Source organism: Nipponia nippon, unplaced genomic scaffold (genome assembly GCF_047370975.1).
Source record: "Nipponia nippon isolate SJK-2023a ecotype South Korea unplaced genomic scaffold, ASM4737097v1 scaffold_1, whole genome shotgun sequence".
NCBI classification, from domain to species: domain Eukaryota; kingdom Metazoa; phylum Chordata; class Aves; order Pelecaniformes; family Threskiornithidae; genus Nipponia; species Nipponia nippon.
In genome coordinates, this window is record NW_028262290.1 from 130175844 (window position 1) to 130314259 (window position 138416).

A 138416-nucleotide genomic window follows, 5' to 3' on the forward strand; every position below is an offset into this window, starting at 1 on the left:
CATTCCCAGTGTAAAACGGAAAACATAATTAAAGGCAAAAAAGATTAGATCAGTTTCACTTCAAGCAATTCTTGCGGGTATTCAGCGACGTATACTTTAATTCCCAGTGTCTGTCTATGTTGGTTTGTAATCACCTAATTCTGGGCGTCCTTGGTCCCTTAGATTTGAAATTCCCATGGGCAGAAAGTGCCCTGACGTCTTTGATGCGGACGGAAGGGTGCAGCAAATGTTTTTTATTTTTTCCCACCCAGAGAATAATCCGGTATTTAATCTATGCCCGCCTCGAGCTCTTGGCAGTAGCAAAGGTGGTTTGCTATGGGAAATAAACCTTGACAGGAGCATATTTCCGAAAAAGAATGATAAGTAGAACTGCAAAGCTGTATCTTTTTCCGCCGCCTTTTGCTCAGAAAGACTCCCGCTTAAAAACGCTCGCTGGCGGAGCTGGCCTCTGAAGCAAACGCAAAAAATATGGTGCTCAATATCGAAATGCTCAGAAAAGAAAATCGCCCTGTGCTTCCAGAGGAGTGACTTTATTCTGTACTCGTCTGAACGAACGGGTAAGCATCTCGGCCTTTAGCCTATAAATTAAAGTTATTTAAAAAAAAAAAAAAAAAAAGGCTATGGCTTAAATAAACCCCCATTCCTGGTGAATTTCAACATTCTCCGTGGGCAGCGTTAGCAATAAAATCAAGACAGCGTTTAATACAAAAAAAATATTGGCAGGCGCTAAAAGGCCGTTTGTTGCCATTCATAACTTTTAGATGCGTTTTAATGCACTTTAATGATGATTTGAAGAGATGGCCTTGCGCCTTCTCGGCCGGTAAAGGAGTCCAAAAAGAAGGGGAGGGGGGGACGGGGAGGAGAGGTCGGCTTTCCCGCGTGGGCCGGCGGGGACGTGGGGCGGTGGGTGCGGGGCCGGACCGATGCGCCCCGGCCGCGGCCGCAGGGGTCCCTCCGCGGGTGTTTTAACCACGCCGTGAGCCCTTCCCTGCCCCCCGGGCCCCCACCCCCTTGAATGCAGTTGATTCATGAACTAGGGTACGAAATGCAAATGTTCATTAAGTCTTTCCTCCCTCCCTCCTCCCTCCGGCCTCCTTCCCGCCTCCGCACCCCCCTCCAACAAAACAAAAAAAAAAAAAAATTTTTTTTTTTTGTTGCTCCAGTGAATAGCTTCAACATGGCGTGCTGAAAGGCAGAAGCTTTGCCCGTTCCTAGATCTGAACTGTGATTAAACATCCCCAAAGAGAGCATCTCTCTTCCTCCCGCCGCTCCCCCCTCCCTTCCCTCCCCGTAGCGTAGAGGAAAGCGCCCTCTTCTACGTAGGAAAGGTCAAGTCCTCCAACGCACAACCCACGGTCATTACTGTACTGTGACCCAGGGTGTACTGGGGAGGAACGGCCGGGTGTCCCGTGATCAAAAACACCGTGACTTTTTCTTTCTTTTTTTTTTTTCTTTTTTTTCCCTCCTCTTGCGATGGGAATCTGTGGAATTAGACAGCATTTTAGCCTCCTGCAATCACCTTGTGTGCAAATCGCCATCGGAAATCCTAGGGGACCGGGAGAGACAGAGAGAGAGGAACAAAATAAATAGCAATAATAGTAGTAATAATAACAGCAATCATCGTCATTAGCCTGTGACATTGCTGCATTTTGCCTGAAGCTGGCAGGAAGGACGATGTGCCCTAGTGGCTAGATTTCTCTCCGTCTAAAGGCAGACCAACAACAACTAGAACAAAAAAATATATAAAACCCCAAACCAGCAGCAACCCAAGTCACTGAAAGATCGAGAAGGAATGTTCTGTGGACCGGGTATATTTAATCTGTAAGGGAGGAAACCAAAAAATGTGCAACCCATCCTCATTGATCTGGAGGTCTACAGCCCAGCGCGGGATCCTAGCTGTCAGTCTCCGTGGGGATATATTTTTTTGCACAGGCGAGAGACTTCTGGATGCTGGGGTAAGATTTTCGTGCTCTTCCTGGAAGCGGCTGAATGTTTCTCCTCTCCCCCTGCTCGGTGGTGAATTAAGCAAACAAGCCAACAGCAAACACCCACCCGGTCCCCCCGCAAAGCCCCCTGCATGACCGGAGCAAAGTCATTTGGAAGGCCTTTGTGGAGGGTTTCCCAGGCCCCTGCTCTCCCCCCAGCCCACCCACCCACCCCGCTCCCTTTCTCCCACGGTGTATGAGGCCGAAGTGCCGCTTCTGCCGCGGGGACCTGGGTGAAGGCGGCTGCCTGGGCTGATGCTCACAGAGCCGAAGAGCCCGTTGAGAAAAGTAAGACTGCTTCTCCTAGCTCGGGTGCTGGCTCCACCTTTCCCAGAGATGCTGCTTCCCATCCTAGCATAGGTGGAAAGCAAAGAAGGCTCTTGGCAGGAAAGCGGGCCAGGAGAGGCTGGGGTCAGAGCCCAAGACGCGGGCAGACTTGCAGATAGAGCTGCTGGTTGCTTGGCTTTCTGCTGCGCCGGGTTGTCTCGCAGAGTTGGGTCAGGCTGCGTGGAAAAGCGGCTCCTGGTTTTTATTCCCGGTTGTTTTATTCCCGTGTGTTCACCTCTGAAATTATTTTCATCGTTCAAGGGCCGGGGAGGAGGGCGGACGGCTCTGTGTGAAAGCAAGCCGGGGAAGGAGGTTTAACCTGTCTGCTTTTCGCCGTTGCCTGTGTGTATCTAGAGAGAAAAATGCCAGCCGGGTGTTGTAACCTGCCAGTTTAAATTAATCTGAACTTCGTCGTAATCGCCTTCATTTGAACGCACCAAGCAAAGTGCCTTTATTTATTCCTGATCGTATAAATCGGCCTTTCCAGTCGGCTTGGGTTAGGAGTAATGGAAAAGCAGGGTATTTTAAGGTTGGTTTTAGTCTTCGAGATGCCCTCGGGTAGGCATAAAAAATGATGGATTTTAATACAAAGCAATCTTCGATGGGCTCCGTCTCCAGCTAGTGGTTCGTTTATGTTTAAATATGTGAGGGTTTGTAAAATGAAAATACCGTGCTGTATGGCCACTTGACGGGAAAATAAAACCGAAAGAGAAAGGGCGAGTAACCCCCGCACTCCGCCTGGATTGAGTCGGGGGATTTTGCCCAAATTCCCCCGGCCTCTGAGTTGTGGACGCGTTGTGCTGATGCGCCCCAATTTCTGTCAGAAGTGATATTAGTATCGGCGTTTTCTGAAGAGTCGGGAAAGGGAAATAAGCGGGACCGGGAGCGGGTTTCCACCCCGGCATAGGCAGAAGCAGCCATATTAGGCATAGAGGGAGAGCTATTTTTATGGGTATCTTTGCGTGATATGAGAGAACAGACAAGAAGCGGTCCTTATAGAGCCGCCCGAGCTGTACGAGGGCACACGGTTGCATCCTCAATTGCAGCGCGTATTTTAAGCTCGTGTTATACAAATAGCTCCCTATAAAGGGTGTACAAGTACAGGCACCTTCATTATAATGCAATCCTGAGAGTCCATCACAATATGAAGTTGGGGCTTTGAAGTCGTTGATTTGACAGCCCCAGTATAGCGATACTTCCTGGGCCCGCCCCCTGAAACAATCCTTGATGAAGAAATGTCTTTACTTCGGTGGGTTTCACGGTATGTGAATAAGGCTCTCCTGTAAAGTTAGCAGGGTGGTACAGTAAAATCTGATGTGTTTCTTGGCGAGTTGGGCAAAATAAAAAAAAACGAAGAAGAATTTGAAATACCTTTATAAATCACTGTTTAAATTCAATGTGCATTAGAGAGAACCTTATATCCTATAAAATTCAATTTAGCTGAGAATCCCAGTCGATTACCTTGACTTGAATTTCTGTGGCAAAGCGTGGATCTTGGCATCACAGGAACAGTCTAGCTCTACGACGAGCTTGTCTCGGCGTTGAGGCATTTCACTTTCTGACGCTCTTAATCTAGAGGGTACCTTATATATCTCATAACTCTGGTGTGTTGTTTGCATCCTGAACTGGTAGGAAGAAAAATGCTCGTTTGTCAAAGGCAACGCGGTAGGAATTTTTTTTTTTCCTCTCACTGAATATATTTCCTGGATTAACAAATCTAAGGTCAAGTTCAAGGCATCAGTTGTAGCAATACTTTTAAATGTAAGTCGACATGGGAATGTTTTGGCGGACTTTTTTTTTTTTTTTTTTTTTAACGTGTAGGGTAAAGCGGCATTCCGGGCTGCGGGTGAACTTTGCATGGGAACATCGCCTGAGATGTGGCCGTCCGTAGGGATAACCGCGTCGTTTAATAGCACCGCACTTTGCAGGGATTGCTGGGGATGTTCCCCAAACCGCTCCGATTAATTCCACATAAAATACATCGGCATGAAAGAGGACGGGAACCTGCTTACTGCAAACGGCGCTAATAACCCAGTTCTTCGTGGGTCTGGGTGGAAAGCGCCTGCTTTTCTCTACCGCCGGATTATAACCAGGGAAATTTGCTTTCGCACTCGTTTTAGAGCCCGCCGCTTGGTCTAGACACCCCTCTCCCGCGCCCTGCTTTTGCCAGAAGTCTCTTGCACCTGTATCTGGATAGTCGGGGGGGGGGGGGGGGCGGGAATGAATGACTGGATGTGCGTTTTCATGTGTCGGGAAAGTCTCACAGAGCGTCCAGGGGGAGAAAAGGAGACATTTATGGTACTATCGTCAGTCAATCAATTTCCGATATACTTGACCGTCTGCGAAAATACCTCCTTATGCCCCTCTTATTGCGAAATCTGCCTCCATTTTCTTTCAGAACCAAGCTATGAGAAGTAAATATCAACAAAATTGTAGAGGGGCTCATCGCCCCGGAGCCCGCCGGGCTGGAGAAGCGGGGGGCGAGGAGAGACGGCGTGATGAGAAGCTCCCCGCGCTGCTGAAGGCGCCGGGAGTCTGTCACGACAACAAATCGTTTGGCCGTAGGAAAATAGTTGTCGGAAAAGGAGAAGTTATCTGTCTGGAAGAAGCTTCCTCTCTTGGAGAAAAAAAAAAAAAAAAAAAAAAGCTCTCGATATGTCGGCTTGTGGCAGCCATCGGAGCTCGCTCGTCAGCGCGAAGGGATGCAAAATATCGTGGCTGGTCGCCAACGACGGGTCGATCTCTGTAGGTCCGTAGCCTTTTAATCCTAATAGTCAAACTAAACGGGAGGGTTGGGAGGAGAAAAAAAACCAACTACCCCCTGAAGCTTTTCCATCTCAGCGACTGAGAAAGACACAGAGGGTGACGGAGGAAAGGAAAGAATTTCGGTAATTGATATTAAAAATCAATCTAAAATATTCTACGCCGAGATAAGCGCAGCCTTTTGAGGTGGTCAAGCCTCTGAAATAATGTAATGCGATTAAATGCTACAAAAAAAGTCAGAATAACCTTGACTTGAATCCTGTTTACGTCTGCCCTTTCGCTTTACACGTATTCTGCAGTTTCCTAGCAAAATCACAACCATACCGCTTCAGGTTTTGGACAATAAATAGTCTGCTCCATATCACAGTACGGGGCTTCCATCTCGCCGATATAAAAAAATCACCTATTATTTAAATTACTTGAAAAATCTTAGCTAACTATTATAACGCTTCCTTATTGTATCGCAGTGTTAAGGGAACATATTTAGTTTAAAAAAAAAAAAAAACCCCAAACAAAAAAAAACCCAAACAACGGCTATGTATAGCTCCTTTCCATAACAGACAAAAAGGCAAACAGAAAAGAAGAAACGCCAGTTAAGAACTTGTGACCCCGAAATATTTAAAATCCAAACAATAAGCACGTTTTTCTGCAGCCGCATTCCTGGCAAATTTTGCGAAGAATTATCGCCTTCTGGCCTTATTTTCATTGGAAAAGGTGGGAAGGGGTTGCGCTTTTCGTTGGCCGCAACGTTGCGAATTCCCTAATAGTACGTTTTTCTAACAAGCCTTTGTAGACTGTAATCACCCTGCAAGTTTACAAAAGACTGTCCTAATTCCTGAGATATTTTCTCCTGCTCGAGCCGTAACAGCCCTCACCCTTCCCCTGTGAGAGGAGCAGCAGCGATTGAAGCCAGCGATCGTGTAATATTTTAATTAGCTCCTCCTGACGCAAATTCCTTTTAGCACACGTTTCTCCTGTTAATTAGAGGCACCCACCCTCCTGGCAAGGTAAACGGTCGGCTTCAGAATTTTTTCAAGCAAAACAGGGTAGAAAAAGACAACAATTTAGATACTATAGAACTTGACCTTTTGGAGACGAGCAGTAGTAAGTTAAACAGTTCCCTTCGCACGCCATCTGTATATATAAAAGCTAGGCTATCGAGGCGTCCTAGCTCTGTTTATATTCCTCCAAAGAAGAGATGTAGCTTTTTTTCCTCGCTTTGTTTAGCTTAGCTATGGGTAAATGTGCTCACAGTCTCCCCACCTCTTGGCCGCCCTTGTCCTTTGCAAAAACGTCCTGCAGCAGAGCTCCCAAATTCAGAGCGGTTTTACCCTCTCTAATCCGGCCGAAATACACGGGGAAGGCGTAACGAATGCATTTTGCTTCTCCAAACGAACTGCCTGCCTTTGTTTATGTTGTTTTCAGGGAGGTTAGCGAGGGGAAGGCTCGGTTTTCCCCCTTCCTCAACGCGGAAGTCCCAATTACTGTATTAAAAGAGCAATTCAACATTAGACCAAATCATCAACATTGATAATTGTGCCGAACACAGCAACTTAACAGCAGGCTCCCTGCAATTACCCACACATTCCGGGGCTTTAAGCGTACATTATCTCTGTTTCACTTAACAGCAAATAAAGCAGAGAACAGCCTGTGCCGCCTTGGGTGCCTACTCGCTCCCAGACGAGCTGCGCCCCTCGCTGCCTTCCCCCTCGCCCTCCCCGCTCGTTCTGCAGCCGGAACCGGGAGGCATTTTGGGGGTCCCCTTAAGCGTTGCGAACCCGCTTGAAGAAATAGGCTGCTTGGTTTGGGGACGTGGCGGGGGGGGACAGCTCGAGCGAGTCAAAAGTAGGCATCGGGGCTGCACGTGTGCATGCTGTGCAAGCACACATATGCCCAGACACACGCACACCCACCCACACGCCTCTTTCCAGTTGCCTTCTCGCCCTTCTTGCCTTAATTTCCCTTTGTTTCCCAGAGGCAAGCCCCGACCTCTGCCACGGCGGAGCCTCGCACGGCGCCGCAGCCCCGGCTGCAGAGGGGCGCGGGAGGGAGCCCCATACGAACCTGTGCCAGCTCTGCTCCCCATTTCTAGCCCCAAGGTTTGAAATTTATTGAAATGGAAGGGATGGGGGGGGGGGGGGCCCTGCAGCGAGTCCGAGGAGGTGGCGTCCCGCGATTAAGCGCTGGGCAGCTCTGTCGTGTCTGCTCTGACACAAGCTGAAGTTGACTGCCAAAGTGCTATAAAACCGCAGGTCAGTCCAGAACTGTTTTCGGTTCTCCTAGACGCGCCGTGTTCAATTATAGCCTTAAAAGCCCTAATACAAGTGCAAGAATTTGTTTGCCATCACACAGAGGCGGGGCGAGGCTCTGCAATGGTGGCGCCTTTGTTATCTCAAAGTCACTGAAATCCTTATACATTCCTTTTTGTTGGAAGGGAGGGGTGTCTGCCTGTGTGCAGGGTGTGGGGAGAGGTTGTTCGTCGACGGAATTGAAGGGGGGGGGACACACACAGGAAAAATAAACACTGCTCGGATAGCAAAAGAAGGCTTCCGACCCCCCAACCCCACACCCCCCCGCAAAAGCTAGGGGAGAAAGTAAATGCGAGCAAAAGTATAGCGTTAAGGAAAAAGCCAACCAGAGCTCTTGCACCCCCCACCCCAAGTAAAAAAAAAAAAAAAAAAAGAGGGAGAGAGAGGGAAAACCCCCAAACCCTTTTACAATCCCTAAACGACGCTGCAGTCTTCTGCTAGCCGTTTTGACGACAGGCAATCTCTTTCCATCCACTTTCTAGCAAATACGTCAAGCTGGAAGATTAATTCATTAATTTCAAGTTCAGCTCGCAGACATGCAGTAAGCGTAAGAAATTCTTGCAGCAAACCAAAATAAAGAGTTCATTACAGGGATACGTCCAGAGCGTTTGATTTGTGAACGGTAACCCTTGTAAAATAAGAAAAAGGCATATAAACATTAATGCTAATAAATTAGTTTACTCCACTACAAAGTAATTACCTGATAATATTGAATTTACAGCTTGAATTCAAACGCAATAGTTAACTATAATGTAGGGAAAATACATAATGAGAATATTTTCTCTGTGCACAACATGATTAGATTTGTTATTGAGTCAGTTACGATAAGCTAAGCAATAAATAAACAAATCGATGTTGACATTTAAATAACGAAGATCTCCAGAATTTACTAGAGAACTTTCTCCGGATATATAAATACTTCCACAGCACTGCAGAGGAAGAGGGGGGAAAATCCAAATATTCTTTCCCTAACATTTTCGTTTCCCTTCCATTAGCCTCCCAAGTCCACGGGGGCATGGATCTTGAACTACATCTAATTTCCTAAGAGCACCGACTTCACAATAGCCTTTTGCCGTTCTGTTTTTCTATTTTGATGAAATCCAGCCGGAACCCAAATATTTCTTTTTTGAAATCGAGCATCAGAATAGCAAAAAAATATTTTTGCCGAGAGCCTAGGGATGTCCGTGCCTCAAAAGGTGCTGTATTCTTTGGCGTATTTCTCTGTTTTCTTTGGCTCTGCTCATTCGGTGGGGTGTGCATTTTTATTGGCAGAGAAGTACTTTTTAGTCTCTGCCCTGCACAATCCGCTTTCTATATCATCCCTTTCATGCAACAATAGTAAAAGTTTAACCACGTTTTTAAAATAGGTCTCCCTGGGTCTCAGCCTTCAGCGACGGGACGAAGCAGAAAGGAAAGTATCTCGGTACGGCAACTTTGTTCCTAGGGGTTAACAGTATGTCAAATAATTTTAACTAGGCTTCTGGCAATTAAACTCGGAGCATTTGTCAAGTCGGGGTAGCCCAACATCCACTGGTTTTCCAAGCATTTAGCGGCAGCGTTGAGGCGGCGAGATCAGCAACCACTCTTTAGCTCCGTGGTCTGCAATTTAAAGGGCTTTCTGGCGTGGCGAATGAGGCAAGGGAAGGTTTGGAGGGGGTGAGGAGAGCCAACCTGCGTCCTGGGAACCCGACGTTGTTAACTACCTCCGGCAAAGCTCGGCTGAAGCCGCGCGGGGTATTTGAGGTTAATATGTAAGTAAGGGAAGGAAGACACTAAGCGCTTCGGAAGTGAACATGAATGCAAGCATGTAATCTATTCACCATGAAAATCAGTACAGACTTGACCCTGGCACATTCTTCCTAGTAACGTTTCCAGAAAAACCCTGCGGGGCGAGGGCTATTTTTTTGGTTTGTTTTTTTCTTTTTTTTTCTTTTTTTTTCGGGGGTGGGGGGTAGGGGGGGAAGCCCAAACAGAACCAAAACAAACTGGAAGGGGGGGTGGGGGGAGAAAAAAAGGGAAAAAAACGCTGCCGGTTTCTTCAGGAGCGTTTCCTGCTCGGAAGCAGCTCTCCAGAAGAAACCGTGGCTGCACCTCTCCTGTGCCCTCCTTCTCGGAGCCGGCCAGCGAGCCGCCGGCCGCCCCAGCAAGCACACAGACAAACAGAAAGGTCTCACCTAACCCCGGGGGGATTGCTAAGCCTCGCTACTCCAGAGCCGGGGGTGCCGGCGGCCGGGCGGCCAAGCGCGGGGCGGTGGCAAAGGCGGCTTTGTGTCCCCCCAGGGCTACCCCCCGGGCAACCTGCGCCCGGCTGGCCCGTAGGCGCTGGCGGCGAGCTGTTGCTTCCCCCCGCGATGGCCACAAAGGGAGCGAGCGGGGCCCGGACCCGCCGCTCGTCAATGTCAACGTCGGGCCACGTGACCGCACCTCCCTGCCGCCGCCGGGGAGAGCTTTCCACGTCAGCTTACGTCTCCCCATCTCTTACTTCACGGATCTGCTTCAAAGAGGCAGCTGCGTTAGAGAATCATGTTAAGCTCAGCTAATGCGGAGAAGCCGAGGTAGCCCTAATGATGGATTTTGATGAGCGTGTTCCTTGTTCCTCTAACATGTATTTGCCAAGTTGTACTTACTACGTCTCGGGTCCTGATTTTTCCAGCCTCCCTTCTTTTTTGCCCCAGACCCCGTCTTCTCGCCCTATGACATACTCCTACTCCTCCAACCTACCCCAGGTCCAACCTGTGAGAGAAGTTACCTTCAGGGAATATGCCATTGATCCCTCCAGTAAATGGCACCCCAGGAACAATCTGCCCCACTGCTACTCCGCAGAGGAGATCATGCACAGAGACTGCTTGCCTGCCACCAACACTGCTAGCATGGGCGAGATGTTCGGCAAAAACACAGCTAACGTCTACCACCCCAGCACCAACGTCTCCTCCAATTTCTATAGCACGGTGGGCAGGAACGGGGTCCTACCCCAGGCTTTCGACCAGTTTTTCGAGACGGCTTATGGCACGGCGGAAAACCTGGCCTCGGCGGACTACCCGGTAGACAAGAGTGGCGAGAAGGCGCCCGCGGCCGCCGGGGCGGCGGCGGCGGCGGCAACTTCAAGTTCGGAGGGCGGCTGCGGCAGGGCGGCGGCGGCGGCGGCGGCGGAGAAGGAGAGGCGGAGGCGGCCGGAGAGCAGCAGCAGCCCCGAGTCGTCTTCCGGCAACAATGAGGAGAAATCCGGCAGCTCCAGTACGTATAAAGGCAGCGCCCGAGCGCTTTTAGGAAAGGCAGCTTGAAATCTAGCGCACCGCCGCTGTTAAATTTTTATATGCTGTTTTATAAGCATATAAGGTTTATGAAGGGCCTTTAGATTTCCCCCAACAAAACTTTGTTATAAAAGGCGAGATCACGTGTTTAGTGCTGAAATTGGCCGTGAAATACCCACCGGGCAATGGATGCCTTAAAAAAAATTTTTTTTTCTTTCTCCTTCCTCTTTTTTTTTTTTTTTAAATAATAATAAAAAAGAGCTCTGTGGTCAACTCTCGAAAATATAATAACGTACTTTCTGTGCCTGTAAATTCGGCAAAAAAAGGAGATCCCGGCTCCTTTGATATCAATGTAATCCAGTGATTTTATAAAAGCCATGTGTTGCACCAGAAGTCTAGTTAGGAGCTGAATTCAAAGCCTTCGCCGTTTTAACGATTGCACTAGAATAGCGTTTAACAGATAAAGTAGCCGCCTGAACTGTAGCAATATATTAAAAGAAACAAATTAACCTAAAGCTGGCCTTTTTCTCTAAAGGAAGCCATTTTACTAAGGCACTGTGGCAATTACGTGTTGCCTTCTGTCCAACAGTTTGTTACTTACAATTGTTATTCAATCTGTCAAAGTCTGATTTTTTTATGTGGGCTTTTTAAAAGGCAAAGCTAGTATGCGGCTGGGGGAAAAAATACCTCGACAATGAACTGTACCAGAAAAGGAAGTTTTTAAAGGGATAGCAGCTACGTTTAATGTAAAGAGCTCCTGAACCTTGAAACCTTTTAAATTCTGCTTAATGAACTTTAAAACCGTAATGGCTAATCGAGAGGAGAATACCTCGATGCGGTGGAGAGTGTGCTTCAAAAAACCCGGGGGGGGGGGGGGGGTGGAGAGGATGAGGCGCCTTAGCCCCGGGCTCAGGGGCTTTTCCTCTGCTGGGGACGTAGAGCCGGGCTTAGCCTAGGGAATGAGGGCGAGATCGGAGCGGGTACGGGCTCGGGGCGGGCCGGGCGCGGGGTCCCCCTGCCCGCTGCCGCGCTGCCCGCTGCAGGCAGCCAGGTGATGGCTGCTCCCCGGGCAGCCGGGTGTGCGTGGCGCCCGGCCGAGCAGCCCTACAAAGGCTTTCCTCCAGCTCGTGAAATCCAGCAGGAACCCCCCGCCGCCACCCCCTTCCTCCGGCCGCCCTCCCCGCGGAGGCAGCGAGGCCGGAGCCCCGCGTCTCGGCGGGGGTTTCGCCCTGGCCGCTGCCCGGGGCCGCGGCGCTGCGGGAGCCGGCGGGTCCCGGTGGCTCCCGGGGTGGCCCGGTCCCAGACTGCCCGAAGCCAGCCTCGGACATGCCAACGCCGGCCCCGGAGCGGGCAAAACGGGTCTTTTCCACGCTCGTGTCTTTTGCCTGAGTGTCCCCCCCAGCCCTCCTCAGCCCCCGCCGCCGGCCACCGCCGGGTCTCAAACGCTTCTGCCTTTTTTCGCTCCACAGGTGGACAACGTACCCGTAAAAAGAGATGCCCGTACACCAAATATCAGATTAGAGAGTTAGAAAGGGAGTTCTTCTTCAGTGTCTACATAAACAAAGAGAAACGCCTCCAGCTCTCCCGAATGCTCAATCTGACCGACCGCCAAGTGAAAATATGGTTTCAGAACAGAAGAATGAAAGAAAAAAAAATTAACAGGGACCGATTACAATATTACTCAGCTAATCCACTACTTTAAAACTCATAGCGTTTTTCAAGACGAGATTAAATTCAGATTTCGCCCTTGACAAGGTCAAGCCACGGGGTTACGTGGAGGAAGGAGGTGTGTATCTGACGGGACTAGAAGAATCCAAGGTTTTACATACATGTAAATCTACTCTGGAACTTCAGTGATGATTTTTATATATATATATATATATTTACATATCAACTGGAATCGATTTGATTTTGACACACATGGCATCCATTTCTAAACGTGCACGTCACCTCTGAGTGCAAAATCCATACCTCTTACCTTTCCAGGCACTGCGGCTCACCCTGCTACCGCTTTCCGCAGGCACAGGCGGGGACGGCACCCCTCCGGGCCCGTACTCGCCCACCCCCGGCCCTCCCTCGCCCCTCTGCTGCTGCGGAACAGCTGGCTGGAGGTTGCCAGGTCGAGCCCACGCAACCAGGACCACTGCAGAATAGAAACTCTGAGAAAGAATCTTTTGTCCTTCCTTAGCAGAAAAATGCCTAGGTTAGAGGCAGTGCTCCATTGCCCGTGGGTTTGGAAGGAGAATTTAATGGGGACACACGCACACACACACAGAATTAAAGGGAGGGGGGATGACATGCCTACACCTTCACGAGGCCAACTGCCAGCAGTTGTAATATGGATGTAGTGATGGGTATAGTAGCGTTTCCTTTGGGGGTGTGGGGAGGGAGGGGGTAGGGGGAAGAAAGAGAATTAAATGAAAGACTTAAATATTTACTTAAAAAATCAGGTATAAATTCGCCATATATCGTAAAGAAACAATCACTGACAAAAAAAAAAAAAAAGATTTAGCAAATTTTAATTAGCTCTCGTTTTATTTATGACAACTGACTATGCGTTGCCATCTTTTCGGAGACAAATCATATTTAAATACTAAAAACAAAACGGAAAAAAAAAAAGAAGTGTGAATTTCAGCGTTTTAAAAGAAACAACTCCATAAAGGAAACTAACCTTCTGGCTTCTGGCTCACAAACTTTCTTCAGGAAATACCTGTGGAGAACGACAGTTTAGCAAATACCACACAACAGTTAATTGAAACTTGGAGTTGTGCAATGCACTAACATTGGATCATTAAAATAGCTCGATCGCATGTTCGTTTAAAGGTGACTAGTGAGGAGTTTAAGCAGAAGCCAAACAATGTAAATATGGTAATTTTGTTGTTGTCTACTCTAAATGTCACGAGCTCTACTTTGTCGCCCAGTCGACATATGCAAAGAATGGAGAGTTGTTCGGAGTTATTTTAAATATCTATAAATATATATATTTCCCTGCAGGAACCAAAGCGTGGAAAAAAAAGCAATTTAAAAAAGAAAAGAGGAAAAAAAGGAAAATATTTAAAATTCTATATCAGTTTACAAAGGATACGGTGTTCTATCGTTAAGGTAATTTGCTGTTGAGAATATCTGAATGTATATTTCATACAGGAACGGTGTTTTACAAGACTTGTAAATAATAAAAAAAGAACCCATGACCTATTTTGTTTGAATGCTTTTTTTTTTTCCTGTTTTTTTGTTCCTTTGGGGCTAAAGGGTGTGGGATTTCTTTACATGTGCAACAAAGTGGTGATAAGAATGTTTTTTGATTAATAAATTTACCAAATGGATGTAATTTCTTTGACACGGTTCACAAAATGCAATATCTTTATATGACATCACTGTTTTCAATATGTATCATCTATATGTATATACAGTTTTCTTTTAATATGCGAACGTATTTGGTTGCATGTATACAGTGGAACAGCGCACAAGGAAAATAAAAAAATGGAAACTTTATATTTTTACTCTGGTGTTACGTTACTGCATGTTCTTTTATCCGATGTAACTCTGGGACACGAAATTCCTCATGACCTTGTTCAGTCATTTGGGGCGAATTATTCTTCTTTTGTGAACTTCGCCGTTAAATCTTCTGCTCTGGAGTTAACAAGTGAACCTAGGCTTGTTCAAGCATCGTTTCAGCGGGTCACAGGAAAAGGAAAATGAAGCATGTTCATAGCTCGCTATGCGTTAGGCCTTTTCCCTATCCTGCCAACACAGGTCCTATGCTCGAGGGTTTGATGTGACATTGCTGTTTGCTCCCCGCCACACACGTCCAGGAGAACTGCTCAGGAAATGTCTGCGGTGTCGGTAGCGTTTGGGGCAGATTTTATAAGCCTGGCACCAAAGGGAAGGTCCAAGCCAGCCCATGGATGTGGCCAGAAGTGTGAGAGCCCTAAGAAAACTGTTGTCTTTGAAAAAAAAAAAAAAAAAGAAAAAATCTGCATGGTAGTGTGGTGGAAATGGACTGTTTGAAATTGTCCTTGATCTCCAAAGCAGGGAGAGGGTGGACTGAGGCGGGCGGGGGGGGGGGGGGGGCGAGGGGGAGGAGGGCTGGAGGGAGAAAGTTAGGGGGAGGGAAAAAGAAAACCCCAAACAATAGCTGAGATAGGAATGTGTTTTGGGAAGAGTGTTTGAATCTTTAATGTCGACCCTAATCCTAATCAGGAGAAGAAAGTACATTCTGTTTTCGCATTGTTTACTGGCTTTGAACTTCTGTATTCCTTGGACATTGCCCATAAACTTGAGGTGAGGGACTTACTGACTTTGGGCCTTTGTTGACAACCGCCACCCAGCCAGACAACGTCTGCCCAAAGGAAATGTTAAAAAGTGAGGGGGGAAAAAGGGGACTTTGCTTGTTTGTTTGTTTGTCTAGTATGCAAGGGGGAATGCCAGTTAAAAGGACAGATGGACAGGCGGTGGGAGAGGGACAGAGGGACGGATGGAGAGTGGAATGACAAGGAAAGTTAAGGCAGCGAGCTTCCTTTCCTGGTTAAAAATTAACTGGCATTCATAGCCAATCCCAGAGACAGTTAAACCATGGAGTTCCTCTGGTCGGGGTTTTGATTTCCTAGCCCAATAAAATCGCATCCTCTGTGTTGCTGTGACAATGTGGCCATAAAAAGTGTCCGTGACTTGTCCGCTCGCCTATACGAAATGCATCTCCATAAAGGAAGGTTCGACCGGAGGTTTCTGCAACCGGGAGGTGAGCAGACAACCGCCCTCCTCCGCCGCCGCCCTCCGACCGACAGACCGACCGCCGTCCTGCCGCGGGGGCCGGCGGTCGGTCTGTCGGTCGGAGGGCGGCGGCGGTTTGGGGGCTTTTTTGCCACAAGATGGCGATCTTCAGATCAATGTCAAAGCCGCCCGGGGCGAGGGGAGCAGCCCTGAGAGAAAAAAAAAAAAAAAGAAAAAAAGAAAAAAAAAATCTTGGCCTTTGTTCATTTTGCATCCCTGGAGCCGCACGGGTAATTATTGCACTTACCGGGCTCCGCGTTACAAAAGCCGCTCGGGATGCCGGGGGGGGAGCAGCTGGGGCTTCTCGGTGGAGTTAAAGTTTCCTAAAAATTAGGGAACGCGCGAAGGTAAGTGTTTTATCCATCTAGCCTGCGTGGAGAGGGGCGAGGAGTGTGCGGGGATCGGAGTGGTACCTAGCGAGCTGGGGTGGCCCCTGCCCCGACCCACTGAGCACGGCAGAAAAGAACTGTAAGGAGGGGAAGCGATGCAAAGAGTTGGTGATTACGATGTGAAATAATATAGAAGGGACTTTCTAAGTTGCAGCTGACCTTCTATTTTCTTTTCGTAAAGTTTTGGCCAGCCGCGTGGAAAATCCACGTTATCTGGAAATATTTTTTCAGAGTAACTTGTAGCTTTCTTCCAGTTATAAAAAAAATTGTAGCACTGGAAATATTATGAAACTTGACATTTATGTGTGGAACAGTAGGTGTCTTCAATCAAATAGATCTATGGCAACGCAGACTGCAAATGACAGACAATTCTGACGGTCTTATTGGACTTGAACTGTAGTTTAGTTAGGGTCGTTTGGTAACTTTAAAGGGTAGTCTGCTTCCTCGCAGCTGGACACAGATTGTGGTAAACAAGTTTTGACACACTTATGCTAAAAACTATTCATGTGATTGCATATTAAGTCAGTGTTCATGCAAGACCAGATTTGGATTTCCTCTGTCTGTCTGTCTATCTATCTATCTATCTATCTATCTATCTATCTATTTATCTATCTATCTATCTATCTATCTATCTGTCTATCTATCTTTCTTTCTTTCTTCCTTTCTTTCTTTCTAAACCAGCACATGTGCTGTAAACAAACAATAGTCACACATTCTCATGTGCTCAGGGCTGCTCTGGGTTGTGGCTTTGAAACTCTATCCTCGCTACGAGTATCCCTAACTCCAGGTTACTTTTCTCGCCCATAAAATTTTCACATGTTTTTGTTATGTCTCCATTTGAGAAGGGCGGGAGGGAAGGTGATATTATACGGAGGAGATACTGGTTTGGCTACATATTTTAACCCACGTGTTTCTTAGAAGAGGGTATACAAATTTTAAATATCTGTCCGAAAAAAAACCAAAACAAACCCACCATTGCTTGCTCTCGTATGTAAAGTAATGCAACTTGCCTGCAGTATTTTTTTAAGAAAGCGCCCTTTAAAATCGTGCTTCCAGGGAACTGTTGCAAGTGTAGCTAAAAGCACACGCTCAGTCGGCAGAGAGCGGTTTTTAGATGATTATCGGAACCTATCGATTTCATCAAAGATGCTCCATTAAAAGCTGGGGGATGTTGATCTCTTTTGACCTCCCCTCGGCAGCGCCAGGACTGGAGAAGCCACGTCTCGGGAAGGAGCAGGGCGATTTGAGGGTCCCTTTGCAACATTTCATTTTACACCAGTCAAGTTAAACTCAGCATATTTGATCAAATATTTATTTTTCCCCTTGTTGTTTCCCTGCCCCATTCAATACTCGGCTGAATAAATCAAAGGGACCCCAGCAGCAGTTAAAGCGCCCTCTGGTTACGAATTGTTTACTGACGACCGCGGTCATAGGATAATATTTAAAAAAAACAAGCTTGTTTCTTACAATAACTGTTTATTATTTCACATGATTTGGGTTTGCATGTTTCGGAGGGAAGAGGCGAAGCCAACTCAGTGTCTACACTGTGTTTAATTAATCGTGTACTCAACTTCAGCTCACATACCACATCCAAACCCCTGGGAGGCTTTTTCATAAGCTCTTTGGGTTTGTGTTTTGTTGTCTTTTTTTTTTTTTCTGTCACAATCTTTTCATTAAACGCTCTGAAATCGAAACTTCAGGCCAACGTGCGTGTCTGAGAGCCAAGCTATACCACAACCAAAAAAGATATTTGTATATGCATCCAGACCTTATTTAAAAGAAAGACAGCTACAAAAAGGGGAGAAGGGATACAGTTTCAAATGCTTAATACAGCTGTGCGGCCCATCTCTCGCAATAGAAGGGGTACACTTAAAAGACGGCCTCGGGTATGTAAGATTTCCCCGACACATATATAACTCGATACCGTTGTTGCTTCTGCACGGTGTTGGGGGCTCTCCGGACAATAGAAAGCCCCGTTGTTCTCGCCAGTGCCGGAGGAATGGCGAGGAGATAAAGCCCTAATGAATTGGTTTGGGTGTATTTTGTCCTGCCGCACACTAGAATTCGGAGCTCGTCAGAATTACTTGCAAAATATGTTCCTAATCCAAATGAGTAAAACGATACACATATACTATAAAACAGAGTGAGGAGAACAAGCCTCCGGATGGCTGGAATAAAATTAAATCTCGGCCTAATTTTTAACAGGATAATCCGCCAAAACAAGCCAACACACCCCACCCCCCCAACGTGAAAGAATTTCTAGTAAAGATAAAATTAGTGGGGCCGTCATTTGTCACCTAACTTGGCACAGATGCAGTTCCTAAACCTCCTGTTTGAAATCCGCTTTCTTTGGAGCAAATCCAGGAGAGGGAAAAAAAAAAAAAAAAAAAAAGAGGAATCTGGCACACACGCACGTTCCTGACAACTGACAGTTCCAATATTAAATAACTATACCCTGATTGCATTAATTTTCGGAGCTGTATAAAATGTAATCCGCGGCTTTATTCTCAGATAGGCGGCGCATGCACTCCTGCAACAGCCTGCAAGGCCATTTACGTTTTCACAAATTGCAGTTTGCCCGTGTCTACAAATAAAAGCATATTTTAATTAGCTCGCAAAATGCGTCTCCGGATTAACAGTGCTGATCTTTTGGGTTATACGGGCCAATAATAAAAAGATAAATCACGGTTTAACGCGATACATTTTGAGATTTCCCGTCAGAGTTTGCTCAGGCTGAGCTGTCGGTTTTTATTTATTCCCTTTTTGTTTTTAATTTTAGTCCAACCAATAAAACGGCTTAACGACGCTATTAATGCATCTATTATATTTTTCTTAGATCAATAAAGTTTTATTTTGATAGTGTTGTCTATGTACGCCGTGAATTTAGATTCTCCGCGAAAGCACCTTCTCGCCGGTTTTGATATTTATCAGAATTTTATTTGCTCGGTTTTATAGACCCTCGGATAGCTTTACTTACAGAAGTAGAATTAAAAAGAAAGTATTTCTCGTCCCCTGGCGTCCACAATATTCTTTAAAATTTCTTTTAAATAGGGGTTAAGCTCCAAGGGACACATTGTTAAGCGCTGGAAATGCAGTAGCTACACCCAGCGCATGCCAAATTAGCTCAGTTTAGTCAGAATTGACCATTATCTTTTATAGTTACGAATCAAGTGAACATTATTAGTTTTACTTCACTGGTTTTGATGATGCTGGTTACTATTTGCCTTGGCCTTGTTAGCGATTAAAGAAAGCGGAGATCATGCAACGCCGAGCTGAGTTCATGATCTAGACGGAGCCCGTGCCTTGACCATCAAACCGGCACCGCTCCCCGCCATCAAGGCAACCCCGCCCGGCCTTGCCGCCGGCAGCTCCCGCAGGACCTGGCACCGGGAATGGGGGGCAAACCCCCGCCCTCCGCCACAAAACCTGGGAGAGGAGGCTCAAGAAAACTTAAAACCTCCCAAATCGTCCCCGGCCTCCCTGCCTTTTGTCCGAGTTCCCTGCCTTAGCTTGCAGAGAGGGAGAAGAAGCCAACTCGTGTTTCTTCCGATGCGTTTCGAGTCGTTTTATTCCGGCTGACGAGGATTGCAACGTACTTTTATAGGCCTTTCCCCCCCCCCCCAGCCCTTTAATCCAATTTTTAAAAGGGAGCTGCTTATTTTAAAAACACCTTTGGAAGGATTTCAAGTGTTGCTCCTCGGTTCCGTATGGCTTTTAGGTTTGCAATCCATTTCTATTTAATTTGGCAAATGCAAAATAAACATACCGCAAGAGCGGACTTCCCCGGAGAAATTTTTATACCTGACTTGTGTAGAGAAATGTATTTGGAGGGCGGCGTTGGGGCTCACGTTTCATTTTATTTAGATCTGTATTTATAACGCTAAGCCTATTGATAATGGCCTTCCTGTATACCAGCCAATAAACCGGTGCCTTATGTGGTATTAATTTTGTTAGCGGTGATATGGCCCTCATAGGAATCTGATAAGGGTTTGTCCGTCGCACATTAACACATCGCGGGGTTAGTCGGGTTGGGGAAACACAAACAATATTACAGGAGGAAATGCGGGGAGGTGAAAAAAAAAAAAAAAACCAACAACCTCGAAGGGTTTCTATAGGCTGCGGGATCTACCCCTGTCACCGCATCCCGCGGGCCGGGCAGGGGGAAGCCGCGCTGTGATGCTCGCCCCATCACACTGCAAAAAAATCAGACGTATAGGTTTTCCGTAAAGGTTTTACTGGTATTGCAAAGTTGCAGCAGCCTCTGCCCGCCCCGGCGCTTCCAGCGGGCGCGGAGGGACGCTGGGGGGGCCCCGCCGGCCGGGCTCGCCCGCGGGAAGGGACACTTGCCTCCCGCCGTAAGCAGGGAGCCCTCCGCGGGAATGTCACGCCGTGGAAAAAACATTTCCTCGTGTCAGGGAAACACGGCGGGACGAGACCACGTGGGGCTTGACAGATCCGTGGGGCGGGGGGGGCAAGGGGGGGGAGGTCTGAACGCCAAGGGTAGGCGCCGGGGGATGCGGGGCGCCGGGGGCTGCGGCGCACTGGGGGGCTGCGGGGCGCCGGGGGCTGCGGAGCACCGGGGAACGCCCCGCCGCCACCCCGCCCGGGCACGGCAGCCGGGTGCCAGGGAGCGGCTCTCAGCGGGGACGGCGCTGGCGCCCGGCCGGCCGGCAGCCGCTCTCCCCCCGCCCGCCCCGCTGGAAGGGGAGCCTGGCCGGCCGCTGCTTCCCCGGGAGAAGCCTGCGGGAGAGAGGAGAGAGCCCTGCTCCTCCGGGGTGGGCAGCGAGCACCGGCCAGCCCCAGGCTCCCCTTGGACTAAAGAGCCCTTAGTTCCGCGGGCCAGGCAGCGAGGCGACTTCAAAATGGCATAAGCGAGAGATGATGGAAGTGAAAGCAAGCCATCATTAAGCGATTCATTAGAAAATCTATCTGTCTCTCTGTCTGCGTCCCTGTCTGTCTGCTGTCTGTCTGCTACCTCGGCCACAATTACATATTGAGTGGACAGGGCTGTCTAGTATCTCAGGATTCATCTACTTACTCTTCTTTCTATTATTTAGTACATTGCTCGTGAAAGAGACGGTGTTTTTGAAGAGGCGAAAAGTGAATGACCCAAATGGGGGGGGGAGGGAGATATAAAAATGATCGCCCAAATATAAACACGTCAATAAACAGGGTGCGCAGCATCCTGCGAGGATCCGTTTGAACTGCTCGCGTCTGGATTCTTTCTGTGGCGTTACGTCTGGCTTTATATTTTAAATGGTAATCAGACCTCGGGAAGAATCCAGCGTTAACTAAAGCATTAGGAGCTGTAACCGCACAATCAATCCCCCCTGAGTGGCATAGCTCCCTAAGAGATTCTTCAGCGCAGCAGCGAGCATTTTATCTCCAGGAAATTTAAGCCCAGCCTGGCGTCGTGGCGGTGATGTTAGGCTGGAAGCAGCCCCCTTCCTCGGTAGTTTAACGCGAGAGGCACCAGGCCCCTTTACGGTTTCCAATGATCCGTGATAAACAATAACACGTCTTTTATTTCTTAAGAAACGGGACAATCAAATGAAATGAGCAGAGCCTGAGCATAAAACACCGGGCGAGCCGTGGCTTTATTAATTTCGTGAGAGACAGAGGCTGTGCAGGGAGGTGAGCAGGCGTTGCTGCCGGAAAGCCCAACCGCGGGGAGAGAGGAGTGATAGTAAAAGCTTCATCTGGACACCGCTTCAGCCTAGGTATAATAAACATCAGGACCGCCGGGCTAGTTTATAGCGGTGCGTGTGATAAGAGGGGAGCAAAACTTGGAGCCAGTACTAGCAAAGCCCGCTCCTTCTCCTTCCCCTTCCCCTTCCCCTTCCCGGGAGCGCGGCTCCCGCCCAGGCGCGGGCACTCGCCCATGTGGGCGAAGCGTGCGCGCCTGTGTCTATGGAAATCCATATTACACATTAATATACATCTATCTCCCAAATTCAGAGGTCGACCTGAGAGCAGCTCGGTGCATACGAAACCAGACGGGGAGGGGTTGCTGGGGAGGCCCGGGTTTCCATTGGCTGCAAGCGTCTGCCGTGGTGCGGGGGTATCTCTAATCATATTCAGCATGTTTTGCACAAGAAATGTCAGCCAGAAAGGGCTATCTGCTCCCTTCGCCAAATTATTCCACAACAATGTCATGCTCCGAGAGCCCGGCTGCAAACTCTTTTTTGGTAGACTCCTTGATCAGCTCGGGCAGAGGGGAAGCGGCGGGAGCAGGAGGCGGAGGCGGAGGCGGCTACTACCCCAACAGTGGTATCTACCTGCCACAAGCGTCCGATCTGTCCTACGGGCTGCAAAGCTGCGGACTTTTCCCCGTTTTGAGCAAACGCAATGAAGGTACTTCTCAAAGCATGGTCCCCAGCTCGCACCCCTACGTGTCAGGGATGGAAGTGTGGCTAGACCCCCCCCGGTCCTGTCGCATGGAAGAGCCGGAGAGCCAGCAGGCCACCTCGTGCTCCTTCGCTCCAAGCATTAAGGAGGAGAGCTCCTACTGCCTCTATGACTCAGAGAAATGCCCCAAGGGCTCGGCCGCCACAGACCTCGCTCCCTTCCCCCGGCTGAGCGCCGAGGTCGGCCCGGGCGGCAGCGGCGGCGGCGGCAGCGGCGGCGGCGGCGGGGTCCCCGTCCCGGGCTACTTCCGCCTCTCCCAGGCTTATGGCACCTCCAAGAGCTACGGCGCGGGGTCGGCCGGGGCTGCCCCCTTCCCTCCGCAGCCCCCCGGCCGCTTCCAGACGCCTCCATCTTTGCCTCCCGTCCCGGACGCGGGGAGGAAGGAGGACGAGGAGCGCTCCCCCAGCCCCTTGGCGTGCGTCTCCCAGAGGGAGGACGAGACTCAGGCTTCATCTTCCACCGCAGAGGAGCTCTCTCCAGCTCCGTCAGAGAGCAGCAAAGCCTCTCCCGAGAAAGAGCCCGTAGGTAAGCGAATGATGATGATGGTGGTGATGGTGGTGGTGATGATTTAAAAACAAAACCAAAAAAAAAGGAAAAAAAAAAAAAGCGGTTGAGGATCATAGTGGCATCGCGATGCGAAAGGAGGATCCCAGCTGCCCCGCGGGGCTGACAAGAAGCGCTGCTCAGACTGACCTTCTGAACTTTGTAATATTCGGGCATGGGGTTGCCGTAAAAATTAATGTCCGTCCTATAGTTTAAAACCCTTAGAGCCTCCGCTTTGGGCAACTTTAGCCTGCATGCTGCTTAAACATATAGAAAAACAAGATCAATCTTTCCCCTGTGATGTGAAGGTGCCTACCAGATAACAGAGATGTTTGTAAAGCATCCAAAATAAGCAATAGGCAGTGCCAATAAATAAACCTATTAACGCGGTAAGTTATATTTTACGATCCAGAATGCTTTTCGGAATAACAGCCGCGCTGAAATGTGCCATCTATGAACTGCTATCAAATTAGACTGATGAATGCACCGCGAATATCCTTCAGCGTCTACACTAGATAACAGGCTTGTTATTTATTCATTTGCCTGTTTATTTCCCTTTCGGGTCCCCATGGCAAAAAAATAACTCCCCTTCTCTGGGCGGCAGGCTTTTCAGGCGCTTCTCTCCGGCCGCATTTCAGAAGCCCTGTTATTCCTTCAGGCGCCCCGTTGGAAAATAATAAGATTAAAACAAAACAAAAAAAAAAAAAAAAAAAGAAAGCGGAAAACTACTACAGAGCCAACCCCAAACCACGAACCACTCTGAGCCATCGAGGGATCAATGTTACCTCTTTCCCAGGCGGTCCCACTGATAGGAATAAACACCCTGCGACGGGGGATTTTTAATTTTTTTTTTTTTTTCCTCCCCCGAAATGGTAGGAAAAGAGAGGGCCGGGGCGAAGCTCCCCGGGAAGGCAGGGGCTGGAGGCGGGGAGGCTCCGGCTCCCCAGCTCACCTTGTTTGCCGCCTCCAGAGCACACTTACAAAGTTCAGATCCGCAGGCTTTGGGGTTTTTTTTGGAAGCAGGTGCCTGGTGGGGGAAAATAAGACCCCAGGCCATTCACAAAGCCGCCCCCCAGTAAGAGTGGGCCGAGGGGGGAGCGGGTCAAAGCCTGTTTTGGGGGGTCGGAGATGAGCTGCCCAGCGGGGCAGGCTGCCCCGCCGGAGGCTGCCCGGAGCTTTTTGAGCAGAGGCAGTTTTTTCCCGGCCGGCTCCAGGGCCTTTGGAAAACCGCTTTGAAGCTCTCGGTTCCCACAAGGACACCCCACATTCCAAGTCCCCGCAGCTGGCGGAGCGACCCCCCCACAGACACACAACCAGATGCTCCTTCCACCCTCTCCCCCCCCCACCCCCCCCAGCTCTTTGCCTCCTACCCGCTGGTAACGTCCCTCTTTTACTTTCTCAAAACTAGGCAATTCAAAAGGAGAAAATGCAGCAAACTGGCTCACGGCAAAAAGTGGCAGAAAGAAACGGTGCCCTTATACCAAGCATCAAACTCTCGAGCTGGAAAAGGAGTTTCTATTCAATATGTACCTGACTCGTGAGCGTCGCCTAGAGATCAGCCGCACAGTCCACCTCACAGACAGACAAGTTAAAATCTGGTTTCAGAACCGCAGAATGAAACTGAAGAAAATGAACAGAGAGAATAGGATTCGGGAGCTCACAGCCAACTTTAATTTCTCTTGATGAACCTATAAGCACATCTTTATGGTTTAAAGAGCCAGTATCATTTTCCTAGGCTGTAGTCATCCGCACCTGTATGGATTAACGATTTTAGACGTTCTCAATATGTCCTTAACCTCTTAAGAGCTACTTTGGGGTGGGGGTGGGGGGGCGGACTAAAGCCACGCTAATGCACAAAATGCCGTGCGTGAACCTCCCCGCTTCCTTCAGCCTTCCCCGGGGCCGATTTGTTCCTTTAAGCTTTGAAACACAGAAATGCCGTTTCAGGAGCTACAAATATCTTTCCCCCCCATATCTCTCTCTGAAAAGTAAACAAGCTCGGTTAAAGGCGCATTCTTTTAAATTATAAGCGGTGTGACTTGGACCGTACGTAGCTGCAGAATGAAGATATTTAAGCCTTGCCATATTTCTATATATCGGGAGCTTCCCCCCCCCCCCTTTTCCTTTTCTCCCCCCTCCCCCTTTTTTCCTTCGAAAAGCAGGACTTACAATAATGAAATGCAGGCATCCTTTAAAAGGGCTTCATGGGAACGGGTGTAAAGAGCGATTCTTTTTTTGCTTTACCTTGAAAGTCAGTATTACAGCTTTAAAATTGGCCAGGAAAATGAAATCTCTTCTCTTTAAAGGTATAAAAGAGTTCGTGTTGCTCATGGACTAAATTATGACACTTACCTCTGAATTTCTCTCGCTCTTTCTGGTTGTAGATATTTACTTCATGTAGTTTTGCTTAAATATGTGGAATTAGTGATTTTTTTGGTCTATAAACAACGTTACCGTTGGTAACGCAAGACAAGCACACAGAAATTCCCCCTTGAGAAGAAAGTATTAACTTTTTCCTCACTAATTTCACTGAAAAGTATATATTCTGAACATCAGAAGGACTTTCTGAGCCAGAGTCTGAGATTGCGAGGGAGAATATGTTCGTCTTCCTTTATACTGTGAAGTTACATGCATTAAAGGGTCAAACATAGTGGTGAAAAAAATTTAAAAGAGAAAAAAAAAAGAAAGAAGGGGAAAAACTATAAATACAGATATGTATAAATGTCTATTATTATTAAAATGCCGATACTGTTTTAAGCAAATGCATTCTATCGTTATTATAAATGTTAGTTCTAGCTATATTTAGTTCTTACCTTAAATCGGAATAAATTAATATTGTAATGCTGCTGTGCGTGAAAAAGACGATGTTTATGTTGTCATAGAAGAATAAAAAACCGTGGAATGAATCCTTTTAATTTTACCTCTTTTTGTGACTGTTTATCCTCAGGTTCTACTTTATGTCTTCGAGAACTTTTACAACAGGAATAGTTGCCTAAACCCCCTGCAATTACTTTAGGAATCTATTTAAATATTACCTAGACGGTCGTAATTTGTCTGGGCCATATAGCGATGGTGCTCTAAGGTTTGTCGGCTTTTGTTCAGTTTTATGACTTGCTAGTATATCTGGATTGTTGCTGTCTTGAACGAGTGGTTTCAGTTGACTGAGGAGCTGCATAGACTGAGGAAGCAAATTACTATTTCTTGAGGGTAGGGAAACGATTTTTTTTTTTTAATCGAACACCTACAAGTGCGCGGAGATCTTTAACTCCAGAGGACGGTGACAAAATTCTAGCTTTATCTCAGGGCTGAGAAGAAATCGTAAAGGTGAGCGCATGGGGAGGGGGGGGACATCAGCCTCGCCTCCCTGCCAGCGGGCCCCTCCAGACAAGGCTATTCCCTACCTGGCTGCATGTGGAAGAGCTTATTTCACCCAGGCTGCTTTCTTTTTTTTTTTTTTTTTTTTTTTTTGCATCCTCCCTTCCTTGCTGCATGTTTCGCTAATAGAGTCTTGCACAAAGGGAAGGCAAAAGGAGGGCTGGGAGACGGGCGACAGCTAATGTTTCCTTGCAGGGTATGTGTCTGCCGGGAGGAGGGGGGACAGACTTTGAACCCGGGCTTACTGGGAGCCGTTAGCTTTTCATGATGTAACGTTGTCGTGCACGGCCTTTTTCTTCCCGATTGCATCTGCATGGAGAGGCGAAAGCTGCCCGTGGCGGGGGGTGGGTGGGTGGGTGGGTGTTGTTATTATATTTCTCTCTTGTTTTCATTAACCCACCCGAGGCCGGCCGGGGGGCGCGGAGGGGCGCCGGCGGGGCGGGCGGGCGGGCCAGAGGGATGTTTTAGTCACGTTTCTGGTTTTATTTTCGTAGCGGGATCCTTGCGTTAAAGACCACGGCAATGGGGAAAAGTAATAATTAGCGCCTGAGAACTGCTCTGTGGTTTAGGTAGTTTCATGTTGTTGGGGCTCCACCTTTCTCTCTACAGCACGAAACTGCCTTAATTACTTCAGTTGATATCATCACCAGGTATGCTCGGTGCGAGGGTCCTTTCTGCCCGAAGAAACCTTAGCGCTGAAGTGATCTGTAGGCGTCAAGTCCCAATGCCATTGTTCCCCATCTGCAACGGAGCCTCCTTTGATTCCTCAGATAAACACGGCAGCCGAGGGGGGAAGCTTGACAAGTTCTTCAAGGTTAGCTAGCTCCTAAGCAAGTCCCTGCCTGCTTGCGGGATTTTAATATCTCTCGTAGGCTGCATTCAAGGTCAGGTGCGTTTTTGCATTCCGCTCGGCGTGGGTCGAGCTCGGAGGGCGGCAGCGGAGGCGGCGGGGAGATGTTTTTATTTTTCTGTCTGGATTTATTAAAAAACAGAGATCCGGAGGCTGCCCGGGGGAGGGGGCGGGGAGAGATCAAGTCTGCCGGCCCGGCTCCGCGCACCGTCACGAACCAGGCCCGGGAGCGCAGGGCCCGCGGCCGGGCGAACCCCACTCGCGGCGGGGGTGCGCGGCCCCGCCGGCGGCTCCCGTCCCCCCCGCGTCGCAGGGCTCCGCGCCGCCGCCCGTCGGGCCCGCTCCCCCGGGGCCGCCCGGGGGCACCGGCTGCCCCGCAAGGCCTCGGTTACGATCACGATTGCGGCGCGGGCGCGGCCGCTCTCCGCGGCGGCGGAACGGGCAACAGCGACCTCTCCGGGCCCGCCGCCGCCGCCGCCGCCGCCGCCTTTTGTGTCCGCAGCGCGACCGCGGGCAGGGGCGGCCTCCCGCCGGGCCCACCGCCGGCAGCCAGCGCCGGCACGGCAGCCGAGCGGAGCGGGCACCCTCGGCAGCGCAAAGGCAGGCGGGGGAAAGGGCAGAAAACTCACTCGCTGCGGGGGGGTGTATTTATAGTTATTTTTTTTTTAGCGACCGCGATTATTTTTGGAAAAAAACAAACAAACAAAAAAAACCCGCAACCCCTACAAACTTTTTCGAAACTCCAGGCTGGGCTGCAGGAAGTCAGAGGAGCTCGGATAGCGGATTTTAGCTAGACCCACCCTAGCCGGTTCCTTGCAGGAGCAGACGTTCCCGGCTGGGGCAGGAGCGGAGCTCTGCTTTGCAGTCAAATTTAAGTGCTAGTGGCTGCCTCTGCACAGACTGCGCGTCTGACGGGCTGTCTGCTGGGTCTGTGTACATACTGGGGTGTATTTACAGTGTACATGTCTGTGCGTGCCTGTGTGGCGGTTGTACATAGGTTTGCCTCTCTGCCCTTTATTTCCCACTTCAATCGCATCATCCTGATTTTGGGCTGCTTCGCCCAAGTTCTGCATCATTTTTTTCTCTCCGCTGTGCCGAAACACCTCCGTGCCTTGGTAGCACCGGCGATTCCGTGATTTGAAGCGGCAGGAAACCCTGGGAAAAGGCGATCCTGAACTTCCCGTTCAGGAGAGATCGCCAACGCCCGCGGATTCCTGCCCCGCGCCCGCGTACACTCCGCGCCTCCGCGGTGCGTGGCTACCGAAGCAGCTCTTGCATATGCCCCCGGCTTGAAAACCGACGGGGTCCTTCCTGTTGCAGCTGGGAGTAAGAGCTAGCGGAATGGGAGCTCTGCTGATTTGATTATGCCGGGATGGAGGGCAGGGAGTATTTTTATTCAGGCACGATCGCTCCGGCGGTGCTTCCTTCCTGGGAATTCCGACTTTCATATCGCAATTTGATGGGAAGGTCTATTTCTGCCCTGTTTGGGGTCTTTTGCCTCCGAGGGTCTCAGCCACCAAAACCCTAAGTAATTTGCAACGCAAATTGTACGAAGCCCACGCTGCCCTCACTCGCCTTCGTGGCTCGTATGCAAAATGTACTTTGGGGGAAAAAATGGGTCTAAAAGGACGAAAAGGGAGGCGAATGCTCCAGCGTTATTATCAGCAACGTGACGGCGTGAAAAACGCCTGTCATTATTCGCTATATTTTATCCCTTGCTTTCTGTACACCCTCTCCCGCCGCTTGGATGCCGGCAGTGAACAAATGCAGAATTTTACAGGGAAATAAAAATGCAGGCACGTTCTTTTAAACGTTATTGTTATTGTTATTCATTTGCTATTATTTTTGGTGAGGAACCAAAAAAATGAAACCCGCTGCAAGTTGAGAACCCAAATTCGAATATAAACATTCAGGACTCCTGCAGCTAAGATTATTTTTTCTGAATGGAAAAAGGAAGTTCTACAATCACATTTCACCACAGCTGACTCTTAATAATAAATACAAATGACGTCGAGTTCCGTCTTTCCAGGAAAGAAATACAATTATTTTTTTCTATTACGGCGTGTCTATACAATGGCCACAAAAAATAGCAGAGGAGAGCTTTATTTGCATTTTTTAAATTGTTAGAAAATAACGGGCTCCTTGTTTGTGGAGACCTTGCAACTGTTCCGTAATTTTCGAACTCTAATGGGGGATAATAGCTTCATTATGGGCCTTTGTAATCCTGGGGGGGAGAGGGGGGGGAGAGCGTTGTTAAAATAGGATCTCTGTAAGATTTCGGATTAAACTGTTGGGAAGACATGAAAAGAAAAAGAAAGAGAGAAGGAGAGAGGGGGAGAGAGAGAGGGAGAGAGACAGCCCACATAGCGATGTAAAACTAATTAGAACCACACTTTCTCATGCACAGTATTTACACGTGATTTTAATTATTACTCAGCCGTCCCTACCATTTGCTGGGCTCTATTTTCAATAAAAGATATTTCGAGTAAATTGAGGCTCTCGCGGAGATTTTTGGTGCCCCCTGCATCCCGTTGACCGCGCTCCTTCGCCAGCCACCGGGATAAAGAGCGTGAGCGTCCGCCGGAGAAAAACCGGGGAGTCCCAGGCAGATTTGCAAGGCGCTCAGCCACCACTTTAATTCCTAACACTGGACTTGGATCTGGCCGCCTCTTACTTTCCCCCCGCCACCCTCCCCTCCTTCTGCGGAGGACTGTAACCCTCCGCTCGGTTTCCGATGCCGCTAGCGTGTGTCCTACAGTCAAAGGAGGTGCCAGCAAATAAATAACTATATTTGCACATAAATTTGGCCCACCAGAATGCGGGACGGCCGACTGCGAGCGCCCCTTTGATAGCCGCCCTGAGAAGCAGGGTGCCTTTCGGCAGCGGGGAGACGGCGCTTTTTCTCCCTTTTCCCCCCGCTGCTTCCCTGCATAGTAAAGAATTAATCGTCGCGATAAATACCGCCGCCCGGCTCTGCCCGCGCTCCTTCCCTCCCGGCCCGGACGGCGGCTCCGCTCCGCTCCGCCCGGCCCCGGCTCCTCTCCCCGGCCTGGCGAGGGGGTCCCCCGCCGCCGCGGCCCCGTCCAAGGGCAGGGGCGGGCGGGCAGGAGCGGCGGGGAGGACGGGGAGGACGGTGTTTCGGTCACTGCCGCGCTCTGCCCGGCGGGGTGGGGTGGTGAAGTGCAGTTTGGTGCGGGCCAGCCTAAATACGGAGCCAGAGCCTGCCCCGGTCCCCCTCCGGCCGGGCGGGGAGGGCCGGCTCGGCGGCGGAGTTTCGGAAAGGGGATACGTTGAATTTGACTTTCCGCTGCCAGCTCTGAGCCGAACGGAGCGGTATTATTTACAGTGAGTTCCCAAACTAAACACAATAGTATAATTTAACCTTTCCAAGCACTCGTAAATTTTTACTGCTGTGAAACACAGCGATGCAAATGAGCGCGCTCATAGTTACTGACTTAATAACAACCCCGTGGCTGCCGAAACAATAACTCCTTATGAAATATAATAAATATATATTTAAATACAGTATACCGCAACTGCTATTTTGCTTTTTTTATTGCTTCAATTATTGTATAATTTTATGTGAAGGTCTCCGATCACAAGGGTGGGTTGGGTTTTTTTTGTTTGTGTTTTTTTTTTTTTTCGTGGGGAACACGGCCCACTGATGGGATGATTAATTATGATATAAAATAGTCCGCTTAAACGAAAAAAAAAAAAAAGAGGAGAGAGAGAGAGAGAAAGAGGGAAGGGGGGGTTGTAATACGGAATATGATCTTTTAATCTCAGTTGGCCGCAATTAAAACAAACCCCGCCGTATAACTCCAATATCCCTTTGCATAAAAACATATGGCCTCGCTATAAAAATTATGGCTGGAAAACACTGACCCATTAATAGCCCGCGGACTGATTTATACTTTATTGTTCTGCTCCCCCGCCACGTGACCGGGGCAGCCAATGGGCGCCCGGGCTGCCCTCAACTTATTACTGACTCTACTTCTCCGCCAGCACCAAGTTGTTACGTGAAACCCGCAGCCCCGAACCGCGGCGGGTCCGCCGCCCGCGCCCGCCATGTCGGCTCCCGGGACCCTCAGCAATTACTACGTGGACTCCTTCCTGGTGCCGGAGGGGGACGAGCTGGCGGCGACCCGCTACCCCCCCGCCCCGCTGGGGCCGCCGCCGCCGCCGCCGCGGCCGGCGGCGCTGGCCGAGCACCCCGAGCTGGCCCCCTGCAGCTTCCAGCCCAAGGCGCCCGTCTTCGGCCCCCCCTGGAGCCCCGCGCACCCCGCCGGCGCCAGCGGGGTCCCCGCCGTCTACCACCCCTACGCGCACCACCAGGCGCCCGTGGCACCGCCCGACGGCAGGTACATGCGTTCGTGGCTTGAGCCTGTGCCGGGCTCCTTGTCTTTCCCCGGGTTACCTACCGGCAGGCATTACGGCATTAAACCTGAACCGCTGGCGGCCAGGAGGGCTGACTGTACCACGTTTGACACTCACACTTTGTCTCTCTCTGATTATGCTTGTGGTTCTCCTCCAGTTGATAGGGATAAGCAAAGCCACGAAGGCGCATTCTCTGAAAGCAATGGAGAAAGTGAGGCAAACGGAGAGAAACCGCAGATCGATCCAAGTAAGTGGGACTGCGAGGGTAATGGACTTCAGGGCGCTGCGCCGGCCGCGGGGAGGTGGCGAGGCTCTGGGGGTAACTGCGCGGCCGAGCACCGGCTGCTGCCGCCGCCGCCGCCGCCGCTGCTGCTCCAGCTCGCCGGGCTCTGCGGTCTGCAAAAGCCAGCGCTGCCTTTCGCAGGCTCGGACGGGATCTAGGATGGCTCGGCCTTCCCAGGCTGAAAGGAAAACAAAAACCCACTCTACAACCGCAACTTAAACAAAACAAACAAACAAACAAAAAAAGGCAAAAACCGCCCATCCCCGCCCCAGCCACCCCAGGAGACGCCGCAGGACGTGCTCGCATCCGCCTGCCCCGCCGCGCTCCCACGCGTGGGCAAACGCCGGGGAGCGGGTGCCTGGAAAGCATTGGATGTGAATCTGGTCTTTTTGAGAGGTCTCGCAGGCCGGGGCGGCTCTTGCGGGGGGCTGAGAGCAGAAACCTCGCCGTTGACTTGGTGTCCCCCCCCTCTTCCCCCCTTCGTCTCCTCGGTGGAAACCCCTGGGCTGGATGCTCCCAGGGCTGCGGGACTGGTGGCAGAGCGCCTCGGGATTGCTATCGCGATGAACGCCGTGCGATTAAGGGTCCTAAGCGAGCGAGGTTTTAATTATGCCAGCTGTAGACTGACTCGCCAGCTCCCTGGGTCTTGCCAGTGATGACACGGGAGAAGGTCGAAATTAAAAAGTGAAACAATTTCGATGACATATTGGTCGGGCTGGTCACTCCCCGGGCTGGCAGTTTGAGGGGGGTGTGTGCGTGAGGAGGCCAGGGAGGGAGGGAGCTAGCAGAGAGAGAGAGAGAGGAGGAGAAAGAGTATTTTAAAATTGCATCCTACAAACAATAAAAAAGGCGAGGGGAGGCGGGGGCGGCGGGGCTTTGCCGCGTGTGGTTGCGTGTGACCTCTCCATGTGTCTCTATTTTGGAGTCCATTGTGCCTCACCATCCTCTGTGCCTGGGGAAATGAGAGCCACGTCCTAAACCCCAGTATCGGGACACCGACGCGACCGGTCCCGCGTGGGTCTCCTTCCCCAGCCCCCTCCCTTCTCCCTCGCCCCCCCCCCCCCGAGCCTGAACTTCTCCTGTTGTTTTCGTTATAGATAATCCAGCTGCAAACTGGCTCCACGCAAGGTCCACCAGGAAAAAGCGATGCCCTTACACCAAGCATCAGACGCTGGAACTGGAGAAGGAGTTTCTGTTCAATATGTATCTCACTAGGGACCGTAGATACGAGGTGGCCAGACTCCTCAATTTAACTGAGAGACAAGTGAAAATCTGGTTTCAGAACAGGAGGATGAAAATGAAGAAAATCAACAAAGATCGAGCGAAGGACGAATGATGGCGACACGCGGGTTAAATGGAAAATGCATAAAGTAAAAAAAAAAAAAAAAAAAAAGGGAAAAGTTAAAAACAAAACAAAAAAATCCTCCCCTCGAGCCCTGCCATGCAATGCGTCTGGGTCCAGGCCTCATTTTTTTCCCATGGCAAATTCTGATTATGATTGTACCTTGATTGTCACAGAGGCCAGTTTGCCAGGAGAGGTACAGTAAGACTTTTAATTTTCTAATAGGAAAGAAAAAGGGGGCATTAGCACGAAAAGGCTGTTTAGCTGGCTTGTATAAATCTACCTGTTTCTTCACTTACGGAAAGAAAAAAGAAAAAAAAAAGAATAAAGAAAAAAACTACCTTTTCATAATGCACAACTATTTACGGACTGTATAGTTTAGTCTACGTAGTTAATTTTATTCGCTCTTTGCGCGGCAGAGAGATCTCTGCCTTAATACTTGAACACTGTGTTTTATTGTGGTAATTATGTTTGTGACTCAATTTATGTGCTTGGGTGCTGTACCGGATGTAATGGTGTAAGCTAGAATTCAATTTGAACTCAGGTTGTTTATTATAAAAATTGCATAGAGTATAGCTCTGTAGTGTATTAAGTCTTTTCTGTATAATTAGACAGTTAACCTTTGATTGTAAAATATATATTATATATATCCCAACGCAAAAAAAAAAAAAAAAAAAGTAGAAAAAAATCCGGGATGTCTGGGAATTACGGTTCTCAAAATATTGAAGCAAGTCATTTTAGTATGCACAGTTGATATATATAGTACTGTCTTTGTCGGTTGTATATATAATCTATATATTAAAAAAAAAAGTAAATAAACAGACTAGCTTAAAGATTGTTTTTGCACCAGTGAGCAGTTATCAGATTTCGGAGCTATACGTATATGTGAAAAGGGTAACTACCTATGGTTTACGTTTTAATTTTAATCGAATGATTTGATGGTTATTGTAATGAAGGTTAATTTTATTGATAATAAATTATACACTATAAAAACCTACATTTGGTTATTGTAAATTTGTATCGATTAAAAAAAATAAATCCGGGAAGTTATGTTGATGCAGAACGTACACTGTCTATTTTGAAATAGTTACCTCATGGCCTACTGACCAAATCGTTGTGTTTAAATGATATTTAACTTTTTGCCAAATAAAATATATTGATTCTTTTATATTTTGTGATGTTTTAAGATTATTAAGGAGGGGCTCTCCCACGGCACACCGAGTCTCCCCCGCAGACGTGGCAGGGCTCGGGCAGCCGCGGAGGCGAGGCGAGCAGTAGTGCTATTGCTGAGCCAAGGCGACCCCACGGTTCTAGAAACGCAGCCCCCCAGGTGATGAAAATTTCGGCTTCTTTTCCTCCTAAATGGGCAGATTCAGGTCCTGAATGCCATCGCTTCGCTGAGAGGAGGCACGGCTTCCCCCCCTCCCCGGTAGAATTGGGTAAGCTGGGGCTCAGCAGCGTGGGGAGGGAGCCCCTTCGGGTGGCGGCGGGGGCACAGCCCCGAGTCAGCGCCGTTTTAATAACTTCGCCTGGCGGGGCGGAGGGGGTTAGGACCAAAGCAAAATGTCCGACGGTCTTTAATGCGGACAATAATGTAAATCAGCTCAGACTGCGACATTTAAGCCGAGATGGTTAATTAGCCTGTGCCAGAAAATGTCCAGCACTAAGTGTGCTTCAGCAAGCTTTGTGAGAAGGCTCGCCTTACCAGCGCGTTCATTTTAAATTCCCTTCTAGAAATAATTGCCCATGCAAAATATGTTATTTCAAACGTCACCCATTTTTTTCCTTTCCTTGCCTTCACGTTTGGGATTTTTTTTTTCTCCCTTTTAAATGTCCCGTGGCAAATAAAAACTACCCCTCGCATTTTACTAGCGCCTCAGATTAGATATGTATGTATAGATAGATATAGATACAGATAAAATTTTACTGACAATTATGGTAGAATTTATGGTGTCAATTTTACTCGCTGATTTAGCCGAAGGAAAGAGCTGGGCTGGCAGCAGGCTAGAGCAGAGACGACAAAATAGGATTTATTATTAAAAACAGAAAGAAGGTCTCTTTGGAGTGGAAGATTTCCACACACACCCCCATTGCACCCACCCCTCCCCCGCCGCCCCAAGCCAAATCAAGTCTCAGCAACAAAAGAAAATAGCGAAGTCTGTGAGCTTGCTGAAATTTACCCTTGTTTGGGGCGGACATCTTACTGCTCAGAGCAGATATCCTCCATAATATGAGCCGCAGCCCGCTTCTGCGCCACACCGACCCTTGTTTGAAAATACGCCGAATAACAATAAAAGCCGCCCTGTTTTACGGAGGTGCACTTACACATATATATGTATTTAAAGCAAAATAAGACGGAACACAGTTATGGTCTTGGCAGAAGTTGTTGTTAGGAAAATTCAGAGCCATACAGTGCAATAAAAGAAAATGACTGCTGTAACCGTTTATGGGGTGTAAAACGCTGCAGGGCTGAAGACAAAACTTAGGGAGCCGGCAAGAAGTTTACAGATGTGCAGAACTGCGGGAGGAAGAAAAAAAAAAAAAAAAAGCAGCTTTCGGCTTCACCTTAAAAAAAAAAAAAAAAAGAAAGAAATCCGGGGTAAGATTTGATGAGTTCTAATTAGCAAAAGGGAGCTCGTTCTGGTGTGCACACACACAAAAAACCCCTAATTGATCCCTGAGCCAGTATTTGGGGATGCTGGGACGCCCTCTGTTGTTGCAGACAGAGGCAACTTCAAAGAATCAGCATTAAGAGTGTGTAATAAATGACGGGTCTGCAAACTGTCTGGAATTCGGCTCTTAATGAGTTTACAACTGTCCAGCCACAATTAAGATTTTTTACAAAAGCCTTTTCATTTGTTTTGTCTGGCTGTTTTAGATAAAGCGGGCGAGCGGAAATAACAACCTTTTATTGGCCTTCCCCTGCTTAAATCCAGGCTGGGAGGTGGACATTTATCTTCCCGTGCGCTGGCGGGCAGAGGCGCTGGCTCCGCGGGGCCGGGGCGGCGGGCGGCGGGCGGCGGGCGGCGGCGGCGGTGTCGGGCGGGCGCCGGCAGGTGGCGCTGTGAGCCCGCGAAAGAGCGCGCGCCCGCCCGCCCGCCATCAAGCGCTCGGCCGCCTCCCCGAAAGCTCCTAAAATGTCGACTTTATGGGAGCATAACTGGGGTTGGAACGGCTGGTTTGGTTCCAACAAAGGCCCGATAGGGTTGGGGGGGGGGGCTGTGTTTTGCTTTCCCCCTTGTCCCGGGAGGACGGTGAGGGGTGCCCCGCCGCCACCGGGCGCGGTTAGGGTGGCATTTACCGCCTGGCCACGCTCGGTGCTCTCATGGCAAAAGTAAAGCTTGCTCTGCACCAAGGACATACCCTGCATTTATTATTCTCAAAGCACCGAGGCACTTCCTATTAGCTAATAGAGAGGGATGGAGCCCTGGCACTGAACCGCCGGCTCCTCTTTCCCTTGCCCCAAATCTTCGCCCTTCTCAGGCGAAGCTCTGAGCCTGCAAACGGGGTGTCCTGATCTCCCCGAAAGGCCGGTGAGAAATGAAATATTTGGAGAGAGGGGGAATGGAAGGGTTCGGGCAGGACGGAGGAGGCTCTCCCCGGATCAGCCCGGGAGCGGAGCCCCCGAAGAGCTTCGCCCTCGGAGCGGGGGGCGAAGCGAAGGATTTTCCAATGCCCTTCTCCGCCCCGCGTAGCTGGAGCCACGGCCGTGCGGGGAAAGGGCAGCGCCGCAAACCTCTCGTTTGAAAATCATTTACCGGCGAGTGAAATTCCTCTACAGCTGTCTTTGATACGAATAAAAAGCCCTGCTTGTGTCCCCAGCAATTTCAGCTCTGTGGGACCCGTCATATTTACATGACACAGATGCGAGCAGGCTGATGCTCTGCAAACTTGACGTGTCTCTCAAAGTCATTCCTAACTTCTCCTCGCCTTCTCTTTTGATTTCCCCGAGTCGTTCTCGTATTTTTTTCCGTTTTGCTTTTGTTGGCTTTCGCGTCTTGAGAATGAGGCTTAGTGGGGAACTGTGGAGTATTTTCAGGTGGCAGTTGCCAAAAGAGAGGGGGGAAAAGTAATTGGAAGGAAAATAAAGGCAGGAGGAACGGAAGCATAAAACGTGGGCTGAAGTACGAACGTTGTATTTTTCAGGTTTAAGCCAGACATGTAAACAAATCGCTGCACAGTACTCCGTTACAGAACTACTTTCTCTGCTTTTTATTTACATTTCCTTAAATCAAAGCCAATCTCTCTATATCGAAATTCAGCATCGGGAGCTGAGTATGAGCTCATGCTCGTGTGAGCACTGAACTATTTTTTCCCCGCGCTGTTTCAAAGATTTAATTATTTCCAGGGATAAAAAGTAACAGCCATTTCCTGCTTTCTAACAAGAGCCTTCCTATCAAATGTTTGTCTACAATGGTATTGCTAAACTCATTATGATTAATTATTTTTTTTCCTTGGGCAGTAAAATTATATTGAAATTAAAAAGTGTTTATGCGTCGTCATACTAAGTAATAACTTGGCACAGTACGCTCCATTATAATTGTGGATAAATTACGGCGAGAACAGATTCCAAAACAACAAAATCCTCCCTAGGATGAACCACATCAAGACACTGCTTAATACACAAGACATAACCATGTAGTGCTCCCAGGTCGCTTATAACTTATGAGCACCGTTTTATCACTACCTTTTACTTCCCAGAAAAGCTCAGAAGGCAAAGAGAGGTAGTCCAGAGCTCACACGAAATAAAAGAAATACAATTCATCCCGCCTAGAGGATTATTTTTAAAGCGTGTGAGAATATTGCGGTGACTGAAACCTTGCAATCTGCGCTCCTTCGCCGTTTCCTCGACTGGAAAAAAAAAATACATTCAAATGAAAAGTGCGTTTTCAGGAGCGGGGCTCCAGCCTGGTTGTGTGTGCGACAAAACAAGAGATTTCAGAGGCTGTTTCAGAGGCAGCGTTATGCCTAACGCGCGGACGGTGGGGAAGTAAATAAGGTGGCGGGGACCCATGTCTGAGGGTCCTTTTAAGATTTATTCAGTGAAGATCTTTGAGAAATCTTAAGGGTTGGCAAGGGGAAAAAAAAAGCTGAAAGCAAATTAGAAAAAAAAAAAAAAAAGGTGGTGGCAGTAAGCACACACACGCAAAGAAAAAGACGTACACGTGCAAATTGTACAGAATCGGAGAGCTCGAAATACAAGCACCCAGCTAATCTATTCGGTCCTACGCTATCCATATTTAAGTCTAGACATTGGTTATATTTGCTGTTTCTTTCTTCTTGCATCTTGGTATGTTGTCACCAGAGGAGCAATTTATTGGTCTAATGTCATCTACTACAGCCTCTTTGATCTTCTTAGTCGTCGTCTTGTTTGCTTCGCATTCGTTTAACTTCTTGGGCCTTTATTCCTTTCCAGCAGCCTCTTCTGCCGGCGTGTTCCCACATCGCGATTGCGACCGCAGGGATATTGTCTAATATTGGCGAATTGGAAGAAATAACCGAAGGGGGCTCTTTCGCCAACTTCTTCCCTTACGCCTGCGAATAACAACTGCGTTTTCACGTACTTAACACTTGGCAAATATCTACATGCAGCCGCCACATTTGCATGCTCTGAAGTAGCAATATCTCAGGGATCTGGCTTTAGAAAATTTACTTGCTTCTTGTCGGTAACCTATATTCATGGGGCTGCAATAACCGCGCGTAAAGAGTCCCAAAGGGTGCGTGCGTGCGTGTGTGTGTGTGTGTGTGTGTGTGTGTGTGTGTGTGTTGGAGGTGTGTTTGGGGGAGAGGGTGTCCCACGTTTACAAAACGTAAAGTTTAGGGTCCGTGCGAAATATCGCCAAGAACAATTTTAACTGGTGAGAAAGTCTTTGTACACAGGGCACCAAACTATAATTGAAAGGAGAATTTCCGGGGCAATTCCATTGTGCTCCTTCCAGTTTATGATGTGCAATACAGGCAGGCAGTAAAAGCTGTCTTTACCAGGACTCCCTGTCTGAGGGAAGGAAACTCATTTTACGATCCGTTTAAAGGAAGGGCACGGTGCAGCATCCTCAATGGAGAGCCATTCGCATTGTTGGGGAGCCCAGAGTTTAGAAAAGCGGCAACGCTCCCCGTCATCTGAGCGTACCGCTGCCGCCACACGCTTAGGACTGTAAGGTACGTAGGGCGGGAAGGTAAAAGGGGCATTAACCAGGCGGCTGAGATTTGAAGCCGTTTGTAGGCGATTCCTTCAACTCTGGGGGGTTTGGTTTATTTTGTATTTTTTGTTTCTTTTTCTTTTTAGGGCGTTCAGAAAGTTGAGTCCTTGCTTTTATGTTTTTTCCCCTCTTTTTTTCTTTTTCTTTTTTTCTTTTTTTTTTTTTTTCCGGGAGGGTGACTGTGTTTTTTTCCTAGGGGGTAAACCGGCGGGGCTCACTCCTGGGGGATGCCGTGATTTTTCAGGCTCGGGCAGCCCCTCAGGGCCGGCGGGGGCCGGGCGGGTACCCCCATAAACCCCGCTGCGGTGTAACCCCCGCTTATTTCCCTTGCGGAAAAGAACACACAAACAAACAAAAAAAACCCAAACCAAAACAAACCAACAAACAAGGCGTGGGTGACGAGCAGCCTCCTTTAAACTTTATATTTTATTTTATTTTATTTTTGCAACACGCCCCCCCCGTCCGTCTAAAGGACCACATTGGGGGGGGGGCGGGTGTTCTCCCCCCCGGGGACCGAGCGCCGCCCCCCGAGCAGCGGCGCCGTCGGGGGGCGAGGGGGCGGCGGCGGCGGCTGGAGGGCGCTGCCGGGCACGGCGGTGGCGGTGGCCCCGGCCCCGGCCCCGGCCCCGGCCCGTCCATGGCCGGGCACCGGCGGGCCGCGGCCGGCACCACCTGTGAGGCGGGCGGGGATTGGCGGGCGGCGTCATATGACCGGTCACGTGCTCGAGGCAGCTCAGTCCAAAAGAAAATGGGGTTTGGTGTAAATCTGGGGGTGTAATGTTATCATATATCACGCTACCTCGTAAAACCGACACTGAAGCCTGCCGGACAACAAATCACAGGTCAAAATTATGAGCTCTTCGTATTATGTGAATGCGCTTTTTAGCAAATATACGGCGGGGGCTTCTCTTTTCCAAAATGCAGAGCCTACTTCTTGCTCCTTTGCAAGCAACTCCCAGAGAAGCGGCTATGGACCAGGCGCGGGTGCCTTCGCCTCCTCCATGCCCGGCTTGTACAATGTGAACAGTACCATATATCAAAGCCCGTTCTCTTCCGGATACAGCCTGGGCTCTGATGCCTACAACCTGCATTGTTCCTCTTTTGATCAGAACATTCCCGTCCTCTGCAATGAGCTAACCAAACCCAGCTGTGAGAAAGCGGAGGAAAGCAACCTGCACAACCAGGCTGAGCCTAATTTCCGGATATACCCCTGGATGAGGTCTTCAGGTAGGGGCGAGCGGAGAGGGCTCGGAGCCGTGGCAGCCAGGCAAAGCGTGTCGCCAGAATTACTGTCAGCACAGCCTTTATGGTTTTAATTATAGCCGAGGCGCCATTGCGTAGAAAGCCCGTGGCATTGTATGTAAATGAGTATCATAAAACTTTTTATTGCCCAATTAATGGGTTCTAGCCTCGTAAATTTATTTAACTCCATTTGCTATGGAATTTTAGCATTGGGTTGATTTGCGCTGTTTGATATAGAAATGTGGAGAGTTGGCTGCGGGCTCCCAGAGCCCCCACGGGTAAGCGTCTCCCCTGCCCTCTGCCGAAGTTGGGCAAAAAAAAATCCCGCTCGCTGGGGAAGGCGGAGGGGAGAGGGGCGTTCAGGAGCGGGGGACGGGCTGCTGAGGACTTTGCCAGCCCACGCTGCCGAGACGTGCCAGTCTCGTCCCCCCCTGCCCTTTTCCACGGAGATAAGGATCTATAGAAATGTACTAAACAGGAAAACGGGGCGGGGGGGGGGGCGGGGGGGGGAGAGTGCGTGAAAAAGGAGAGCTCTCTTCTGGAGCTAAATGCGATGTATTGTTTACGATCCAGGCGGGGTGGGGTGGGGTGGGGGGCTGGAGGGAGCCCCCGACATGAAAATAAAATAAATACAGCCCAGCCTTCCAGCTTTTTATTTCCCCTTGCGAAACGCGAAAGTCTGGAAGGTTTTAGGGAAATACATCGCCTGGGGGGAAAGTTCCTCCTCCCAAAAGCAATTTCCTCCCCCACCTCCTCTCCTGAATGCTTTCTCTCCACTTTTTCTAGGTCTCGAGCAACTTAATTTTTGCCCTGCCTGAGCAGGGCAGGTCGTGTGGCTGAAATGTCTTTGTTAGGGCAAAGTGGGGGGGCGGGTGGAAGTGAGAGAAGGGGACCAGTCACTCTCGCTCGGCCGCTTTTTGTTTGTCTGTTTATTTATTTATTTTGAAAATAATAACAATAAGGAAAAAAGGAAAAACTGAAAAGAGAAAACTTTCCACCTCTCCTCTTGCCTAACTCCTGGCCGTGTCTGCCTGCTTTCAGGTCCAGATAGGAAGCGAGGGCGCCAGACCTACACCCGCTACCAGACCCTGGAGCTGGAGAAGGAATTCCACTTCAATCGTTATCTGACTCGGCGGCGGAGGATAGAGATCGCCCATGCCCTCTGCCTGACGGAGAGGCAGATCAAAATCTGGTTCCAAAACCGGAGGATGAAGTGGAAGAAGGAGCACAAGGAAGAGAGCTCCGGCACCCCGGCTCCCAACGAGCCCACGTCAGCAGCAGCCTCTGTCGAGAAAGTGGAAGAAGACGAAGAGGAGGAGGACTAAGGAGTCCCACTCGAGGAAGCGATCTCTTAGTATAACGTATGCACATGACAGTTGGAAAAGCTCCCTTTAAAGGAAAAAAAAAAAAAAGAAAGACTCACTGTTTTTATTTAAAAAAAAAAAAATCAGTTCCCTTTAATAATCATCTTGCAAGCGAGCGTTTGCAAACATGAAAACGTTTCTTGGGGTGGTTTTCCAGTCTTCTCTCCACTCTCCCGTACTCCCCAAACCTGCCCTGTGCCGAACCGTTCGGTAATATCTCCTAAGAGCATCCTACAATCATTTGTTTTTTTCGTTCACCCCAACCTGGGTGGGTTTGTCCAGGGGACATTTCAGTGGGAGAACTGCTGCTTGCACAGATAGTAAACCGTGACCTTCCGAAGTAACTACCTGACTCAAGAGTCCCAATCATGTGTAAGGGGAAAAGTGCATTAGGCTCACATTAAGAAAAACTACCTAATTTTGAATAAGTAGCTCTGCACTTCTCTTTTTTTTTGTCTTTTTTTTTAATTATTATTATTGTTAGAAAAGTATCATAACTAACAGCTACACTAACAAAAGGTTAAACAGCAAGTAAGGGGGGGGGAGGAAGATGTTCCACAAACCACTACAATCTACAGCAATGATTTGTACTACCTATTTTCCAGACTACCTATATATCTTGCTCCGCCTACCTATCTTCGAAAGTATACTGTATTTTAGTAGTCAAAAGAAGATAACATTACTAATGTGAATCGCAAAATGCTTTTAGAAATGTAAGTGTAGTCGTTCGAAAAGCACGCATCAATAGCTTTGGTATAGAATTTGGTACCGAAAAGGCTGAATATATTTAAATTTAAAATAATATATTTATTCCAAAGCAATTATAAATGAAAACCATATGCTGCAATATATCTTTGTTCTCGATTCTTTACTATTCCGAGTGAGGAAGCAAACACACGCCAATATTGTACAAAGCGGTTTAATATCTCCCGTTGGCTTCTACCTTCGGCTGCCTCTGCTAAAGGCCGTTTTCTTATTCTAGGTTGATCTTACTTAATATAGCAGAAAGTGTTCTTTGAAAAGTGAATTTAAATGACCATGTAACCACCTTTAAAAAAAAAATCTGTTTGTCCTGATTATCCGAACGTGTTAATATGTAATACCGTGAATTTTCCTACAATAGCAGATACTGTATATTTGAACGATTTTTTTTTTTTTTTGTCATTTATATTCGTCTTGGAGCTCATTTGTAAGATCATGTCATAAATTGGGAAGTATGTAATTAATTTGGAAACTTTGTAGCATGATGTATTGTTAAGAACTCTGTATAAATCCGTCTTGAAGGTTTGGCTAAAGTTTATTCAAAAATTGTATGTTACAATGTGTTTCGATGTGTTCGTTGTGAACATTTGGATATGCCGTGTAAGTATTGGAAGTGGAAAAAAAAAATGTCTGTGAACTCTCTTTGGAAGTGATACCGTGTTCAAGTATCTCCCACGATAAATGTGTTTTATGTTACACAGAAAATAAATATGCTTGTTGACAATGAATTGTGTTTCTTTTTTTAGGGAAACAGTTCGAAGGAAGCATCCAAAAATAATATACACAGAAAAATAAAGAAATTAGACCATATAAATCTCCCCCCCCTCCCCGTAATTAGAGGGGAAAAAAAAATTCCAAGGTGATGAATTGATAGGAATCAGTCAATTTCTCTATCTCGACTTCGTGATTTTTTTTTTTTCCCTAGCGCAGTTGATTAATAAAGCGGAAAGCCTTCTTTATGGGAGGGCTTCCTTCCACCGTGTGCCCGTGTCCTCTTGCAATCATAAACCCAGTCCAGGCGGCCGGCGACCAAGCCGAAATCGCATTCAGTGAAATAATATTGGGTAATGAACAGAAAGTGCGATGCGAAACTTCCAAATGTAAATGATCAGGTCGGGTACGTGTGCGGCTTTCGGGGGGCATCAGGGTGGCATTAAAAAGGGGAAAAATCGCCCCGCTTTAGAAAATGTGTCGGTTTTGCCAGGTGCCACGTAAAGTCAAGGAGATCTAATATTTTCAATCTTTTAAAAAAATTAAAAAAAAAAAAAAAAAGCTCTCCCGAAAAGTCCCTTTATTCGGCCGGGTAAATACAGGTAGAACCAGAGCATCATTTGCGCAGAAGTTCCCTTTTTCTACTACACTCCGTTCCTGATCAACGTGCTAATTGTAATTTTAATAAAATTGGTACAAACTCCAGGTCTTTTAAAAAACTCCAGGGCTGCCTCTGTGGTAAGATGGCGCCTCTCTAAGACCTGCCTCTTCTTAGTGATGAGGAAAAGGCCATAAATCCGTTGTTGTTTATGAAAATTTACAACTTTGCAATACAACTTTATGAGTTGTTCGGTTTTTCCATTGGTCGTCGTCGGTCATGTGGATGGTAACCGTGAACATGAACTTTTTTATAATTTCCCTTGCGAGAATAGAGCCGCATTCTTTTGCTGAGCTCTGTCCTGCTTCGGATCTCTCTGGCTTTCAATCCCCATTTCATTTGTTCTTTGTAAGGCAATAGTGAACAAAGTGTGCGGAGGTTCGGCATAAGCAGCCGCCTAGAACACAGATCCGGGATGGCAATTTCCAGTTCCCCCGCTGGAAGGTGTGGCATATTGGATTCAAAGCACTGGCGTGGCAGATTTTCAACTTGCAACCTGGCTAATTTCCTGCTTCTTCTGGCACCAAAAGGAGGGCGATTCGTCTCCTGTGCAGCCAAAGCGACAGCTGTCAAAGTCGCAGGGGCTCCTGTGAGCCAGAACCTAAAAGGTGAGAAATGTATATGACACTACCGTAAGCAGGGAAACATGGTTTAATACGTTTAAATATTAGACATGTGCAATTAAACCAAATGGAAATGTTACCGGCCAAAAATAGAGGTGGCTGCAGCTCAGTTGATTTCGACTTAACCAGTGCATGCAAAAATATGCCTAAATAAAATGTCTACTTTCTATTCTTTAGCAAGGAAGCCGTGGATTTTTTTTTTTTTCCTGCGAAGTTTATTTCTGTTTGCATTTGCCAGGGGGTTGCTGTGACGTTCAGGTTATTTTCTAAGAATTCAGGTTTACAGCATCAATCCGAGGGGATTTTTTTTTTTTCCAGCACGAGGAAAAAAAATTTAAACTCCCCCAAACATTATTTTTGTTTTTATTTCGCAGCATTAACTTAAAATTCATTCGCGGCAGCTGAAATTTAGATGTAATTTATTTTTGACTATTTCAGAAAAAAGAAAGCAAAACCACCAGTCAGCACAATGTCTCCCGGCTCCCCCGGCATGTCCAGGGGAAAGGTTATTTCTAGACGGGGGAAACAGCGCGAATGTGTCTTTGATTTTCTTTATCGGATCAAGTGCTGCCTGCAAAATCCCCGTGCCCCTCCGTGGGTCCGTCGGAGCGGCGTTCCCGGCGCTTCCCGGCGTGGGCAGCTTGCGCGCCCCGGCTGCGCGGAGCGGGCTTTGCAGCGGCTAAAACCGATTTCAGCGCCGGAGACGGAGCTTTTTTTTTTTTTTTTTTTTTTTTGTTTCTTTTCTTTCCCCCCTTTCTCTCCTTGTTGTGACTGTTACGGTGCGGCGCTGGGGCGGGGGGGAGCGGCGGCTGGCGGGCCGGTGCCCCGCGGTGTGTGCCGGCGGCGGGGAGCGGGGCCCCGGGGACCGGCGACCCCGAGACCCCCCGCCGCCGCCGCCGCCGCCGCCCGGCTCCGCTGCCGCCTCCTCATGGCGAATGAAGGGCTCGGAGTGCTTTAAGTGTTGGCCCCGGGCTCTGCTTGTGCTGCCGGGCTGATAAAGCATTGCATTTGCATTGCATTGCGGTATCCGCCGGACTGGAGCTGCAGTGAGCGCCGGATTATTTATTGCGGGGCCGTGGGTGCTCAGTGCTGCCACGGCGTGGCCGAACGGCGGAGGCGGGCGCGGAGCGGCCCCCGCAGCCCCTGGGAAGGGCAGCGCTGGGAGCCTGCGCTGCTCGGGGGAAACCCAAATAAAAGCCAAAAAAAAAAAAAAAAAAAAGAAAGAAATCCGGCCTACCTTTCCTACGGGAGCATCGGAGCTCGCCCTCCTGCCCCGGGCAAGATATTCCGTCAGGACCGGCTCTGCCCCCTCCCCTTCCCCTCCGCTTGTACCTCGGTGTGTGTCAACTGTAAAATATCACGGTGGGAGCCGGCTGGGGAGGACCCGCCCGCGTCCCCCCGGCCAGGCTCCCGGTACCCCCGCCAGTCTAAACAACGGTTCGCCTTGCCCAAACTGTTTGGATTAGGAGCTATTAGTTAAAGGTTGGATTTGGTGACGCTGCCGAGCACGGGAAGGATTTGTAAGTGGTTTTATATACGAGGAGAAGGAGGCTTTTAAGCTTCAGAGGGCAACTGCCCCCGCACCTGTATCCGAGGGCGGCTGGGGGCGCCGGCCGGGTTTTCGGCGGGAGGAGGAAGGCGAAGCGCTGGGCGGAGGGGCTGCTGGGGCTGCGGGGAAGTCCGAAAACAAATAAAAGGCGGCTGAAATACAGGGTTATCGCAAAGTGTGACTTTGTGGCGGTGGCAAAATGCAGCGGTTGGCTTTCTGCTTTCCAGGGGGGGAAACGGTGAAGGGAAACTGCTGCGAAATGTGTCCGGGCAGGGCATTTCCCCGGCAGAGCCTGGGGGTCACAGATTATTGTAATTCGGGGGTTTCTGGGGGTAGGGGGAGGAGCGGAGAGGACGCCTGAATGTGAGTGAAGCGGAGATTGCAGCGCAGATTGTTTAGCTGTCACTGTAACTACTCTAACACGACCCGCCGGGCAAACGTGCACATTCCAGTCCTTTTAATATTACGGGATCAACGAAGAAATGTTTTCGCTGCCTGCGGTCGGGCTTTCGACGGTTTGAATTGGACGCAAACAACAACTTGAAAAAGAGGAAAGAAAGAGAAAGAAAGAAGGGGGGAGGGAATAAATCAGTCTGTAACCGATGCTATAAAATGTAAATATGACTAAGCCTGGTGCGATTTTTTTTATTTTGGTCTCTGTTGTGATGGATTGAAACAAAAGACTGCCTGGCCACAACTTTTTAAAGTACGGCCGGTGGGTTTCGCGTGTCCCGAGTATTCATTTTTCACGGTGCGTTTTCGTTCTGACCTGTGTTGGCGAAAATCTGCTCTTTTTCAAACCTCTTTGTATTTAGCGTGCTGTGTGCTTGTTTGCTGGCGTTCCCTCCCTTTGAAACTCTATTCTCACGGGGTAAAAAAACTTTTTTTTTCTGGAGAAGGCTGGCTTTCAGGAAACAGACGTTTCTGAAATGACCTCCCAAAGCACGCAGCGAGCGAGCTGTAATTCTACCAGGTGTGTTTATGGATTAGCCGGCCTGAAGAGGTTAAGGAGGTTGGGGGGGGGGGGAACAAAAAAAAAAAATTGGAGGCAATCAACATCTGAATGTGAAAGTCCAGCTGAGACTGCGAACAATACAAACTATTGTGGAGAGATGTTTTAACTCACTACTGTTTTATAGGTATCGTAATCTGCCCCCGGAAATGAGACAAATAGTCTCTCAACACCAACAAAACTCGCCTTTGAAAGCCACTTTAGGAAACGGGGCTCGCCCGAATGTCACTTTCCGTCAGAGCGCGTTTAAAATTAGGCTATTCAATCTGTTGTAATGGGCACGGATTATGAGTAAACACAGCTTGGAATGAACAACCTCATGTTATCTCCAGGAACTGCAGGGTTACGGCTGAATTAAAAAGCGTCTCAGCGAATTTCATCAGCACTGTTACTGATGAAACTGTTACTGATGTTACTGTTACTGTCCCTGCCCTGGGCCAAGAATTATATTTCCGCTATGGGGTAACTGCCATGTTGAAAATTGAAGGTGGAAATGTTTGTTTCATGGTGGGGTTCTTTTTTTTTTTTTTCCCTCTTAAAGACACACATCCGCGTTTAATCAAATTGTTCGGAGCAACAACGAAACCGATTGGCTTCTGCTGACTCATTAGCGGGGCTCTATTAATTAGGAATAGTCCTACTGGCTCGTTTTTGAATTTGAACGTTTGATTCCCTCGGCTCGACTCTGGCGGGGGGGACTGGGGGAGAAGAGACACGTGGAACTTTATCTGGGCCGCTCGGGGGGCGCCGGGAGCCCGCCCAGCCCTTCCCGGGGCCTTCTCGGGCACTCGGTGCAAAAGAAAAATCCCCCTGCCCAGAAGGCCACCGTTTCCTGCCCCAGCCACGACCTCCGCCTTAATTATGGGGGTGTTCATTAAGATACGAGACCTCTTCCACGCAGGACGCCTTAGCCTTTCTCACAAAAACTGGGTTCGGCGCTGGGGCGGGCTCCGAAGGCAAGCCTCAGCGGAGGCTTTCCGAAAAAAAAAAAAAAAAAAAAAAATCGTCCCAAAACTCCTGGATGCTGTTGTGGCATCGCGGTGGCAAAACGGAGAGAGGCCGGGCCGCCCCCCCGCCCCCCGCTGGGGGCTCCGCGGGGCTCCGCTCCCCTTTTCACGTGTTCCCTCCGCTCCAAACTTTCCCTCCGCAGCATCCACCGCCGCCGGAGAGCCGGGGGCTGCTCGCCCACCCTGCCCGCGGGGCTGCGCGGCTCCCTCGGGGGCGACGCGCCTGTCGTGGGGCCGCCAACTTTTAAGGGCGCACCCCCCCCGCCTCCAGCCGCCGGGGGCGGGGGGGGTGCCCCCCTCCGCCGCTGTCACGCCGCCCGCGCTGCCCGCTCCTGCCGGGAATTGTTACCGCTGCTATTATTATGATGATGATTATGACCGGAATATTTTTCCCGCGGAGGGGCGGCGCCGCCCGGGGGGCGCGGCCGGTGGCGGCGGGGCCGCGCGGCGCTGCGCGGGGCTGCGCGGGGCTGCGCGGGGCGGCGCGGCGGGGCCGGGGCTGCCGGTAAGTTGGCGGCGCGGTGGCGGCGGCCCCGGGGGAGCGGGCGCCGCGCGCGCTCCCATTGGCCGCCCCGCCGTCAGCTGCTCCTATTTTCTGCTGTCGCTTTTGGCGCTCGGCCATCCAGAAACAAACCACTTCGATGACTCCTAATAGTTATCGCCAGATGTACTAATACACAACAAATCACGGTCCGGGAGAGGGGGAGAGCAAATGAGTTCCTATTTCGTGAATCCCACTTTCCCGGGGAGCCTGCCCGGGGGCCAGGACTCTTTCCTCGGGCAGATCCCCCTTTACCCGGCGGGCTATGATGCTCTCAGGCATTTTCCGGCTTCGTACGGGGCAAGCAGCCTGCAGGACAAGACTTACACCTCACCTTGTTTCTACCAACAGTCCAACAGCGTCATTGCTTGCAATCGGGCTTCCTATGAGTACGGAGCCTCTTGTTTTTATTCGGACAAGGAAATTAGTAGCGCCTCTCCCTCCGGCAGTGGCAAACAGAGGGGGCCGGGGGACTACCTGCACTTTTCTCCCGATCAACAGTACAAATCCAGCGGCGTCCAAGCCAAAATTGTAAATGACGAAGGCACCGACCGGAAGTACACGAGCCCTGTTTACCCCTGGATGCAGCGGATGAACTCCTGCGCTGGTAAGGCATTTCGGTGCAATCAAGGGCGGGGGGGGTGGGGGGGGAGGAAGGAAAAGTTTCTTTCCCCAAGATTTTTTTTTTTTTTTTTTTTTGGTTCTTAGATAAAGTCCAGACTGCTGGGAAGACACGGTTCCTGCGGGGCTAATGCGTAACATGAAACCTTCCCAGGTTATTTTAGAACTGGCACGTTGGCACCCTGGGAACGGTGGCCGAGAGCCCAGCTTGTGGGTTCACTGGTGAAAGTTACCGGGGAATCCTTAGGAAGCAGGCAAAAAAAAAAAAAGGTGGGGGGGGGAAGGATCAGAGCAGTTTCACCACTCTCCTAAAGCCACCCCAAAGCCTCTGCTCCACTTCTTCATTGTCAGAGAGCGATGCGGGGAATATGCCCTCTGTACTGAGGATCCAATGCATTTGTGGCACATTCCTCCTCGCCCCCCTCCCCCAGCTCATTAGCCTGTAAGTATTGGATATTGAGAGCACGTTTCTGGGGCCGTGGGCGCACTTCCATGGCATCGCGGATTTTCTCTGACTTACAAGTGAACTTCACAGAATTGAACTATTCTGTCCAGGAGTCGTGCTGGGGGCGGGGGGGGGGGGGGGGAGGTTGTGTTGGGGTGGCACTTATTTCTAATAATCCCGTATTAAGACGTTTCCTTCCAGTGTTTGCTAATGATTTCCCTCCTCCCGAGTTTATGTTTGCTGGACTGTGGGTCGCATTTCTTTTTTGGAAAGTTGAACTTTTAGCAAGACCATTCTGATGCTGCTTTGCATTCGAGGGCAATAAATTCCGGAGCAAATGGCAAAGGCTCTTCTATGATCTTTAGCTGATGTCTATAATTATACTTAAATTACAGACCCTCTGTAGTCACAGCCATGGCAATAGAGCATGTTTGTGTAAACACACCCGCGTGTGCGTGCACACACACACGCATGCACACATGCGTGCAGCTGCCCGGGTCGCACACGTGTGTGTGCGTGTGTGTGCGTGTGTGTGTGCGCACAGGCTCTCACACGCGGAGGGTAGACACTGCTCAGCGATTCACACGGGTGCTACCCACTTCACTTTCCCTAGGTCCACCTTAAAGCCTCTTTGTATCCCCGTTCCCCCACCACCGCCAGCACGCCGCACATCCGCATTTACAGCTGGTCAGGCAGGAGAAAAGGAAAAGAGGGACAAAAAAAACCCGAAAACAAAAACCAAAAAAGCCTCCAGGAAACCAGAGCAGCCCCCCCACCCCCCGCCCCGTGATTGTGCCTGCAAAAGGAGGCAGAATATACTAACCGCTCTTTCTGGTCTGAAATCACTGGGCCCTGTCCAATGCGATCGTTTTGTCTTTACTTCTACAGGTACAGTATATGGAACTCATGGGAGACGAGGGAGGCAAACTTACACCAGATACCAAACGCTAGAGTTAGAGAAGGAATTTCATTTTAACAGATACTTAACCCGAAGACGACGTATTGAGATTGCAAACGCTCTCTGCCTTACTGAACGCCAGATTAAAATATGGTTTCAAAACAGGCGGATGAAATGGAAAAAGGAAAACAAATTCATAAATTCCACACAGCCCAGCAGCGAAGAAACAGAGGAAAAGTCAGGGGAGTAGAACCACGTTTAATAAACGCTACCAGGCCTTTCCTTAGCGCTTGCTATTACTATTATTATTTACCTTGTGTTCCTTCTGCTACTAAAATCCTATAGGTTTGTCACAGTCTATTAATTCCCAAAAGGCTTGGTTAAAAGATGTACATTTGCAATCATCTGTGACTTTCTTTAATATATGTGGAAGTCCTGGCTTTCGAGCTACAGGCGTGTATGTATATAACCACCTTTCCAAAGCGTAGATGGCGTTGCTTAAAGTATTAGAGAAATGGCCCAGATTTTTAAATATTTGAGGTGAGCATCTGTGTGTGGGCGAGTGTCCCTGGCGTGCGTGTGTGAGAAGAGATAAGCGAGTGATTTTTTTTAATTTTATTTTTTAATTAGAAATGTTCATATCGTAGAAATACGAGAGATTTTAGAAAATCTCGGGTTTATGTTTTTGCTAACTCCCACTACGACGGGCCGTCTCGTTATGCTGTGTTTGGGAGCTTGTGGTCTGCAGGGGAGAAAAAAAAGTTTTACGCATGGATAAGATATTTAAATAGCAAAAAGAAGAAAAATCCTTTTAAAAAATCGTTGTATAAAACCCTGGGTATAAACTTGCAGTTAAAGCGAAGATGAATTGCAGGGAGATTTTTTAAAATGCCGCTAAACTGCCTAATCTGCACTACTAGTATTAAAGTAAAAACTCGGCGTTAAACTTCAGGGGAAGCGAGGGAAGAGGTTTCGGAGCAGGCGAATTTCTGTGGTTCCCGTTGAGCTTACACTGAGGTTTCGGTGAGCTCAGCTCTACACTGAAGGGGCTTTGAATTATGGACTACATTTCTTGGGGCTTCGTGGGCTTGGGTCGATCTTTCTTTCTTTTTTTTTTTCCTTTTTTTTTTTTGGTTTTGTTTTATTAAAAGAAAAGTGTCTGCCGTATTAACTCGGGGATCTTCGTCCCCGCTTTTGTGCTATCGTAATTCACATTCGCATTTCTTAGCACTGGAAAAAATAAATAGATACTCTAGAGAAAAGTAGCTGCCATAAAATGCTTCCACTTCGAGTTCTGTATAAGTAAAATAAGCGCAGCGAAAATATTGATTAATATATACGTTATATCTCTTTCTATTGTACTGTGTGTGCGTGAGTGTGCATGTGAAGCTGTGTACAAATACACTTGTATACGCATCAAGGCTCTTTTGTTTGGAAGGCAGCGCAATTTGGGCTACCGCTCTAAATATTTTAAAAGCCAAATCCGGAAAATACTAATGCAAAATGGCTCCCGCCGCATTTAGAGGTGGTTGTGGTTTGCGTTTGTTTTTTGTTTCCCCCCCCCCCCCCCCCCGAGAGGCGGAAAAATAACGGCGGCCGTAAAGCCGCCTGGAATTTGACCCCCTAGCTGGAAAAACGCTGCACGATATTTGTCTTTCCTAGGTACTTGCCATTTCAGATCGGCGGGTGCCTCTCGAAACCTCCGGCACGGGAAAAAGGGAGGGAATTTTTAAAATATTTTTATATATATAATGTATAAAAGGGAGGTAAGCGCTGCCAGCACGCGAGGACGGCTCACGCAGGGTTTGTGACCCGGTGTCCATAAGCCCCGCACGGAGGAGAAAGCAGGCACAAAGCGGAGCGCTCCCTGCCCGCAAGGCTCCCCGGCGGCCGGGGCGGGGGGGGCGGGGGGAGCGAGCCCCGCCGTCCCCGCGTCCCCGCCGCCGGTGCCGCTGCCGGCGGCGGCGGCGGGCGCGGTGCCGGCCTCCCGCGCCGTGCTCCGCGCCTCTCCGCGCCGCTCCGCGCCGCCGTCGGGGGCCGTCACCCCGGGCCGACCCCGCCGAGCCGGCGCCATCCCCCGCGCCGCCAGCGGGTGGCGCTGGAGGCCGGCGGACGGGCGGGAGGCGGCGGCGGCGGCGCGCGGCGGCGGCGCGCCCCGGTCCCGCCCGCGCCCTCCCAGCTCCCCCACCAGTGCACGAGTTTACCTCTAGAGGTCATCAGGCAGGATTTACGACTGGACAACAAAAGCACGTGATGTGAAGCCGTACCCCATATTTGGGTGCCTACGTAGGAGGGAACCAAGTACATGTCCCAGTCATTTCCATAATTCATCATAAATTGTGCAAGGGTGCTATAGACGCACAAAACGACCAAGAGCCACAAATCAAGCACACATATCAAAAAACAAATGAGCTCTTATTTTGTAAACTCATTTTGCGGTCGCTATCCAAATGGCCCGGACTACCAGTTACATAATTATGGAGATCACAGCTCGGTGAGCGAGCAATACAGGGACTCCGCCAGCATGCACTCCGGCAGGTACGGATACGGCTACAATGGCATGGACCTCAGCGTCGGGCGCTCTGCTTCCACCCACTTTGGTGCCAATGAGAGACCCCGCAGTTACCCGGCCAACACCACCTCTGCCTCGACAGAGCCCAGGTACAACCAGCCCGCGACGTCTTCCCACTCGCCTCCCCCTGACCCTCTGCCCTGCACCGCCGTGGCCGGTTCGCCTGTCAGCGAGAGTCACCACGGGGTGAAAAACTCCCTCGCCAACTCCACCAGCACTTCGTCCAATTCCAGCAGCAACACGCACATCAGCAGAGACGGGGTTGGCACCTCGTCTGGGACTGAGGAAGACACTCCAGCAAGCAGCGAGCAGGCAAGTGCCCCGACCGACCAAAGCACAGCCCAGCCTTCACAGCCCCAGATCTACCCCTGGATGCGAAAACTGCACATAAGTCATGGTAAAGCAAATACCCTGTTCTTTCTTTATTTCTCTGGAGGAAAAGGAGGATTTAATGTAAACCGGGTGGCTGCGCCGAGCAAGGTCGGGGAGAGGGGGGAGAGGAGGGCGTGAGAGCGGGCAGCCTCCGCGCACAGCACAACTCTGCTCGCAGGGAAGCACGCTCCCTTCTCCGGGCGAGTCCCCCCCAAAAAGAAAAAAAAAAAAAAAGAAAAGGAAAAAAAAAAAAAAAGACGCCCGGCCCCAAAAACACAGCCCGCCCGGCTCCCAGCGCCGGCCCCGCCGGGCAGCGGGGGAGCAGAAAGCGCCTTCCCGAAGGGGGATCGGGAGCAGAGGCTGCTCCCGGCTTTCCTCTGGAAGGGGGATCCTCCAGTGGGAACGGCGCGGCTGACCCCATTTATTTTGCCGAGCCGTATTAAAAAGAGAATAGGAGAGGGCGAGGAGGGCAGTTTTCACTGCTGGGAAGCCGTGGGGGAGGGGGGGGGGCGAGTCGCCCCAAACTCCGGGGAGAGGGGCTTGAGGGGCGCGGGGAAGCGGAGCAACTTTCGGCCCCGGGTACCTGCCCTGCCCTCGCTGCTGGGGGAGCAGCCGGGGACTCGCTGCCTCCCCCAGCCTCCCCAGCTCAGCCGTGGGAACGGGCTGCACGCCTCAGCTTTCCTCTCCCAGCCCTGAAAACCCAGCTAGCAGCAGAGGCACCCTCCAAACCAGCTTATCTGGGGGCGGCGTGTGGAGGGGGGGGGATTAGCCTTCCAAAAAAAAAAAAAAGGAAAAAATTCAATTAAAAAAAAAAGAAACCGAACCCCAAATCCAAGCGAAAACTTACCGAGACCACCAAATCCCCCTCCCCCAAGCCTTTCCTAAAAGGGGCTGGAGGGGGAAACTTGTTGAGCGTTTATGCAAACCAGAAACAAAACCAAGCAGGGCTGAGAATAACGGTCCTGGTCGCTGGTAGCTGCAATAAGACACGAAGGCTCCGAGTGGCTGCTGCGAACCTAAATCATGTACTTTTCTCTTCCAGACAACATAGGGGGACCAGAAGGGAAAAGGGCTCGGACTGCTTACACCCGCTACCAGACCTTGGAGCTGGAAAAGGAATTTCACTTCAATAGATACCTGACCCGCAGAAGAAGGATTGAAATAGCACATGCTCTTTGCCTCTCAGAGAGACAAATAAAGATCTGGTTCCAAAACAGGAGAATGAAATGGAAAAAGGATAATAAGCTGAAAAGTATGAGCATGGCAGCTGCAGGAGGGGCATTCCGTCCCTAAGCGTTTGATCAATTAAAAGTACTGAGCAGTATTAGCTGACCCTGCGTCTCATGTCAGTACTAAGTTGACTTTCTAAAACTTCCTTGTGTTACTTCTGTGAAGAAACCCTGTTCTTGTCGCCCTTATTCATCTTTTAATCATGAGCCTGTTTATTACCATTCTCTCGCGTGTATAAGTAGATCTGCTTTTATCGTACATTTCTTTGTCTTGAATGGCTTTGTCTTGAAAAAAATAATAGATGTTTTAACTTATTTATATGAAGCGAGCTGTGTTACTTGAAGTAACTGTTAAAACAAAACAAAACTAAACAAAAAAGAACAAAAAAAGAGAAGGTTAAAAAAAAAAAAAAGGAGAGAGAGAAAGAAACCCTCCCCCGGTTTAGTACAAATGTTATGTGTTGCACTCAACCTGCTTAACTGTGCATGTGTGGTCAAGTGTTAATGTCTGTATAGCTCCAAGCTGTTAAAAATATTTTTATTCAAACTACCTATATAATTCCTGTGTAATTAATGCTGTTGTAGAGGTGAAATGATGAAATCAACTGAACTTGTCCTACGTGTAGTGAATAGTGAATCTGTGACGAAAACTGTGATTCCAAGCAGTATGTCCTTGCTGTGCCTTTGTATATGACTCTTTGCACGAACTCTTAGAAGTGGCTCTTATTAAGCGCAGCTTCTGTGATGTATGTTTTTTGTGAACAAAGTTACAAATATAGTCAAAGTCTGGCTGTTTGAGCAAACTGTGATCAGCTTTTTTTTTTTTTTGTATTTGTTTTTAAAAAAAAACTGACTGGAAATCAACAAAAAAAAATAAACTTTCTATTGTAAAGTTTTCGTGGTCTGGTTTGTGCAAAGCAAGAAGTTGTGCTTCCTGATTTGCCTCTGAAAAAATATATTAACCCGTGCAGACTTTGTAATAATAGTTTACCTGGCTCCTGCTGCACGTTGGAAATGGTAGATGCTGCGATTGTCCGCTACCACTATTTTTAATTGAAAGTTTGACCATAAGTTCCTCCTTACTGGTTTCTCGCTAGGTGGAACGCTGCATCGCAGGACCACAATCAACACCCTTTTGTGGGTAAATCAACTGTTAGCTGTTTGCTGATGGTTGGGAAAAAAAAAAAAAAAAAAAAAAAAACAACCACATGTGCTTTGTTAAAACACGCTGCTAACTCCAAGACGTGTTTGCATCGCTCTAGAATTTCTCCTGTGGTTTCATTAAGTATATTTGCAGGACAACCATGTCCGAGCCCTCTGCGTCTATTAGTAACCCTCGCTAGCCACATTCCCACTTTTCGCCCTTTAAAGATTTTTGGTTTTCTTCGCTACAATTAGTTTGCTATAAACGTAATGTTACTTACCCCATCAGAGCTTGAATGGTTAACTCTTCTGAGCTTCTAAGAGCAACTAAAGATTTGCACATTTACTGACTGGTTACATTGATGCCTTCCCTTAAAAGTTATAAAACAGTAAACTTTATAAGCCCCAGTTCCGGCTATATGACATTTGGGTGCCAAATGAATAGGGTTTTGTCTATGAATTAGATCGTAAAATCATCCATAGCACAGACAGATAGGCTCACTGGCTATAAAAAGTCACGTGGTGCCATTAAAGTAAGTTTTATGGTTTTGGGGAGTTGACATCCAACATTATATACCACATAACATATAATCTCACTGACGCTGGACTTCATTTGACTCTTTTGCAGGCTACGTGTGCCTCCTGGCCATTCAAATTGTCAGGTTTAGGGACAGAAGTATCCAAACCACAAGTTCTCAATACTGTATGAAAAATGGCTCCTTGCAAGTCAAAGGTAAGTTTTGTGCACAAGTTCCTTAAAGTTTATTTGTACAGTGGGGAAGCCGAGGTTCCCGCTCGCTCTCGCTGCCTCTCGCCTCTCTTTCTTTCTCTTTCTCTTTCCCTTCCTCTCTGCCTGGAGCTTTTCAGGACGGTCCCACCGAGCCTGAGAGGCAGGATCAACCACTAATGATCTAGGTTGCGCTGCGAATCCCCCCCCCATCCCTTCACTCGCAGCAGCTAGCTCTCTATTTTAACGATCAAATCAAAGTAAACCACAATAAGCGACTTTGGCAGAGATGGATTTTGGGGCCTAGCTTTAATCACTTTGACTACCGCAGAACATAATTACTTCCTTTGCTCCAATAGGCTCTCCAAGTTTGGAGAGGTTTTGTTTAGCAAGGAGTAGTTACTGCAAGCGATTAAAGAAAGGGGAAACAAAATAGATAGGGCTTGATATTATCTGGGCAGTGTCTTATGTAGGCATGATAGAGTTGGAGGCGTGCTGATATGGTAATAATCTTTGGATTGGTGAAATATGTTGCACATCAGAGCTAGTATTAAAATGGCACAGACTGTACTGGAGCGCTTAAGATTCCTATTTTCTGCATCGGGGTGTGCAGAAAGCTTTAGCTATGTATATATGTCCATCTGCGAGGGCATAGTGTGTTTCGGGGATGCGCATTTATAACGTTGCTATAACTTTTTCCAGTTCCTATATGTAATTGCATAAATATAAATATATTTAAATTATGTGTGTGTGTGCATGTATGTACAAATCGATGTATACGCCTGTATAAAGCCGTGCACATGCATATGTGTGTCTAATATCGGTGTATTTATGTATACAAAGGGTGTGTACGCGTGTATACATATATACGTTCCTGTGCCTTTTTTTTTTTTTTTTTTTTTAAAGCGGAGCAATTGACTGTAACTTGTAGCATTAATACAAGAGACTACAGGTCATTAGAGTGCTGCAAATTATGAAATACGGGCTTGGTTTATTGAAGATTGTAAATATCCCCCTAGCTCTGCTCTCTCCCTCCCTGCCTTATATTGCTGGCTGCCATTGTGGGGTAGGCCCCAGCTGCGTGTTTACTTCAACATTCTTTTTATTTAAGTGGACTGTTCTCACTAGAGTGTGATTACTCAGCAATAAACTTTATGGCCGGATTTAACTTTAGTCTTTGAATTTCCAGGACTTGAATGAAAGGGTGAAAGAAACTCTGTCTTTCTCTGGGTAGCATTAAGGCCTGATCCTTACCCTCAGAGCTGTTACTTAGGCGGATGATCTCAGGGGGTGCAGACGGAGTATTCAGGGTCTAGGGAAGAGATTTGAGAATTGCCTCCAATATATGCATACATATTTTTTAATCTCTCTCTCTATCTCCAAACCAGCTGTGAGTATCTCTTTCTCTGCTCAGGTTTGGAGTAGGAGGGATTCAGCAGATCGCATTGTTTTCCTTCATGTGTCATAAAGTCGGGTTTGCAAAAGAACGGGGTGGTTTGACGCGAGCTGGGAGATGGGCTTTGTTTTATTTCGCTAGTGCTATCCCGTTTGAATATCGCGGTTTAGGCTGTATCTGTTACTGTGAGCAAAAATGAGAGAAAGGCACGGGGGTGCAGGAGGGTAAGGTTGTTGTGTACCTCTGCAGGGTCTGCACTTCGCTGACTGATTCCTATTTTTAATTTGTTTGCCTTTAACTTTAAAGAAATGGTAGTTTATAAGGTTGGCTCAGCTCAAAGATCTCACAGTTTTACAAATATTTAATATTTACAGTCAAGCCCCTGTGTACGATAAATGGAGTCCGAAACCTTTGTGTCTGTGTATCTTCCTATGAACACTAAACAAACACATATGCATATACTTTATATTAAAAAAATAGGAAAGGCTTCAGAAGTGCATATCCAAATGCACATTTGAAAATCATTTCCGCAATAAACAGCTGGAGATTTCATAGTGCACTAGCTGTCACATTTTCGTCAATAGGAACACCAGAAAGTTATATATGATAGGCGTGTATTGTATTCTATTATATTATATGCCATAAAATTTTATAGGTTGAGGCAAAGGCATGAAAACCCTTTAAAAGTTTGAGCTTCATTTATATACGGGTCCTTTTCCAAGGAAAATCCTTCACTTGTAAACGGGAATGATACTAGACACAAACCGTTCGCGATTACTCAATATTCAACAACACTGCGTTATTTGAATTAGCTGGTGAATATATAAACACACACGCTCACCCGTTCGACTAGTATTTTAGCAACCTGGTTATCGTCGCAGATTGTCATTTTTCATTGCCTAGAGCGAAAAGATTCGCTACTACGTATTTTCACATTTTTGAATGTGGCTTCTAGAGCATATTCCACGTAAAGCAGTGTACAGAGATTCAAGAACCACGGAAAAGAAAAACATCCCCAAACCCACAAGCACATAAACCCGCCCGTACTGCAAAAAACTCTCTCACAACAAAAGAAAGTTAGCTAGAAATGACAACTTCTCCATATTTCTGGCCCTGCCCTGTCCTAAGCAGCACAGTGGAAGACATTCAACTCCAGAAACGCATTAAGATTTTCTAATCCGCTTTGAAATTTGAAATTCAAACAACCCCAGACTGCCGAACCCTACCGAAATATTCCCAGGTCCTAATTGTTTTCCGAGGGAAAATGTCATGGAGAATAATCGCTGGGAATCAAGAGAGAGGTCTTATCTGCGCACATTATTTTTCTGCTGTGTTTGGGGGGATTAATGCGTGCGAGTTTGTTTTACTTTAGGCATGGCAAGTGGCGTTCTGCGCATTGAAATATAGTTTACCTAATCCTTTGAAAGAAATACTTGAGTGTAGTGTGTCATGTCTAAGCGTAAGGCCAATTAAAGCTTAGGCAACTCTCTTAATGTGTGTAACTAGTGATTTTGCAAGGCATAACTTTCTCTAAACCAGAAGTATAACAATCCGATGGAAAGTCATCCGTAAATTACAGCTCTGCAGCCTTGTCGAAGACCTGCAAACGCCCTAATTGCAGAACATTACGGGGAAATTATTATTCTGCCATTTCCTTACATTTAATAAGTGTGTATCTGTGGAAGGGTGACAATAGAGGGGTCTGCAATCTGCTCCATGGGAAATTGAATGGAACAGATCATGAGGGGCGGATCAGGAGGTTTCGATTTCAAACCCTGGATACTGGAGCAATGCCTTTTCCCTCCCCGCAAATACAGATTTAACGCATTAAATGCAGACGTAAGTAAATCTCCTGACCAAGTTAAGACATCGCTTTGCTTTCTTAGCTCTTTCTCTTTCCTGCCCTTAAAATCTCCCCGATTTGTTGCTAGAGTTGCTAGCCAGAGCGCAAAAGCACAGCTCCCACAGCCGCCTGGTCATCTTTGAAAATATTATCCCTTTCAAATTAAAGCATCCTCACTAATGTCTCTCTGGAAGGCAAATACTCATGGACCATCACAGTCACATGTTCCTGTAGCTACACGCACAAACAATATCAAATCTGACATAGAGAGCGTGTAAAATTTGCAAGGATCTCGCCTTACAGCACGCATAAGGAACCTTCCCTATATCCCCTCCCCAAAAAAATGTCTTTTCAATAATAATATTTGCTATGAAGGTTATTGGGTAATTATTGCAATTTTGTGGAACAGTCCTTGCTTGAGGTGAAGTCTGTCTCTGGATAACAAATGGCAGCCCGTGCAGTTCACTGCCAGGTTAAGTAAATGCAGAAAAGATAAATCTGCACACCCTAGGAATCACCAGCAGAGCTCGCTTTAGACCAAGTTCACAGTCAACTCGTTTGCCTAGACAAGGCTTCGCAAACAATTAGAGTTGTTTCTTTATGTTTAAATCAAGGAGAAATGACTAAGACCCTCGCAGCAGAGAGCTGCAGCTTTTCCCCCAACGCTCGTCGCTACATTCCTTCCAACCTCACGCCCAGAACTTACCCAGCATTTCACCTGCAATTGTAACCATATAGCGCCTTTGAGTAACAGGCTTCCCTCCAACGCTGCCGAAAGGCTGTGCAAACTGATTTAACAGCACTTTACAAAGCTGCGAGATTAAAGAAAAGAAAGGAGAAAAAAAAAAAAAAAAAAGGGCAATAATTAAAAATGCAAAAGTATCCGATTTCTCAACAGCAAGAAGGAAAAAGAAAAAAAAAAAAAGCCCTTAGAAAGCTGGGGGAAACGGCAGAACTATTGAAACAAACAGTGCGAGCCTCTTACTCCTAAAAGAAGCTGCATAGCTTTTGTATATCTTTGTGGTTAAGGGCGTTACAACTGCAGGTCAAAAAGTTGAGGGTCAAAAGTTTACGTTTTGCACCACTCTTAGTCATTCGCCCAGACAGAGTTTGATGTCAATGTTATAGCCGAGATCTTGACTATCAGCACAAAAGATAAAATAGCTTTGAGTTACGTGTGTATCACAGTATGGACTCCAGGTGAACCCTACTGGCTGAATGACCTCAATTACCGAGGAAAGGATAGAAAATTCCTCTTTTCAAGAGTAATACACGTTGTATTTCATCTTGAATTATCGGCCACATTTGTGTCTGAATATCTCGGGTTCAGCCGCGGCAGGTAAACACGCGTGTTACCCCCACAGCAGCCGCTGATGCTGCCTCCTCCGCCAGTCAGGTAGCAAAATGTTTCGCCCTTGTTTATTATATAATAACCTGCTTTAAGAGGTTTGATGTCAAGCCTTCTCACTTTGCAAAATGGCAGGAAGATAAGATAGGAGCGAAGCTATTAACGCCTGTATCGATCCTGGCCGCGCCTTTGTTTTTGCTCTCATTTCTGTAGCGACCGCTAAACTGTGCTTAAACAGGGCGTGCTGGAGGTAATACGGGTTATATACTCGGTCCGAAGGAGCTCTTAAACGAGGAGCGGTGGGGCCATGGTGCGCTACCGATGGAAAATGTTGCGGAGAAGCTGGCGCCCTGCGCCGCTCCGTGATTTGGAGGGATCTCACAGCCTCCTGGAATTACCCAAGGCAGCGGTTCCCAGCGAAATGGGGAGCAGGGAGGGTTGTTTTCCCTCCCTCCATCCCCCCGCCCTCTTCCCCCCCCCAAAGAAAAAAAGTTTGGTGGAATTTCTTTGCGCAGAGAGTTATTCCCCACATTGCTGGGATTTTTTTGTTCCTCGGTGTTGAAGCTTCAGCTCCTCGCTTAGGCATGTCTGTGGGGAGAACTGGCCAATATCGCGGAGGGAATTTCATTCTGGGGGAGACCACAGCAAACCGGATTCAGCCTGAAACGATGAGGATGAGGGAGTCAGTGGAAGAGGGAAAGGATATTCCCAAATATTGAGAAGCAGATATGAAAGGTGTGGAGGAGGGGAGGGGGCGACGAGGAAGTCCGGGAAAGAGCGCACCTCACCCCCATCGTGCAGAGCTGCCTTTCGACCCCAAGGCAGGAGGCTGCACCGGCCTCTCTCTGTAGCTGGTACGCGTGAATTATTTGCCAGAGACACAGCTGGATCGTGGCAGCCGAGGGTTATTTCTTGGGAACAAATATACCGGGGGTTAGATTTCAGATCAGCCAAAGTGGTTATTGGAGATTTTGCCTAAAGTACCTGCTGAAGCCTGGGAAGTTTATAATGCAAGCGTCTGCTCGGCGTGCAGGCGTTGTTCACAAGTTGCTGCTGTTGCTCACTTGTAGCGAGCCCTGGCATTGCACGTTTGGGGAGCCTGCCCTCGCTGGAGATAGTATATAACCTTTCACATCCAGAGTATTTATTTGGTGTAAGAGCGAAGCCTGATAACAAGCTAAAAACCGTAGCCAAATATCTATTTTGTTAGAGAATAGCAGGCGGATTGTTTCCAAGAATAACAATGCGTCTTTGATAGACCCAGAACGAAAGCTGTTACTATAACCGGCTTACTCAAAAGTAGGTGACCGAAATCCATTTGCTTCCTCACCAAAACAATTACTGGCTCGAATTCCGTATTTTCAATCTACTTTAGACTAAAAATATCAGTGAGAATATTTTCAAAGAAGCTGAAACTGCGACTTCAATAAATATTGACTCTTCTGAACTGTTGTTTAAATTATTCCTTAAAAAAAAAAAAAAAAAAAAAAAGGCAACAACCTGGAGCGGAACAGTTAATAGTTTGAGCCGAACTCTTTCTGTCCTTTCACTCTCCGCATTCAGCACACTGCTCTCTGGCGTGGAAGGTCTGCTCGAAAGACCATTCATTGAAAATCCGGGCACAAATCACATTTTACGTATGTTTCTTTAACCGCGCCAGGACAGAGCGAGCAAATCCCGCCACCCATCCCGTTGTGAAAGAAGAGCCCCCGTGCCGGAGAAGTCCCCGCTTTTACCAAATGCTGAACTTGGGGCAAAACTGCCAGCATTGCCCCGGCAGCGCCCATCGGGAAGGAGCGCTCCCGCCCGCGGAGGCAGGAGCAGCCTCGGGGGCTGTATCATTCCCAGGAACAAAGGAGGGAATACAGTCGATACATTCCATAACGTTTACATTTTCCCGCGATTTTTTCTTAATTTTCCCTTAGAAGTAGTGACCTGGGCAAAGCACCCCGCTATCTAAAAGACACTGTTATAGACCTTTTAGAAAAACTAAGTCCAAGGCCGAGGTGAACTTCAGGTCACCGCGTCTAACAAATATGAAAATGTCGCCTGGTGAAGGGCACGCCTTGTTATTTAACAAAGACTGTCAATGTGTAAGATTAATAAGAAACAAAATGCACACGGTGTCACTTTTCGGTCACTTTGAAACTTGGGACAGCCTCGCATTCAAGAAGGGAAAGCTGAGGCTAAATATATTCAAAATGGTTCAAATCAAATTCAAACCAGGCTGCTAGTGCGATTCTTCCTCCTCCTACCGCTCTCGGTGGAGGATGCCCGGGCACGGCGAAAGGTTGACTTGAATTATTATTACTATTACTATTACTATTACTATTACTATTACTATTACTATTACTATTACTATTACTATTACTATTATTGCTGTTATTGTTATTTTCTCTTTCGGAGTAATTACGTTTTAGCCGCGCATGTGGAGGGTGGCAGGAGTGCTTGCCTGTTTCGCAAGAAAAAGCGGGGTCCCTCTTTCCCCCCTCTTTGGGTATGTACGAGGTTGGCTCTTCTGGGTGCATGGAAATTTACTCTCTCCCTCTCAACTTAATTCCAGTGGGGTCCCCATCTCCTCCTCGGCCAGCCTCGGCCAGGAAACTCTCGCTCCTTTATTAACTGATTAAAGTCTCCTTCGCCAGTGAAATCGAGCCTTTAGTCCTTCTGGAAAAATAAGGGAGCCGGCCTATTTTTCCTCTCCTTTTCTTTCTTTGAGAGCTTGGGATGATGCTACAAGTTTGTTAAAGGGAAGTACCGGGGAAAAAAAGGGTTTCTGAGATTGTTTATTACAGCCATAAATCTTGCAGTAAAATGTCGAAATGGCCGTGTGCAAGATAACACTTGGTGGTCTTGGCTGGGTTCTTGTTTATGATAACAAAACCACAAAGACATGGAACAGGCCTTTTGGAGGTCCTGCCTCAGCACATCTTCGCAGACTAATAGAACCACACGAAAAAACCAGACTTCAGCTGAGCAGCTCAGGTCACCTTGCAGATTTACAGTCGTATACAAAATTGCATCCTTCTCCCTGTAACCGAGCGCCAGAGCCCCACGGTAGAAAGAGGGGCAGAGAAACAAGTATACTTTGAGATCTAATCTCGGTAAATAATACGAAACAGAGCTCGGCCAGCTCTCCCAATATAGCTCTGAGCTTACAAACCGAGACACCACTTTTCGTTGTGTTTTCCCGTGGCTTGGGAGCACGGCAGCCTGCTCTGGCCATAGCGTCTCAGGACGTATGTCGAGGATAATATTTACGATAACCCAGTGTAATTCATCTGGCGCTGGCCGGCAGGTATTGGTACGTCTGTGTCTGTGTGTGTGCATGGATCTCTTTACGCCGGGAAAACTCGCTCTGCTCGTGGTGGGCTTTGGCAATCTTTTATTTTTTACAGTCACGTAGGTGGGAGCTTTATTCTTTTACAACAAGGGTGGTTGTTGTTTTCGGGGGGGGGGGTTGTTGTGTTGTTTTGTTGTTGTTTTTTTTTTTTTTTTAATAGAAATAAAACAATCTCCCCTTTCCTGTCAAACGTGTGTTGTTGAACAGTTGCTGCTGTCTCTGCCTGCGCGTGTGTAACCGCGTTTCCTCTCCATGCAAAGTAAATAGAGAAACTTATCTATTACCCCAGTTAAAGAGTTCCATAGATGTGCTGTTGGAAATGAGTAAGTAAATGTGTTTTAACTCTCTTTACAAATTAGACATTCGATAGGAGGAGGAAATGAGTGATTGTTTAGATAAGTACCCCAGTATACCCAAGTGCTGGAAAGGTTCTAACGTATTACAAGCCGCCTGCAATGTGCGTGTGTGTGTGTGTATAAAATATAAATCGATACGGTGTGTGTCTTGTTAGATAGAATATATATTCAAGTAGAATTTTATTGCATGTATCCATTATCTATAAAACTGCAAAAGACAATAATCTGAATTTAAACCAGGGTAACTGTTAATGTAATATCTTTAGGAGGGCAAGATCTAAAACGTATCATATTTACGCTTGATATATTAGATGTATTTTCCCATACCAGCAGATGAGATTACCCACTCAGCAATTATATTCTCGAAGGGTGCGGTAAATATTTCTATGTGTTTATATGCTTTCCTGAAAAGGAGAAAAAAAAAAAATCCGAAAAGTTCGCTTCTAACTCCGAACGTACCAGACGAGCTGACGTTCAGTAACTATTTTTTTTCCCCTTAGAATAAGAGCGTAATTAGTTCAACCATCAAATTTCAATTACCTAAGGTCAGGGCGGTTGTCTCTTTTCCCTCTGAGCTGCAAATATCGTTAACAGTCTCAGTTTTAGCAATGCAGAAGTGCCCGAGTGCCCTCTCCCTCCCACGCCAGGGTTTGCGAGTTACTTCTGCGAAGGCGCTAGCGATTTCTCGTGGAAATGAAAATTAAGAAATAAACCCAAGACGAGGCATACCAAACCGACGGACTCAAATTCGTAGTTTGGAAACCGCTCCTCCGCGGGGAGGGATGCTCGCGGTGAGCCCTGCAACCGCCGGTGGAAATATTTGATACCGCCGTGTCCGCCTTCCCCTCTCTCCCTTCCCCCTCTCCTCCCCGTTATTTTTAGGCTCGCTACATCCCTCACACCCCGCAAGCCACTCGAGGACTCTCCTCGGCCTCCCCGCCACCTTCCAACTAACTTTCGCATCTATTCCTCCGGGTAGCACGGCTTCAAAGGTGCAAAGGGCTAGCCCCAGAGCTCCCGGTCCGCGGCGGCGGGGCGCTGGGGGCAAACCCCGGAGGGCTACCGGTGGCCTGCGCCCGGCGGCCGCTGCCGCCCGCCGCCTGTGCGCAGCCCGGACTCCAAGCATTTGGAGATGGGCTCGTCGAAAAGGATTGTGCAACGCCTCGTGCAATGCCTGCCTCCCTCTGGATCGCGCAGCTGGGCTGCGCTCCGCTGCCTCCCTCCGCTTCCTACGCTTCTCCCGAGGGGGGACGGAGAAACAAAAAGTGCTGGGGGCGGGGGGGACGGGACTGTCGGAGCGGGATTATTTTTATCTCGCTTGACACCGCCACTGCCGGACGGGGCCCGGCTCGGCGGCCGGGAGGAGCCGGGGATCCCGGTGAGGGGCGTCCGGCAGCCCCCGACCGAGCGCTCCCTCGGCGGGCAGCCGCCGCCCGGGGAGGAGGCGCGGCGGCGGCGGCAGCGGCGAGCCCCCCGCGGTGGTTCCGCGGGCGCGGAGCTGCCCCGCGGCCGCTCGCCCTCCTTCCATTTCCTGATCCGGGGTCCGCGGCCCCGCGCGGTAATTGGCGCTGGCGGTCAGGTGGTGACGGGGTGGCGGGGGGTGCGGGGGTGGGTGTGCGTGTGTGTGTTGTGTGTGTTGTAGGCGCTCCAGGGGTGGGAAGAGAGGAAGGGAGGGGAGTGCGGCGGCGGGGGGGGAAGCTGGAGGCCCAAACTTTGGCAGCGGCGAGCACTTGACAGCAGCGGGAGGGGGAGAGGGAGGGAGGGGAGGGAGGGGGGGAAGGGGAGGGGCCTCGCCGAGCCCAGAAAAACGACAACGCGAGAAAAATTAGTATTTTTGCACTTCACAAATTAATGACCATGAGTTCGTTTTTGATAAACTCCAACTACATCGAGCCCAAATTCCCTCCCTGCGAGGAGTACACGCAGCACAGCGGCAGCGCCGGCAGCTCCGCCAGCTACCACCCGCACCACCCGCACCCGCACGCCCCGCCGCCGCCGCCGCCGCCGCCGCCGCCGCCGCCGCACCTGCACGCCGCGCACCCGGGCCCGGCGCTGCCCGAGTACTTCCCCCGGCCGCGCCGGGAACCGGGCTACCAGGCTCCCGCGGCTCCTCCGGGGCCGCCGGGGCCGCCTCCCGAGGCTCTCTACCCCGCGCAGGCACCCTCCTACCCCCAGGCGCCCTACAGCTACAGCAGCGCCGGCAGCGCGGCCCCGGGCCCCGAGCAGCCGCCCCCGGGCGCCTCGCCGCCGCCGCCGCCGCCCGCCAAGGGCCACCCCGGCCCGCCCCAGCCCCTGCTCCCAGGCCATGCCCTGCAACGCCGCTGCGAAGCGGCCCCCGCCGCCGGGGCCGGCACCGGGCCCGGCTGCCCGCTGCTGCCCGACAAGAGCCTGCCCGGGCTGAAGGGGAAGGAGCCGGTGGTCTACCCCTGGATGAAGAAGATCCATGTGAGCACGGGTGAGTTGCCCTTGCCAGGGGGAGGTGGGGATGAGCCTGCAGAGGAGGGAAGGGGGGAGGGTGCTCCCGGGGCCGGGATGGGTCGTTGCCTGTGTGGCTTTTTTTTTTTTTCCCCTCCTTCTCTCTCCGCGTTTCCTAATAAAAAAAAAAAAGTGAGAAACCTTTTGTATCCGGGGTCCTTTATCAAAAGATTTACGAGACGCCAAACTGTTAGGGCAGTAATTATAGCCCCCATAAATTTAATTGCCCTGCAGTGGCTCTGGGCCATGTGTCTTTGAAGCTTTTCTTCTAACCCAAATGCCCATCACCATTTTTTATTGCTCCTCGATTGTCCCCACTGTCGATAGGCTGTGAAACAATTTTTCTTGCCGTTTATGTATCTTACGCGAACCTGGTGTCAAGTTATTATATAATGATTATGTTCCATCGCTTTCGTCCCCCCCTCTCCCTTTCTTTCCCCCTCCGCGCGTGTGTGTGTGTGCGTGCGTGTGTGTGCGTGTGTGTTGCCTGTGTGCGCACGTTTCAGTCAATCCCAATTACAACGGAGGGGAGCCCAAGAGGTCTCGCACTGCCTACACCAGACAGCAGGTCCTGGAGCTGGAGAAGGAGTTCCACTTCAACCGCTACCTGACCAGGAGGCGACGCATCGAGATCGCTCACACCCTCTGCCTCTCCGAGCGCCAGGTCAAGATCTGGTTCCAGAACAGGCGGATGAAGTGGAAGAAAGACCATAAACTGCCTAACACAAAGATGCGCTCCTCAAACCAGTCCACACTGAGCCAGCAGTCCAAAGCACAGACACAGGGCCACCCCCATCCGCTCGATGGGGCTACACCCAACGCAGCCGCGCTGTAAATACGGTTATTATTATTTTTTTTAATATATATATATATATTTACCTATCTATTGGGGTTTTCCAGCTGCCCCGTGGTGGAGGCTGGCCGTTTGGACCAAACAACTGTGTAAAACAAAACAGGAGCAGGAAAGGAAGACGAGACGTGCCCAAGAACGGGCACATGTTTAAACCAAAACCCGGACGATTGTCTACATTGTATATAGATAATGGTTCCATGCCCATCATTTTTTTTCTATTTATGGAAACGCTCTCTTGCCCTCGGTGTAAGAGAGGGCTGGATGCTGTCACGGACGAATTCTCTGTACCTAAGACGGACACTTTTTTTTTTTTTTTTCTTTTTCTAGAGAACACTTTAAAAATAAAAGACGGTTAAAACAAAGCAAAGACCTTGTGAGACACTCGTGTAAGGCATTGACTTGAATAGCGCTGTTTCGTGGCGTGTTCGTGGATTCCCGTGTGCGTGTGTGCGTGTGTGAGGGTGCACACGCACGTATGCACACAGGCCAACACGGGAGAGAGAACGAACACCTCCACGGGAAGTTAAAGACTTACGAAAAATGTCCCCTTACGCTGTCGAAAGGAAAATGTTTTATGTATCAAAGGTAACTTAACTGGTTCTAAGTGTAGCCCCCGCCGTAGCTGTGATCTATTAGTTTTTCTCCACATTCCCGATTGCATTTATTTAAAGAAATATCGCTATAAAGGCTGTTGCTGTCTTCATATTTGGCACCGTCTAAATCGTTTGGGTCCATGTACAATTTGTGGATTTTTGGTGTAATGTATAACAGTGCCAAATGCTGGTAATAAAGGTTATTCTGTACAAAAGAATTAAACGCTTGAAACACAAGTCCACTCAGTGCTGTTTCATCCCCCTTGTGCTTGGCTGGTGTTGGCACCAGGAATGGAAAACAACGGTTTCACGCATCGTTTTAACTTGGATTCATCTTGTCAATAAGGTAATGGTTGCTTTAAATGTAGTGAAAAACGTCCTGACTCCTAATTGCCTGGCTGGGAAAGAGAGCGCTGTAGGACGAGGAAAGGTCTTGCTTCATCGTGTAGGTGAGTGGTGTTCTCGTTAGCGGACTCCTGGCAGAATCAGTCCGGCTGTCCATCCCTGTCCGTACGACCGGGTTCAGCCGCGGTACAGAGAAACTGTGCTTCTGCTGGGAGAAGCTCCACTAAGCTCCCATGACGGGTTTTGCTGGAGGAGAAGTCACACATGCTCCCCATGATAACACTTTAAATCTTTCGCCAGGCGTGATTTATTCGTGCATTTTCGCCCGATTATGATTTCTCAATTGGCTAGCACTTTTGAAGGGGAATACATGGGTGGTAACCTAAAATTTCTCTCAGCTGCCTCTTCTGTTTCTGTTTCCTTTTATTTTCTTTTTAAGACTATTTCGAAATGTGTTGAGAAAGCCTCGGCAGAAACATGAATCTGCGTACAACTCAAGAGCTTTATTTGACAGATTGTCGAAATGAGTGTGGCAAAATGGGGTTCGAGTGGTTCCAGCTCAGGCTGCGCATCTCGCTGCTTCCAGGCAGCTAAGGAGCGCAGGCAAAGCCGAGCTGCTAACGGGGAGCCTTGCTCAGGGCTTCCACAACAGAGAGTAGCACCGAGCCGGGTAGGAAAAGGCTTGGAAAGGAGCTCAAGTGCTGGTAAATCTTCCAGGGAAGGCCTGAAGGCCAAGACTTATTTACTTACCCAAATACATCCAAGAGGGATTTTTGGAACCAATGCTTCTCTTCGCGTGAGTGAGGCCGCCAGGACTGGGTGCATCATCACCCCCTGGGTGAGGTAGCACCAGGCCCCAGGGTTAAGGCCAGCATCCCTGCCTGGCCAAGGAACACGGATCGTCCCGCAGAAAAATGTAAGGTGCCGCTGGCAGGGCACGGTCAGCATCAGAGAGGTGGCGGCTGTAAATACCCTCGGCAAACACTGCTGTCTCCAAACCTGGCCAAGGAGCAGGCCTGAAAAGCATGCTTCCACTCCCATATTGCTGTTTACTAAGCCCTAAATTGCCAGCTGCCGCCTTGTAAAGGGACAATACTATAGCTGTAAGTGAGGTAACCACTATCTGCAAGCGTGTGACTCTTCGTTTAGTTTATTGCTTGAGAATCCCTCAATATATGTAGAGCCAAAATTAGCACAGCCGAGCAAAATTCCAGCTGAAAAGTATTAACCGGCGATGCGGGCTTTCTTTAGTGTGCAGCCTATGTGTATAAACCCGGTTTGCTCCCATTGTGAAGAGAAATGAAATCACGCTGCAAATAGCAATTTTAGCGAGAATCATTAATCACCTCCTACAATAAACACTTCTTTGTAATTCAACAGCGGTTCTGAAAGGCATTCTCTTGGAAAAGTCTGTGAAGACGCAAAGGATTTTCCTGGAAAAAAAAAAAAAAAAGGTGGTCATGTGTAGAGACACAGCATCTTGGCTGTCTACTAAAAAAATGTACACTCTCTTGCTGGAGATTGAACAGCGGACTGCAAAATACCCCATGGCAGATTATCGTCGTTTAAGGTAAATTTTCCGTTTTCCCCCCCTTCCCCCTCTGCCTGGGCTGGGAGCGGGACGCTGCTCCCGGGCTGGGAGCCCTCTGCTCCCCGTCCGATACCGCCCGTCTTTACAATAACTTCGAAAATTACATCGTCCAGTTTAAATTCTCGCATTGTGCTCCCTTTGCTAAGGCAACCGGGAGTTCACCGAGAGGACAAATTTTCTATCCCATTAATTGTTTTTTTTAGAGGAGCAGACTGACCCTTCAAACCCTTGACCTTTAAAGACAGTATTCTTTTTAATCCGGCACTTGGACCTAAATGTCTCTTTCCCCCCCTCCCTCTCTACCGCTCTCCCCGTGTCTCTCACACCCGGATTTATCTGCTCTGGACACAAAGGCGAGCGCGGCCCAAAACGCTGGAAGTGGAAGTTTGTCAATATTTCAAAGAAAGACCAAATCACCTCGGAGTCAATTTGCTGGCCGCAGGGAACACCACGCCGTTAACCCTGCTACCCACCTCCCCTCCACCCACCAAGAAAAATGCTCCTTTTCGAAGATCCCCCTCCTCGTTGCTCCTGCAAACTCTTGCTATACCTGGTGTTTTATTACACGGGGAACTCAGCTGTGAAAAGCGCCTTGTGGTATTTAATAACTAGAGCCATCCTGCATTGGAGGATTACCCAATGCTGGGTCTTTTTTTCCTTTCTTTTTTTTTTTTTTTCTTCAGGGTGCTTGCCGTCCCGTGGCCTTCTTGCCCGGTGTGTGTAAATGAGGAAGGGGTGGGGGGAGCCCTCACACAGGCAGAGATCTTGACAGGTTTGCCATGAAACTCCAGTCCCCCCTCGCTCCCCCCCCCCCCCCCCGCCGCACCTTGGGGCCCGATCCGGGCAGCCCCGGGCCCGTCCGCCGTTCCCACACGTCCGCCGGAGCCAGCCGGGCGGCGGCGCGGCCCCTGGGGCCCCCGCACGTCGCGGCCCCGGGGAGGCGGAGGCTCTTGCCGGGTGCGGAGCCCCTCGGCCTGGCCGGGCCGCGGCGGGGCGAGACCCTCCCCCCCCAGGGGATCACGCCGGGGCCGTCCCCTCGGGTGCGGCGCTGCGTGGGCGCCCAAGCCCGGCCCACGCGGGTTCCGGCGGGGTCGGGGCTCCCTGCGTGGGCAGGGGAAGCTCCGCGGCCGCCTCCCCCCCGGCCCCGGGCAGCCCTCCTGGCTCCGCCCGGGCCCGCGGACAGGCAGCGCTGACCCGCCGAGGGCACCCCGGGGGCTGCCGCCCCTGGTGCTCCCCTGTCCCCCCGCAGCAGCGCTCAGAGCTCCCCCCGCCGCAGACAGTGAGGATCTGGGTGCAAGTGGCTAATCTGGGGGGGCGCAGGGCTGCCCCGTCTCGCTGTACGGAGCGGGACAAACCCGTGTTATTAATGCCCCAGCGCTCTCCCGAGAAACTGAGGAGCTGTCAAAGCCAGCAGAGATTAGGGGACCCAAGTACGAGGATCCCTGCGCTCGCAGATAAAGGTGTTGCGTCTGTTCTGGGGGAGATATTGAAATTTTAATCTTTAGGGTCACGTGACTCATTAAATAATTAATGCAGATAGTCAGGAATGGATCTGTGGCCGTCAGTCCTCACTAGGAGTGATTCTCTCAGAAGTGAAACTCAACTCCTTATTACTGGAGTTTGTTTTTCTTTCTTTCTTTTTTTTTTTCCCTTTAAAAAAAAAACCACCTGATTTATCTTGAAAGATTCTAAACTTCTTAAGCAAGCAGTAGGGTCTGTGTTGGTAAGTAGGTAGTGTGTATTTCTAGCTTGATGACTTTAATTGTTTGTGCTTGCTTTGTCTGCTGAGCATTTGCTTAACAAGTTTAATATTTAGAAATGTTAAATCTTTGTTTTAGCTGCCTTGTGGTCACATTACGGCTTTTGGTGATTAAGTGTTACCGAGGCAAACACATTTGATAATGTTCTAATTCACACTGTGGAAGGCTGGGTGCCACAGTGCAGGAGGACCTGCTTTGTTCAATTTTCCTGGCGTTAATAAATCACCGGCTCCTAATGCAGGGCCAAAAAAGCAATGGAAAGGCAGTGAGCATTGTAAAGGAAAAGTCATGGGCGAATTTCTCTATGACTCATTAGTCTGAACGATTTATGTACGAACTTAAAGTGCCGCAATGAATATTAGAGTTTGGGATAACAACAAATTAAAAAAAAAAATGTCATAGCGTTTGCGAAGTGCTTTATTGCTACTTAGCAACTCTTTCAAGAAGCAGCATAGTTTGAAGGACTGTGGCAGTGTAAAATATGGTGGCGTGACTTAATAGCTCCAAAATAAATAACAGAGAGTCGCTGGCACCGTTTTCAGATACACGCTCCATATTTAACACGAGTGGGGCGACCCAGTCACGACACAGCGTGATCGATGATTATTGCCGTTTGTAACATGACTATTGATTAGGGATCAAAACGGCTAAGGTATGAGTTTGAGCCTAAAATGCCAGGGGTTTCCCCCTGTGCTGGAGCCGAGCGCAGGGAAAGGTAGAGCTAAGAATAACCCCAGGCAGCAGCGCCCGGGCTCTGCCATCGCAGATTGAACTTTCCATTTTCTTTTGTGTTTGCCAGTAGATTTTAGCAGTCAGCGCTCTCAAATTTATGAGACGGCAATAAACAGCTTAGTAGGCTATTATTGCATGATTTTATGTAGGCTGGAGTTCAACACCAAATTTAAAATTATTAGCGTAATTATGGAACTACTAAATTAGCAAAGCAAAGTCTCTGCTCGAAAAGTTCTCCCAAGACAGACTTAATATTTCCAAGGCTCAGATGACATCCTTCCGCAAGAACTGTGTTATTTAATTATTAGCATTTACATTTACTGACAATTTTAAGATGCGTTAGATGGCTTTTATTAGCGAGAATGAATACGGGGGGTACATTATTATATCTGACAAATTCATATGTAAACGTGATTCAGTAAGTGGCATGCGAATAATCTATTGTCTTTTTGGATTGTGCAACATTGTTTATTTTAGGGGAAGAGAAGCCGTCCAGTTTTTGCCCTCCTTCAGTGGCTTCCAGTGTGGTTTTTTTTTTTTTTAAAAAAAAAAAAAAGCAAGCTTTGGGCCCGATCCCGCTTCAGTGAGGTCAATTGTTGGTCCCTTATTGCGCTAGCGGTGGCAGGATCGGGCCCCGGCTAACCGTTTGAATAAAAGCCCAACCACAATATGCCCCGCGTTTAAACTGGAACCCTTCCCGCGTTTTATTCAGCAGAGATGAACACCACGACTTGTGTTTAATGTCTGTTCTTGATTAAATGATCCTAAACAAAGGTTTCCCAGAGGAAAATAAAGCAGACATTCATGTAACAAGAGTTTGGAATGACAATATTTCCAAACACTTGGAGACAGAAGGCATAGCTGTGTACGGGAAAAAAAAAAAAAAAAAAAAAAAAAAAAAAAAAAAAAAAAAAGAAACAACCAACAACCGCACACTTTTATTTCTCAGCTCCCCGCGCTTTTCACCCGGGTGGGAACCCACGCTCCGCGCCGGGAGCCCGCGCCCGCTCCATCCCTGCCCGCCCCGCTCCGGGGCTCTCCCAGCGCACCCGGCAAACCATGTATTGCCTATGAAGGAGCAAAATACCTCCCCCTGCACTCCCCGGTAAGGCACTGTTTGTCCCTTGTTTACAGGGAGCCCCGAAAAAGAGCCGCTGGGCTGGGGCGGTGGAAGCCGGGAGCGCTTCAGCCCAACTCCGCGCAGCTGGAGGAGGTAAGAGCCGGGGAGCGCCCGGGCTGCTTTTGCACCGATCGCAGCTGTAAGAAAGCCATTTGCCTAGTACCTGCATGCAGAGCAAGCCTGCTGGAATGAGATTTTGTTGTTGTTGTTGTGATAAATATTTAACCTAGGCGGAATTTTTTTCTGGATTGGCTCTATTCATCTTCCGTGCGTGGTGAATGCGCGTGTCTGGGCAGACAAAGAAGTGTACGGGACCTGAGTGATCGCCATCCTTATAAAGGCATGGGGGACAGGAAGGATGCAAAGTCATCTGAAGAGCGAAAGAGGTTGAGAATTTCTTTGTCCATTCCTAGCTCCTTCCCAAATCAAAGGCGCAAGGCGCGGGAGAGCGCGCTGGGGCCATGCCGGTGTGGAACGGCTTATCGCGGCGTGGCTGTGTGCCTCCTCCTCGAGGAGTTCCCCAAGCCAGTCCTGCAAAGGCGGAGGGCGTGTGGGGATGTTCGAAAACCTGATTTTTAATTTTTTTTTTTTTTTTTTTTTTTTTTTTTTTTTGCCTGAGTGCATCGCACCGAAATGGCTGGCAGATAAGTTTCGGGTATTTGTCTCTCCTGGCCTGCTTTGCACCGGGCGGAGGTCGGTGTTCGGTGGTTCAGAGTTGGTGGAGTCCTTGATGCGCTTGGTCCTTTGACAGGAGAAATGTAATGCTTTTCATAGTGACCATTTCCTTACGCCGGCCGCCGGGAGGGGAGGATTACATAGAATTAGCTGAAATTCCTGCTAGATTTACCTGCTTATTTTTGAACGCTGATGTACAATTAGTGTACTTTACTACCTTTTAAAAGCGGCCATAAATTAGAGGACTACAAGGGCTCTTTGTGTTGGCTTAATGGGCTGCTTAAATCTTAACTACGGTGAAAGGCGCTGCGAATGCCTATTCACGCTTACGTTAGGGGATTCAAAGCGAAAATACGGTACGAGGGAACCTTCCTCCGGTGGCATGTACCCACAGCATTGCGGGCAGAGATGTCTGGGATTCCTAAAGGGACCCAACACTCGCAGACTCGTCCGACTCTGAGCACAACTTCTCCCACAAGGGCACAGTCGATAGCTCTATTCTTTTTATCTGCTTGGAAGTGATCAAAGACCAACTTTATCAGACGCACCGATGTAGGTAAACAGCTCTGTCCCAGCAGATATCCAATCTTCCGAGGAAGCGAGAAAATAAATACTTACATCGTACGGTGATTCCCATTTCGCCTCCACATGGGAGCGATAGGCTTACCTCTTAACAACTGGCGTAAAAGTGAACTTGAAAGACAGTAAAAATCCTAAATCTAATTATATCGAAGGTAACCTTAAATAGCATTAGTGCCAAGAGTGGCTATTAATGCCAGAGCTGGCACAAAGGGTCTCTCTTAATGAAGGCACATTATGAACCCAGATCTGTTTGTTGTTACTGAGCCTGGAATTTCAGCTCAGCTCCAAGCCATGTGTACAAAGCACAGAAAAATCAGTAGCAGACCTACTGATAAGCTCCACGTTTTTCTGCTAGAAACCGTGTTTCGGGTCTCCAAATCATCGAGGTAATAAACCACAACGTTGAATGTCCCGGAACAGGAACAAAGCGATATATGGGGTGGCGGGGGAAACCGAGCGTCTGCCACTCGCAAGATCTTTCTATCTGAAAAGTCGTAATCGCGATAGTAGAGCAAAGAAAGCTTTCTCCAAAATCGGCGGAAGGGCATAATTTTCAGCTGCGATCTAGGACAGCATAAAGTTAGGCAGACTCCCCCTTCCGCCCTCCCCAAGCACACCCTGTGGAAGGTATTCACACGTCAAGAAGTTACTTTTCTTAAGAATTAATCAGTTTCCCCACGACATACACGAAGTTAATTGTTAAACAGTAGTTTTAGCATTAACTTGCCCATTAATACTAATAAAGATGTTCATAGAAACAGGGTTTTGAAACCAATAGCCATAGCTAGCGTTAAGGCATTTAAGCTGACTTATGATTGTGATTTATTGCTTTTGTAGTTTCTGTTTGCTCAGGACTGTAACTTCTAAAGCCATCTTTCTGCTTTTGACGCAAAGCAGTCGATAACTTTTTACAACAGCCCCAAGAAAGACTTGCTCTGCTTTTTTCAACATCTGCTCCATTCCCCATTAATTTCAGTTTCATTGTTGCAGAAGAACTTCTCTGGGTGTTTCTTTGATGGGATCTAAACGCACCGTATTTAAAAGAGCCGTGAATCCGTCTCGAGTAAATATCAGCCTGGGTTTAGGTTGAGTACGAGGGCTGTGGAGTTACCAGTCGTGCTGATGGTTACAGACTTGAGCATGTCCTGTGTGGCTAATGCTCTCTCTTTTTCAAAGGTATAGAGCTTTTATTCCAGTTCTTAGTGAGGGATAATATACGTATACCCTGCTACCAGCTTAGTCACTTCCCTACGAAAAATTGCGAATTCTTCCTCTGTTGTAATCTCACGCTGACTTTGCTGCAATGTCCGCTACTACGCACTGTTACCGAGGGGTTTGAATTCCGGTGGCCCACTTCTACAATCCAAGCGAGAGTGTATAAAGCTTGCCCATAACGCTAAAAATCACCTTTAAACCCAAATCTCCTTCCATTCCGTTCAGTTAAGTGCAGGTGAAACAGTAAGAGGGGATGTGCAGTTAGCCGAAAGTTTTCTCCGAGCTCATGGGGGATGGTGGAAAGATTTAGGCAAGGGTATATACATGGTGATGCAAAATGCTGGAGTCACAGAACTGGACCAGGAACACGTTAAAAGCGTGAACTGTCTGATTTTCTTTGACTCCTTCCAGAAAAGTTATGTGAGTTGAGGGTTTCTTTTGCTTGTTTAGCTTATTGTGTCAATAGCACAAGCTAAACAATCTCACAGGGGAGATGTGGTGTGCTCGCACACAGGCGAAGCTGCCTGGCTCGGGGGCCGCATACGACTTCGCTCTGTTCTTTTTTTCTTTTTTTTTTTTTTTTTTCTCCTTAGGCAGAGAGCTCCCCCTCCCCAATTTTTTTTTTTTTCGTCGTTAGAAACCTATAATTTTGTGCATCACTCAAACTAGCTGTATAGGAAATGCGTAAGCACAGGTTTAACAGCAAGGTCCCAAAAGGTTTTGCAAAATTCAGAGCCACGCCAGTGAAGGAAGGTGTATTCTTCATAGTGTGTTACAAGGACAAAAATCAACTAGCCTCTTAGAAGAGACTCTTTTTTGCCTTTGTCAGGTAATTATAGGTCTTTTTAGTTTCTACAGGAGCCCTGATGTAGCGTGTGGGAGTTGAGCAAGCCCTGTACAATGGCAGGGTAGAGGGCTGGGGGTGGGAGGAAGGCTGGTAATCGTCCCATTTAGAAGGGGGCTGGAAATAATCGTATTAAGATTTGGGCTTTCTTCGGGGGTTGCAGAGGACGTGCGAGTGGAGCGGAGTGGCGGGCCTGGGGAGCAAATGCCGGTTAATTAGGCTAAGTGTCAAAGTGCAGCGTAATCCCTTATTATAAGAAGAATTCCTCTTACCTTCCAATGGGCTTTGCGTAAAGAAATATTGGTGTGGGAGGAAAAAGAATCAAACCAATCTTCTCCCCCCCCCCCCCCCCAGTCATCTGCATCTCTTGGATTTTTTTTTTTCCCTCCCTTAAAACTCTTCTTTAACACATTGGGTTAAGGCTTTAAAAAGCAAAGGCTCGCGCTAAGAAACCCTGTTCCTTCAATGATTCCCTATTTCAAATAAAAGGATTTAAGTTGACGTATGACCACGTGAGCACATAATACAGCGCATTATTGTGGCATTTCGAGTGGAGACCCGGTCTGGCTCCGTCTGCGATTACGCTTTTCCAGTTTCTGTTCAGAGCAAGCACTGCTTTCTATTATTTTTTTTTTTTCCTCCTGCCCCCATCACCGTCCCCGCAAGAGCTGGCCATTTCGCTGACAGCTTTCGTTCCTTATGGAAAGGTTATTGTCGAGCCGAGAGGACGAAATGCTTCGTTAGAAAGGATGGATTTTATTTTAAGGTATTTCCGTTGATTGTTCATTTATGTGGTGAGTTATTGCTGTTCGAGGCAAAGGTCAGTAGCAGAGGCTGGAGGGAGTGCGTGTGTGTGCGTGCGGGTGTGTGTGCACCCGGAGCCAGGCTGCTTCCCCCTTTGTTTCAATTTGCTGCGGTAAATATTCAACTCTCCCCTCGCAGCGAGCAGAGCAGGGAGAGTTTGCTTCTTTATTTATTTTTCTCCATAGAGATCCCACACTGCTGTTGATGGCCAGCTGCCTCAGCTCCAGCCCCTCCATTGCCATCTTATCATTATTTATGATCGGCTAGAGATGGGAAGCCTCTTTTATTGTCGTGTTTGGATTTCCCCCCCCCCCCCGCCCTTAATCTTATTTTATTATTTTATTTTATTTGTGTGTGTTTATTTATTTATGTATTTGGGGAAGTCGGAGAAAACGATGCGGGGGGGTGGAGGGATGCTCCTCTGTCGGGGTCGTGCTCGGGTGTGCGGCGGCGGCGGCGGTTGTTGTTGTTTTATGGGTGTTTGTTCGGCCGCTGCCGCTCCGTAAATCGATGAGTACGCGATCGTGCTGCCATTTTATTTATGATGCTTTAGTGGCACTTTGTTTACCGTGCGCGGAGGGCTGCATGGGCGCCCAGCTCTGTGGCAAAGCTTCCCCTTCCCAAACGAGCCAAGGGGCTCCTCTTTATTTCTCCGCGGTGAGAAGGAGCTGAACCAAGAGCCAGCCGTGGCTTCTAACAATAAATCAGCCTTGGAAATGCGGGTTTTTTTTCTGTCTCTCTGAATGGGGATCTGGAAAGCGAGAGTAAAAAGGGGAGGAGTGGAAACTGTCTTCTAGGAGAACATATACTAGTCCTAAATTCATATCCGTACCGTCGCTTGCACAAATATAGATATATCCGTACGTATAAATATGTAAGTATTTGCATATACTTATAAATATGTGTGCGTAGCTATATATAAAGAATGCACTTGAAATGAAATGGCAATGAAAGATTCCTTGGCTATCCAAGGAGGGCAAAATGCTATCTAAAACGACATTTCCCCGGTGTCTCCCGGCTTTGGGAAAGGTCGGGGCGCCGGGGCTCGCTTTCCTCCAGTTCGCCCCGCGCCTCTCGCCTGTTCCTGCTGTACCATTTCGTGCCCGGTTACCGGGTGCTTGTAATTACTCATCTTCTGAGGGGTCGGAAAGAGAGGGAGAGAGGAAGAAAAGCGAACGGTGATAAAAACTCCGCTGAAAACAAACCAAAAAGAAGGTTATTTCCACTCGGAGCTATTCGCGGCCGTTCTGCAGAGACCTGCAGGGCAGAGAGCTTGGCGCTGGTTTCTCGCTTTCCTGCTCTTTAAGAGCAGAACTGACCCAAAGAAATGCTATTTCCCCTTCTCGCCATACTGAAGCACGTTGTCCTTTCTTAGACCCGCCGTCTCTCTCTCTCCGGCGAGGGGAGGAGAGCTGTTTCGCTCCCAGCTGTGTGTCTAAAAGCCAAGGTTGGCTTTGCCGTATTTTGAAATGGGCCAAAACGCGCCTCAAAAATAAAGTGCAAGCTTTAATTGCAGCTCAATTACTTGGCAGCGTTTCCTCTGATTTATGACCCAGTTCGGATGCATATTGACCCAGTTAAAACACTCATAAATAATACAGTCCTGCTCTAGAGCAAAAGAAAGCAAGAAGAGTTTTGGAGGAGAGGGGGATTTCGGCGAGTTGTGTAAATAACCTCAGTCTGCTGAGCAAATAGCAAAGAGTCCCTTGCCATTCTTCGGTGTTAGAGAATATAAACAGTAATTCAAATTAACCACGGCTTGCTTCGATAGTCCAGTCCTTCTCTAAGGCAGCTAATATCCCCTCCTAACTCTCTAACGACTTGGACAGGCACCACTTCCAGAATTGGTCCCCTTCTCCAGCAGCTCCCCGCCTTCCTATTTCGTCCCTAAGAGATGCCCCCAAATCATCCTTGAATTATGGTGCTGCCCGCCTCCGTTTCGGAGCATCCAAGGACAAAACGCTTCACAGGCATTATTTTATTCGGAAACTAAGTGTAATTCCATGAAAAGGGGGGGGGGGGGGGGGCGAGTCCCGCAGAGTGGGACCCTTCGGGAAAAGGAAGAAAAGCTCATTTCTGACCCGGGAATCAGCCCCAAACGCTGCCGGTCCCTCCCCGAGCTGAGCCCTATCGCTCTCGGCGGAATGGAGCAGAAAGAAAATATTCGGCCTCTGGGAGGGAAAGGCAGATAAAAGCAGCAGGGATCTGTGCGTTGGGACACTTATCCCGACATCGTAGGAGACATTAAAAAAAATAATCGTCTTCTCATGTTTAAAATGACCTCTTTGGGGAGAGAGGGGGCGTGGGGAAAGGGGACTAATAGGCGAAATCTCGCAAAATACTCTTTGCAGGCAGTACGACGAATGGAGGAAACACTTGAGTATTCCTATGAACCACTTCGGTTCTCACGATTAAAGTCCCTTGCAAATCCCTTCAGTTTTAAAAAGCCCCCCTCCCCCCCTCCCCGTCCCCGCTCTTAAATACAGACACGTAGTCAGAATATCCCGCTGGAGATCGCTCCAAACTTTGAACGCGCTCCTAGGAAAAGATGGGCCAGGCTTTCGGCAGGGCTCCCCAAGCCGGCAGGCTCCCCGGCGTCCGCAGGTTTCTGCAGTCCCCGGCTCTCTCTCCCCTTGCCAAATCCTCCTCTCCAGTCCGGGGGGCTCCGTCGGGGCGCAGCGCTGGTCGGGCAAGAGGGCGAATGGCAGATCAGCAGTTTCAGAAGAAAGTGTGGGGTTGATTATTGACTAAAAAGACTTTTTTTTTTTTTTTTCCTTCCGATGCAACATTCAAGGGATTGTTTGAAGCAAAACGCATACGCGGGATTTTTGCCTCTCCTCTCCTCCTACGCTGCCCGCTTCCCCTTTCATGTGGTGCCTTCTCACTTATGCCATAAGGAGCAAGTGTTTTCTGTTTTAGTGCTCTGTTTACAGCTTTGGTGCATGAAGTCATAAATCTTGCATAGCCATAAATGACAAAAACCATTGGTATGCGTAAGAGGCCACCCCAGCCTTATAGTGCTTTTTATTTCTCGCTTCCCCCTCGCTTTGTTTGTGCTTTAAGATGACGCCGGGCTCCCTCGTGCTTTAAACGGACTACTTATATTTTTAATGCCTTAATTAACGAAGTAACGTCAAATTTACACCTAGGCATTATTCGGAGCCTCCGCTTAATGCACGGAGCCCATGGTCCAGCCACCGTCTGCCAGAGGGGCAGGGGCTGTAACTTTATTTAAGTTCTCGTTTGCACGGTCGCTGCCGTGTTTCTGTTGCAGGGGAAGCGGGGGGACACCACCCCCCCCAAAACCCGGGCCGCTGGAGAAAGAGGCGAGCGCCTTCCCCAGCGCTGCCGAGGAGCGGGAGGCGAAGGCGAGCTGTGCGGGGCCGGGCCCGCGTCCACGCGTCCCCACGGGGGGCTGCGGGCACCCCGACCCGCCTGTGCAGCACATGTCTGTGTGCGTGAGCCCCTCCGTGCCCGTCCCGGGCGCTGGGGATATTTGGGGATCGGGGGGTGGTGGTGGTGTGTGCCTGTGTGTACATCTGTGTATGTGTGTGCGCTCATGCATGCATGAGTTAATAATTAGTAACTCTAATGATTTCCAGCGTGGCTCTGAAAGCATTGCCCAGAGCGGGGATCCTGGTGGGCTTCGGTTGGCTCTCCGGACCCAGCCCCGGCTCTCCGGGCTTTGCTCCCCTCCCCGGGACCCAGCCGGGGCTTTGCGGGGTGCGGCGGCGGGGAGCGGCAGAGGGGCTATTCCGCAGCCGCCCCCCAAGCCCACCGGTAAGAGGGACAAACCCAAGCCCCCCCAGCAGCACCCCCGGAGGCCGGTGAGAGCGACCCTTTGTGAGCGCCGTTTGTCTTCATTAGCATAATTTTCCTGGACTTTGGTGACGCCCGGGTGCGGGGGGGCCGCACTCCTTCACTGCCGCGCTCCTCCGCTCCCTCCCCAGCCCCCACCCTGCCCCAGGCTTCCCCAGGCGGCCGCCTTTCTTTCTTCCTTCCTTTTTTTTTTTGTTTTTTTCCTTCTCCCCCCCCCTTCCACTCCCCCCACCCCCCTTTCTCCTTTCCTCTCTCTCTCCTTCCCTTCCCAGAGCAGCCCTGGGAAACATCCCCGTCCTCCGTGCCCCGCGCAGGGGGAGCCCGGCACGCCGGGGGGACCGGGTCGGGGCAGGGTGGGCAGCCTGAAGCGGGAGGGGAACGGGGGAGGCGGGTGTCGGGAGCAACCGTCCCCATCCCGTGCGGGGCAGGGCTCGCCCCTCCCGGCCGGGGGTCGCCGGGTGCGGAGGAGCTGAGCCGGTGCCCACCCCGAGGCCGCAGGGACGGGGCTGGGGGGCAGACAGCCCCTGCTCCCTGGCTTGTGTCGCCTCCAAAAAAAAAAAAAGAGAGAGAGAGAGAGAGAGCGAGCATGCTGGCTTCCGCCTCAGTCGTCAGAAGTTAAGGTAAGCAGGCCACAAATACGCTGCTATCAGTCGTGAATGGCGGAGTTTATGTCCCAGTGATTTATGACCGTAGACTTAAATGTCGGTTCAAGAAGAGTTCACAAGCTGGGGCTTCCTTCCAGGCAGTGACTGATACCCTTACACTTCGTGTTCAGGCAGCTCTCTCTCCTCTCTCCCCCCCCCCCGCCCCCCCCCCCCCTTCTCTCAACGTTGTCTTTATCTTTCAGGAAATCTTTCAGGGGGGCTGCCTGGTTTTTCGTCCTAGAGTCAGAGTTTGGGGCTCGGCTGGGAGTTAAAGGGCAAAGATCTGGTGTGCTGGGGACGGGGGGAGGCGGAGGGAAGGAGAGAGCCGAAGTGGGGAGTGGGGGAAACGGGGGGGACTTGCCTCCTCCAAGCAGCTTTCATCTGCTGTCTCCGGGCTGTCTGGGTGGGGGGAGAGAAGTTGGTAAAGGGCAGAGAGGTGTATTGCACAAATGGAGATGGAGCCGATTAAATGGGCACTGGAAAAATTGGGGGCCCAACTGTGTTTTTGAGACCTGGCCTTTTGTCTCCGAGGGGTAGAGGAGAGCTCTTCCCATCCCAGGCACCGGCTGGGGTGGCAAACTTTGTGTGTCCCCCCCCCCGCCCCGTTAAGGCACTGTTATTATCGTGATCGCTGTCGCTCTTAATCCCGCTATTCCCGCTTTCGCCAGGAACGGCCGGGCGCTCCTCAGGTTACCCCCGCTTCTCTATAACTTTGTAGGAAGTGATTAACTTAGCGAAACCAAAGGCGGGAGGTGATTTTTTGTTGTTGTTGTTTTTTGTTTTGGTTTGGTTTGGTTTGGTGTTTGTTTTTTTTTTTTCCCTTGCTGGCAGGCGGCCGAAGCTTCAATAATATTTTGCCTTCCGAGTAAAGTTGCCTATTGTCTGCGGGCAGGCGGCTGCGGGAGCGGCGGGCTCCGCATCCCCGCTCAGCTCCGCATCCCCGCTCAGCCCTGCCCGTCCTGCCTGCGCCAGCGGACTTCCAAGCGGCCAGGGGAAGGCGAAATATTTGATGTCGCGATCATGAAAGGCGGGTGCCTTTGTAAAAATCACCGCTGGTTCACTATTTCCTCTTGCTCCTTTGGTAGTGGTGTCTCTATTCTCTCTTTCAAAGGAATTGAGAAAAATCACACCAGGCCTCGATAGCATCAGGAAGGAGAGGCGAGGGGCTGGAAATTGTGTGCGCGCCTCAGATCTCCATCGGCTTATTACCTTAATAACATCCAAAGAGCTTGATTAGTGCAATAACAGGGTGGCCGCCCTGCTGTAGGTGTGTTACCTTCATTTTGTTACGATCTAACAAAGGGAATACTGTTTTCTAAGAACTTGTATAACTTGAAAGGCGTAGAATAGAGCTCGTTTGGTGCATGTGTTGTGTAAGGCTTTTCGCCCCTAAGCATTTGTCCTCGTTAGATGTTTGGGGGGGGAAATATCCAGCTGCTTAAGTACAGGGAAAGTGGCAAAAGAAACGAGAGCTCTTCTGATCCAAAAAGCCGTGGCTGTTTGTCAGCAAGGGGGTAGGGGGACAGTGAGGAACACACTTTAATTTCTGAGAACAATGTGAGTGCCTGTGGAAAGAGCTCCTAGGTCGGAGATTACGAACAGGTCTTCTCACTCGTTAACGCAGGCGATTCTTTAACTGGTTATTTTCAGGCAGGTAACCAGTAGTCTTTGATCTGAGAGGAAAAAAAAAAATATCCCAGAAGGAAAGAAGGACGGGGGACAAAAAGAGGGGAAGGGGGGGAGAAAGGGATTCGCCCGGGCAGGAGAAGCATTCTCTGGGTTTGTGTCCACCCTCTCCCTAGCGAAGTGACCCTCATACATCAAATTACATAGCAGTTTCCAAGACAGAACCTATTATCGCTAAGTTGGAAGGAAAGTTCAAGCCGTGGTCATGGAGATGAACGCTGGTTTTTCAGGTTCCTGGTGTGTTTTTTTCCCCCAATCCATCATGTTTTAACAGGTAGGATCTGGCTGATTCCACAAAAAGTTCGTGTCTTGAAAATAGCTGCTGAAAATAACAAACCAACGACGGCCAAAGCGCCCGACTTGCCCCTGCGGGCCTCGCTGGAGGGGCTTCGCATGGCGCCGGGTGCAGCTGAGGCTCCAGACCCACTCGCGGGTGGGAAGCAGGGCTGCGTGGGGCGTCCGGGGTTCGCCCGGGCAGAGCGTGCTGCTGCCGGGGCGCCTGGCCGGGGTGGCTCGGGGTGGTGTGCGAGCATGGAGGGGAGAAGGCGCTGGCTTTGTTTATTTTCCTATCGAGCACTTCATAGACAAGCCAAAATCCGTCACTTGGGACCGGGGTGTGTAAATATCCCCGGCTAAGGAACCTTTCCACCCCGCTCCTGCCCCCTGCCACACGTAGACAGGAACAATCTCATGTATTTCTTTGAAGTTGGATGGAGAGCCGTAACCTGGAGGGAAAGGCTAAAAATAAAACGACGCCGGTTACAGGAGAGGGTTTGATCCTAGAGCCGGAGTGAAGGAACAGCCCAACCCCTTTGCATTACCGATTCCTCGATCACCCTTATCTCAGAGGCTGGTATTAAAACAGCGTCTCGGTGATAAACGATCAACCCCCTCGCCGTGTGGTGCCCTGCTCTGTTTCTTAAGAAGAAAGAAAGAAAAAAACCTAGAAAGCGCCTATCCCGGTGCAGCAAAACGCATATTTGTAGCTGCCAGTAAATCCAGGCAGCTTTTATATCGAAATGCTCTGCGCCTGAGGCCAAGTCATGCTGCTAAATATTGCTGACCACTTTTTCTTTTATGGCTTTCATGTCACTTAGCTATTGAAAGTAAGATGGATTTGTACCATTTCTTCACCCTGCTCTGCTCTCCCCACACCCCAGGTCTGCCCGGAGAGGCCATTGGAGGAAGAGCGCCACGTGACAGAGGGGTGCCAATGTTATTCTCCAAGGGTGTCAAGACCCTGTCAGTTTGCGAAATAAATATTGGGAAACAACGAAATGCAAAAAGCGACCTACTACGACAGCTCTGCAATCTATGGTGCCTACCCCTACCAAGGAGCAAATGGTTTCACTTATAATGCGAGTCAGCAGCAATATCCTCCATCTTCATCACTTGTGGAAACTGAGTACCACCGCCCCGCGTGCTCCCTCCAGTCCCCCGGCAGCTCCGTGTCCCACCACAAGGCCAATGACATCAGTGAGAGTTGCATGAGGACCCTCCCCAGCCAGCCCCTCCAGCCCCCCGGCCTCGCCGACCCGCAGGCCCCACCGCAGCCGCCTCCGGCCCAGCAGGCACAACCTCCACCTCCGTCCTCCGCCTCACCATCTCAAAATGCCAGCAGCAACCCTGCCCCAGCCAACCCCAACAAGAGCCCGGCTCTTAACTCGCCCACCATGTCCAAACAGATATTCCCGTGGATGAAAGAGTCTCGGCAAAACACTAAGCAGAAAAACAGCAGTTCCAGTTCAGGTATGAAACATGCTCCCCCCTCTCCCTGGGTACCTCTGGGCTGGCCACGCATCCGCGGGGAGGAGGGCAGCCCTGCCCACCTCCGCTTCGGGGAGGGGAGGGAGGGGGCTTTTTTCCTCTCTGAGTCGGCCCCATTGGGTTTTTGGAAAGGGAGTGCCACCACTCGCAAGGGGAGCTCAGTGAACAAACCACCCCCTGCAAAACTTTCCCAGCCTTGCAGTATGGGTCCAAAGTGATTTTTTTTCCCGGTGGCTAAACCACTTGTGCCCTCCTGCATCTATCACATTTCCTAGGTAATCCCCCTCCAGTAAATCATGTCAGTGCGGAACAGCGCGGGCCTTGAGCCAGGGGCCTGTCCCGAGTACTTTGTTGGCACAGTGCTGTTAGATTAATAAGACAGTGACCTATCTCTGCTGAAGTGTAACAGGAATAAAATAGCTCATAATCACGTGCAGGCAGGATCAATGCCCTGCATGCAGTCAGAACCTCTTCCTATTTTAACAAGTTGATTGGCAAAGTTACAAGCCTGGTAAACAAAAATCATTCTGGAGTGCCATAAACTTCAGCCCATAAAATACTATGTGAGGGATGGAAGTGTATATTAATGCTTTTATTACTCAAGGAAACCCAAATCGATAACACCAGTGCTAGCTCCAGTGCCCAGGAGTTGGGCTGATATTAACCTCTTCCTCTTTTTCTCTGAAATGTGCCTTGGTAATAGAGTCCAAAACTTTACCAAATCTCTTTGCCACTCTACTTTTTAAATCCCTGGTAACATGGCTGTTTACAGCCTTCCATATCATATATTTATTTTATTAAAAACCAGTAACATTTAAATGTCTGTATGCCTATATGCAAGCCTAGCCACCGTGCGTTCTTCTTATGTACAGTATACTTCCCAGTCACTACCAGATGTTTATGCTATATGCTAGACGTGATAGAAACACTATATTGTCAATTCTATGCTTATATGTTATAACGTTATATGGTGGATACCTAACTTTGAGGCATCTGTAGCTGATGTGGATATATCAGGGTTTTCAGAAAAAGAGGGCTGTAGGTCTTTACAGCAATGGAGAACAGCTAGGTCTTGAAGACCCTGATCCCACTATGCTAGCAGAGCCATAGGTTCACCTTCAGAGTTTCTAAACCCCACTGTGTTTCCCTGAACCTTTCTTACTCCTTTATGCAAAGCTCAAGATATGTTGTATGCTGTCATTCTTAAAGGAAGCAAGTATAGTCATATAGTGACACTAATGAGGTGAAGGAAGTCTACTGAGGCTTGCAGCTTGGCACGACTGAGCTCGTGACATGGGGGAGTACTCGTTGCACAGGCGGGCATCCATCTCACGTCCAAGAGCTGGACTCTCCAGGTGCTGGTGCTGTTGGTCGCTGTCTCTGGTTGCTGTGTCCGGGTTCGCCATGCTGATTGTGTTCTTTGTGTGATTTACATAGGTGAGAGTTGTGCTGGTGATAAAAGCCCTCCCGGGCAAGCCTCCTCTAAGCGAGCCCGTACAGCTTACACAAGTGCCCAGCTGGTAGAACTGGAAAAGGAGTTCCACTTCAATAGGTACCTTTGCAGGCCACGAAGGGTAGAGATGGCTAATTTGCTCAATCTCACAGAAAGACAGATCAAAATCTGGTTTCAGAACCGCAGAATGAAATACAAAAAGGATCAAAAGGGCAAGGGCATGATGACCTCTTCAGGAGGACAGTCCCCAAGCAGAAGCCCTGTCCCTCCAGCTGCTGGGGGATATCTAAACTCTATGCATTCTTTAGTAAACAGTGTCCCCTATGAGCCCCAGTCGCCTCCGCCATTTAACAAGCCTCATCAAAACACCTATGGCATCCCTGCATCGTATACCGCTCCTCTTAATAATTGCCCACCTCCTCAAAAGAGATACACGGGGACGGCAGCTGTGACACCTGAATACGATACTCATCCTCTTCAAGGCAACGGTTATGGGAATCCACATATACAGGGAAGCCCCGTCTATGTAGGGGGCAACTACGTGGAGACCATGACCAATTCTGGGCCTTCCATCTTTGGTCTAACTCATCTCCCTCATCCTCCCTCTGCCAACATGGACTACAGCGGGCCTGGGCCAATGGCCAACAATCACCACCATGGACCTTGTGATCCACACCCAACATACACAGACCTTACCGCTCACCATCCTTCTCAGGGAAGAATTCAGGAAGCGCCCAAACTCACCCATCTGTAAGAGACAGGAGTCACTAAGTGGAACACCAAGCCCCCAACTTTTGGAAAGTACTCACCCCTTCCCTTCTCTCTCTCCTCCCCCCCTCCCCATGTGCCCTCCCCTTCTTGTTTCTTTTGTTCGTTTTGGTTTGTTTTGTTTCCTTTGGTAAAAGCGTTTTCTAGTTTATGTGACGTAGCAATATTTGTTGCTTGAATTGCTCTATAGTTTCACTAGTGGATATTTATCTTCTTGAACTGTAGCCTTGTGTCTCACTTTGGGAGTATGCAGAGGCTTTATACTTTACCTTCTACACTTTTATCAAAACAGGGTATATGAACAAATTTTCTATAAAAGGAATTCTTAAATGTGAATTTGTTCGTACATGATTGATCCCACGGGGAAGCAATTTTTTTTATTGCACTTCTTTTAAATAGCGAGAAAGACATCAAAAGCGCTTGGACAGGGACTCCCTGGACAATTATTAATACGTGTAAGTCTTTCAATGTGTGTATGCTGGTGAACATTCAGATTTATTTATTTTTTTTTTTTTTGCAAACATTGAATAATCTAAGTGTTTAAAATTTTATTTATCCCCATTTGTTCATATTTATATATATATAAAAAACCTGTACCCTGAATATTCAGGAAGTATTTACCTGGCCATATGTTAGATGGCATATCGGCACGCGTAAGAAATATCATTTGAAAGGAAACTATAACTCCTTTTATTAAAAATGGTGATAATGATGATGATGACGATGCAATAAAATCTGGGAAAAAAGATGACGGTTTGAATACTTTATGCTTGTAACATCCAGCTAGGCAGAAAGCGTGTGAAGCTGAAAAGGCTAGATTTGTTTTGAAAGTTATACATTCCTTGCTGCTCACGTTCTGAAAAAAAAAAAAAATAAAGTTTTTATTCTGAATAATAAAGAGTTAAGAACACGTTCTTCGCAGCGCAAGGGAAGGGAGAGCCCTTCATGACGTGGGGAGTTGGGAAACTCGTCTGTAAACTCACACGAGGATCCGCTCGCCCACCCGAAGGGCCCCGCGACGCCTTTTCAGCATTTCATAGGCAGGGAGAGGGATTGCTTTTTTCTTTTTCCTGTTGTGGGTTTGTTTTTTTTTTTTTTTTTTGGTTTTCCAGCGGGGTTTCAGGGCCCGCGGCGGCGGCCGCCTCCTTCCGCGCCCGCTGCGCGGTGTCCGCCGGGCGCGGAGGGGGGGACCGGCGGCGGAGCAGCGCGGGGAGCGTCCCCTGCCTCCCGGGCGGGCCAGCCGCGGTGTGTGTGTGTGTGGGGGGGTGTGTGTGTGTGGGGGGGTGTGCACGAGTGTGTGTGTGAAGCACATGGGAGCAGAGCTGAGGATAAAGCTCCGCTGGGTGCGGGCGCGGCGGGGCCGCCTGGTCCCCGGGCTCGCCCGCTGGGGAAGGAGGGCGCCGGGCGCCGGGCGGCTGCCGAGCCCCGCCAGCGCTTGGGAGCAAGGGCGGTGGAGCAGGGCCCCCGCCGAACCCCAAACGCGGCTGGGGGGTGGGTGCCGAGCACTGCTGCCTCCGGACGCGGCCCCTTCCACCCGCCGCTGTTTTTTCCCTTTTCCTTAAAGAAGCGGATTTTATCTTTTCTCTTTTTTCTTTCTTCCTTTTTTCTTTTTCCTTCGTCCCTTTTTTTTTTAATTATTATTTTTTATTTTATTTTGGGGTTGTTTCATTTTTGCTGAGCCGCCTTCCCTCCCCACCGCAGCCTGAAGCTGTGGGGGAGGGGAGCCCTGTGTTCCCTGTCTTCCCGGGGAGGGTGTGTGGATGTGTGTGTGTGTGTGTGTGTGTTGGGGGGGCACACGGTACTGCAGAAGGGCGACTGTCCCAGCCCCAAACGGGCACCCGTGGGGGTCTCCAGTCCGAATCGGCTCGAGCTGGAAGGCAGAAACCCGCAAGCGTGGACTTAAATCCGATTTTTCTTCCTTTCAGGCGAAATGTCCGTAATTTTTAGATTGAAACTTGAAAGATAAATCAAAATGGACCTTAACAGACTAGGTAAAATATACCCCTGCACGTTTATAAAGACATATTCCTATGCTGTGTAGATAATAACGCACGCTGTTCACCATCTGTATCTTTTAGAGCACAGAAAAAAATGTCGCCATTTTGGTCTCATGCTGAAATATTATTAATCTTTGGGCTTTATCTTGTTCCCAGAACCATCCTTGCCTGGTGCTGAAACATTGTCATGCATCCATGAATCTATATAGAGCTTTTCTGCATAAATAGATAAAGCATGCTCAGTCAAAGAAAGGGATTGCAAATATATTTATACCGTGCTGTTTATTGTATATATAGATATGTAACCGTGGAAGGAAAGGTTATGTAGTCCGATATTTTTCATTGAAACCTGGTTATTACCCAATGCAGACCAACGACTGATTATTATTTTGTAGGCGAAGGAAGCATTTTCGCAACATTGCCAGACACGGCTGGTTTCAAATGAGCGCCCGTATAAAATGCGAGCCGGCCCCCCACCCCTCGGCTCGGTTAGGTTAGATACAACAAAAGGTAACGGTCCAGCCGGTGATTCTTACTGTGTGGCTCCTTTAGCACCACGGATTGCATTTAGGAAAATGTGCAAAGAGAAGGAATTTGGCGTTTCACCCCCCTCCCGCTCCGAAGAAAGGAAAATACAGGCGATTTTGCCCCCTTCTTTCCAGAAACCGTGCTCGAGCCCTTCTTGGGAGCCTGTAGGTTGCAAATCAGAATTCGTATTTTTGCATTTAAGATTCGCCCGACCAAAAGATCCCTCTGGAGGCAGAAGTAATTGATTTGCCCAAGAATTTCGCGTCCCCTCTCCAAAGGTTTTGTTCCAGGTGGTTTTTGTATTAGACTGACCACAAGAAACAAATGTGCAGAATAGAGACACCCACACAGGTTTTACTCACAAAGCCTGGTTAAAGTCCAAACCTCTCTCTCTATTATTTGTCATCCTGCTGTTAATCCCAATATTTTCCAGAGGGGGGGAAAAAAAAATTAAAGAAAAGAAAAAGAAAAGCCCGACCCCAAGGTAGGCACTGAGAAGCAAAATAAAACCGGACTTTTCCCACAAGCAGCCCAGTCCTCTGCCAGCATATTTTAAAAGCAGCTTTTTTCCTTGTTTACTTGCGTTTCTTGCTCTGCCTCTTTTCTCGGCCACATTTGATCTTAGAAAGAGCAAGAAGCTTTAAATGTGTTCTTAAGGGCCAGTAGCTGTCAAACCTTTTGGCGGCCAAGATTGATCGCGCGCAGACACCACCAGAGCTTTGTTTGGACTAAAAGCAAGAAAATTAAACCCCTTGCATTTTCCAACAGCATCGATATTTGTAAGGCATCCCTTTTGAGGGATTAAATGACAAGTCTCGTTCTATATTTTATTTAAACAAGCAACCACCAAAAAGCCCATTTAAAGCCTCCCGGCCCCTCCCCTCCCCCTCTCTCCAATGCCTTCGCAGATATGCTGCATCTTGTGGGTGCATTAACTTAAAACCGATTTTTTAAATGCACTTCGTGCAGTCTGGAGGCAGACTGATCCGCTGAGGGCTTGGGGTCTTGTTTTCTTTTTTTTGTTTTTTTGTTTTTTCCCCTTCCTTCTTTTTCTTCTTTTTTTTTTTTTTTTTTTAATTACGAAGACGCTTGCCGACCCCTTTTTGGCAACTCCGAAAATAAAGCGAGACGGCACCGCATCGCGCTGGCGATGGTCCCTGGCTCCTGGAGGACGCGGAGAACGGCTGGGAAGCGCCTTCCCCCCCGGCCCCCCGGAGCACCCCACCCCGCCGGGCACCCCGGGCTCCGCGGGAAGGCACCAGCCCCGGCCGGGCGGCCCAGGGCGGCTGCGACCGTAGGATTCATCAGGCTGGTGATTGTGGCCATCATTGTCATCGCTCTCCCTCTCGCCTCAGCCTGGTTGGAAAATTGTGCCCAAAGCATCCAAATTCGGGACTTGCCTCGACCTAGCAGGGGCGACTGGAGGCGGCGGCGGCGGCGAGAGCCAAGCGTCGGAGGCGAGTGCCGTCTCTCAAGTCATAGCCCCGCAGCATTTTCGCTCTGCCTGGCCCCGTGAAAACAAACCCGCTACCAGCCCATATATTTCCTGGTAATCGAAAATACTCACCAGACCCAGCCTACTACGGTTATTAAGCAAATTATGCCAGCAGACGGGAGTATCGTTTGCAAGCTAAGGCACAGGATTTGGGTTTTTTTTTAAAGAGCCAACAGCCAGACGCGTTTGCAGCCTCGCGATTTGGCTCGCCCAGAGAGGTACTCCTAGGGTTATGTTTTACGGTCCAATCCCGGGAAGCCAACTGGAGAGGGAAGTCATGAAGCACAAGGGCTGCTGCCTATGTGACTCTTCCCCTAGAAGCAAGGTTGCTGAGGAAGATCCTGTTAAACAATGGCTCGGCACCGGCGGCCAATTGTTCGTCGTACTGTACACCCGATAGCCAGCAAAAAAAGGAAAAAAAAAAACAAAAAAGAAAAAAAAAAAGGGGGAAAATGAAAGGAAAAAAAAAAGGAAAAAAAAAAAGAAAAAAAAAAAAAAAAAAAAAAAAAAAAAACAAACAAGGAAAAAAAAAAGAAAGAAAGAAAAAGGAGCCCATCGAGGCTGAGTCGGGAAGGAGAAACTAGTTTTGGAGGAAGTGCTATTCCTAGGAAAAAATCAAGACCCTCTGCTTCAGACTCCTGCCTGGGTGCAACTTCTTATGCGGGGGCCTGGCGGTGTCAAAACTTTGAAGATTAATGGATTACTTTGTTAATGACTCAAGGCGTCAGATTGAGGTGCTTAAATGATTTGTGAGGTGCAAAGCGTTTTCCTGACAGTCCCAAACAATGAGAGAAGAGTGTGCGGGCGGAGGCGAGGGAGGCAGCAGGCTGCAGGACAAGCAGCCACACACACGCTCTCGCACACACACACACACACGCACACGCACACACACTCGCAGCCTCTCACACAAACATATCCACGCACACGCACCCTCCCCCCCACCCCCGATCATTTCAGATTAGGACGCCAAGGGGATAGATACTGGAGATATCATTTCCCTCTTTAAAAAAAGTGTAAATAAAGCCTTTCTGGCCCCCAATGAGGCGTTCCTTCCCGACTTTTTTGGATCAATCAAACAGACAGTGGCTTCTTTTGATTAAAGCCCAAATTGTCATTGGGCAGAGGCAATCATGTGACAGCCAATTCGGTCCAATTTCAACCTTGTCTCCATGAATTCAATAGTTTAATAGTAGCACGGTCCCCATACGGCTGTAATCAGTGAATTAGAAAAAAAACACCCCACCAGCGATCTTCTATGCTATATTTTTTTCTCCTCTCTCTCCTTTTTCCTGGGCCTTCCCCCCCCCGAGCCCCCTGAATCCGAGGGAACTTTTTCTCCGCGGGGGCTGCCAGTTGAAGGCCATGAATTTCGCATTTGAGCGAGAGATCGGTTTTATCAATAGCCAGCCATCGCTTGCTGAGTGCCTGACATCTTTTCCCCCTGTCGGTGATACATTTCAAAGTTCATCAATCAAGAACTCGACGCTTTCACACTCGACACTGATTCCTCCTCCTTTCGAGCAGACCATCCCCAGCCTGAACCCCGGCAGCCACCCTCGCCACAGCGGCGGCGGTCGCCCCAAGGCGAGCCCCCGCGGCCGCAGCGGCAGCCCGGGCCCCGCCGGCGCCCCGCCGCCCCCGGAGTACCCCTGGATGAAAGAGAAAAAGGCGTCCAAGCGATCCGCGCTGCCGCCCGCCTCGGCCTCCGCCTCAGCCGCTGGACCTGCCTGCCTCAGCCACAAAGGTCAGTCCAAAGACTCGCCGCCGGCCCCGCCGGGCCGCTTTTTTGGCTCCCCGCATCCCCCCGGCTTCGCGGGGGGACGAGGCGGGGGGACGAGGCGGAGGGGCGGGCGGGCGGGGAGGACGGAGCTGGCCGGGCTCTCTGGAAACCCAAACTTTCCCCAAACTTGCTTAATGCGGGATGATTTATTTGAGTTGGAGCTGACCTCTCTTGTCTCGCCGTCCTAGAGTTAGGATATTTGACAGTAATGAAGAGTGATAGATTGCTCCCGCTCAGCTAAGCAGCTGATGCATTAATTATAAATTGCGGTATGGCTAATATAAAGTTTGCTCTGGTGTGGGGAGGTTGGGGAGCTGGAGGCAGTAATTTTGCGGAGGTGGCCGAGGGGCGCGCAGCACCGGGCGCTCAGCAGTGCAACACAATGGGTTTACTGCATCCAAAGGCGGCCATTTTGTTGCAGTTGCTGTTTTATGCTATATGGACATATAGATATAGACACATACGTGCAGACAGAGGACCCCCCCCGGCCCCCCCGGGATGCGATGTGCTCGGGTGCTGAAATTCAATCCGTGCATTTATCTGTTTTGTGTGTGCGTGCCTGTGCTTTTGCTTTTGCTGTTCTGGCGGTGGTGCCTTGGGGTGCGTGTGGTGGTGGTGTTTTTCTTTTTCTTTTTTTTTTTTGTATTTTTTTTTTTTTAACAGACCCCCTTGAAATCCCCGATAGCAGTAGCGGTGGATCTAGGCGGCTGAGGACGGCTTACACCAACACCCAGCTTTTGGAGCTAGAGAAAGAATTTCATTTCAACAAGTATCTCTGTAGACCAAGGAGGGTTGAGATTGCAGCCTTGCTGGATCTGACTGAGAGACAAGTTAAAGTCTGGTTCCAGAACAGGAGGATGAAGCACAAGAGACAGACCCAGTGCAAGGAGAACCAAAACAGCGAGGGGAAATTTAAGAGCCTAGAGGACCCCGAGAAAGCGGCGGAGGAGGAGGAGGAGGAGAAATCCCTCTTCGAGCAAGCCCTCAGCAACGTCTCCGGCGCTCTCTTGGAGCGGGAAGGCTACGCTTTCCAGCAGAATGCCCTCTCCCAGCAGCAGGCGCAGAATGCGCACAATGGCGAGTCCCAAACTTTCCCCGTTTCGCCTTTAACGAGCAATGAGAAAAATCTGAAACATTTTCAACATCAGTCACCCACTGTTCAAAACTGCCTCTCAACAATGGCCCAGAACTGTGCAGCTGGCCTGAACAATGACAGTCCTGAGGCCCTAGATGTCCCTTCTTTACAGGACTTTAACGTTTTCTCCACAGATTCCTGCCTACAGCTTTCAGATGCAGTTTCCCCCAGTTTGCCAGGATCTCTGGACAGTCCCGTAGATATTTCTGCTGACAGTTTTGACTTTTTTACAGACACACTTACCACTATTGACTTGCAGCATCTGAATTACTGAGAAATTAAAGACGTCCTCTCCAAGGGTCCTGCTTTCTCCTCCTTATTCTTCTTCCTTATTTTCCCCGTGAATTAATTTTATTTTATTTTTCTCCCCTCCCTTTTCCTGGTCGGTATTTTCTGTTTGTTACCTCCCTCTGCTATGCCATTTTGCCGTTTCTTACGAAGTTTTAGTTGTGTTCAATTTTAACCTAGCCACATTCTAGGTCCTTCTATGAAAGCAATATATGAGGTCTGTAAGAAAGTGATCATATAGGAATTGTATCTTCACTTTCTTTTTATTTTTGTATTGCATTAGGATGCGTTGTCATAAGTATTTTTGGTAGAATAAATTCTTGTTTGCTACAAGGAGCTTTCTCTTTTTTCTTTCTCTTTCTCCCTCTCTCTTTCTCTCTCCTTTCAAGACTGATACCATGACGGGTATTTCTCCCCATCCCTTCTACTATTAATTTACTAATAATCGAAATCCAACGTTCTGACTACGAGCTCTCCCCTTTTGGCAATTTCGGACATTTATTAGAGAGGAAAAAACACGTTCAAATTCTTTATTGCAAGCTTTCTCACAAGGAAAAAAAAAAACAAAACCCAAACAAACTAAACCCATTCACAGCTTTGATGGAGATCTCTTCCTTTTAATGTATAAATGTAGCATCTTATCTCCGTGAGGGTACAAAGCTTGGAAATGCTGAGCTGTAACAAAAGCATGAACGAGCACTTTCTCTGTTACAGGCAAAACATTAGAGAGGCTCAGCAGGATAAGCATCTCCTGCAGAAAGTCGCCTGTTACATACACGAAAGGTGCTTTTTTTTTTTTTAAATAATCCTGTTTTTCTAGAAAGTAGTACTTAGCAGCCAGCAAGCTGTTTCAGGAAACATATCTTAAAAAATATCAGAGCTCACAGAGAATGCGCTTGGTTCCTTCTCACGTGCTGAGCGGTCCAAGAAATCAGCCCTGTAAGGAGAGGAAATGGAGAAGTTAGCGCCTGCAAAATCAAAAGGGTGGCAGAAATGCGGGGGGGGGGGGGGCAAAAAAGCATTTGGGAAGGGATCAGCCCCTTCACTCAATCCTTTTGAGGGGTGGTGCGGGGGCCCAGCCGAAGATATTTTTCTGTTTAAACCTTCTTGCGGGGCGGAGGACTGATAACGAAAAGGGGAAACTCTGACTTTAAAGTTACAATTTCCTCGGGGCTCCTCACTCTCTGCTGGCGGCAGCAAAGATGGGCTTGCAGAAATCTCCACCAAATCCCCTGCCACCCGGCTAGTGGCGTTGCCGGACCCCGAAACGGAGGGTGAGCCCCGTCCTTCGGGCTAAAACCGAGCAACAGATGCCAGCGGGGCTCTGCCGCTCCGGGGCCGGGGGATCCCGGGCGGGTGCGATCGCGGGTCCCCGTGTGCGTGTGAGGGCGTGCGGGTGTGCGAGTGCGGGTGTGTGAGCCTGTGGTTACATTACAGGGGTGAGTGGGGCTTGAGCGGGGGTTTGTGGCCGGGGCTCTGCTGCCCGTCCATGCGAGGAGTGTTGTCTCCCAGCTCTGCAACACGTTGTGGAGCTGGGATGCGTGGGTTATAGCTGGAAGGGCTGAACGCAATTCTTCCGAAAGTCATAAATCAAACTCTTTCTATGAATGAGAATGTCATCAAAGAGATCAATTGCAGGAACACATGCACAAATAAAAATCCTCTTACGTATTTGCCGGGGCTGGGGATCCCCGTCTAAAACCATTAAGTGAGAAGGCGTTTAGTCATAATTCATTTTTATTGCTCTTTTAAAACAACAGCTTGGCTGAGCTGCGGACGCGGCGAAACCTCGGCCCTGCTTCTTGTCCTTCTCTCGGCTCCAGCCCTGTCCCTGTGGAAAGCGAGCAGCCTCACCGGCATTTTAACTCCTCTGCCACTGGGTTAAATTGGACTGCAATGGGCGTGCAGGGGTTGGGGTTTCTTTTGTGTCCAGATTTCTGGGTGCTGACAACGCTTTAAAAAAAAAAAAAAAGAGGAAAATACGCTACAAGATTTAAACTTCTTGCAAACTTCGTTTAAATAAATGGGGGCATTCAGCGAGCAGGAGTCGCCTCCGAGTCTCCCGGTGAGCCCTGGGGCCACAGCGGGGGTACACTCCCACGGAAAAACCTAAAGCGCCGGGATCGCCCCCTCGGCCCCAGTCCCGGGGCAGGAAAGGCGGAGCGGAGCCGCGGAGGGGCGCGGAGGGGCGCGGAGGGGCCGGGCCGGCCTGCGGGCAGAGGGAAGGGGCGGCAGCTCCCCCTCGGCGGGCCGCGGAGGGGGGTGGGGGGGTCCCCCTCTGCTCCGGCCCTTCTCATGGTGTTGCCCCCACGAACAGTACAGGCAGCAAACCCCCAAAGCCCCGCAGAGAGACAATGCAACAAAAGAGACAATGGCACGGAAAAGGGAGAGAAAAAAGGATTTCAGGATGCTGGAGACTGTAAGAGGGGTGCTGTGATTGGGTGGAATTTATGGGTAAACCGGATCTATTTATAGTAAAATATACATTTTTTCTTGGCTGGCTGAAAAAGCACTGAAAAGATGCCAGCCCTTTTATTAGTAAACGGTCCCAGCGGCCTGCCTTTTTTCTCTGCCTTATGCAGTATTTATCACAACCGGTTTACGCGAATGAAATAAATGTGTTTACAGCTGTAACCATAGCCCAAACTGGTGCAGTATAATGCCATGAATGCCTCTGGAGTGTTGTTGCTCTTGTCCCCCATCCTGCCCCCCTGGAGTTTAAGAAACTGAACCTTTCCAGAGGGCCCTCAACCATCCGTGCCTGCGTAGTAAATCAGAACAAATAGAAATACTGAGGGCATACGAATAGACGCGTGGTGGAGAAAGCAGCCCTTCGGGTTTGGCTGGCAGTAGAGAGGCCATGGAGGTGGCATGGGATAAGGGCTGACCTAATGGCAGGAGGAGAGCTTTGCACCTAGGAGAGGATGTTGTAGTTCATGTGGGGGGGAGGAGCTTGAGGGTTTGTGTGTGTGTGTGCGTGTGTTCGTGAGCAGGGAGAGGTGGCGGGGTAGAAGAGCCTTTTGGATTTCAAAACAAGCAAAAACCGAGCGTGAGAACAGAGGGACATAGGAGCCGGCTGGAAATGCACCTGCAGAAATAGAGGGGGCAGCCCCTCCTGGGGTGACTTTCCATCCATCTGTCCCCGAGGTTAACGTTTCTCAGGACGCCTCTCTGAAGTGTGTTGGTGCCCTCCCCTCTCCCCGCAGGCCGCTGGGTGCCCCGGGATGGACGGACAGACGGACAGACGGGTGCTGGGCCTTCACCTCCCCTTTCCTTTTCCGCATACGTAAAGCCAATATGAGGTCGCAACCCACATCCCGCCGCCCTCCCTCCTTCTCTATCCACGGACCCTTTTTTTTTTTCCATGCGGGTGGGGAGGGGTAGGTTTGAGTCGATGCTCAGCGCGGTTCCCAAGGGTCCTGGGGCCGCCTCTGCCACTGACCATCTGCCACCTCCCGCCACTGCCGGCCCGGGTAGCGGAGCGCAGGGACAAAGGGGCCGGGGCGGCGGGCCCTGCGCCTCCCGCCGCTCCTCTGCCCCCGCCCCGGGCCGCCTCCCCGGGCTGCCGGGCTGCGACCCGCGGCACCCCGGGCAGCCTTGCCCCCGCCCGGTCCCAGGGCGGGCGGGCGGGCGGCAGCGGCGCCGCGGGGACCCAGCAGATGGGCTGCGGAGGCCGCCGGCCCCCGCCCAGTCATCCGTTCCCCTGCCCCCGGCTCCTCCTCCCCTACCCCAGCCCCGGGCTGGCGCGGGTGAGCCCGGCGGAGGTGCGGGGGGAGCAGGGATGCGGGCCAGGGGGAGGCCGGTGGGCCCGGGAGAACACAATGGCCGTCAGTCCCAAAAGCGGCTCATTTCCATGCTAATGTCCGCGGCCGCCTGGTGATGCGGCTGGACAAGCCCCTTTAACTCTTGGCGTCGCGTCGCGCTGGGACTGCGGCGGGGCAGGAGCGGCGAGATCCTTCGGCCCCGTCCCCATCCCACCCCCATCCCCATCCCCAGCCATATCCTCGGCCCCATCGCTGTTCTCTGCCTCATCCTCATCCCTGTCCCTATTTCCAGCTCCGTCCCCATAGCAATCCCCAACCACATCCACGGTCCCATCCTCATCCTCGTCCCCAGGGCCGATGCTCTCGCCTCCCCCCCAACCCCCGCCCCCTCCCGCGGATGCAGCCGCCCCCCCCCGCGGCCCCGGCCCGGGGACGGAGGGGCGGCGGAGGTGCCCAGCGCCAGCCTGACAGCGCCGACAGCAGGGGAGGCGCCGGGGCACCCCCGCTGCAGCAGCACTCACCCTGGAGGGGACGGCCGCTGGGCTCCGCGGGCCGGGCGCAGCCGCCGGGGCTCTCCTGCCTTCCCCTCGCAGCCGGCGGGCGGAACCCCGGCGGCGGCGGCGGCGGCGGCGGCGGCGGGGCGACATCCCGGCCCGGCCCCCCCCTCCCCGCCCCCCGGGGGGCCGCCGCCGCCCTGCCCCGCCGTGCCGCGCCGCGCCGTGCCGCGCCGTCGGAGCGCTCGGCGTTTAAATGCCCCCGACGCGGCGATCTATCAGCGGCAGGAGCCGGGAAAGTCCCGCAGGCGCCGCAGCCATTGGCTGCCGCCCCCCACGTGCCTGCCCGCTGCCTGTACCTTCGTGTCATTTTCCTGCCGGCCCCATGGAGGAAGTGGGAAAGTTGGCGCGGCCCCGCAGGACGCTGAAGACCCGGTGGCGGCGTGACAGAGGGACGCGGCGAGGATGAGCTCCTTCCTCGAGTACCCCGTCCTGGGCGGCGAGGCGGGGGGCTGCGCCGCCCGCGCCTACCACCCCGACCACGGGATTACAACTTTCCAGCCCTGCGCCGTCAGCGCCGGCAGCTGCAGCGGGGAGGACCGCTTCCTGACGGGCCGCGGGGTGCCCATCAGCCCCCACCGCCACCACCACCACCACCACCCCCCGGCCCAGCCCGCCGCCTACCAGCACCACGGCGGCCTGGGGGTGTCCTACGCGCACCCCGGCTGCGGCCCGAGCTACGGCGCGCAGGGCTTCGGACCGGCGTACGGCCCCTACCCGCTCGGGCAGGACGCGGAGCTGGGGGGCGGCTTCCCGCCCTGCGCCCCCGCCGTGTACTCGGGGAGCATCTCCTCCTCCTCCTCCGCCACCGCGCAGCACCCGCACCCGCACCAGGGCTACGCGGGGGGCCCCGCTCAGTACGTGCCTCCCCACTACGGGCAGGAGCAGCAGAGCCTGCCCCTGGGCACCTACAACCATGCCCTCTCTCCCCTCCACGCCGGCCACCGGGAAAACGCCCGCTCCCCCTCCGCCGAGACCTCCCCGCCGGCGCAAACCTTCGACTGGATGAAAGTGAAAAGAAACCCACCCAAAACAGGTCAGTGGCCGGCGGGAGGGCCGGGGCGGGGGACGCTCCCCTCTCTCTCTCTCCCTCTCTCTCTCTGCCGTGGGTGCGGGGAAGGCGGCGCGGTGCCCCGCGGGGCGCTGGGCAGGTAGGGCGGCCCGCACCTCTGGGAGCAGCCGCAGCCGTCTGCCCGCGGCGCTGGCAGCCAGCGCCGCTTATTCCTGCCTCCCCCTCTCCGCCTCTCCCGCGGTCATATTTCTTGTAATTCATAAACCACTTATCAAGTTTCCTCTGACACTAGAGGCTGACTCCGGTTTAGCACCTCGCACTCCATCACTCACCCTGCCGGGGCTTCCCTCTTATCCTGAGAACTTCTTGCTCCCTATCGCTTAGCCGGTGTGGACATATTGATTACGTCGCCTATAAATCATTTGCGCTTACTTACCGCTGCATGTCCCCTCGCAGGCAAGGCTGGCGAGTACGGCTTCGTGGGGCAGCCCAACACCGTCAGAACTAACTTCACCACCAAGCAGCTCACCGAGCTGGAGAAGGAGTTTCATTTCAACAAGTACCTGACCAGGGCCCGCCGGGTGGAGATCGCCGCCTCCCTCCAGCTCAACGAGACGCAGGTGAAGATTTGGTTCCAGAACCGGCGGATGAAGCAAAAGAAACGGGAGAAAGAGGGGCTGCTGCCCATCTCCCCCGCCACCCCCACGGGCTGCGAGGAGAAGGCGGAGGACTCCTCGGAGAAGTCCTGCTCGTCGCCCTGCAGCGCCTCGCCCGCCTCCTCCGCCTCGGACACGCTCGCTGCCTCCAACTGAGACCCGACGGCCGCCCACCGCGACGCCCCCGCCAGCGCAAATCGCGTCCCTTCACCGCCGTTATCTCGGTCCCTCGGTCCCTCGGTCGGTCTCCCCGAGACGTCCCGGCGCGCCGGTGCCCCCCCCCCCCTTCCCCGCCGCCGCCCGGCCCCGGGGGTGGCGGCTCCGCCGCCCGCTCGCCTCCCCGCCGCCGGGTCCCGGCGCCGCCTTGGTGCCAAGAGGTTTTCTTTCGCCCCCCCCCCCCCCCCCCTTCTGCTGGAGGAGCTGTGAGGGTCTCCCTCCTCCGCTGCAAGGACGCTCCTCTGAGTTTCCCTGAGTGAAAGACAGGTTATCTAGGGTACATAACCTCACGAAGAGATGCACTATTGCAAGTGTTTACACGACTTATAGGACTTTCATCCCCTTAATTTAATGTATTCTTTGTTTGTGTCTATGAGTTTGTTGCTTGTAAATACTTTGTCCGAGAGATTTATCTTTTTACAGATTTTTCTAGAAATGACGTTTCGATTATCAGGTTAAGCAGGGTGAGCGCATTCGCCAAACCGGATCCACTTTTATATTGGTAAAGCTGACGACCGTATCAAGTAAACGTCTTAAGCTCAAGCAGATACCTCAAAAAAAAGTAGCGCTATTTCTTTAAATGTGACAAACAAGGCTTCAATTGCACTAGGTTTTGTAAACCTTACCCGGTGTGCTTGCCCCCCTCCCCTTTCCCCCCAGTCCCCCCCAAAGCTGTTCTGGGTTATACTCAACTGAAGGGTATAACCGTCCAAAAGACCTCACCTCTTCCTATTTTCATAGTAACCTTCCTTTAGACTCGATGTCTTTTCAACCTACTCGTGAATGTGACGAATGGCCAAATGAATGTATAATTTCTGTGGTTGGTGTCTGGACCATTGCATGACGCACCGTGCTTTGCTGTACTGCGGGTACACTGAGTTCTATCAGTTGTCGTGTGTGAGCGAAATGTCCTCCTGATTTTCTGTACAATCATGAAAGGCTCTGGGATTCCGCCGGTGATGGAAGCCAGGGCAGGATTTACGGGTCCTTATAACGTCTGTAATAAATATATTCCACTTTCAGGTAGCCCTCGTCTGCCTACCTCTGCGTGACGTCAGCGCTGAGTCACAGGCTGGCCTCAGCAGTTTGGTTTCCCTTATTTTCGACTGCTGGGGCCTTTCCAAGGGGGAAAGGGAGGAAGAATCTCCCAATGTTACTACCTCATGCGTTGTTTTGCCGGGGTCAGAGCTCTGGCTGCCCAGCCTGACTCATAACACAAAACTTCTTCCTTTCCTATGCTCAAATAATATTATTTTTAGAAAATATTAGTCCCTCCTCTCCCTCCTCCGTAACTGGGAGGAATTTATGATCCCGGTCTATTTCTGAAGCACAAACACGAGAACTTCCTGGGTCAAGTGCTAACCTTTTCACCTCGGGATGGATGCTGACACTTACATAAACAGAGCACTCTTCAAAAGCAGAAACTGTCTTCAGTCAGTCTTTCCTCACATGGCAGGCCCCTCGCCAAGGGCTGCACATTTAATTAGCCCGGGCAATAAGCTGGTCCAGCTTCCCTCCCCCCCCCTCCTCAGGCTGCCATCCCCAGCGGCTGATGGGTGCCAAGGTGGGAGGCTGTGCTTGGCAGCGTGCTTCTGGCTTTAACCCCAGCATATTCCCCACAATACTTTTTTTTTTTTTTTTTTTTTTCCCCCGGGAAAAAGAGCACGTTCTCGCAGGTAAATATAAGATTTCCAAGAGGTGTCAAATGAATAGCGGGTCGGGGAGGGAGGGAGAAACCGGGTGGCAGGACGGAGCAGAGGCATGCTCAGCTGGACGGGGGGTGTGTGTGCCTCAAATCACTGCTGCCTCTTGAATTTCAGCGCAAACACGCGTGACATCTCCTTCACCCGGCCCAGCTGCGGAGGAGCGCTCCCGGGCTTCTCCCGGGGCCGGGCTGCCCACGCAGGCTCGGCTTTGCGGGATCCGCAGAGAGTCAACGCAATTTTCTTCACTTCGGTGTCAAAAGAGACAAGCCCTGATTTGCAAGGCGCGGCGGCCATATCAAGAGCCGAGCTATCTGCGAGGGAGCAGGGCTGTCTCCAAAGGCTCCCGCCTCTATTTCTTTCATTTCCCCGCCTGCCATATACTTTACCTTTTGTTTATTAGTGTAAAGCCACAAAGCAAAACAGATGGCCTTCTTCCAGAGACTTGGATGTGTTAAAGTGGCATTTGCATGCCAATGAGGGCATTTCAATATCGAAATCTGGATCTAAACATTGCTGGAATCCGGATCTGCAACCCGGCTCCCCCGGTGTTGACTTAATGTGTTAGAAAGAGCGGCCATAAATTATAGCCTAAATGCGGGAGACAAGACACTTGTCAGTGCGTCAATCTGCGGGGAGCGATTCATCGGCAAAGAATCCCGTCCCTTTCCAAGCCCAAACACCGGGTTATCTCTTTTTTATTTTTATTTTTTTTTCTTTTTTCCCCCACAGCCCTGATCGATTTCAAGCAAAGACACCCCAAACCTCCCGATTCCGGCTCACTTTCTGAGCGTTATTATTATTTCGATACGATCAGCCTTTCGGGTTAGGAGGTGTGGGGAAGAAGAATGAAAAATCTCTAGCTTAGAGTTTCTACCACAAAAATATCGCTAAAAAAATCACAGCGTGCTTTGGCCTGATGGAGACACTAATTTGCCCTTCAGGTCGTAGGGATCTTTTTGTTTTTACACCTTTTAAAATTTATTTTAATTTTTCTTTCTAGAGCCTGAGGGGAAAAAATGAAGACACCCCCCCCGCCAAAAAAAACCCAAACCACCAAACCCAAAAACCAACAAACCGACAACCCAAACCGCGTCCAAATGTCAAATGGAGTTTAGCATCTTCCTATCATACTTAAGGCCATTTCTGCTGTTCACCTTTAAAGTTTACTTTTGGAGGCTATTGAGATGCTTTGGCGTTTTCCTCTGGGGCAATCAGATTGAAACCGATCAATATTTACTCAGTCTGAAAGGGCTGTTGAAAAGGCAGCTAACAACAAACTGCTTAGCTGCTCTCCCCTCTTTAATCTCAGGTTCACCGAAAGTTCAAGCAGAAATGAATTCGGTGATGGGTCACTTTAGAATAAGTCCCAGTGGTTAATCTCACAGCCTTGGTAAAGGCAACAATTACAGAGTCATCCCTCTCCCTCTCTCCCTCTCGCTGTCTCCCCGGCAGCGGCAACTTTCCTCTCATTTTTGCCCAGCGGTATTTACTAAATCTTAACCGCTTGCCGCTGTTTTGCGGGGAGGCAAACCCCCAGCATCTCCCCCGCGCTGCAGCCGGCGCCGGCGTAAAGGCGGGTACCCCCGGCGGGGGGTACCGGGGGTGCGGGGAACCAACCCTCCCGCAAGGGATCCTGCGCTTTCAAGAGAGGGTCCGGGGGCAAAGGGGGGGGATGCTTGGGGCCTGTTCTCTCCCCGGGGGCAGACGGGGGGGGGGTGGCGGGGGGCGGCTGGAGACGCGCCCGGCAGCTGGAGGCGCTGGCGGAGCCGCGGGGCTGTGCTCCCCTCTCCGTCCCTTATGGGAAAAGAGGAGAGGGAAATCTGGGCAAAACGCGATGGACGTCGCTGCTAATTGCAGGGACTCTTCAAAGGCCAAAGTTCACGTAATCACTGCATAAATGCATGCTTAATAGGGATTTATTAGTACCTCTCTAATGGCAGCTCACGTTTGGGCTATAGAATTGAGCGGGTTTTCACCGGCAAACCGTTCCTCAGGCGCTAACCGCCTCCCGCCCAGGCGTTGCCGGGGGACCCCGGGCCCGAAAGGCGGGCAGCTCCCGCCCGGGCCCCGGGGAGGCTCCGACCTGGGCCGGGCCCCGGGGCGCCCGCGGGAGAGCCTGGGCGGCAGCGCCGCGGCGGAGAGGGCGCCCGTGGGAGGCCGCTCCCGCCCGTGGGAGGCCGCTCCCGCCCGCGGCACGGCGGGGGCCCTCGACGCGGCGGGGACCGGGGGGGTCTGTAGGCTTTTTTGGGGGGGGAAAGAATCGTTTCGGAACGTTTTTCCGCGTAAGCTTAGGAGCACGATCTCTTGTTTGCTTTCCCCTAGCAATTAGCTCTGTGAGATTGGAGTAGATTGGTAACCACAAAAAGGGAATACAGAAATAATTAAAAGAATAATATATGAATAAATAGCAATACAACATTTAAAAAATTGTTTCTTTCTTTTCTTTCCTTTCCCCCCCCCGTCTTTTTCTGCGTCTTTCTTTCACTCTCACTTTTTCTCTCTTTCTCTCCCTCTTTCTCTTTTTTCCCTTTCCCCCTGTCCAAGGCAAACATTCCTGTTCTCCCCCAGGCACACTACTTGGCCGGCTTTCACTGTTAACATTATTCTTTTATGGTTTATGTGTCATAAAATATTACAGGTCACAGTTACTCCTGTTTCAGGCTCAGAAAGACTATTGAAATCAATGGGACCTCTAGAGAAAAGAAGTCTTCCCTTATGCCTAAAAATCTGGGGGCAAACTTTGTTGATTTTGATCATGCGAGGAGCCGTATTTGCCATGTAACTTCGAAGGGGTTACACATTTTAGTAATACGAGCAGAAATTGGCCCGGAAAAATGCTTCCGCGCTATTTTTTATAGGGCAGTGACATATTTTAAGCATTTGTTCCACACGAAGAATGTTTCAGCCATTACTTTTACAATTATTTTGGCTTTCCGATCTGCCTTCCTTGAAAGTGTATATCTCGTAAAGTTAAATCAGGACTATTGATTCTTATAAAAATGCGGCCGAATAATGCTCAACCTCTATTACGATGAAACCATTAGCTAGTTAATGACTTTTTCGGGTGCTCAGTTTAGAAATACAAGCTCAACGTCTTGCAAAGATTCTCCCCGTTCAAGAAAGTAAAAGTAGCAAAAAGAAAAAAAAAATCAAGCCCAAACACAAGCCCAAACGAGAGACGGCGAGAGGACACGAAGCTAATCTCAGCCACCAACTCTTTTGCCTATGTTCACATCGGTTTAAGATGTGGTGTAGCCAGCGGGAAGCGGAGGGATTAGGAAAATACAGGGACACATGGAGCGTTTCGCTGGCAACAGTTGTAGGAAGTGTCCGAGCGGTCGGGAGCCGGGGGACCCGCCCGCCCTGCCCCGCTGCCTGCCCCGCTGCCTGCCCCGCTGCCGGCCCCGCTGCCTGCCCGGCGCTGCGCAGCCGTTGCTCTTTGCATCCGATACGCTTGGCTTTGCGCATAAGTATTTATACATTTTCTAATTCTAGCCTACGCGGGGTTGTAACTCGGCGGGCCACAAAAAAAAAAAAAAAAGAAAAAAAAAGCAAGCAATATGCTATCGATTATTAAAAAATAAAAAAGAAATAAATCCAAGGAAATATCTACTTTGATTGAACGCTTCGCTAACGCATTTTGTAGGGATCGATTGCATTCGCAGCTGTCTTCGGGTTTGATCTTCGGGAAATGACTAATAGGAGGAAAATTCGTTGTGTGCATTGTAATAACAACGAAGCGGGGCTGCGGCCGCCGGGCCGCTCCGCGCCGCTCCGCGCCTGGCCCCGGCGGGGGCGGCGGGAGCTCCGCGCCCGGCGGCCGCGCTCCTCCGCAGCCGGCTCAGCGGGTCCCTCCTCGGGACCCCCGGCCGCAGGGAGGGCGAACACGGAGCTCGGCCGCGGGGTGCCGCCGGCGGCCCCCCCGCCCTGCCGGCGGGCTGCGGGAGGCTGCGGGCCGGCCGGCCGCGCCTGCGGTGGCATGGCAGGGCTGAGCCAGGGGTATCGCTTCTGATCTCCTTTGTCTATTAATACAGCCATCACCAAATGCCGGATAACCTCCCTTTGCCTCTGTCAACACCCCTCCGCTCCAGCCCGTGCTGGGGGAAGAGGGATGGGACCTGCCATCGGGGTCCTGTAGCAAGGGGGTGCCCCTTTTAGGGGTAACTTGGTGACAGATGTTGACGTTTCTAGGGAGCTCGGTAAACAGAAAGTTGGACTGGACTTTTTCATAGCCCATGTGGTTTTCATCATTCCCCATCAGGCTGAGACCAAAGGCAGAAGCTTCCCTCTTCACACTCCTCATCCCCTCTCATCTTCAGCAGTCACTCAGCCCCGGTGACATGGAATAAAGAGCAGAGAAAACACAGGAGACCAGGTTCGTTAAGTAATGAAAAGGGATGGGGGTGAGGACGAGGCTGGCGGTGGAAATGGGGGGCGAGGGGGGAGTGGGATTGTCTCCTCCACTGCGCACCAGTGAGCCTTCAGGTGCAAAGCATATCTGTGCAAGTCACGGACTCCGTCTGGGGACAAATCAGGGCGAGCGCATCGGAGGGGTCTCAGAGAATAACCACTTGTCCAGACTTCTCACTGCCTTCATAAAGAAGGTGAAGGTTATGGAAGGGGCTAAGTCACAGGGGTGGGGGGTTCTACACAGTTTTTAATTGAAACTCCTCTGTACCAAGAAAACAAAGCTTTTCCTTGGCTTTTGCAACAGGTCTACTACCTCAACTAACTCCTGCGCAAAACATCGGTTACAGTGGAAATGCCATCCATGCCTTGATTTATATTCTTAGTGTGGTTGTGAAATATTCCCGCTAGCATCCAGCGAAGGTGGAGACTTTAACCAGACCGGTATATTTTGCAAGAAATAAAATCCCTGCAGCACAGCACTGCTCTGTAATGTCAGTGGATTCAACATCCATGCATGGTTCTGAGGACAGACAGATCATAAAACAAAAGGCATTGGCTGTGGTAGTGTTGTGTTCCTCGTGCTGAGCTGGGGAAAAAAAAAAGTAAAAAAAAATAACACTGTCTAGAAACTGAAAGGTGATCCCATCTGAGCTGAGCCATCGAAGAGCCACGCATATTTCACTGTGCAAAAATGTTATCTTGGAGGAACACTCCTTCCAGCAACCAGCGTTAGAATGAACAATATGTTTAAACACAGAAGTGGGCATTGCAAAAAAGCAAGATCCCGTGGGACTTTGCAATTTATTACCCTCCCCCCCTTTCTTTTTTTTTTTTTTGTATTTCTGACAGTGCTAGGAGGCAAGGCAATGATCACGGAAATAGAGGGTGAGGCAAAAAGGGTCTGAGAAGACCTATCTTCCAGTCAGAACAGGATGAGGACTGCCACACCTCAGCTCACGCTGTGCCGGAGATATGCCATGTCTTTGTGCGTAGGAACATGAATGTTCCCCCAGAACTTAGATTCACTTAAAGAGGCATTACCCGAGCTTCTTTCAAGTCAGCTCACAGACTGAAAGATTTAAACGCTAGCAGAGGCTTGCACCTGACCCCACTCTTACATTGGCCTTGAGTGGGACCTACTGTGGCCCATTGCCCAGGGAGATTCAGCTCACCTGAGACCCACAGGTCTGGAAATCAAAAGATTAGGCTCACTGAACCTAGTAATCCATCAGTAAAGATAACTTTTCTCTCTTTCGATCACACCTTTCTCACCCCAGGGTTTGAACGGTACAGTAAAACATATAAGGAACGTAGACAAAAACCACTGAAAATTCTGCTGAGGCTCTTCTAATGAAACGGTTTGATTGCGAATCAGACGAGAGACTCTAGAAATCCAGATAATCTCCATGTAATCCCCTTTTTGAACACAGTGATGTGTTTCAAGACCGGTCAACCATACAGGTTGACTCCCACTTTCACTGGAGCTGGAACAGGAGACACGCCCATTACCCTGGGCTCTGGATCCGGTCCCAGCTGCGAACTCCATATTCAACAACAGGCAAAAATTTCCCCTCTGCTTTTCACTGAGAAGACAGCGGGGCAGGCTGTGCGCTGAAAGCAGTGGAAACCTAACAAGCAATCTTCTGGTCAGACATTCAAGGTTTTTTTTGTATCGTGTATGTGAGCTACCCCAGGGGAATCCTGGCTGTGAAAGGGGAAGGTGATGCATTTAAAATATTTGCTGCTATCAGAAAGAACAACTTTGCTCACCCTATCTAGTAGGTGTGAATCAAAATAAATGCAAATCATTGAGGTTTAAATACAAATCTTAGCTGCAACCTTAACTATGATCCTGTTCAAAATACAGGAATGGAGGAGGCCCTTTAGTAGCCCGTCTTAACCAGGATTAAATACAGAACACATAATGGGACCCTCTTCTGCAGACCTTTTTCATTAAAATCAGTGGACTTTCGTCTTAGAAAATACTGCAGACAGGATTTCTTGAGCCACTAACCATTTTTCAATGTGACATTTTACAATTTAAAATAATAAGTGAAAATTAGTTACCACAAATGCAGCATTTAAAGCAACAGTGAGCCCATGTTAACATTGATTTCTCTCTGTGTGTCTCCTTCCCTCCTTCTTTATAGAACTTATGTACTCTGTCGATACAATACTAACCACTTTGATAATAAATCTGTTGTTTCAAGCTAGGATGCTACCGTTTCCTTTTCCATGTAATTTATAGTTATATTGATTCTAAAGCTCTGGTTCTCTATTTCCCCCCTGTTGTATTAAAAATGAGTTCTAATTGCAAGGCAAATGATCTTTGGTCAAAGCACCTCACAGAGTATTTTAACTGTGGCTAAGGAGATTTAATTTGATTAATAGAGAAATGAAAGCCCCGAACATTTGAAATGATAATTTTCAGTTCAGGAAAAAAAGAGACGGAGAAAGAAGGGAGGTTAATGGAGCCAGGGAAAGCGTTCATAGATCAGCACGAGCAGATGTTCTTTTGCTTCTCTGTCAACATCCCTGGTTTGTTGTGCATATAGAAAAACAAGCTTTTCAACTCTCACCACGATTTCAGCCTGTTGCCAGCTTTGCTTGCCTGCAGGATATCTGCTTATCTAGCATGGGAGCAGGATCAGGCCTCCTCCCCTTTGGTCTAGAAGCAAAACAACCTTTCACATGGGCTGCGAGGTTTGTCACGCTCCCCCCTCCTTTGCACACACCTTTTCAACCCTTAGATCTTTATTTCATAAAATTCCTTTCCTCTTAGAGACTGAAAAAAACCGGCCAGGAGACAAATGGAAGAGCTGAGCAATATTAACTGTGTTCAGGTGTGTGCTGGCTGAGAGGAGACGAAAGGAACCTGGCCCCTTCCTCGAGGGCAGTGTGGGCCTTCAGCCACGTGGGACGCGGCGGTCGCCGCGTGGCTGTACAGGGTCCCCTGTACCCCTGGTGCCTGCACTCAGCGTGTAACCTCGGAGGGAGGAAGATGCTCTTACTTCGTATAGGAAATTGAAATAGGCGTTCTCCTTGGTGAAGCACCTTTGAGAGCTGCCTGGCGTGCTAACACGTCTGAAGTGCCCATGTTGAAGGAACAGAGTGATCTATGGGTGCATGGGTGTGTCCTTTAGGATTCGTGAGAATGAGGCATGTTTTTTCATGTTTTTAATCCTTAAAGCAGGTCTTCTGTTTAGCAGCACTAAAGGTGATGGAGTCCAGCCTGAGCCTTAAAATTAGGTTGGTTTGTTTCTAAATATCTCCAGGGCAAGGAATATATATCAGCCTTTGGAAAAAAAGCAATCTGCATTTAAGTGAAGATGAAATAATCTAAGATTTATTGTTCACATCTCAGGGGGTAGAACTTTTTTTATTGTAGTAAAACATTTAAAGTAAGAAAAAAAAAGCCTGCAGGCATCAAATAGAAAATGCCCTTTCACCACAAAAGGTTAACCCCTGCTACATTTGTGCTATATCAAACACCCTAGCAGTTTCAATGGGGAGTTTCTCAGAAAAAGGACTGTGGAAGTAGCCCCAAAAGTCACTACCCCTGGGGTAAACTCTATCTGAGCTCAAAGAGGGAGAAAGGAATGAAGTCTGTCAGCAGCCCTGTCTTGAGACATACCTGCTCGACGTGAGTTTGTCCAAAGGCAGGCACCACACTCTGCTCCAGAGACCCTGTCAGCTAGATCTGAAGGGCATTCCTTGAGCCATCACGTGTGAACATCCCATAATTTTGAGTAGGAGTATGTGTGCTTAGCCAGAATGCCACTACTGAAAATAATGCTTTTTCTTCACCAGCAAAATGAATTGTGGATGCACTCGAAAGGTGAAGAGCTGCAAAAGTTTTTATTAGGAGAACAGGGAGAAGGAATTCCTCCTTGCATACAGCTTACTCTCTTATTTAAAAGAATTTAAAAAATAAAGCTTCATCTGCATGTTTCCCAGATGCTTCCACAGCTATGAGACAAGCTCTTCAGGATCTGTTCACTGGTGCTCCAAGCCTTTCTGGTTTTCTAGACCTCATGAGCTTATGTTCTGCAGCCCTTGGTGCAGCCTTTCCATTGCTTTTAATCCAGGTTTAGGATGAGGGTGGTCAAAAGAGCAAGGCTGATGTGTGGCAAGAAGGGGGACAGCTGTGGAGGGGCTGTGCTGGCCATTGCTGTCACTGTCCCCGAGGATACTGGCTGGAGGGCAGTGGGGCAGGTGGAAGGAGAGACTGCTGCCCAGGCTGGGCAGGAGCAGGGGGACAGCACAAAGAGAGACTTTGGTGGTGATATCTCTTCCTTTCCCAGGCACAATGTGAAAATGCTACAATGCATGGACAGGTAGCTAAGTTGCATTTCACAGGACCATCCAACAGGGCTTCTATTCCTTAATGTATTTTATAATTCCTCTAGGTTCTTTCTTCCAGGTTTCTGTACTGTTTAGTCTAGCTTGGAGCCCACCACCCAGGGTTTTGTGCTTTTGGGTGTAGCGTAAAAGCTTGCCTTTATTTAAAAGGTACGTGGGTCACATGATAGCAATATTATGACTTGAAGATTTTTTATCCATTTTTTTGAAAAGTAAACATGTCCGTCCGTCTGTCCTTCCTTCCTTCCTTCCTTCCTCCCTCCCTCCCTCCCTCCCATTCAGGCAACCTGAAAATATTATCCTTGTCAGCCAGCTGTGACTGTAAGATATACGTACCTCCACTTCCCTTCTGAAATGCCCCACAAGATTTACACTGGGATGTGTGGGAAGGAAAGGAGGATGCACAGTGCCCCCAGATTTCTATCTGCCTTTTCAGTGCAGGGTTTTAAAGTGAGGCTTTGATTTGAGCAGGGATAACTCTGCTGAGGGTAAGGATGGTGTTTTACTCTCATTTGATATTAGTTTGTGGTTTGCTGTTGATTTCAAGTCTTCCCCCATTTTCTTCAGTCTGGAATTCATAGACTCAAACCCCTGCTGCAGGAAAAACATGGGAATTGTTTTTTCCCTGGCCACAAAATATTTTCTAATAATTGCCTCCTTTTCTGCTATCTTTTCTTCTGCTTTAATATCTTTAATAAGTGTTACCATCTGCTTAGGTACCTGGTATTACACATTGTGAACAAGGCCAAGAGTTTCCTAGGGGTTGGGTGTTGTTTGCTATTAGGAATAATGAAGATTGTTGTCTTTGCCTGGGGCAGGTGGGCTGGGGCTGGAGCGCACATAGAAATGCAGAACATGTGCTGGGGTTGAGCCATCTACAGTTCTCTTAAAAGGAGGTTTGGCTGTTGAGCTAGGGATGCTTACTTAGTATGCAGGGACTCTTTTCTCCTGCCATTCTCTGGCCCCTAACATGCTTAACCTTAGAGAGAAAGACACAACATATTGTGATGCTACTAACTGGTCGAAAGGCACTATCAATTTTAGACGTGATAGGTACATGTCAGAATCAGCATAATTAACTGGAATGACAATCCTGTTAAATGTGTTCATGCCATTGCACCGGCAATAAAGCATGTGTAAATTTACAATTAAGGCCTGTCTTTCTTCTATACCTTGGAGACTAGTGACAAACATTAAGAAGTTGTACAGCATCAGGAGCTGAAGGGAGGTATTTATCACAATAAAAACATCAGGTGATGCATTTCCCAGATTATCTGTCCTTCTTATGCAAATTCTCTTTTTGCTGGAAATTTCAGGCTAAGTAATAATTATATTTCTGATCTGAAAGGTGATATTTCACCCTCTGAATTTCTGTTTTCATCTGCAAGATAGATGAGAACCATATTGTTTAGCCACCCTGCATAAAGGTATTTGAAATAGTTCTCATTTCACAGTATACATCAAGCTGCACTTTATATTAGGTACATTGCATATTGCATATCCACGGAGAAATTTTCAGGGACGCTACAAGACATCTCCCTACATTGTACATAGACGCTACAGCTCCTGCTACAGTGATGGCTGGAAAGCATCAGCCCAAGTAAGATAAAGGTGATTTAAAGTGCGTCTGTGAGTCAGGCAGTGAACTGACAGCCATCTTTAACCAGCCTGACCCTGGGATGACCCTGAGCTCAGCTGGTTGTGAGATAGTTGGGTCTATTATGGGACAAAGGATCATATGTCTGACAGGATGCAGAGAACACATTATAGGATCACAGCTGAGTAACAGTGCAAGGCATAATGTACATTTATTTGATGAACAACACAAGCAAATCTTGCCAAGAAAATTTAATTTCAACTATTTTGTTTATTTCAAGTCAATCTTTTTCTGCCATCTGTATAAAGAAATTCATATTTGCTAGCTTCTTCTAGGAACGAAACATGATCATGCTAGTGAAATTTATAAAGCATGCAGAATGTACACTGATAAATTCATATAATGGAGTTGCACATTTCTATTGTATTTCCTGCTTCCCATGTGGGCTCAGTCTGCATCTATTCGACATTAAATTTCGAACCTCTTTGCCTAAAACCACATATAATTTGGTCAAGTGAGGCTGGAAATGTCAGAACGAGTGCAGCATTAGAGAGAAAGCCAGGGGCTTGAAATTGCATACGGCCTTGTATGTGAATAGCTGTGCTCGTGTGAACGGTGCCAGGAGACCAAAATTTGGCGTGACAGGGTTCTCAAGGAGGGAGAGAAATACCTGAGTACATTTCCAGGCTGAACTTCCTTCCCACAGGGAAGGGAATGATTGCCGGGCTGAAGACGTGGAAGCTGAGCCTGGGGAGGGAACGGGCTTGCCTGAGCCCCTTGGCTGGTCGGTCACCAGCCTCTGTGACCTGACCCTGCGGCTGACCACACCAGGTCTCTGATGTGGAGGAAAGGGAGGATGGGTGTCTTATTGCCCCAAAGGCATAGCTCAGCACCGAGGGGGAATGCAGTGCTGCACGGTGCCCACCAAGCCCCTAGGTCAGACCCAAGAGCTCTGGCACTGGTGGGAAACCCTTTGCAAACAAGAGAATGGTCCTGTTGGCCTCCATGGGCTTCACATCATGTCCCATCTTCTGAAAAAACAAAACAAAACAAAAAAAAACCCCAAACAGAGTGGTTAGTAACACTTCCCCCAGCCTCCAGCAGTTAAGCTGCTGGTGTGGTGGGCAAGAGAGGTGGAGAGACGGGGAAGGGGGGCAGCATGTCTGTCAGAGGACAAGTCTCTTGTCCCCCTGCAAGGGAGGCAGGACCACATCTGCCACAGCTCTTGGCAGTGCCGTGCCCCGATCCCTCTGCTACCGCAAAGCTGCCACGGGGTCCGGCATTGCTGAGCAGGAGGCAACAGCTTCAATCAGCAGAAGGAAAATTGAGAGTTAACCCCCTGCCTTCCCTGCTGCCCCCACGGCCGATGTGGCGGGGTGATGAGAGAGGCGGGATGAAGTACCGCACCACAGGCAAAGCCGAGAGCGGCGCTTTACCTCAGCCAGCTTTCAAGGGGACGGGGGGTTAATCTGCTTCCCAGGCCCTGTTGTCAGTAGCTGCATGTCCTATTGCTTCGGGCAAGCTTGGATCTGGCTCGGAGTCCTATACAAACAGCTCACTCTTTACAGAGCTGCTGCGCTGGGTGACCTCTTCTAATGTATTACTGGTTTATATTTGGGCTGATTGCTTCCAAAGGGGAAATGACATGAAGTGAATCAGTGTGACCTCATTAGCGTGGCTCACACTGGTAAATGGATGACCACCATTAGGAAGGCTCTGTTGTGGCAGTGCTTCCATCGTGTTACCTGTGGATAGTATCATCATCTTGCTATAACCTGCTGCAAAGATTTATGCGCTATGCTAACTTGCGTACTACAGCTGCTTTCTGTCTTATAAATATTGACTTCTGTGCCAAAAACAACAACTTGGTACAACAGGAATTAATCTTCTGCTTGACTGATGCATCTTTACAGACCAGTTTGTCTTTAGAAAATAGAGCTCAAGAGAGTTTTATGATTTAGAAAAATACTTTATAAGTTGATCTAAAATATAGACTGTGATAAGCAGAGGCATCATTAAAGTGACATGGGGGCTATATTTTGCCTTCTAGATTTTCCTAACTATACCATCTGTTTGTCATCTCGACTTGTGTGAAATTTTAAAGAAATCACCAGACTCTGGGTCCTGAATATTTTCTGTATGTTGCAGTTTCTCTGATAATTTATCTACCACACCATCCAAATGGTTTTAATGAAAATTTTTTTTTTTATTAAAAAAAATCTTTAGTCAATCTGATTTATCAAAACACTTCCCGATTGTATACCTTTCGTCCTCAGCTATAGCATTACAAGTGCATCCCCCACTTGGTGCTAGACACTAAGATAAATGCACAATATTGCAGGATTCTGGAGTAGACAGTAAGTAGCAACATACGGAGTCAAGGTGCTAAAAAGATTAAAAGACAGAACATCAGCTTGTGCACTATAATGCCTAAACAAAGATATTTTACTGTGCAAAGGAACCATTTAGGATACTCGATCTAAAGACGAACTTACAGTATTTTTGACAATTGCCCTTTACTGAAGCCCAGGTGTTCAGGGCTCCAGTTACAGACATTTTTTTGTAAGCCTGTCCATACTATGCATGAGAGTGACAGAAAGTGAGTACTCCCTGCTACGATGGAATTTTTGACTTGACTATGCTCTTATGGATCATGTGAAAATTAGGGAAGTGGTGTGGTTTAGGACAATATTGACTCAGATATGTTACCACGTATTACGGTCTTATACTCCATAGGCCAGACCTGCAACTGACTTGCAACTGAATTTTGGTTTGGATGGAGACTTCAGTGCTGGTTCTTTAATGATTTTAATGAAGCTCATTGCCGTGCATCCCTGAATAGGTGGGCTGGTGGCAGGACTTCATCTCCTGGGGTGAAATTCATGCCTCTGAAATGGAGCCGATCACTGGGTTGTCTTGCAGTCCCCACTCAGGCAGCTGTTTTGTTTGCGCAATACAGAGCCAAAAGCTTATGCTCTCCCCACTGAAATTCTTTAGCTTCCCTAAAGTCTGTGGTGAAATGCCAATAACCCCTATGGGGTGGAATCATGGATGGAGACAGCTGATCTGGCTGAGGCTGTCATTGATATGAGATTTGAGAAATCCTAGACCACAGCCCCTGTGAAGGCTGAAGTAATCCGAATGGCTCATGTTAGTTATTCCACATCACTGGTTAATTTTGCCATAAGTATAAGGTTTATATATCTCAGAAAAGAAGAACAATGGAAAATACTACAGGTGCATAATATGAACAAATTAATAGTCTTTTAGAAAGCTAACTTGTTATGTAGTGAAATTAAGCATTTGGGTTTTACATTTGATAAACCATTACCTTTCTTTTTTTATAGTTGATTTGCATGCTTGCTTCAGTGCTTAAGAACTCAAGCAAGTAGATGTTTGAACTGGCTGAGCTGTATGGCAGTCTCAGAAATGGAATTTTAACTTTGTCTGATGTCTTATCCATAGGAGATGGATATGCCCATGCATTTAAAATTATGGTGCTGAACATCTTCAAACAAGAGGTTTTTTTTTTTCTCTCTTCGGGGGAGACAGCTAGGGAAAGTAAACCAACACTGAATTTTAAGCTTCATCCCTGTATGGGTCCTAGTAATGCAAATATTCTCATATGGGAAAAGAGTATTTATTTTGTGGTCAATCCTCTAAAAAAACAACTGAACCAATTAAAATCACTTTCAATCAATAGGAATTGTAATCAGTAGGAATCTTCATCAATAGGACTTTGAAAATGTTAACTGAGAATTCAATTTCTGTTGTGATTATAAGCTCTACAGCTATTTAATTACTTCAGGTGCAATGCTGTTATTAGAAAAGGGTTCATTCATAGTGAAATGCACATAATTGAGGCATTTTTAATATATAGTTCCAAACAGTAGCAGTGATTAGTTTACAAAAAAAACCCCAAACAAAACAGGAAATTACATGGCTGGAATCCTTAAGTGGGTCACAGCCAGATACGTATCTTCTGTAACTGCCTGATAAACTGCGCATCTAATGATAAATATGCCAAAGCACAGATGTGATCATCAGTAAATACATGTTCATACAGCACATTAATGGATTTATATTAAACAAATGAACATAGTCTGAACTCTAGGAATGATTAAGGCATGGAAAGTAAGATAAGCTGTAGTTTAGACATGTTAAGTTCCAGACTTTGGGTTGTAAGGTAGGAAACCTTATGATAGCTTAGTCTTAATTCTGAATTCAAACCTATAAAGCAAAGGCTCTTTAGTTCTTTTTTCAACACCTTCCATACATGGGATGCTGATCAACACCGCAGTAGTAATTACTTCTGTTTTTCATTTACAGAAAGCAAAACCAGACACTGGCACTTATGTAGTACTCCTGATCTGTGTATATATCTGTAATAAAGGGTTCATCAGCAGGAGCTGTGACTGAAGGCCCAGAACTGGCCAGGTTCAGGTGAATTCTTACCTCATCTACAAAAGCTGCCCACTCTCTCAGTGCAGCTGTCTGTGCTCCTGTCTGTGCCCTGCCGCTTTGTGTTATTTCAGGAAACTGTGATTTTGTTACATACTGGGCAGAATAATGTCTTTGTTTCTGAGAAAGTGAAGGTTTTGTGGAAAGGGTTTTCTCCCTCATCCAGCTTTAATCTTGAGATCTTAATCAAACAAGCAGATCACAGTCAGTGATATACAGACAATGTTTTGGGTTTTCATGGCTCCCTTGAGGCACAATCCACTAATACTTCAATCCCTGACAGCACTGGGAAACAATTTTTGGTGTGCTACCCGATATTACTGACTTGCTTAGGCTCTGACATTGCATGCACTTGTGATTCTGTCCCAGATGTATAAAGCTAAGCATAGGCATTACTCTGGATTTCTAGGATCAGAGCAAAGCTATGAACAGTCATCCTGCTGCTTCAGTGCCAGCTGAGTCCTCAGGTGGCAGCTGAGCCCAGCTCTGGGCCAGCACAACCGCAAGAGAAAAAGACTTCAAACAGAGACGGTGTGCATGGGGTGCTGTGAACCCCTCAACTGTCTTGAGAAGTCCCTGTGAACTATGAGTTGTCCATCAGAGTGGATGAGGAGAGCATTTCTGGGTTGGAGGTTCAGCATGGTTATTCACTTATGTTTAGGAGACGAAGGAGAGATCTTCCCTTTTCCCATGCCTCCCTCCTCGCTTTCCTTCTCTTGTATTAAGGTGAACCTGAATGAGAAAGCTAGCAGAACACCAGCAAAAAGTGAGCAGAAGATCTAGCCTTGAGCCCTACTCATGTCGCTCTGAAAAAGTTGAAGTTTGATTTAACCAGAGGCCATGGCAGGAAGAGAGGCAGGAACCGCATTTCCCCGGGTGTCAGGGAAGTCACTCTTGGCATGTTTGTCTTTTTCCCTCAATTTCAAATACTTGTAAATTCCTCCCAAGCTTCTCTAGGACTGAAAGCTTTGATGCTTGATCTCAGCTCATAAAAGACCTTTTTTTCCGCTGGAGTTTTGAGGAAAATTCTTTCATCCAACTTTGAGTCACAGAAGAGTGAGATAATGAACCTTCTTACAGGCTACAACTTAAAACCAAGCAAATAAGAAAACAAACAAAAATACCCCAGAGAAAATGATATCTAATTTTGATGTCTGAATGCTCTTCTGTAAAGGCCAATGTCCTAGCCCAGCTGTAGTTCTACAAAATTCAAGGAATGCCATGCACAGAAGACTCTTGGGTAAAATCTCAAGTTTGGAAAACAGAGTGTTGAGAAACAATTTCTAAGTGTGCATGGGAAAAATATTCCTTTGAGAAATACAGACAAAGGAAAACCGTCTAGCACAACAACCTGGGACGTGGAGAAGAGCTGTCTATTCCATTTGGCTGGAATACCACACTGGGGCCAGCTGCTGTGGGGGATTTGGAAATACTTTCAGATGTACCCATCTCATCCTAGTGAGGACTTGCGCATCCTATGCAACTACTGGCCTTTTTGAAAACCCATTCAAGCACTGAATTTTAATAACTGGCTTATGCATTCAAAGTGTTCCGAGCAATACATTTGCCACTGGTGTTTGTAACATTTAAACAGTAAGTTTGCAGCAAATATCCTACTGTTGCATTTCATGTTTATTTCAAAATCTGTTGATAATGGCCTTAAAATCAGTTTAAATCTTCTAGCAAGTTAGAGAGATGGTCGAATTAAGAGATGGTGGGAGTATATTTAAATTGTCAATATGGATCCATAGACACAGATGGATTTGGGCTTTGCAGTGGTAATCACCCTTCTCTGATCCAGTAGTGAGTGGATGCCTGCTTAACTGGACTATGGGATGTCCAAGCATATAGATGTGCTGTTAGGCACAACACTCCCTTGTGTGCTATTGGCTGTAGAAATTCGGTGAGCTTTAACCTTTTTCATCTGATGGGCCATCTAGACCTGGGCAGATATTGATACGGATACACAGATTCTATTTGAAATTCAAGTACTTATCCTTCATAAGTCACCAAGTTGATGTTGTTTTTTAAGCTGTGAAGTGCTAAGCATGTTCTGTTGGCCTGATTTCATATGATGACAAATAAAAGCCTGTAAAATAGCTGATGACATGAAATAATACCAGCAGGAATATGTAATGAAAGCAAAGTAATAGTGTTTACAAAATCAAGGATTAGCATGCTGGGTAAAGCAAGGCTCTTATTTCAGCTGCATTCAAATCTGGGCTCTTTTCACTGGTTTTGTCTTAACAAGCACACATCTCATACTGGCAAATAGAGCGATCCCTATTGAGAATAATATGCCTGTTGTTGTCATAATGGATCTCCATTGACACATTTAACAGCTTGAAGGTATACACTTCAGACACTATAACTTACACTAATTAATCTTTATTACATCATTAGTGCCTTGTAAAAAAAAAAAAAAGCAGAACCTCTGCAAGAATGTGTCATTGACATTAACGAATATGCCTGACGTTAGTAAAGTTAAACTTTATTTTGAAACAGAGATGCTCCAAGAACCTTTTGTAAACAGTGAGTGGATAAACCCAGCCAACTGAAACTCTGTTCTCCATTACAGTAGAGTGTAACCGCAGCATATTCTTATCTGATGATGAGTTACGGGTTTCTGTGTTTAGAATTCAGAGGATTACTAAAGAGATTATCTGATCTGCCAATCAAACTGATATCTTGATGGCTTGGAATACTGTTACAGACTTAGCAAAGTGTCTTTGCTCTAATGCTCATTCTGGGTGTCATGGTCAACCAACATCTTAATTACATATAATGAATAACCTCTCCAACGGCTTATTATTGTAATACAAGTCTCAGTAGCATCACATAAGCAGAGTCCATAGCTGTGAGTCACTTAGAGCTTCAGGGTCCCAGTGAAGGACTGCTATAATAAAGAATTCAGTAAGCCTTACCCATATTGAGCTGAATGAATTTAATTTTCGCCTGCTTTGGAAACTAAGCACTCTCAGGGCTGTCCAGGGGACTCAGGTGACCATATAGAAAGTCCAGGTGCAGCAAGCACAAGCTTCATCATGGCCAAACACCTGGCCACAGAAACTAAATAACTGAAGTTGAAATAATCCACTCATATCCACCACTGCCACTGCTACTGTACTGATGCTTATGGTGAAGAGAAGAAGCCACAGCGCAGTTAGCCGAAAACGACTTTTCTCATTAAGTAGTGACCTGCATCCAGGTGTCTAGTAGGATCTGCAGGCTTTGCAATGCCCTATTGGCCTCCGGGCTAATAGACTAAGGCATTGGAAAGTTCACCTGTCTTCTTTACCTCACCCTCTCTGCTTCCCTAGATCAACTTTTTGTTCTCATCCCTCCATCTGCTTGCTTATCTCACACAAAAGGAGGGACATTTTGGTGGGGAAGAGAGGGTTTCCTAGGTAGTGATGAGCACATAGCTGCATGCTACTTGAGCACTCATGGTGTGGAATAAATGGCATTTGGCACTAAAAGCTTCTCCATCACAGCCTAAAGCGGAATTGCAGCAGAATGGTGACAGTGGGCTGTCACTGCCCCCTCATAACTCTGCAGAGGAAGGGGATGTCGCTAACATAGCTGGATCCCTTAAAACAGGGCATTGCTGAAGGAAGTTGGCTTCCACTGAAAATTGTTATTATAGGATGTAGCTACATATACAAGCTTTTGTCATTACAGAAGGCCAGGGATGAGTTTCAAAGGGATGCTCTAAAATGGCCGAGTGCTCATTTTCACAATGATGCAAACTCATCTGTTATGCAGTGCACCCTCATCTAAAATGTAGATACCTAAAAATCAATGCCATTAATTCTCTGTCTGTGTACTGAAAACCAACACAACAGTTATGGTGGTTAATATATACGACACATTCCGCTGATCTGCAGACAAACGCAAAGCAGTTAAGTATCAGACATGTCTTCTGTGACTTTCTGCCGTAGCTAAATACAGACACTACAAAAAGGACCAGATTCTCAAGTGGTGTAAGCTGATATAATGCCCCAAACTTGTAGCTAGGCTAGCTGATGGGAGATAAAACATTTCTTTCAAGAAGGTCTAGGAAAAGAGCTGCAAGGACTAACAAATATGAATTCCAGTAACTACATTTTCTTTACCATGATCAGGCTGTATTTGTAACCATTTTCCATGAAACTTCTTGTGTTCCTGTCCCTAGATACAACTATCCGTATGAAGCAGACTTGAGTATTTGCTTCAGGATTGCTCACATGTTTATCCCAATAGGAAATGGAAATGATCTGCAATGATCAGCTACAACAAAGCTTCATGGACTAACATGAGAATAGTCATAGCCAGGCAATGGAAAAGTTGATAAGTGATTAGCTGAGTAAGATTTAGAAGGAAATATGGCCGAAATGAGCCAAATTATTCACAGTTAGCATTAAATTAAATTTTTGGTACATCGTTACAGGCTATCTTAACGTGTGTCTAATTGAACTTCTGCCAGCTGTGCCTGGTATGTGTAACAGGTCCTCTGTAACTGAGACAGAAAGCAATGATCTGCAAATACTAACTGTGTCCTGTAGCAGTTATGACTTAAATGCGAGGAACAGAGAGGAGAGCTACAAAGTTTGTTGTACCTCATTGATGCACCCTTGGCATAGGAAAATGACTGGTGAAAGCTGCATGATTCCCACTGATCCTTATGGTGGGGTGGGTCTCCTTGCTTCACCGTTTGCACATTGGGACAGATCTTTTGCTGCCATAGGGTCATTGAGTTCCACATATCAAAAGACACTCCTCAACTGAAGAGGGAAAACTCCCCCATGTTTCTTACTTTGGGCTCAATAACATCAAATGAACAAAGCGACCTTGCATACGCATTATCCAAAATGATGTGCATGCCGTGTTGTTCCCAGTTCAAAGAAACAGCACTCTACTTTAAAAAGAAAATGGTAGAAATTGGTAATTTAACGGCATGTAGCAAGCAGTTTTCAGCTCTCCCTGCTGTGAATCAAGTTCATGGCTTCCTGTCTTAATCAGGATTTTATTTAAATAAGTTTCATTGTACCACAAGAAACAAAATTGCCAACTCATTTTCTTGCAATATGAGCTGCGTTGTCTGCAGGGCCAGCTCAAGGCTTCTCAGCAGTGTTGGCAAGATTGAATTTTGCAGCCCCAAGGTTGGAGGACTGGGCTCATCCTGCTGCTGGATGGGGAAGGACGAAGGAAGGGCTGGAATGGAGGCGAGTCCTGGAGAGCCAGGCTTGCTACTCCTGTGCCACTGGGGTGGGACATCTGCCATATCCCCTTACTTGACTTTCTGGGGCTCTGCTGGTAGGTAACGCAAAAGCTATTTTGCCGTTCCTACCAGTCATCTGCGTGAGGTAACTGCTGACTTTGCCAGCAGCAGCGCCAGCTGTGGTTATTAGTTTGTCACGTTGAATGCAATGTGGAAGGCAGAGCGAATACTGGGGCCACTCTGAGCCGCAGTGGGGGAGAGGTTTTGATTGGCAATGCGCCTGTAAAACTGCTTTTCCCCCAGTGAAAGGCTGGCTGTTCTTGTTTACTACTTTATGCAGGTATTATTTCCACCTCCCGCAGCACCGCTGTGAAATGTGTGTCTTGCCTTTGAACTCCAAGATCAGGATAAATTCTCCCCTTCACCAGAGTTTGACTTAGGTTGAGCAGGGTGAAAGGGAGAGACGTGGCCTTAGTTTGATCCTGGAAGTAATTTAGATTTACTGAGAAATGTTAAACCCTGCTTCTGTCCTGCCCTCTCCTTGACAATCAGCATTCCTACCACACAAATGTCAGCCCTGCCTCCTCCACTTCTGCTTGCCTGTAGACTCTCCCTTCTTGGAGGGAACTCTCCATTTCCCTGCTCACCACAAATGGTGTGGCCTGAATGAAGCAAAGAGTTTGAACTCAAGGAGTTACCTCATTTACTCAAACACGAGGAACATGGGATTGTGTAATCTTTTATTCGCTCTAACTCCTGCAACTTGCTCTTTTCAGATGTCAGGAATAAAAACCTGTCCTGGTCCAAAATTGCTTGAAGGACTGCACTGGCTTAACAAACAAGATGGCCTAATCTTAAATCTAATTATAAATTCTCAACTGGAATACAGAAACTGCAGTATCTTTGGCATGCCTGTGTTACCAGAAAGGGGTAACATTACTTCCTTGGGGCCAACATAGCCTGCATACACAGGTGCAATCTTCTGGTGGCTTCTGTGGCACCTCTTGCGGGAGACATTTTGAGTGCTTCAGATGAACCTCTGGCCTCCAACTCTCCCATCAGCTCTGCCTGGAGTGATTTAGGGCAAGAAAGATGACTCAAGATCGGTCTTGCACATAGATCCTTCCTAAAAGGTCTGATATCACTTGCAATCAGCACAGGCAAGATGTAGGCTGCCTACCCTTAGGCTAGCGAGTGCTGTGTCTTAGGAGTGAACTGGGGGCCAAAGCATTTTTGGGAGCACCCTCTCTGGGGTTGCTGCTGCTCTGGGGACAGTCACCTGGGAACCGCTGGTCCTTCCTCCATAAACACTTCTCCAAGTTGTAAGGTATCCTATGATGAATAGTTGAAACACTTGGTTATGGCCTTAAATACTTGGCTTAAAGCAGTAATTGTAGCTAATCACTGAAGGGAATAATGAGAGACTTCTAGATATCAGATGACCATAACACAGTAATACCTGTCTTGTCATGTTTTATTGTCTAGCGACACGATGAAGGTTTTGAAGATAATTGAATGGCAGGCATTCAGGAGTGCAGTGGGTGATTAAAGGAGCAAATAGCCTAACAAGCATGGTCAGGTACGGTGTGCATTTCAGCTGTTCATTTTGCTGAAGGCCAACAATTTATGCTACACCCAGTGGCTACCAGCTCTCTTCAGACCAGGTACATGCAATAAAATTGGAATGTTAATTGGGGCCAACTGCGAGGCCTTAAAGGGACAGTGTCCTTGCGGGTACTGGCTACACCTTATTCTAAGTTGTTTCACTTTTGAATTTTAATTTAAACCATGGTCGTTGAAATGCTTATGGGAAAGAATTAATAAAAGAGGCAACATGTTTTGACACATATTGGACATCCTCATTTCAAAGTGAAATCCAGTGCTCACTTTTTTCCTGCAGGTGAGACGACATAGCAAAAGTTTTAAGTAATGCCTGTGGTATATGAGAGAGGCACTGTACTAACAAATGTGGAAAAAATGCCAGTGTTGTGGAAGTATTGACAAGTCTGATATAAAATTCAGTTTCTCCAATACCATCCCAGCTAAACAGAATGAATGGGGTATTAGACTCTCAGGGTCTGTGGCTCCAGGTATATCACTCACTAAACAGCTTCCCAGCTATGCAGTTAAGAGGGAAAGCCCAATGTTCTGCTTAGAAGTACAAGCTTGCCAGTACTTTTTCTACAGCAGGTAGCTGTCTTGCTACTTGCAGGATTATTGACTCACTGTGTAAATACTGTTATAATCTGTTCCCCCCTCTCCCCAGCTTTATAACTGAAGTAGGGATCCTTGAAACTTGGGAATAGCTCAAGAAGTAACTCCCCAACAAACTGTTCAAATGTCAGCTGTCTAGGCTCAGTTTCCCAAAGGTGTTTAAGGTCTAACTTGCCAGTGGCTAAATTCCCACCAAGGCCAGAGGGAAGTCAAGTACCCCTATAGGATTTAGGTTTTCAGATATCATTGTGACTTTGACCTCTAGCATCTGTAAAGCCTCCTGTTGAGTGGCATAAAATGTCTCCTGCTCTCCACAGATTAAGCGTATTGGCTATCTACACTAATCCCCACCTGTCAAAAAGGAGAAAAAAAAAAACCACGGTGGAACTGAGATCAGTAGCTGGAAAGCAAGTGTCTCTCCAGTATAACACTAACTTGCTGGACCATCAAGCCAAGCTACGCTTGGAGGTTTGCCACATCTTCTGTTTTCTCATGGACTGGACGTTGACAGCAGTTGAGATCCTCATATTGCCCAGACTTTCCTGACAGGAGAACTGTACAGTGATTACAGATGGTATTGGTTACATCTGTTTCGAGGCCGCTCCACTCTCTCTGCTAGCAGGCTGAACTGCCTCAGGCCAGTTCCCTGTTGTTTGTGGCTCTCCTACGTTTTCTCACACTTGCTCATGAGGCAATGCACTGATATTTGTTCTGTGTGGAGCTTGGCTGCCGAGCATGTCTTTAGCAGCTCATGTCACCAGCTGGATCAGCTGAACAGCATGCTAGGAGGGACAGATACAGTTGTGGTGAGTTTTGAATATGATTAAATGCACAAAGGCTTAGGAGGTTTTAGCTTTGCAGCTCTAAAGATCATATACCTTGTAAAGGTATAATGATTCCTCCTTACAGAGATTTCCACATATTTCCTCTTTGAAGAACTGGACATATTCTATCCTGTTGAAGAGCTATGCCATGTTTTGACAGTTTTTGCCTTGATTTTTAGACTCCCTTGAACATGATGAGTTTATATTTTCGTTCAAATGCCACAGACTTCTTGTAGATATCCCACTTTTAAAATTCGAATCAGTAAAGGGGGATCAAAAGTCTACACCCCCACCCCCATGGAATGAGGACATAGGGCAAAAGATAGAACAGCAAGTGAATGAAGTTTTGAAAAAAATAAAAGCAGAAATAATGGGGGAAAGTATGGAGAAAAAGTAATTTATAGAAGCTAATGACAGACATCTTGGCTTATTCTTACGTGAACCACTTCTTCTTTTTAGATGCCTAACCTTAGATACCTTTTGACTTTCAGGAAAGACAAAGATCGAACTCATGGCACAGTGCAAAGGAGAGGTGACCCTGGGGAGGAGGACGCTGAAGTGCTGGGATCTCTGCTTCTCAGAATTGGCTAATCTCGGTCCTCCAGTCAGGTTTTGTTGTTGTGTCAGCTCCTTTCTGCCTCCCCTTGCTGTTGTGTTTGGGTAGCACCTTCTGCAGTGAGGGGGAAGCGTGCTGGTCAAGGAGGTGCTCATGTGCCTCCTGTGGCCTTGGCTTCTCAGACTACATTGTCCTTGCGGGCCACTTGTCACCTAGCCTTACATTTGGGATAAAAGAAATGAGCCTTTTAAGTGAACTTTTCAACTCTCACTTTATTCCCAGCCATCACAGTCAGGCAATATTGAGGTCTACACTCCGGAATACAGTCTGCAGCAATCTTTGGTCTGGTGGCAAGGCCAGGGTATCTCAGTTGGAGCTTAATTTTGGGAACTCACTAGGTCCCAGTTTATTTTAGCCTTGTTCTCTTCTGCGTGGGATTAGAGTGCCTCTGCTGTCAAAATTACTAATAGGCCCCTGAGGCAGAAAATGTTTCTTCTGTAATGATATGTACTGTGCTACTTCACATCTGGAGCGCTGCAGGGCTGCTCTTTTGGCTACCTCTCACTTTGCTGGGGAGAGAAATGGAAAAATGACTGTCTTTCCTGGTACACCTTTAACATACTTTAGTTCAGTTTACATTAAATACCCAGGAGTGAGGACAGAATGACAGCTACTGTACTGTGTGAGCTGCCCAAAGGTAGACTCTGTTAATACAGAAGTTAGACAGTGTGACAGATAGATGGGAGATAAGCAAAAGGCTATTATCCCAAGGTAAAGTTATTTCAACATACTGTCGATAACCCCTACATATAATTTGGATGAGAGGTGGGAGAGGCATGACTTCAGCTGAGATCCTTTGACTGCCATCTACACCTTTCATTGAGGCTCTGACACTTTATCAAAGAGGGGGGAAAAAAAAGAAAGATCAGTCTTTATATTCTGGGCAGATGTCCAATAAGAAACTCCAGCAGAAGATTAAAGTCTTTAACATGAAAGAGAGATCTAGTGCAATGTGTAATATCTAGCAGTTCTAAAAATAATCATGTTTGTCAAGCCTGCAACAATCAAGCTGATTGCTAGCCTTGACAGCATGACATACAGCTCGCAATCTGGCACAGGGGAAAAATGTTATTCAAATATCTTCACAGACAAGCTGGCCTTTGCATTTATGGGAGAGGGACTGCTCAACAGCCCTGGCCCGGCAGGCCTAGTCCCTCTGCCTGGCTGTGACACCCCAGTTTCCGAGACAGACAATTTCTCAGGTGCATTCAACAAATACCTCTGCCTGATCTTGAAAGTCTGGACCAGACGCTTCTAATGGTCTTGCCATAGAGCGGGAGTCCCTGGCATGTCTGCTGGGGTGTCACACATTGCGACTCAGTTATTCCGACTGCCATCTGGAGAAGGGGAAAGATAAGCCCAGAGAGGTGATGATTCTTCAGCAAGCAGTGGCAGAGCTGGGGCTAGGACCTTTCTCCACCCCAAAACACTGAAAGCAGATAACTGAGCAGAGAAAGGACTGTACGCAGCGGATGAGTGCTCATCTGCTGATTGATTTCACAGTGTACTTCCTTTTGAACGCCAAGTTCTCCACTGGGAGCAGGAAAGGAGCACTACACCAGATCCAACGACAGGGGTGGGGTTTGGGGGAGGAAGAAAACTGGGGCTGAAAAGCCATTTAACTTGACCGTAGCCACAGAGGAAGCTGATGTTCAAAGTAGGATTCACATATGGGATTGCTCTCTTCCCGCCTTTAAGCATGCTGAAGGAGCACTAAATATAAGCTCAGGATACAGGACAAACTACCAATCCATGCTCAGAAAGCTGCCTGGTATTTACGGCCAGAAATCTGAACCGTGGCACACAGAGGAATTCAATTTGCTTCCTGGGAGGGAGCTGCTGTCTTTGGGCTGCAAGCGGTACCTCTGTAGCAGTGCTCTGCTCCTAGGCTGACACGGTGCTTCTCCAAGGGAGGCATCAACGCACAGGCACTCCTTCGGCAGACACTGAGCTCCAGTCAGAGCTGGACTAGGACCAAGAGCAAGCTATATGCCCTAATAAAGAAGCCCCCAGGCAGGAGGCATTTGTTCTTTCTAAGAAGTATGATTGACCTGATTTGCTCTTGAAAGGAAAAAGGTTTTAAGAACTCACTTCAGCTTTCATCTCTTCCTAACTGGGGATGAAATAGGACAGTCAGTGCTTTCTGTGAGTCTAAGACCTGCAATGAAGTCTCTGGATACAAAACTCTAACACCCTGTCCCTCGTCTCTGCTGGCTAACCTTCCCGTGCACTCCATGAGCTGCACATTCGCAAACCACTCCTTTCATTTCCAAGTGTCCTTCTGATCCCCTTGGATACATACAATTTTTTTTTGCTTATTTTTTCTTTCCAGGAAGCCAAACACTAAACTCTGAACATGAACATAATGTTAACCTTGCTAAACGCTGTTATAGGCCAAAAGAACAGCCATATGAATTACATAGCCAATGTTCTTCACCACCTCATTAAAATCCAGGACAGCTGAATGCAGATGCTCACATGACCAGAACTGCAGGCATTTGCAACCCTTCACATTAATAAAATTCCAGAGTACTTTATTAAAACATTGCAGCTCCACCCACTCCCCAAGACACCTCTGGGGTTTGTGAGCCTGAGGAAAGAGAGCATCAGGCAACACAACTATTTCTGGTTCTGGCAGGCGTCCTCTGTTCACAAATAAAGTCTTTGATTCCTGTAGCTTTTTTTCTTCTTTTAAATGCAGAGCTTATGACTTCATGCTTTCTTCCCAGGTCTAAGCAGTGCTGGTCCATACCCATTACTGTACATTACCTTCTAGAGTAAATAACTCTTTATGCTCTGTTCCTGTGAAAATAAAATACAAGCTTCTGACTCCTGTCATCTGGGGCAGGTCCTATTTTTATGGAAATTCACTGAGTTTGGAAAAATACAAAGGTTTTAGGGAAATACAGCCACAGAGAGCTGGCTTAGGGTCTCACAGTTTGTCCCCAGGGCTAGACTGGATGGGGAACACCCAGTTTCACTTACTAGAGGTCCGACCGGAGTTCATTCATGTGCTCCTTAACTGTTCCTATGCCAGTGCACAAGGCTGTTGCCTGTGCTGTTGAGAGCCCGCTGCATCTCTGAGGGAACCGCAGGGAATTGTACTATGTTTGCTACAGAGAGAGGCATTGGATATACTGAGTCCATTAAATAGTTTGAAATAGTTCAGAAAGTTTAGGTAATGAGAAATGACCTTGTGGTAGCGTTTTGAGTGAGGACTGGGAAAGTGTTCCCATATACAAACATGTCCAAAATGTCTCTGGTTTCTGGGAAAGCCTTGTCCAATCCATCTTTGTAAGGTAAGCAATTAGTTAAATAGCTATAATTTATGTGCTCACTCACCCATAAGTGTGAATTGCAATTCCTTGCCTCCTTGACCCTAAAGAGATATGTCTGGGTTTAATGACTCTGATTCAGATGGTATTTTACCCACAGACACTGTTGGCGACGTCAGCATTTCTTGCATGACAGGGTAAGGGTTCATTACACCGGGAGAGCAAATCCAAAGCCATACCTACAAACAGATCCAACACCAGTCTAGCCACGCTCCAGCAACCCGCTTCCGAGTGTCCAACAACCTGAGCACTGCTGATTGAATCTACCATCAGTGAAGTGTTTTTCGAGATCCCAGCTGTTACCCTGGGCTCACCAGGAGAGCTGGCATGCGAAGCTTTCAGAAGGGAAAGAAAGATCCTGTTCTCTGCCAGTTTCAACACTGCTGTGTGGTGTGTAGGAGGCAGCAAAGCATGTCCAGAAACCAGCTAAGCTGGAAGAACAGCCAAACCTTTTGTGAGCGGGGTTCCCACTTTCAGCAGAGCAAAGGCACTAATGTTTCCTGAATGCATTATTTCTGACATTTAAAAATGCCTGGCTTTATAAAAGTTCAGTAGAACTTGGCTTTATTACAGTTGGTATGAATTTTGTCATTGATTTCAGCAGAGCTAGAATTTTACCTTGGACATACAGACCCACAAATCATCTATAAAAATCCACCTATTTAAACTTACTCCAAAATGTTTTTGTAGTCAGGTTTACGACAGATGGAAGATCACACTGCCAGTTTAAGTTGAGTCAGACGCTGAAAGCCCTTTCGCATTTAAGGCATGATACTTGGGAATAGGATGACAGCCCGTACCATTTCACTCTTTAGTAGCACATAATAGAGCAAGTGCCACCTGTTACAAAAGCTGTCAGCACTCTCTTCTGTGGAAGGGTGATTGAACAATGAAAAACACTTGTCTGATCCAGTCAGAATTTATGATGATATGCTTCTGAGTACATTTTGGGTTTTAACTGTAAGAAAACATACAAACATGAATGCATCTATTTACATCACTGACCTTTGCCTTTGAGCTGGTGAATTTCTTTATTCCTCCTTTCGCTTTTTACATATTTTGCTTGCAAATATTTTATTCCACATCTACTTGCAAAGTTGCTTCCTCCATAACATTTCCCTTGATCACCTCTTTCATACACCCCATTACTGATCTGTCCCAATTCTACATGAAACAAAATATGCCCAAACCCACCAGGATGAAGTTAGGTTTATAATTCTTTTCCCACTTCTTCTCCTACTCAGTTGTTTAAAATTAAGAGAATCTGTTTCCAGCCAGGCTGTGTGAGCAGGAGACCCGGTAGGGAAGGGAGGCCACTCCTTTCTGCAGAAGTGCCTAGGGGGATCACCCGCTGTTTAAACAGTCCTGCATGCCATCACAAGAAGGATGCATATGACTGGCTTCCATTTTTCCACACTGCCTTAGCTTAAGAAGAATATTTTTTCTCTCACACTTATAAATAAATTTCATAAGTTCCCTGAAGGCTTTGGGTGAATTGTGCCAGATGAACCTTGTTTGTTAGGATACTTAGCACAATTACCATATAACACCTGTTTTGTTATGACAACATTTCCCATATGTACAATCAATCCACTGTAGTCACCCAGAGCCTGAGGACTTACTTCACTTTTTACTTCAGGTTTGTTTAAACAAGCATTTAAGGCAAAGCAAAAGTGGAAATCCGGGCATTTGATCAGGTTCTGGCAAGTAGCTCAAAGAGTTGCATGGCAAGCCAAGGAGGAGACAGCAGAGGTGTGTTTCTACCCCATCACTGGCATGCTTGGAGAAATGAGGATGATTAAAGTGAACGTGACAGAAGAGACTAGTGCTTAAACCATGATCTTGCAAAGACTTTGAAGCAGGTGAGCTCTTAGGGCTATCCAGGACCACTCCGATGTCCTTAGCTGTCCCTATGACTGCAGGAATTGAGCAAATAAGGCACTGCTTTCAGGCTCAAGATTTGATGCTCCAGGGCTTGTGAAAAGCCTGGGAGGAAAGGGCAGAGTTGCTGACACACTGGAGCACTTCAGGTCCCCCTTTTTAGGCCTGTCCCCCTCAGCAGGCCAAGCTATGTCTGCATCATTGCGCCACTGTGCTCCTGACTGTAGTTGAGCTCCAGCTGCCTCCGTTGGTCCTCACTAACCACGTCACAGCCTCTTCCAGCTTGGCTCTGACGCATGCAAGCCAGCTTCTTCAGGAGAAGTACGGAGGATGGAGAAGGTGCTGGTGGGCAAGGGACCTCCTGCCTGCACACGTGGGCCTGATGCAACTGTTACACCCCAAAAAGGGCCAGGAGACCCTGGACATGTGGGTGCAATCAGTGTTCCCACTCTGGGGATGTCTACTGAAGGCGTGGAAGACACAGGAAGGGAATTTCCCCTCACAGCTCAACCCATCGCTCTCCACAATGCTGACATGTATGTGTGGGAGGCAGCCTGTGCTTAGGAGAGTGAGCTGAATGGAGCATCTCCTTTGTGTAAAATCTCACCGGTACCACAGATACACACAGAAGCACAGAATGATGGGAAAACTGAGGCTGAAAGGGACCACAGGCAGACTCCAGTCCAACCTCCTGCTCACAGCAAGGTCAGCTATGAGAGCAGATCAGGTGGCTCAAGGCTTTATCCAGCTGGGTCTTGAAAACCTCCCAGGATGGTGACAGCACAACCTCTCTGGGCAGCGACTTCCAGTATTCAGCGGTCCCCATTGTGAAAAAGCTTTTTTCTGATATCCATTCTGAACCTCTCATTTCAATTCATAACCATTGATCTTTGTCCTGCTGCCATGCACCTCTGTGAAGATCCTGCCTCCATTTTCTCAACAACTTCCCTGTAGGTACTGAGGGGCTGAGGATCTGCCCTTACGTCCTCCCAAAGCCACGTCTTCCCCAGGCTGAACAAGCTCAGTTCTCACTGGGCAAGTGTTCCAGCCCTGACCACCTCAGCGGTCCTCTGCTGAGCTCACTCCAGCTTATCGATGCCTATTAGTTGGGCCAGCATGGAACTTCATGTGTCTGGGATGAAGACAGAAAAACATCAGCTACTGCCTGCATTGGGTTTTATTTTGTGCCTAATCACAGGCACAGTGAAGGTTTGCTTCACTTTCAGCTTTGTGAAAATGTCACAATGCTTAGAATAGATGGTATTAGTTTGTTACTATCTTTTGGATTTTGGTAATACTAGAATTTTTTTAAGAGATATACAGAATTAGGAACTCCATATATGTAAGTTTCAAAGCACATAAAACATAGAGTACTACTGCTATTTTGAAACATTTTCTTTTTATCAGTCAGATTTGCAATATATAGATCTAGAAAATCTACCTTTTTTTTATTCAGAATTAGAAAGCTTCAAATTTATTTTCAAGATTATTTATTTTTCAAAAATTTGTTGAATCACTGTGGAAAACTATATCAAAATGCCACGTTTCAGCACACAGTTATTTTTCCATTATGAAAAAAATGCTTACATTGAAAGCTGAGTCAGCTGAAAAGTTTATGAAGCTGAAGCAGTTGTTACATTAATGTTGAATTTTCTAAGGGATGGATTCTTATTTGATAGAAACTGGCATGCCAACATGCCACCAACTGCAGCTGACAACCTCATCCTGAATGCAATCTCCCAACTCAAAAAGTATAAATGCATTCAAAAAACAATTAGAAAAAAATCATGGTGAAAAGGCCATCAAGAACAATTCCATAAAAAAGATGGAAGTGTATAGGGTGTTGTTATACTATGGATTACTGGGTACTAAAAGGATTTACTGAATAAAAATATGCTTGTCCTGTTCTGATAATGTTCTCCAATCATTAGGTGCCAGACGCCGAGCAAGACTGGACTGAGCTACGTGGATCCTTGGTCTGGCACAGTTCTGTCACTCTGATTTTTTTTTTACTTCCTCAAAACTAACAGCATGCTAGCTATCATCAGTCACACAGTTCTCCTTTATATAGTAGAGACTACTGTACTTCTCCGATTTTCAAATGAAGCCATGCTTAACTTTATTTACATGTATCTTGTGAAATACAAACTGTGTGGTGCAAAACATTGCGGTGCTTAATTTCTGTAAAAATATCCCTTTAAGACACCCCAACTGACATCAGTCATTGAGAAAAATGCATTTAAAGTGTCCACGCTCTGACTTGTTTTTGCACAAGGAATCACACGCTACAGATGCACATTTTGTTTTGAACTACAAACTTCAGACTTTTTTTCTCCCTGCGAGGCATACTGAGCTACCACTGCTGAGTGGTGCAGGGGATTTAGCAGGCACAGTTAGCAAAGAACCCCCTGGAAATCCCATCAGTGTGTCAAGACTGATGTTATTGATGTATATGGGGAGACTTCTCATTCCAACCCCTGCTGCTCCTTTAGAAACCCAGAGGATTGTTAACATGGTTAGAGAGAGTTCATGAACTCTGCTCTGTATGAATGCAAAGTATCTGGAACATTGATATGGAAGTGGAGACTCTCTTGCCTTTGTTTCTATTCATGTTCCTTTACATAATATTTTAATGATTAAGAACCAGATTTAGCCCTCTGATAGGCCTGCTGACTCCTCTGAAGTCACCCGATTGTAACCAAACGCAGAGTTTAATCCTGAATTTTGTAAAAATGAAGTGATAAAAATCCCAGCTCTTCCAATTTCACAGAACTTTAAAATAAAACCATCCCCTTTGGCTCCTGCCATCTATTGTTGCTTCTACTAAAAAGAGAAAGAGAAAAGGAAGCTTAAAAGACACAGCGCAACTCTGTGGATCTGGCTTTTGTGCCAGAGGCATAAGCATAGGGTAAGTTCCTTCAATGTCTTTTTTACCAGTGCTACACACACTCCCCCAGGCAAGTGAAGGGCCTGATCCCTTCTAGCATCCTCAGGGATACCAACGGCTTCTAGGGTGGCAGATATAAAGCCGCTTTCCCTCAGCAGCCAGGGGCTCAACTGCAGGAGCTGAGCTGTGCCATCAGAAAGTATGTCGCAGAACACTCACGGAGTGCCAAATTGCTCATAGAGCCATTTTGCAGCATTCCCAGTATAAGCCAGTTCCTGCTGGTGTAGTGTGAACCACTGAGGTGACCACGAAGCAGCACACGAAGCAGGGAATTACAACAGTCATTCCTTAATTTACCACACCTAAGCCTCACTTGAGAAAAACTTAAGTTTTTTGCTGGACTAGGTCAAGCTCCTTCCCTGCTGCCAGCCTGCCACCAGCCTCCTCCATTGCCTACCCTCCCTCTCCAGAGAGGTACAGCAGAGCTTGTTAGATTGGGTCCTGTTCTTCACCTGTAAAGTGCTCTCTTTTCACCAGTCAGGCACCATGTACTGGCTGGGAACTGCTGGAAGGGAGGAAGGTCTGCACTATAACCTCACAGACACTTTTTGAACTACCTATTTACAAGGCACTGCTGAGATGCTCCCCCTCCCCCCTTTTTTAATATAGCTTTCTCTTTTTGACAGCTTGGACTCTTTTGTATTCAGTGGGCCAAATTCTAAGGAGTATAACATTGATTTAGCTTGCATACAAAAGGTCATCTTACACTGTGCTCTGAATTTCAATTTCTTGGTACTCTAAAGTTATAGGATAAGTTATGAAATGTACAATAGCTACTAAATAATTTTAAACACCTTATAGTTATAAGTAATAAAATGTTTACAGCTAGCACATAATTAAGAAAACTGCTTGATACAGCTCTAGGCTGTTAGATCACTTTGGGAGAGTAAATAGATGCTACAGCAGCAACCTAGTTTTTACCAGGAGTTTTTTCAGAGTAACAGCTGGGGCAGTCACTTAATTTTCACAGCTATCACACTGAATAACTTCTGAAAGACGATGAGATAGAGCTCAGACATGGAGAACAGAGGCATCCTTGGCTGTCCTCTCTACCATATCTTCTCATTTTGCTGGCTTGCTTCATGTGTTTAGGTATGGGGAAGTTTAAATAAAGGGTTCTAGCCTGAAACTGTAATGAAATGCAGTGATTTCAGATGTGATGGTTGATGAACATGGTAGTTGATGTAACCTGATACCACACATTCTCTGTAGTAAAAAAAAAAAAAAAGAGATTTATTGACAGCTGCTTGTGGACACAGTAATTTGTTCAAACCAAATGCTAAAACAACAAGAAGCCTACTGCCGCTGCCACCACTGAAGCCACAAGCAAACAGCTCATATCTTGCAACTGAAGTCTAACTCAACACACCGCCTCCCTGCATCTAGAGACCGTGTGGCCAGATGAACGTTGAGCAATATTGCCACTTCTGGTTAGCTCTGCCTAATGATACGCCATAACACTTTTATGTTTTTTATTCTGTTTTCAGTAGACATTTATCCAGTGACACACTCTCTTGCAGTGTAAACTTACCTATCTTCAACAGAAATAAAACACATTTGAGAATCAGCTACATTTTGCCACTAGACATAACATTACTCTGCTTATACTGTCAATGATCCTGTCATTTTTTTCCAGAGTGTTGTATGATATTGTGCTTCTGGGTCCTGCTATAACAAGTGAAGTCAGGAATTCCCTTCTCAGAGTGAAGCCTTCATTGCTGATGGCCGTATTGACATGGAGATGATGGCTGAGGGTAATGTGTATTGAAGGCACAGCAGCCTGCTGAGATTGGTGATAGTCATTCCCAAAATGCTTAATATAATCTTAAATTTTTCACTGTTTTGTCAAGCAAGGACACACTTGGTTAGAAGACATCATAATTTCAAGAGTTCAGGTCTGAATCTAGTGTTGGTTTATATATCTTTTAGGCATGAGAGCACACGTGCAGACTCCTGAAGCTCTTCCTTGTATCGAGGTCCTCTTACTTGGCAAAATAAGCAGAAAAGGTATCACAGTCATCTTTACATTTGTCTGCAGGCTGTGTGGGATTTCTGTTCTTAGCAGTGCCAGTCCACCTGCATGCGAGTCCGCAGCAAAGTCCAGACACAACTCCCCTGTTATCTAAAAGGGTTCATCAGTCTCCAAGAAGGGAGAACCCACTGCCTCTTCTGGGCACCCAGCTCCCTTGGGTGATAAGAAGGATGAAGATACATTATGCATCTGCCAGAAGGAACATGACACAGAAACCCTGATTGTGCAGAAGGCCTTCAATTCAGAGAGACACTGAAGAGCAAACCTTGCCCTCCGCTCTCTTTGTCCTAAGGTGAAAGGACCATAGAGATCAGTGACTTATGATTGATCATTGTTACTCTCTGTTATGATTAACTTTAAGAATGTGAGACCTTCATCTTCATTTACATGACTGCAATATCCCTGGCTGTGGTGCAGTTTTGGGGATAGGATGCAAAGGAACGGTCCTTTGAGATGACATGGTTGGCCCCCGTCTATTCTCTTCACATTTCAGAAAGCAAATCTTGGATTTGCTAATTCAGCTGGAATGTAAATGACCATTTCTGCTGCTGATGCATAGACCAGTACAGATCCCAGGCTGTCCATCAGCTGTTCTAGAGCAATACTTAAACGCAGCAACATGTGTTTACCCATGTGCTCTCGCTTGCTGCCTGGATAGGAATCATCCCTTCAATACACTTGCGGTTGAACCTCCCAGATAACTTTTTTACTAGCTTCTAGCTATTCTATGGTCAGAAAATAAAGGG

The 138416-nt window shown here is 48.4% G+C and overlaps 10 protein-coding genes and 1 long non-coding RNA gene across 26 annotated transcripts; 10 read left to right on the forward strand and 1 right to left on the reverse strand.

Annotated features, from left to right (window-relative positions):
- The first annotated feature begins 1456 nt into the window (after positions 1–1456).
- On the forward strand, positions 1457–14135 carry HOXA11 (homeobox A11). 5 transcript variants are annotated; one of them, XM_087772470.1, is made up of 3 exons: positions 1457–1955; positions 10060–10618; positions 12105–14135. In XM_087772470.1, exons 1-3 carry the CDS (start codon positions 1842–1844, stop codon positions 12335–12337), a joined length of 906 nt encoding a protein of 301 aa, XP_087628596.1. In that variant the 5' UTR covers positions 1457–1841; the 3' UTR covers positions 12338–14135. The 5 variants fall into 5 exon arrangements, with proteins under 5 accessions (XP_087628596.1, XP_087628611.1, XP_087628619.1 ...); XM_087772485.1 differs by having other exon boundaries at positions 10111–10618; XM_087772493.1 differs by having other exon boundaries at positions 1815–1955; positions 10038–10618.
- Positions 14136–21892: 7757 nt separating this feature from the next.
- On the forward strand, positions 21893–25629 carry HOXA10 (homeobox A10). Its single transcript, XM_009466489.2, has 2 exons — positions 21893–22727; positions 24154–25629. The coding sequence occupies exons 1-2, from the start codon at positions 21893–21895 to the stop codon at positions 24426–24428; spliced, it is 1110 nt and encodes a 369-aa protein (XP_009464764.2). The 3' UTR covers positions 24429–25629.
- A 5366-nt stretch (positions 25630–30995) lies between these two features.
- HOXA9 (homeobox A9) lies at positions 30996–34140 on the forward strand. The gene is made up of 2 exons (XM_087772504.1): positions 30996–31594; positions 32728–34140. Exons 1-2 carry the CDS (start codon positions 31039–31041, stop codon positions 32964–32966), a joined length of 795 nt encoding a protein of 264 aa, XP_087628630.1. The 5' UTR covers positions 30996–31038; the 3' UTR covers positions 32967–34140.
- A 4809-nt stretch (positions 34141–38949) lies between these two features.
- HOXA7 (homeobox A7) lies at positions 38950–42349 on the forward strand. 2 transcript variants are annotated; one of them, XM_087772647.1, is made up of 3 exons: positions 38950–39131; positions 40097–40399; positions 41456–42349. In XM_087772647.1, the coding sequence occupies exons 2-3, from the start codon at positions 40174–40176 to the stop codon at positions 41737–41739; spliced, it is 510 nt and encodes a 169-aa protein (XP_087628773.1). In that variant the 5' UTR covers positions 38950–39131; positions 40097–40173; the 3' UTR covers positions 41740–42349. The 2 variants fall into 2 exon arrangements, with proteins under 2 accessions (XP_087628773.1, XP_009464766.1); XM_009466491.2 differs by lacking the exon at positions 38950–39131 and having other exon boundaries at positions 39901–40399.
- A 155-nt stretch (positions 42350–42504) lies between these two features.
- Positions 42505–89451, forward strand: HOXA3 (homeobox A3). 10 transcript variants are annotated; one of them, XM_087772512.1, is made up of 6 exons: positions 42505–44517; positions 56550–56654; positions 70581–70770; positions 74418–74496; positions 85833–86421; positions 87877–89451. In XM_087772512.1, the coding sequence occupies exons 5-6, from the start codon at positions 85950–85952 to the stop codon at positions 88644–88646; spliced, it is 1242 nt and encodes a 413-aa protein (XP_087628638.1). In that variant the 5' UTR covers positions 42505–44517; positions 56550–56654; positions 70581–70770; positions 74418–74496; positions 85833–85949; the 3' UTR covers positions 88647–89451. The 10 variants fall into 10 exon arrangements, with proteins under 10 accessions (XP_087628638.1, XP_087628643.1, XP_087628653.1 ...); XM_087772517.1 differs by lacking the exon at positions 74418–74496; XM_087772527.1 differs by lacking the exon at positions 70581–70770.
- HOXA6 (homeobox A6) lies at positions 48633–50891 on the forward strand. The gene is made up of 2 exons (XM_009466493.2): positions 48633–49248; positions 50596–50891. The coding sequence occupies exons 1-2, from the start codon at positions 48813–48815 to the stop codon at positions 50853–50855; spliced, it is 696 nt and encodes a 231-aa protein (XP_009464768.1). The 5' UTR covers positions 48633–48812; the 3' UTR covers positions 50856–50891.
- Positions 52790–55665, forward strand: HOXA5 (homeobox A5). Its single transcript, XM_009466492.2, has 2 exons — positions 52790–53574; positions 54592–55665. Exons 1-2 carry the CDS (start codon positions 53013–53015, stop codon positions 54840–54842), a joined length of 813 nt encoding a protein of 270 aa, XP_009464767.1. The 5' UTR covers positions 52790–53012; the 3' UTR covers positions 54843–55665.
- HOXA4 (homeobox A4) lies at positions 66736–69092 on the forward strand. The gene is made up of 2 exons (XM_009466553.2): positions 66736–67389; positions 67916–69092. Exons 1-2 carry the CDS (start codon positions 66786–66788, stop codon positions 68242–68244), a joined length of 933 nt encoding a protein of 310 aa, XP_009464828.2. The 5' UTR covers positions 66736–66785; the 3' UTR covers positions 68245–69092.
- A 3914-nt stretch (positions 89452–93365) lies between the features above and the next one.
- Positions 93366–96083, forward strand: HOXA2 (homeobox A2). Its single transcript, XM_087753363.1, has 2 exons — positions 93366–94424; positions 95124–96083. Exons 1-2 carry the CDS (start codon positions 94043–94045, stop codon positions 95867–95869), a joined length of 1128 nt encoding a protein of 375 aa, XP_087609489.1. The 5' UTR covers positions 93366–94042; the 3' UTR covers positions 95870–96083.
- A 413-nt stretch (positions 96084–96496) lies between these two features.
- LOC148057616 (uncharacterized) lies at positions 96497–100326 on the reverse strand. Of its 2 annotated transcripts, XR_015703826.1 has the most exons (4): positions 100169–100326; positions 98972–99156; positions 97552–97836; positions 96497–96820 (listed from the first exon to the last, which is right to left on the reverse strand). It is a non-coding gene; the product is annotated as an uncharacterized LOC148057616 (long non-coding RNA). The 2 variants fall into 2 exon arrangements; XR_015703835.1 differs by lacking the exon at positions 98972–99156.
- Positions 100327–100534: 208 nt separating this feature from the next.
- HOXA1 (homeobox A1) lies at positions 100535–102252 on the forward strand. The gene is made up of 2 exons (XM_087753495.1): positions 100535–101237; positions 101670–102252. Exons 1-2 carry the CDS (start codon positions 100607–100609, stop codon positions 102023–102025), a joined length of 987 nt encoding a protein of 328 aa, XP_087609621.1. The 5' UTR covers positions 100535–100606; the 3' UTR covers positions 102026–102252.
- The last annotated feature ends 36164 nt before the right edge of the window (positions 102253–138416 follow it).

Coding starts and splice junctions, on each gene's coding strand:
- HOXA11 (XM_087772470.1), top strand. CDS start 1,842: ATGTGCAACCCATCCTCATTGATCTGGAGGTCTACAGCCCAGCGCGGG. Junction 1,956..10,059: donor AGAGACTTCTGGATGCTGGG/GTAAGATTTTCG, acceptor TTTTTGCCCCAG/ACCCCGTCTTCTCGCCCTAT. Junction 10,619..12,104: donor GGAGAAATCCGGCAGCTCCA/GTACGTATAAAG, acceptor TTCGCTCCACAG/GTGGACAACGTACCCGTAAA.
- HOXA3 (XM_087772512.1), top strand. CDS start 85,950: ATGCAAAAAGCGACCTACTACGACAGCTCTGCAATCTATGGTGCCTAC. Junction 86,422..87,876: donor AAACAGCAGTTCCAGTTCAG/GTATGAAACATG, acceptor TGATTTACATAG/GTGAGAGTTGTGCTGGTGAT.
- HOXA6 (XM_009466493.2), top strand. CDS start 48,813: ATGAGTTCCTATTTCGTGAATCCCACTTTCCCGGGGAGCCTGCCCGGG. Junction 49,249..50,595: donor GCGGATGAACTCCTGCGCTG/GTAAGGCATTTC, acceptor TTACTTCTACAG/GTACAGTATATGGAACTCAT.
- HOXA10 (XM_009466489.2), top strand. CDS start 21,893: ATGTCAGCCAGAAAGGGCTATCTGCTCCCTTCGCCAAATTATTCCACA. Junction 22,728..24,153: donor TCCCGAGAAAGAGCCCGTAG/GTAAGCGAATGA, acceptor TCTCAAAACTAG/GCAATTCAAAAGGAGAAAAT.
- HOXA7 (XM_009466491.2), top strand. CDS start 40,024: ATGAGCTCTTCGTATTATGTGAATGCGCTTTTTAGCAAATATACGGCG. Junction 40,400..41,455: donor CCCCTGGATGAGGTCTTCAG/GTAGGGGCGAGC, acceptor GCCTGCTTTCAG/GTCCAGATAGGAAGCGAGGG.
- HOXA5 (XM_009466492.2), top strand. CDS start 53,013: ATGAGCTCTTATTTTGTAAACTCATTTTGCGGTCGCTATCCAAATGGC. Junction 53,575..54,591: donor AAAACTGCACATAAGTCATG/GTAAAGCAAATA, acceptor TTTCTCTTCCAG/ACAACATAGGGGGACCAGAA.
- HOXA4 (XM_009466553.2), top strand. CDS start 66,786: ATGACCATGAGTTCGTTTTTGATAAACTCCAACTACATCGAGCCCAAA. Junction 67,390..67,915: donor GAAGATCCATGTGAGCACGG/GTGAGTTGCCCT, acceptor CGCACGTTTCAG/TCAATCCCAATTACAACGGA.
- HOXA9 (XM_087772504.1), top strand. CDS start 31,039: ATGTCGGCTCCCGGGACCCTCAGCAATTACTACGTGGACTCCTTCCTG. Junction 31,595..32,727: donor GAAACCGCAGATCGATCCAA/GTAAGTGGGACT, acceptor TTTTCGTTATAG/ATAATCCAGCTGCAAACTGG.
- HOXA1 (XM_087753495.1), top strand. CDS start 100,607: ATGAGCTCCTTCCTCGAGTACCCCGTCCTGGGCGGCGAGGCGGGGGGC. Junction 101,238..101,669: donor AAGAAACCCACCCAAAACAG/GTCAGTGGCCGG, acceptor GTCCCCTCGCAG/GCAAGGCTGGCGAGTACGGC.
- HOXA2 (XM_087753363.1), top strand. CDS start 94,043: ATGAATTTCGCATTTGAGCGAGAGATCGGTTTTATCAATAGCCAGCCA. Junction 94,425..95,123: donor TGCCTGCCTCAGCCACAAAG/GTCAGTCCAAAG, acceptor TTTTTTTAACAG/ACCCCCTTGAAATCCCCGAT.